The sequence below is a fragment of the Rhineura floridana genome, chromosome 8, assembly GCF_030035675.1.
Source record: "Rhineura floridana isolate rRhiFlo1 chromosome 8, rRhiFlo1.hap2, whole genome shotgun sequence".
Classification (NCBI taxonomy): domain Eukaryota; kingdom Metazoa; phylum Chordata; class Lepidosauria; order Squamata; family Rhineuridae; genus Rhineura; species Rhineura floridana.
In genome coordinates, this window is record NC_084487.1 from 11,732,972 (window position 1) to 11,877,150 (window position 144,179).

General features: G+C 44.7%; 3 protein-coding genes and 2 non-coding genes across 6 annotated transcripts in view; 1 reads left to right on the top strand and 4 right to left on the bottom strand.

The window, feature by feature from the left end:
- Positions 1–5,171: 5,171 nt before the first annotated feature.
- Positions 5,172–5,290, bottom strand: LOC133363568 (5S ribosomal RNA). The gene has a single exon (XR_009757713.1). It is a non-coding gene; the product is annotated as a 5S ribosomal RNA (ribosomal RNA).
- A 5,260-nt stretch (positions 5,291–10,550) lies between these two features.
- Positions 10,551–81,282, bottom strand: ITIH5 (inter-alpha-trypsin inhibitor heavy chain 5). Its single transcript, XM_061638295.1, has 14 exons — positions 80,934–81,282; positions 60,563–60,607; positions 58,840–59,003; positions 54,637–54,738; positions 50,751–51,001; positions 44,323–44,492; positions 40,047–40,163; positions 26,800–26,971; positions 23,405–23,714; positions 21,274–21,830; positions 18,283–18,336; positions 16,837–16,953; positions 14,622–14,999; positions 10,551–12,468 (listed from the first exon to the last, which is right to left on the bottom strand). The coding sequence occupies exons 1-14, from the start codon at positions 81,051–81,053 to the stop codon at positions 12,170–12,172; spliced, it is 2,856 nt and encodes a 951-aa protein (XP_061494279.1). The 5' UTR covers positions 81,054–81,282; the 3' UTR covers positions 10,551–12,169.
- Positions 81,283–92,958: 11,676 nt separating this feature from the next.
- ITIH2 (inter-alpha-trypsin inhibitor heavy chain 2) lies at positions 92,959–142,648 on the top strand. 2 transcript variants are annotated; one of them, XM_061638297.1, is made up of 23 exons: positions 92,960–93,161; positions 97,760–97,834; positions 98,725–98,760; positions 100,010–100,182; positions 101,608–101,712; positions 103,439–103,601; positions 107,476–107,583; positions 109,018–109,146; positions 110,938–111,054; positions 113,391–113,559; positions 116,394–116,519; positions 117,710–117,891; positions 118,077–118,262; positions 119,682–119,821; positions 121,334–121,506; positions 121,725–121,847; positions 128,009–128,131; positions 129,234–129,320; positions 135,087–135,200; positions 137,230–137,428; positions 139,564–139,736; positions 141,195–141,306; positions 142,079–142,648. In XM_061638297.1, exons 1-23 carry the CDS (start codon positions 93,090–93,092, stop codon positions 142,224–142,226), a joined length of 3,033 nt encoding a protein of 1,010 aa, XP_061494281.1. In that variant the 5' UTR covers positions 92,960–93,089; the 3' UTR covers positions 142,227–142,648. The 2 variants fall into 2 exon arrangements, with proteins under 2 accessions (XP_061494282.1, XP_061494281.1); XM_061638298.1 differs by lacking the exons at positions 128,009–128,131; positions 129,234–129,320 and having other exon boundaries at positions 92,959–93,161.
- TRNAS-UGA (transfer RNA serine (anticodon UGA)) lies at positions 116,052–116,124 on the bottom strand. Its single transcript has one exon. It is a non-coding gene; the product is annotated as a tRNA-Ser (tRNA).
- A 1,029-nt stretch (positions 142,649–143,677) lies between the features above and the next one.
- Positions 143,678–144,179, bottom strand: part of KIN (Kin17 DNA and RNA binding protein) — a 21,310-nt gene continuing 20,808 nt past the window's right edge. The window contains exon 13 of the mRNA XM_061638302.1: positions 143,678–144,179. This exon is cut by the window's right edge and continues 1,305 nt beyond it. The gene's annotated coding sequence lies outside the window, so the exon portion shown is untranslated.

Sequence of the window (144,179 nt, forward strand, 5' to 3'; positions counted from 1 at the left end):
TATAAGTTGTGCTTCCCTTTGCAGAAATGTGTGTTTGTGCAAGCCGGTGTGATTTTGCAAAGCCTAAATCATGTCTCCAAGGAAGGAAGTGTTGGGCCGGTGACCAGTAGGCATTATTGTCTCTAGTAGTTTTCCATGAAGCCTGCAAGTGTGAAGACGTAACTGTGGTTAAGGGGGAGTTATGTCTATGCTCTGTCTGGGAACGGACTGCCAGGGTCGTTGCTATGGTAGCCTTCTGATAGCGACTGGGAAAGTTCTAACAGAGTCTGTGTGTTGTCATTCTTCTGAATTATGCCTCTGAGCTGAGAGGCTGTCTTTTGTGTTTATCTATGGAGAGAGATGTACCAGAAGGGGGGTGACTGAAGAATCTCTACATGTATTTACTCTTAAGCCTCTGGCCTTAATGTCTTTCAATAAAGACTCTTAACATGCTCTGAAGAAGTTTCTTGCTCAACTTAACTCCAACGTAATGTATGCTGTTTCACACAACAACGCACACAAGCCAACAGTGGTAGCAGAGGATGGTTACGCTCCACAGCGCATTACACGGGAGTAAGTTGCTGGTCTGAACGGCAGACGGAGTTCCAGAGAGGGCAGCTTGATTGATTGTACCAGACGGAGGTGAGCAACATGGCTGTAAACCAGTCTGGGGGAGGCTTGCCGATGGAACGACTTAATGAAAAGAATTTTGGCAGCTGGAAGCCGAGGATGAGAGCTTTGCTGATAAAAGAGGATTTATGGGACACAATAGATGGACCCACTCCGGCAGTACTGACTGCGGTTTGGACGCATAGAGATCAGAAGGCGCAGGCTTTTATACTTCTGGCTCTATCTGACTCTCAACTGCTACACGTGAGAGATGTTACAAACGCCAAGGAGATGTGGGACCGGTTGGAAGGCATTCATGTGCAACAGACCGCGGGATCTAGATTGTGTTTGGCACGGAAGCTTTATCAAATGCGCTTCACGGGTGAGTGCGACATGAGTGAGCATCTCACGGAATTCAGACGCCTGTTTGCTGAGTTGACAGACCGAGGCGTCAAACACTCTGAACTTCAGAAGACCTATCTGATTCTGGCTTCACTTGATGGGACTTGGAATAATATGGTCATGGCTTTCGAAGCCATGCCTGACGGAGGTTTGAACATTGCGTTTATTGAGGAAAAATTGACCCAAGAATGGCAGCGGAGACAGGAGGCGAAAAGAGCTGAGTCGATGGAGGCTGTCAGGAGGCCAGAGGTGAGAAATAACGTGCCGAAGGATAACAAACAGGAGTAGCAACAGAGGCTGAAGGCTTGTTTTGTGTGCGGAGATTGACGACATCTCCAGCGGGATTGTCCAGTCAAGCGAAACTCCAGGGACGGAGGCTTGAAGCAGGGCAGTGTGAACTTTGTTTGTAAACAGAACTCTCAAGATTTGCGACCTGTGAACTGGTTGCTCGACAGCGGAGCAAGCCATATATTAATTAAAGACAGGAGTCTGTTTTACACGTCTACAGATGAGCAGGACTTTGTTTTACTTGCTGATGGATCACGGAAATCCGTAAAAGCACGTGGTCTGGTGAAATTTGACAAGCTTGGCATAATGACAGACTGTTTGTTCATTCCGGACTTGGCTCATAATATTTTATCAGTGGGCAAACTGGTGAGTTGTAACTATTCAATTGTGTTCCACAAAGACCAATGTTTTATAATGAGGGGAGATGAAGTGTGCATGCAGGGAAGCCTTAATGATTCACAGTTTGTAATAAAGAGCAGTCAAGCAGGGTGTGCTGTGTTAAACGCTGAGGCACAGGTACATCAGGGCTGCGTCCATGAATGGCATCAAAGGCTGGGGCATGCAAACCTTGCTACAATAAGGAAAACCCCTTTGCACAGTGAAGACATGCGTTTAAAAGCTTGTGGACAGTTAATGGATTGCGATTCTTGTAATCAAGCTAAAATGACTATTGCACCAATAAACCGGGAGGCTGAGAGAACCACAACAGCTCCCTACCAGCTAGTACATGTTGATTTAGCAGGGCCAATAAATGCTTCACGAGGAGGTGCGAAATTCTACATGGTACTGGTAGATGATTTTTCAAGATTTTGTCATGTTTTTCTGTTAAAGCATAAAAGTGAAGCTGAGCAGAAGCTGAAACTGTTCATTAAGAGAATCGAAACTCAACACGGCGTCACGGTGGGGGCTTTACGCTCAGACCAAGGTGGGGAATTTACGAGCAAAGCATTGAGTGACTTTCTGGAGAGTAAGGGAATAAACCAGAATTTCACTGCTCCACACAGCCCGTTTTCCAATGGAACTGCTGAGAGAAAAAATAGGGTGCTTGGGAAAGCAATGAGAGCCATGCTGCTGGATTGCAGTTTAGGGAATTCTTTCTGGGCAGAAGCAATTCTTTATGCGAATTACATTCACAACGGTGTTACACAGTGCTATTGGAATGTCTCCTTATGAGAAACTTACTGGCAGAAAGCCTAGAATACAACACATTCAAAAATTCGGGGCAAGGTGCTGGATCCACATTCCACAGGGAAAAAGGAGGGGCAAGCTTGCGCCCAGAGCACAGCAAGGTTTTGTTTTGGGATTTCAGAATGCATATTTCAGAGTTTGGTGTCCAGAAACACAGCAGTTAATTCTGAGCAGAAGCATTAAAGTCTCAGAAAAGCCTTGGGATCAAAGGGAGACAGTCCTTCTTACAGGAACAAATGACACACGAACACACTCACAGAAATTTAAGCCAGATGTTGACATTAAAGTAGAAGGTACACAAATACCTCTCAGAGATGCTTTGAATGAGCTCATTTCTGGAAAACGCAGATCAAAGAAACGAAAAGCTGAGGAAATGGAAGCTCCTGCGCAGGTTGTGCCAAGCACAAGCACAAATGGGGGGGCAAAGAGAGCCGAAGCTCTGGTACCTTTAAGACGCTCCACGAGAGCGAATTTAGGCAAACCGCCTGACAGATTTACTGTGGGATTAATAACAAGTCCTGGAATGAATAAAGTTGTAGACATGGATCCTGAGACACTTTATTTGACATGTGTTGAACCAAAGTTTGAGTGAATAAAGTTTGAACTGTATGAACTGAAAATGCAATGTACTGAAATGTATTGCAGGAGGTATTGTAGAAATGTATGACAGTATGTCTATATATTATGGAGATGTATTTCATGTGTATTTTGCAGTCTTAATGGAAAAAAGGGGAGCTGTTGGGCTGGTGACCAGTAGGCATTATTGTCTCTAGTAGTTTTCCATGAAGCCTGCAAGTGTGAAGACGTAACTGTGGTTAAGGGGGAGTTATGTCTATGCTCTGTCTGGGAACGGACTGCCAGGGTCGTTGCTATGGTACCATCTGATAGCGACTGGGAAAGTTCTAACAGAGTCTGTGTGTTGTCGTTCTTCTGAATTATGCCTCTGAGCTGAGAGGCTGTCTTTTGTGTTTATCTATGGAGAGAGATGTACCAGAAGGGGGGTGACTGAAGAATCTCTACATGTATTTACTCTTAAGCCTTTGGCCTTAATGTCTTTCAATAAAGACTCTTAACATGCTCTGAAGAAGTTTCTTGCTCAACTTAACTCCAACGTAATGTATGCTGTTTCACACAACAACGCACACAAGCCAACAGGAAGAGGGGCTAGGATGGATTACATGGATGAGGAAGCATTTCAGCATTGGGCATATGGCAGAAGGAGGCTTAAATGATAAATGTTTCTCTTAATTTGCTTTGTATATCCAGGCCAGCGAGTACAATTAAAATGTCAGCGGACCAGAGGAGCGTACCTCCCTCCTTTCAAGGCAAGGAGCCAGTTTTTGCCTGGCAGAGTGTGTTCCAATTCCTTAAAAGCATCTTATTGCTGCCTCTTTAATTTTGTGGTTCTTTTGTGGCTGTTTGCTGGTTCGTCGGTTTGTCCTCAGAGGAAGGCAATGGGAAACTCCCTCTGAATACTGCTTACCATGAAAACCCTATTCATAGCGTCTCCATAAGTTAGGATCGACTTGAAGGCAGTCCATCATCATACATGGTTCGTTTTAACATGCAAACACAAGAACAGCCTGCTGGATCAGGCCAGTGGCCCATCTAATCCACCATGCAGTTTGTTGTGAGCCCTGCAGAAAGGGGGTGGAGTGGCGAGGAGGAGGAAGACTTTGAATGGGATGGTGGTTCCAGTGACAGTCCTACAGGTGCACTGGATTCTGAAAGCTCTCGTGCTATGGACAGTGACAGCTCCATCCCTGTAGCTACAGTTACCTGCAAGGAGGCTCAACCAAGTCAGGCACTTGCCTCTCTGCCCAACGTTCATCCCCTTCTAACGCCCGCTTTGCTGCCACCACAGTGCAGCCATCTCCCTCTGATGGGGAGGATCTTGCTGAGGCCTCACACATGGAGATGGTTATGCCAGCATATTCAGCGCACCCCCCCAGTCCCTCTGAGGAGGAGCGCTCGTGTGCACGCACTTTCTCAACAGGGACACTCGGTTCACGCAAGTAGGGTGCCCACCCATCCTTACTTAAGCATGGTGAGGGGTGTACCTGGTTGCTGCAACAACATCTTAGCACAGTATAGTCGTGTCTAGTTACCCTACTGAATTCTGTGTAACCTGTGAGCTAATTCATGATGCACTCTGAACAGAAACGTTCTGTTAAATCTGCTAAAGAAAAGCACACCTCCGCGTTCATATCTGACTTCAGGGGGTTCAGGCAGGACACTGTTCTCACAGTAGCCAACCAGATGTCCCTGAGAAACCCGCAAGCAGGACTTGAGTGCAAGAGCACTCTCCCCTCCTGCAGTTTCCAGTAACTGGTATCTGGACACATACAGCCTTTGACTGTGGAGGCCGAGCGTAGCCATCATGGCTAGTAGCCATTGATAGCCTTATCCTCCATGAATTTGTCTAATCTTTTCATGCCATCCAGGTTGGTGGCCATCACTGCCTCGTGTGGGTACAAATTCCATAGTTTAGCTCTGCACTGTGTGAAGAAGTGCTTTCTTTTGTCTGTCCTGAATCTTCCAACGTTCAGCTTCATTGGATGTCGATGAGTTCTAGTGTCATGTTGTTGTTATATGCCTTCAAGTCGATTACAACTTATGGCGACCCTATGAATCCTCTTTTGGATATATTCACAGGGTTTTCATGGTAAGAGGTATTCAGAGTGGTTGACCATTGCCTTCGTCTAAGCCTATGGCACCCGGTATTCCCAGACGGTCTCCCATCCAAGTACTAACCAGGCCTGACCCTGCTTAGCTTCCGAGATCAGACGAGATCGGGTGTGTTCAGGGTAGTATGGCCATCTAGTGTTATGAGAGAGAGTGAAAAACTTTTCTCTATCCACTTTCTCCACACCACATATAATTCTATACCCTTCAATCGTGTCACCTTTTACTCATCTTTTCTCTAAACTAAAAAGCCTCAAATGTTGTAATCTTTCCGCATAGGGGAGTCGCTCGATCCCCTTAGTCATTCTGGACGCCCTTTTCTGATTTTTTTCCTGCTGTACAATATCTTTTTTGAGGTGAGGCGACCAGAACTGTACACACTATTCCAAATGCAGCTGCACCATAAATTTATAAAATTGCATTATGATATCTGCAGTTTTACATTCAATACGTTTCCTGATGATACCTAGCATGGAATTTGCGTTTGTCACAGCAGCTGCTCACTGGGTTGACATCTGCATCGAGCTATTCACTATAACCCCAAGATCTCATTCCTGGTCAGTCACCACCAGTTGAGACGCCATAAGCATATATGTGAAATAAAGATTTTTTTGCCCTGACGTGCATCACTTTACACTTGTTTACATTGAATTGCATTTGCCATTTTACCACTCATTCATTTAGTTTGGAGAGGTCCTTTTGGAGCTGTTCACAATCCATTTTTGTTTTACCAACTCTGAACAATTTAGTATCATCAGCAAACTTGGCCACCTCACTGCTCACCCCTAACTCTAGAATCTAGCTTGGAAAAGTTACTTTTTTGAACTACAACTCCCATCAGCCCCAGCCAGCATGGCCACTGGATTGGGCTGATGGGAGTTGTAGTTCAAAAAAGTAACTTTTCCAAGCTCTGCTCTAGATCATATATAAACAAGTTTAAAAGCACAGGTCCCAATACCAATTCCTGGGGGACTCCACATTCTACAGCCCTCCATTGGGAGAACTGTGCATTTATTCCTACTCTCTGCTTTCTGTTTCCTAGCCAGTTCCTGATGAACAAGAGGACTTCTCTTATTCCATAACTGCTAAGCTTACTCAGGAGAACTTTGGTGAGATATCCCATTGAAAGCTTTTTAAAAGTCCACAAGTGGGTTTGTAGAACAGTACTCTGGCCTTTGGAGGTAGATTAGAGCCTTATCTTGTGAAAGCACCTAGAAGTTAATCCTACTCAGAGAAAGACCCACTCAAATGAATGGGCCCAGTTAGCCATGGCCATGAATTTCAATGGGTCTTCTCTGAGTAGAAGTAGCATTGGCTCCAGCCCTTGGCGTGGATCCTTATGTAGTGGAAGCAGCACCATCCATGAACAAGAGGGAGGTATCTGCAGGCTTGGAGGAGCGGAAAGTTTCTGCAGAAGTGGGAAAAAGAATGTGTGACAGTGATGGCCACCAACTTGGCTGCCTTTAAAAGAGGACTAGACAAATGCATGGAGGATGCCTGAAGTGGCTACTGAACTTAATGGCTATGTTGTACCTTCACTGTCGGAGCCAGTAAGCCGCTGAATATCAGTTGCTGGAAGCTGTAGGATGAGAAAGTGCTCTTGCGCTCAGGTCCTGCTTTTAGCCCTCTGGCTTGAAGCTCCCCATTTCTGGGGTAAATTATCCTTGGAAGAAACTCTTGAGTCCAGACCAGGGAACAAGCATCTCCGTAGAGTTCAGGGTGAGTGGGACTGCTCCCTAGAAGTCCAGGCTTGCTGGGACCTGTCGTCTTGGAAGAGAACCTTGGCACTCCTGCTGCCTGTTCTTTTTTAATTCTGAAAATTGGTGCCAGCTCCTCATTGAGCATATGCACCTTTCATTCAAGGTGATTGGCACCCCTCTTCTGAAACGGTGGGGACAAACAGGATGTGTGAATGTTATGACTTGCAAGAGGGAAGGAACAGGAACTATTTATGGCAGTCATTGACAGATTTGATGAGCCATGCAGTCGGAAGGATGGTGTGCATTCTGTGGTTTCCACACAAGCAGCGAAAAAGTCACAGGTACTCCAGGAGTAACTCAGGTTTCTTTTTTTGCTTTTTCTTTAGTAAGATTCTGGCTCTCATGAAAGTAGAAATACTGTACGTGCTATAAAATATATTGGCAATTTCCCATGAAACTCCTAGTGCCAGAACAGAGGGTGCTGTTAAGTTTTCATGACTTTATGTTACTGAGTTGGAGTGCTTTTCTTTGGCACAGTCCCAGTAGTGGCTAGTGCCCATTGGGACTGGAAGGGCAGAAGGGAGGGGAGCATCAACCCACACAGCCAGAGATTTCTCCCCATCCTCTTCCCTGCTGAGTTCTGTCAGGGCAACACTGAGACTGAGGAGGAGGAAGCTGACACAGGCAGTGCCAGCCCCTGGTTGTAAGTAAAAGGCAGGCTGGTGGGGGCAGACTGAGGCTGGTGGGGCAGTGCCCCATTTGCCCTGATGAACAAGTCTCCACCGCCCCATTCCATGAGAAGCAGAACTAACTTCTGCAAATGAAAAGCAAAAAAAGGGGACATGTTTGCATAATTTACATAATTTATACCGACTGCACAATTCTGCTTTTCTGGGCCTGGAATTATTTTAGGGCAGAACTTCCTTTTCTTTTTTTAAAAAACACAGTAGGCTGTGGAATGCCCTCCCTTGTCCTGTCCGTGAGGGTTTTTTTTTTTTAACTCTTCGAGGCCTTTTTATTATGAGCAGCATTTGCACTGTGGAACTGCCGGTTATTTTGATGGGATTTTGGTGATTTTTAAAAAAAAATCTGCGTTAATTGCTTAACTTTTGCATCTTTTTGTGGTTGATTCTGCTAAGTGTCTGGTGTGTTAAGTGTCCTGTGTGTTGTTCAAGAGTATGAATGTTTTTAACAAATAACATGCATGCTTACTGCGCTGATGAAGCATGCATGAAATAGACATGTTAGCTGCCCAGGTGGAATTCATTGTATATTTTTATAATATGTCTCTCAGCACTCAATAGGATACATTCAGAGCAGCAATGCAATCCTTAAACAAAGTGGTTCCATTCCTCACCTCAACCCCATTTCTTGAATAGCACAGCTTATCTGAGGTTTTTTTGTTGTTGTTGTTCTGTTCACTCATAGGGAGAAACAAACACATTCTTTTCCTGGCCTGCCACTGTCATCCCTTTTTATTTTGCCTGTTTCCAACTCTTTTCTCCCCAGGGGCCTGGCTCACGTTACAAAACAAGCCCTTGCATTTTTAAAAACATGTTCACAGCCCCAGGAAAGTCAATGGAGTTGAATTGCCTCAAGAAGGTTGGTGTGACCTAGTCTTCCACCAGGAGCCTTTGGGTTCAAGGCACCCGCAACGGAAGGATGTGAAGTGCATTAACGGGCTGTTTAACATATTTGCCCTACTAAAATGAGCAGCAGATCCAAGGAATCGTAACAGGCAATATCTTTTTTGGAGTGATACAGTTTTTCCAATCTGGGGATTCTTGCTGGTCATGCAAGGCTGGTAAATTTTAAAGATGGCATAGAATATCTTGGTAACTGTCATCAGATTTTGGACAATACCAGAGCTTGAAAGTTACTTTTTTTAAACTATAACTCCCATCAGCCCCAGCCAGCATGGCCACTGGATTGGGATGATGGGAGTAGTAGTTCAAAAAAGTAACTTTTCCAAGCTCTGGCCAATACAATCAGTTTGCTTTGGAGTTTTGAGCATAGAATTGCGGAGACGAAGCATAGGCAGGTCTCCCCAATCAGTCTATTTCTGCCTTCCCCAATTTGGTGCCCTCCAGAAGTTACCACACTACAACTCCCACCAGCCTTGACTGTTGGCCATGCTGGCTGGGGCTGATGGCAGTTGTAGCTCAAAATATCTGGAAGGTACCAGGTTGGAGAATGCTGCTCTATTGGTTTGTGGAGTCAACTTTGACCAGCAGCAACTTTTCTGGATGTCAGGGAGAGGGTCCCACCATCAGCTGTTCCTGGATCCTTGTTAATGGCATGCTGGGAACTGAATGAACAGTGTCCTGCAGGCAAACCACATTTTATTTATTATATTTATACCCCACCTTTTCTTTTCATGATTGAAACCCAAGGTGGCTTACATATGGTTCCCAGACGGTCTCCCACGCAGGCACTGACCAGGCCTGACCCTGCTTAGCTTCAGCAGGGAGCTGGCCTCATGTGCCTTCAGACCATAGCCTAGCACTGCTCTAACGCTGCGCCATGATCTCTCCTGAGCTGGATGGGCATATAAATATGCACCTTTTCATGCACATTTCTCCTAATGCGTGTTTTTGTGCGAAATATTGCCTCATATGTGCATTTCTTGCAATCAATTGCCCCCGAATAGAATGCCTGCTTGTACGTTATTTTTCACTACCACACTTCTCCCAATGTACAGAATTTCACCTCGTACATGCATTTATGAACTTCTGGACACCTTGTTTGGTTGGACAACTGTACCACAAAATTTGGAGAAATGCAAATTTTGAAGGAAGAGTTGTTTTGGTTTGCAAATTTGGTAGGTTCACATTAAGATTGGAAGTGAACATTTTTTTGTCCCATTTCACTGTGTGTGTGTGTTTGTGTGTGTTTATGTGTGTGTGCATTTAGGAGAAGTGCTGCTATTTCAGTTTTCTGCCCCACTCATCAAAATGCCTTGGGCATCCTAGAGACCCTGGGCCCAGACAACCCCACCAAGAAACTCTCCTCCTTGGCTGCCAAAGCAAGCATTGTTCCATTTTAAATTACCCAGTGCATTATAGGCACTCTTGGTTTTTTAACTAGACTGTTAATATAAAATCTGAGAAACCCAAAGTACCAATACGGCATTAAACAAGCCAGAATGTTCAAGTGTCTGGCTGGGACTAATGTTTCCAAGACTGAGTTTGACCTGAAATTTCAGGGTTCAGGCCCTGTTTGCAAGGTTGCCAGGAGAAGGGGTAAAAATCTCTCGGCGAGGCCAGAATCAACGGGGACCAGTTCTGTTCTGCGTGGCTCAAGCACTTTTCCTGCTCACTGGCCCTCCTCTGCTTTTCCATCAGGCTCCACTCGAGTGTGGAGGCAGAGCCCCAGATCCTATTCCTCTGTCCCCCACCAGTTGTCAGTCCGCCCCAACTCCTAATCAACCAAGCTCTTCCCTATAGGCCTAGGCTCCACTCCCTGAGGCTCAAGGTAGGATATGCCAGGTCATCTGAAACTAAGTGGAGATCCGTGTTCTGTTGTTGATTGGTTCTCAGTCATGCTCTAAATTAGGGTGCACCCAGTTTTTAATTTTTCCAGCACGAGATGGGGCTGCACTCAAACTTGTCTGAAAAGTTTATCCAGTGAACTGGAAATTCTGACCCCGTGCTTGAGCACCTGTGATAACTCATGAAGTAAAAACACACTCTGCACATCCTCAGAGACACCCTTTCCTTTATTATCAATTCACATATCACTGGAATGAGCCTATTTTCCAAAGAGGAACCAAAGATAAGCCCTGGCTTAAATTGACCCCCTGGATGCACCGCACTACACACAAGAGCAATAGATATGAACCTGAAATGTTGGGATGAAAGGGTTTTCCTGCAATGGACTCAGTCTGTAGTCATGGCTACATTTCTTTATTGGGAAAAAATGGAAATGGACTGCCTTCAAGTCCATTTTGACTTAGGGCGACCCTATGAATAGGGTGTTCATGGTAAGCGGTATACAGAGGTGGTTTACCATTGCCTTCCTCTGCATTCCTTTATTAGCCTCTGTAAAATTGGATTCATATATTGACCTACCTCAGAAGGGGATCTGGGAGGGTATGGCACAAGGATGAACAAATATTTTCCTGAAACAGAAATAAGTGTTGCCCTGAACATTTTACCATTCTCCATCAATTAACGAGAAAAGAAATTGCATTTAAAAATTATCGAAGGGGAGAGAAATTTTTGATGAAATTGTCGTGGGTAGGGAGTAAGGTTTTTTGGTGGTGTTTTGTCATTCTTTTGAAGTAGACAAGGAGATTTCTTTCATTTTACAAATCCTCTCAACGGTGGTCTGCATTCTGTAGACTAGCCAGCTTCCTGCGCTTCAGTGAAAGCCCAGGGTAAGACATCAAGAAATAACCCATCCCATCCAGCGACAGTACAGCAGAGCATTGAAATGTTTTGGCACAACCCTTCCAACAATGTTCTTTCATTCTGAGACAAAAGTGGCACTTAAATAGTTGTTTCAATCTTCTGTATTTGCATGACGTCATCACAGTAAACTGAACGGTGTCTTATGTTCTCATGCTTGCTAACCCAGGAGCATCAGAAGTTGTCTTATACTGAGTTAGACCATTGGTCCATCTAGCTCAGTATTGCCTACACTGACTGGCAGCAGCTCTCCAAGGTTTCAGGCAGGGGGATACTGCCAGGAGCTGGCTGGGTATTGAAGCTGGAACCTTCAGCGTGCAAAGCAAGGAGAGGTTCTGCCCCCAGATAGAAGCAGCTTGGTTGTGATGGGCATGATTCAGCTCAAGCGAAAAACATTTAAATCCCATTGATCTCAAGGGAGAAATTAATCCCAGCTATGCTTAACACAATCCCATTGAAATCAATTGATCTATTAAAAGTGGCTGGTTTTGTGCCTTTTTGTTTCCAAATGGCAGCTCCCCTCCCCTACTAGACACAAACAAAACATAACGCCAAATCTCTAGAGGACAGTAATAAACATCTTTAAAAACTGCTTATTTACCAGGTTGTTCTAATTGAATAGCCCACATTCCACAGGCTGTTTCCTGTGTTATGGGCATCTTGTATCATATTTACAAGTTTTTTATTCTTTCTTTTTTAAAAAACAACACCCACATTAGACCTTACTGGAGTCACTTGGGAAAGTGTCCTTAGTTCACCAGAGATCAGGCAGCTGTCTTGTGTGAATGGAATTGCTTTTTTAAAAATTAAAAAAGCTCAATTTCTTTGGCCTTACAAAGCACTGTCAAAGTGCATGAATCTCCTTGGGAGCAATTGGCTTCATGTGTGTCAAAAGCAAGTGGGATTCTCTTAGAGTCTGTTTTCCATCAAGGAGCTAGTCCCTGTGTCAAAAGGGTGAGAGGCCAAGTAATCCTTGTAGGCCCCATCAATTAGTTTCTCTGCGTTGTTCTTGGCAAACCAGCAGTCTACTTCCCATTCACCATTGCAGATCTTCCTCTGCTTCCATACAACAGGAATCGAGCGCCCTTTCAGCTCTAATGCATTCCCAGAGTTTACATTGACCCTTTTTGTTAGGTTCCCAATGGGCACGTGATGACTTTCTCCAGGAGGCTCCTGAGTAAGCTTAACATCTTGGTATAAAAACTGACCTGTGTTAAGGGGAAAGAGAGAGCTTATCAGAGGAATGTATACAGCTCAACATTACAATCATCTTGTAGCCACTCATAGCAGGGCCTTCAGTGTGGTGGCACCTGCCATATTAACTACTCTCCCCTTAGAACAGAGATGGGGAACCTCAAGCTCAGGAGCCAAATACAGCCCTCAGACCTCAATGTCTGGCCCTTGGGACTCTCCCCAGGCCATGCCCCTCACCAGCCTTGCTTCACACCTTGTTTGGAGGCAAGTTCACACAAAACACTAAGCCAGCAATCAGGAGGCATCTGCACATTCACAGTCAACCACTAACTAAGTATTGCCATGACATGTGAATGCTGACTAGGGATGGGGTTCACTGCCTAGTTCCAATCTGCTTGTATTCCAATAGTTCAATCCCAATCCGCTGTTTTTTGTTCCTGATTGCTTTTGCCAGTTCGATCCACTGGGGGGGTTGGCTGGCAAAAAAAGAGTAATTTTTAACATAAATGCTGATGTAAATCCATGGAAGTTAATGGATAATAGCGATTGTAATTACGAAGATTATGTAAAAGGGGGGGGGATTCAGGAAAAAAAGCCGTGCCGATTACAGCCACGGCCTACCTCAAGAAATCAGTGCTGGTCTGAAAAGACAGCGGACTGTCAGATTCAGTCAAAATCTGGTACTAAGTCTGATTTAGCAGATATTCTCCCCCATTCCTAATGCTGACAGTGTATTTTTGCATGTTTGATTCATTTTGATTGTATCCGTGCATTTTGAATAGTTTCTTATACTGTATTTTAATTCTGATTTGGTCCTCCAAGTGCCGTCAAGGATGTAGCCGCAAAGACATGAACCACACACAAGGGCAGGCTTGGGGGGTAACACAGAGGTCTGTGGAAGTACAAGAAGTCTTCAGAAGAAATGAGACGCCTCATGAGGATTGACCCTGCCCAGGGACCCTTGGATGCTGAGCGACTCTGAGTGGAGGAAATCACTGAAAACTGGACTGGAGGCAGAATGAGAATAGTGTGGCTGGACAATCATAATTAATAATGTAAAAACAGTAGTAATAATAAAAATAATTAACAGCAATCAATAATTAATAATAGATTATTAACTAGAGCAGTATTCATCTATTGCATCTCATGAGCACAAAGATTTCTGCTTGCACTATGAGACTTTCTTCCCTCGCCTTCACTTGTGTGGTCCCCAAATCTGCTCCAGAAGGTTATGGGAATCCCAGAACAGATTTAGAGGGCATGTGGGAGGGGCAGGGAGTGAAATAAAGTTCTATTGTGCAAGTAGAAATCCTCCCGCTGACAGAACGACTTTGTTAACGCTGCATTGGATTCTACCCTAAATAACAATGAATAATAATAACTGGTAATAATATCAATGATTAGTAATATTAGTTATTACTTAATAATTATTATTATTGTAATGAATAATAAATAATCACTTGTATATTTTTAGACCACTCATCAACCAAAGTTCTCAGGGCAGTGTAATAAAGGAAGCAGAAAGGTGGCATATGAATTCAGTAAATAAAAGAAGGGTGAAGAAAGAGACGGAGACATATAAAGGCACCCACCCCATTCTCTCGCTCTCCGTCCAGCTTGCTGTGGGCAGCCTCCTGTCTCAAAGGAGAGAGCTTTGTGCCCCCCCTGCCCCCAGACATATGCACAGCACATACATGTTGTTGCATATACTCACAGCTCTCTCACTTCTTTTGAGTAGCTACAATACCACCCCTCCATGCGCACGAGGGAGGTATCAGGATGCTTGGGGGAACCCCAAGGTTTGCAGGAGTACAAAATATCTTTAGGGAAAAAACCCAGAGGAGCAAACCTCCCCAAATAGCCCAGTCAAGACCGTGACTCACTAGGAGGCAGAGGGGAATGAAAAGAAAGAGGAGCTATAACCCTGAACAGAAGCAGTCTACACTGCAACATTTTGTTGCAGGTTCCCACTTGTTTCATTATTTAAAGTACAGAACTTGTATTCTCATTTTCACATAACTGGGATATTGTGTTTCTTGGGTTACAGTTCCCTCTTGCTGGAGACAGAGCTGGGGTAGCTGGAGCATGTGACCTGATGTAGCGTCCCTGGTCTTGCATTCTGACGCTGTATCACACTTTCTTAGAAATCAAAGTGCTTCCTTCTTACCTATCAGCCCATGGGAGCTTGTGGAAAAGCCTTGACTGTTTGAGATGTAGAACCCCAAATGATCCCTTTGGTAAGGAGCAGGGTTCTTGTAGTGGTGGACCAGAATGACAAAACCGATGGTACCCCCTATTGCCACAGTGACGTTGGAATGGGCAACGATGGACACCTCCAGGTTCTTGCTTGCTACCGTGGCAGTGCGGTCACAAGGCAAGATCAGCCTCTTCCCATCATCCAAGATGACCTTTGTGGGAGTAACCTCCAGGTAGGACCTTTCTGGCTTGTTGCTGAGAATAGTGATGCTTCTGAAATAGGTCCGCTGCTTCTTATGTCCCCTGCGTGGGGCAGGCGCTCCTATCAGCTGGCCATTCACAGTCACACCTTAAGAGACAAGGAAGAGTAAATGGAAAATCGTTCTGCTGAGAAGCTGAACACAGAACAGGACCACACTACCTCAAGGACTGCCTCTTCCTTTATGAACCAGCCTGGACCCTGCAGTCTTCCTCAGAGGCTCTTCTCCTTGTGTCCCATACAAGGGATGAGTGCAGGGTGGCCACAACAGAACAGGCCTTTTCAGTGGTGGCCTCCCTATCTATGGAATGGTCTCCCCAAGGAGACACGCCTGGCACAATCCTTGTCAGTCTTTAGGTGCCAGGATCAGACCTTTTTGTTTACTCATGCCTTTGTAGTTGCCTCCTATGGTGGTGCTCACCTTTTATTAATATATTACTGGATTTTATGTATTTTGTATTGTTCATTGTTTCAATTTTGTCTGGTTTTAAATTGCTTTTATGTGTTGTATTTTCTCTTAAGTCATTTTGACACTTTTCTTTTGTACTGTATAATGTAGGGGTGAGAATTTCAATTCAGTCCACATTTCAAGCAGAATTTATCAAATGTGCAATTTCTGAAACAACATGAGAACGGAAACGCAGCCATCCTTCGAAATTGGCATTTATTAGAATTTTGGGATGCAGTTTGCCAACTAGACAACATTTACAAAATTGCATATATTAGGCGAAAGTGTGCATATGAATGAATACTTGAGTGAAAAGAACATGCAAAAAGGCATGAAATGATGAGAAATGGCTTGCAAAAATGTGTACCTTTGTCAAAACTGCCTACCAAAATGTGTTTATTTGGAGAAATTCACATTAAAATGGTGGAGAATTTTCATGAGGATTTTTTTTTTTTAATCACTCTTGTTTCCCCGTTTCAAGAATCCCTGCCTTGAAATTCCGGAGAGCCACTTCCAGTCTGTGCAGACAATATGAGCTAAATGGACCAATGGCCTGACTCAGTTGTAGGCATCTTCCTATGTCATTTCCCCAGATGGCCTTATATGGGCGCGGGGTGCTTTTTTGTGCTTAAGAACATAAGAAGAGCCTGCTGGACCAGGCCAAAGGCCCATCTAGTCCATCACTCTGTCCTCACAGTGGCCAACCAGATGCCTGAATGGGAAGCCCAAAAGCAGAACCTGAGTGCAACAGCAAGTCTTCCCACCTGCGGTTCTCAGCAACTGGTCTTCAGAGGCACACTGTATTTGACATAGGGATGGAGGGGAAATTAGATTCCGTGTGCATTTAAAGCTGAATCTATCAAATTCGCGCTTTCTGAAACAATGTGAGAACCGTAACACAGCTATGCTGTGAAATTCGCATTTGTCCAGATTTTGCAATGCAGTGCTCCAACCAACCAATTTTTTTTTACATAAAACTATATTAGGGGAAAGCTTGCATAAAAATGGATATATTTGTGAAAATAACATTCAAAAATGCATTCCATTGGGAGAAATTGGTTGCAAAAATGTGTACATGAGTCGAAACTGCATACAAAAAGGTGTCTGTCAGGAGAAATTTGCACTAAAATGCTGCAGAATTTTCAAGAGGATTTTTTTTTAAAAAAAATAGCAAATTGCTGCAGAAATGTGGAGAACTGAGCTTGAGACTGGAAAAATGAGAGGATTGAAATGGACAGATCTTTGCATCCCTACTTTGAAAGTGGGCGTAGAACATAACCAGCATGACTAGTAGCTGCTGAGAGCCTTATCCTCCATAAATTTGTCTGATTTTCTTTTAAAGCCATCCATTGCTCCCTTTCCAACCACTTTCAAAAGGAGCCACTGCTATAGTATAAGGAAAACTGCTGATGTTTTCACACATTACTAATCCAGCTCTGCTGATGCAGCATCTAAACACTCATGCTCCTTCCATCGTACCAGAGTTCTTATGGTCGGAAACCAGTCTGAGGATGTCTCCTGGCTCCCCGTCAATGTTGAAGCAGACCGTTAGCTTGCTCAAAGGGAAATCGATGACAAAATGAGGGTCACCATCCGCTGGAAAGACAATTTTTAAAAAGGCAGACTGTAACGTTCCCACCCAACTCAGCACACGTGAACACCAAGCAAAACACAACAGCACATGGCCCAGTTTGCAAAGAGACCTCTTGCTTCTCCCTACCACCACCACCATCATGAATATTTTGTAGATTTTCTTTCTAAGTATGGGCTGAAAGCCACCATCTTGCTGAAGCTAAGCAGGTCTGGGTCTGGTCAATGCCTGGATGGGAGACCCTTTGGGCACCACATGTATGACGCCTTGGGCTTCTTGATGAAAGAAAGGTGGGATGCAAATAAATAAAAAATTTCTAAAAGGAATAGCAAACTAGCAAGTTTCAAAAGTAGATCAGCCACAATGGGCTACTGCTCAAGTTGGGAAGGGGGGGAAGGGTCTTGTGGGACCTTAAAGACTACAATTTCTCGGGGCAGCTTTTGTGGATTTTATCTGATGCATGCAGCGTTATCTTCAACCAGCCAATACACGTGGGTACAGAGGGAAAGGATTGTGAGCAGTGGAGGCCAAAGAGTTATGCAATACAAGCCCTATTCAAGCATTCATACATGGCTTAAATGAACTTGCAAAGGAAGAAGAGCAAGGATGAGCATGCTGGCACTGTCCCTGTTGCCCTCCATTAGTTGGAGGGCAAATGTGTAAAGCAGATAGCCTCTTATAGAGGCTCCCTGGGTAGCTTAGAACCCTGGAAAATGAGGGTTGTAAAGTATGCAGAGAGACTCCATTCCTACCGGAGGCTTTCCCATTGCAGACGGTGACAAGATCCAACACCCTCTTGGTTTTACCCCCCCCCCCCAGTCAAAGCTGTGGGCACACTAGTCAGTTCAAAAGCAGCCAGAAGGGTTTTTCTGGCTGCGTTTTGAAGTGACTTTGCCCTCTGCTGGACACGCCTCCCTTCCCCACAGCTGACTTCAGACCTTTCAGGGCCACCCACAGCAAAGTGTTGGGTCAATCACTGTCATTGCCTGAGCCTGCAGCAAAGCGTTTCTATGAGCCACACTTGGAAGACAAATGGGTCAGTCTACCAATCAGATGCAAAATCTCTCTGAAGCTGAATTTTTAAAAAATGCACTGGAGCTGACTGAACAGGGCTTTACAGTTAAAAGGGGTGGGGTCTGACTAGGGTCGTGTGCCCCCATTTTCAGAACAGAGAGATGGAGACACGCTGGAACTGGCAAAACATAGAGCCCTGCTTGGTTAGCTCACTCCCATTTTTGTTGGAAGCAAAGGTTAAGACACATCTTATTCCAGAAAGTTTGCACTAAGTTTGGAGAGCACTGAACAGGAGCTACCCACCTTGCTCAAGCGCTTACCTGAGGTTTTAGTGACTTCAACTCTTTGCTTCTCTGGCTTTCCAGGGACAGGCCCTAGATGGCAGGGAAGAATAGAAATACACATATAAGCAACCACACGGCTGTTTTGTACTGCCATTTACAGATCTGCGTTTCCTAAAGAACACCTGGTTGTGGTTCATTTTTCCTTAGGGATGGGCAGGGAATTTGATTCAGCTTGCATGTAAAGCTGAATGTATCAAATTTGCACTTTCTGAAACAACGCAAGAGTCAAAAGGCAGCCCTCCTTCGAAATTTGCACGTATTTCAATTTTGCAATGCAGTTCGCCAGCCCAACAATGTTTACAAAAATGCGTTATGTTCAGGGAAAGGGTGCATAAAAAGGAATGTATGAGTCAGAATAACACACCAGAATGCATTACATGACGAGAAATAGCTTGCAAAAATGTGTGCATTCATCAGAACTGCCTACAAAAATGGGTTGATTCAAAGAAATTAGCACTAAAATGCTGGAGACTATTTTCACGAGAATTTTTTTTTTAAAAAAAATGCAGAAATGTGGAGAACTGAATTTAAGAATGGGAAAAATGAGACACTAAGAGAACCGAAACTGACAGAGTTTTCATCCTTATTTTACATGAAGTGATTTATTTGGAATTTAAAAGAAATTATCCATTTTTATAGAGCTGGAGTTTGCAGCACTGAATTACTCTCAGGCTGGGCCCCACCTCCACTGTCAGAGGCAGTGTGCTTCTGCACACCAGTTGCTGGGAGTTACAAGGTGGGCAGAGTGCTGTTGCGCTCAGGTCCTGCTTGGGGGCTTCCCATTGGGGCATCTCATTGGCCACTGTGAGAACAGGATGCTGGACTAGATGAGCCCCCTTTGGCCTGATGCAGCAGGTTCTTCTGATGTTCTTAAGACCATCATCAGGGCTAGCCCAAGACATGTTGCTAACATGAACAGCAAGAGGGTGCCCCCTAGACTGGATCTCACTTCCAGCACTAGTGATGGAACAAGTAAATCTTGTATGTCACTCGCATAGTAAAAGCAACTGTAAATCATCTAGCTTTAACAGTTATTTATTTTCTTTTTTTAAAAAAATACCCTTAATATATTTAAAGCATGTTTATTCTGCTCTTTAGCCAAATGTACTGCCTTCAAGTTGATTCCGACTTATGGCGACCCTCTGAATAGGGTTTTCATGAGGCTGAGAGGCAGTGACTGGTCCAACGTCACCCAGTGAGCTTCATGGCTATGTGGGGATTCGAACCCTGGTCTCCCAGGTCCTAGTCCAACAACTTAAAGCCAAAAAAGGCTCCCAAAGCAGCAGACAGATCAGTTTAGAAAAGGAAAACCTTGCCATCAGAACTGCAATCAAAGAGACACAACAGGAAAGGAAAACAGGAAGAGGAGGAGGGGAACCCCCCCACACACACTAGTTCTTAAAATTACAATGATCTTATAAGAACTGGGATAGAAACAGCTAAGGAAGAGTCAAAGGCAGCAGCTAGTCTCTCAGCAGAGCTAACGGAGTGGCCCTGTTTCTCATCTCTCTCTAACGCAGCCTGATAGGATGGCTGCTGTCAGGTGACAGTTGAGGGGTGGAGCTAGCTTCCTAGCAGAGCAGGAGGCATGGCACTTCCTCCTATCTCTGGGGCAAACATTGACCAGTGTGTGAACCCTGGAAACAACTGCACGTCTCTATTAGGGAGGGGTGAGAATTTTGATTCAGTTCACATTTCAAACAGAATTTATCCAATTCACAATTTCCAAAACAATATGAGAACTGAAACACAGCCATCCTTCAAAATTTGCATTTATTAGAATTTTGGGATGCAGTTCCCCAGCTAAACAGTTACAAAAATGCATATATTAGAGGAAAGTGTGCATGAAAATGAATACACGAGTGAAAATAACAGGTGAAAAGGCATGGAATGATGAGAAACGGCTTGCAAAAATGTGTACCGTTGTCAAAACTGCATACAAAAATGTGTTAATTTTTTTACTGAATTTAACATTGGAAAAATTTTAAACGGTGAGAACTGAAACAGACAGATCTTTCCATCCCTAGTCTCTAGACCAGCCTTTCCCAACCGGTGTGCCTCCAGATGTTGTTGGACCACGATTCCCATCTTTCCTGACTATTGGCACTGCTGGCTGAGGCTGATGGGAGTTGTGGTCCAACAACATCTGGAGGCACACTGGTTGGGAAAGGCTGCTCTATACACCTGGTGTAGGAGCCATGCTGTGGTCTCACACACAGTGAATTAGCTGTACACTGTCCCCTTTAGGACAACCCATCTTCCCTGCTCTTTGTATTCTCTTGGCCTAGAAGAAACCTGGCTGCAGGCTTGTATGAAGAGCCCTGCCTGGGAGCTGCATAAAACCCTGTTTTAAAAAAACAAACCAGTCAAGTTGCTGACACTTGTATGGAGCCTGAATCCAGTGTTCAACGTTCAACCGACAGCACTGGAGTTGGTGTAACACAGCATCTGAGGCCCCATCTGCACCATACATTTAAAGCAGTATTTTACCACTTTCAACAGTTGTGGCTTGCCCCAAAGAATCCTGGGAACTGTAGTTTGTTAAGGGGGCTGAGAGTTGTTAGGAGACACCGCCCCCATTCCCCTCACAGAGGGGAAGGGTTGTAGCTCAAAGGTATAGCATCTGCTTTCCATGTGAAAGCTCCCAGATCCCATCCTAGACTCCCTGGCTGAAACCTTGGAGAGCTGCTGCCAGCCAGTGTGGACAATCCTGAGCTACATAGACCAATGGCTGACTCAGTATAAAGTGACTTCCTATGCAATATTGTGGGTGGTAGTCAATACAGTCCTGCTCAGAGTAGACCCATTAAAGTTAATGGACATGGCAAATGGCAGTTGATGCATTTCAATGGGTCTACTCTGAGTAGGACTGAGTCGACTACAACCCTGTATTTCTGTGTCATTTGATGTGATAACTGTATGCTACTCTTGGCGCTCAAAGCTAAAGAAAATGTGCATGGGTCTTACCTGATGGTGCTCGGTGGCCCTGCAACCCCTGCACAATCTCCCCAACTCCTTCGATTGATGGGCCGGCGTAAACCTCTTTTGGGGGGTCTGCCTGACTGGCCAGCTCCTTTATCTTCAGGGCGGTGAAGGGGGTGACAAAGTTGTACATGAGGGCCAGATTCTTGGCTTTCTCCCTTAAAGTGTCCTTCTCCTCTCTGTCATCACTCTTCAGCCAGGAAGTCAACAGCTCCTTGATGGTGAGGTAGCTCCAGGTCCGTTCAACATAGTTCTGTTCGTCGGTGGGCTCTTCAGCCCCTTTGGAAGCAAGCCCAATATGGTTCTTGCCAGAGAGGTCTACGGCCACGTCTGTTTTCAGAAGGACATACTTGTCGCTGTTGCTGGCTGTCACTTCCACATGCAAGCTATTGGGGGTCTTGTTGAAGAGTTTCCCAGCAATGACGATCTCGGATCCATTGAAGTAGTTGGGGAATAGGTTCTGGGTAATCTGCTCCACGCTGTCTGTAGGATAATCCACCCGGATGTCGGAAAGAAGAGGCGTCCCGATCTCATCATAGAATCTGCACATGAACATTTTGTTACTCATTCATCCCACTTCCCAACCAGCGAGAAGGTCTAAGGGACAACATTACACACAAGGAGAGCATAGTAGAGGCAAACAGACACTCCTACAGTAGACAACAAACCTGATCATCCTGCATCAGATCCCCATCTTGTGCAGCCCTTCCCTATCCAAGGCTACAAGAAGTACCACCCCATCCCCACACATCCCCATTATCTCGGGGTATTAGGATCCAGGAACTCGCATTTGTGCCATGGTAACATCTCATTCCCCCCAATATACTACTGTATCCAATGAATGTTTACTAAGGATGATTTTACACAGCAGTTTGTTGGGGACTTGGTGCTTCCTGCCTCACCACCATTTAATCTGGATTTACCATTTTCGTGGTTTTTTTTAAAAAATTACTTATCGGATTTTCCACAGAAACAGTGGGCGATATTCAACTAATGTGTCCTATCAAGCACAAGGATTATTAGTGCAAAGGGACTTTCACCCCTCCCCGTATGTGCTCTGGAGGGTTGGGGGAACGCCTAGAACAGATTTTGGGGGTGCATAGTGAGAAAAGGAAGGAGATGCTGCAGCTCTAGCAGTAATCCTTGCACTGAGGACATGCTTACCTACATTGGATACAGCTCACTAAATCCAGATTAAAGCGGGGGGATAGGATGGCAGTTTGAGGAGAATAATTTTGTGTGCATGCTCTGCTAAACTCGCCGATGGTTTAGGAAATGGTTGTCACGAAAGGTCCCAGGTTCAATCCCTGGTGTCTCCAGGTATGGCTGGGAATGTCCTCTATCTGAAACCCTGGAGAGCTACTGCCAGTCAGTGTAGATAATACTGTGCTAGATGAACCAATGGTCTGACTCGGTACAAAGTAGCTTCTGATTAGGGAAGGGTCATAGCCAGTAGCGTAGTGGCAAATTCAGAAGTGCCGGGGCCCTTCATGATAGTCACAGCCATCCCCCACCCATTTTTGTTGTTGTGACGCATTAAAGGGGAGAGTGTTAGCTACTGAAAAGAGTCTTCCCTGTGGTTGACTCATCTCCTTTCACTCTGCTTGTTTCCAATCAGCAGGGAAGGGCAAACCAGCATGTGAGAAGACTCTTTTCAGTGGCTCACACTCTCCCCTTTCATGCTGATTGGCTCATGGGATGCTGGAGATATAGGGACCCTGCTGGGACCCTGCTCCCAAAAACATAAAGGGTCTAAGAACCACTGAGACCCTGGACCACTACACCCCTGGTCACAGCTCAGTGGTAGAGCATCTGCTTTACATGCAGAAGGTCCCAGGTTCAATCCCCAGCATCTCCGGGTAGGGCTGGGAATGCCCCCTGCCTGTAAGCCTGGAAAGCTGCTGCCGGTCAATGTGGACAATACTGAGCTAGATAGATCAATGAGCTGACTCAGTCTATATCAGCTTCCTATTTTCCTACAAGCAGCACCGAGTCCAGAATACACTGCCTTCTGGAAGCGCCCTAAGTCCTACTGAAGTCCACAGCTGGGTTTGCGCCCAGCAAGTGGAAGCCCAATGCAGTTGAAGATAAAGTTGGTTGCGTGTTCTCCACCAACCCTTTCAGCTCTGCCGCAGCATCCTCATCTTCCTGTATGCGCCGTGACATCCCACAGTTCTCCAGCGCCAGCCTCTCTAGCAATTCGTAGTCCACATCACTGCCGATGCCAATGGTGAAGAGGCAGAACTTGTTGCGGATGGCCTCCTTGGTGTTGCTGACGATCTTGGCAGACTGCGTCTCCCCGATAGTAGGCCGGCCGTCGGTCAAGAAGATAATCAGGGAGACGCTTCGGGCCTCGATGTCACTCTGAGCGATGTAGTCGTTGAGTATCTGTGTACTAATCTGGAGGGCCCCATTGATGTTTGTGCCTAGGAAGACACCACAGAATCAACCTTTTTTGGGCATAGGGAGGGGGAAGGAGTTAATCATTCAACTTATACAGTAATAATAAAAAACCAGGCTCTATCCAATGTTTATTTATTTATTATTTGTTTTATATCCCGCCCTTCCTCCCAGCAGGAGCCCAATATTCTCTGTCCACTAGTACTAAGGCACTTAATAACATAAGAAGAGCCCAGCTGTATCAGGCCAATGGCCCATCTACTTCAGCATCCTGTTCTCACAGTGGCCAACCAGAGGCCTGTGGAAAGCCCACAAGCAGGACCTGAGCTCAACAGCACTCTCTCCACCTGCAATTTGCAGTAGCTGGTATTCAGAGGCATAAGAACATAGGAAGAGCCCAGGGGTGTAGTCCCCCAGGGTCTTCAACCCATTACTGTTTTTGGTTCCTATGCCTCCAGCATCCTGTGAGCCAATTAGCATGAAAGGGGAAGGTGTTAGCCACTAAGAAGAGTTTTCTAACATGCTTCCTTGTCCTTTCCTGTTGATTGGCTATTCTCCATAGCTAACACTCTTCTCTTTCATGCTTATTGGCTCCTAGGGGTGTCTGTCGTTCTGAGAGAAGGCATTAACAAAGATATTCTCAACCCTGGACTCCTATTGGGAGGAAGGGTGGGATATAAATAATAATAATAATAATAATAATTTAAATTATTACTATTACTATTACTATTACTATAATAATAATAATAATAATAATAATAGCCCTGCAGCAAAACAAGGTGGCTGTGAATAACACAAAGGGACCCTACTCTTCTGAATTTGCCAGTACACTACTGGAAGAGCCTGATGGATCAGGCCAGTGGTCCATCCAGTCCAGCATCCTGTTCTCACACTGGCCGACCAGATGCCCTAACAGGAAACCTGCAAACATTGCTTGGGCCCAGCAGCACTTTCAGAAGTGTGCTGCCTCCGACTGTGGAGGCAGAGCATAGCTAGCATGGTTAGTAGTAGCCACTGATAGCCTCATCCTCCATGTAGTTGTCTAATCCTCCCTTAAAGCCATCAAAGTTGGTGGCCATCACTGCCTCTTGTGGGGGCAAATGCCATAGCTCAACTATGCGCAGTGCGGAGTACTTCCTTTTGCCTGTCGTGAATCTTCCATCATACAGCTTCATTGGATGTTCCCTAGCTCTTGTGCTAGTGGATGGGTGAATTCCAACATTGCAAACCATGTCTACAAGAGTGAGATTTCTAAAGAACGTCAACACTATATTAACTGTACTAATTTTGATCTCAGTTGGACTAAGATTCGGCTACCTAAAATTCTTTGGAAATGTCAAATGGCAGATGACAAAGCTAATCCTTTCAGTATGCATCTGTCAGTAACCAACCCCATTACACCCTACCCCTTTGGATTCAAAGCTCTGCACAGGACAGGCCAAATTATTCTCTTCTACAATGAGCCAATAGACAAAGGCTCCTGCACTCTCTCAGAGGCCTGAGATTCTCTTCTTGCTTTCCAGGAGACATTTGCAAGCTTCTTCTTCATTTGTCTGGGTGCAATGGGTGGATTTTCACAAAGGGGATTAAGACAAATTCATAGAAGACAAGTCTATCAATGGCCGCTAACCATGATGGCAATAGGCAGCTTCCATGTTCAGAGACAGTAAGGTCCCAGAGTGCCAGGTGGTGGGGACCAGCAGCAGGAGAGGACAATCTATACTCTACTTGTGGGCTTCCCAGAGACTCCTGATTGGGTACTGTGAGAAACGTGGACCAGGTCCAGCACCCGGCACCCTGGGGAATTAGCCAGGGCCCCAATGCACCTACAAGGCCCACTGGCACTTTTGCCTGCTTTGCCGGGCCCCCCAATGTCCAATTCTGTGAGTCAAAAGAGGAGAGACAAGCTCTGGTGCTAGTTATAGATTTATTATGTTGTTCAACACATTTTGGAATATATTCCTTTCTCAGGAGCTGTGGAGCTATATTTCCTTGGCTCTTTAAAAGCAATGGAAATTCTTTACCAAAGCCCCACACCGAATATAAATCAAACTCATACATGAGCAACATAATAAATCTATAACTAGCACCAGAGCTTGTTTTTCCCCTTTTTGACCTTTGTTTGGTGCTTTTCCCCCTTTTTGTTCCTGATTCTGTGAGTTGCCATTTTAATTTCCTGCAATGCCCCTGATGTAGTATCACCCTAAGGCATTCTGGCAAATTCTAGTGGCAATCTCCAGCTACCACCACCATGTAAACCCCATAGTGAGGAAATGAGGGCCACACTACCTCAAGGGCAATCTTCCAGGGGCCACATGCCAATGGGCAGGGCCAGAAGCAAACGTGTGACACTTGCCCTCTCTAGCCATGCAACAGCCAGAGGTTTCTACATGCCCATCTCTCCACCCAGGCAAGCAAGAGGCAATGTCACCATTCAAGGACGCATTCCAGCTAAACAAAAGTACTCCAGGGGGCCACAGAGCGGGGCCAGTAAGGAGTGATGCCATGGGGAATGGGGTGTGGTCTAGGGAGCAGACATTGGATGGGACGAGTCTTGAGGGTTGCATAGAGAGGCCTGGAGGGCTGCATTTAGTCCCCCAGGCCTGGGGTCTCCACCCTTGAAGGAAACCAATGGCTAGGGGCCCACCAATGGAGGACAGAGCGCACCAGAGGGCAATATGCCCAAAGCCCCCAAACTTGAAGCTGGCCTAATCTGGATTTGGAGGTGGGGAAAGGAATGCCCCAGGCTCTCCCCACTGCATTCCCCTTGCTAATCCCTAGGCAGGCCAACACATTGGGGTCCCTGTCTCCTCTCAGAGTTCTTCCAATGCTCCGAGCAACCTCTTCTTTGATATCAGTTCATTATCCTGTCTCTGTGCCTTTAACAGATGCATGAAAAGCATAAATCCCAAAGATGCAGTTCTGGAAGAAAGCTGCACCTGTGGAACTTCTGGTTCATGTAGCAGTTAAAAGCATAGAGCCTCTGTCACAGAAAAAATAACAGTAACAATATGGAGTTCATTACACCAGTACAGCCCTCATGTGTGGGCTGTGCCATAATTACATTGAACAACACATAGTCCGACCCATTCCTCTTGAAACCAAGATTACCTCCAGTGGGGGACATATTATGGATGTAGATCTTGGCATCTCTTATGCTGTTGGGTGTCACTGGCACCAGCTGGTCTTGTTGCCAGACCTTGATTCGACTGGAGAAGCCAATAATATTGAAGTGATCCTCAGGCCTTAGATCCTGGAGAATGGTGAACAGAGCATCTTTTGTCTGAAACGAGAGACACAAGTTGGCTGAATACATACACAACATACAACTGGCTAATTTACAGCTGTGCCTTTTTAAAATTATTGATTACTGTAGCACCAAGAGATTATCACAATGTGTGAATGTCTGATCACAGATCAAACATTAGGCCTTGGGCTCAGGAACTCTCTCACAGTGCACAGCAGGATATGAGGTCTACATGTGCATATTTATTTATTTATTTATTTATTTAATTTCATTTATAAACCGCCCATAGCCAATGGCTCCCTGGGCGGTGTACAACATACTGGGCAGTGTACAACATACATATTTGTCTGCAAGTAGGCACACCTATATGATCATTTCAGTTAACAAAAAAATCTTTCAGTTCAATGTGTTGTCTTAAGGCTGGGGTGGGGAACCTGCAACCTCCAGGCCAATCACGGCCATCCAATTTGGCCCATGAGGACATTTTCCTCAAGCCACATTCACCTCCCCATCAGCTGATTTCACTAGCGATGTCAGCTGATGGGCGGGAGGACAGGGTTTAATCCTGCCTCCAAGGAACAAGACTGAGCAGGCAAGGCAAAAGGATTTAACCCTCGCTTACCAGCTGAGTGGCAACTAAAGCTCTGTGAAAAAGAGCTCTTTGAAGCAGCTCGCACGCATGCGTGCTACTTCAAAGAGGCTTTTGCAAAGGCTTTAAGACAGCTGCTGCTTGCCCATTTACTCAAACAGGAGGACGGGGGCTGCCTTCAAGTATCCGCTATCAGGGATTTAAAGGGGACAGAGGAGACTTGCAAAAGCGTTTTCTGAGTCTCCCTGTGTTTCTGTTTTAATTCTCCATGATCTCAGACAAAGGGGGAGGGGGGAGGCATGGAAGAGGCTGGTCCAGGAGACTTAAAAAGGAAATATATGAGGGACTTGGAAAATGCAAGTCTCTCCCCTCCCTCTTTAAGTCCCCGATCGCGGAGATTTAAGGGAAGCAAAAGGGATTTGGACAGGTGGGCACCTCTGCCTACCTGCCAATCATGTGACATCATAATGATGCCATGTGGTTGACAGGTGGGTGGGGCCGTCCACCTGTCAAATTTGGCCTGCAAGGCAGATCCTGGTAGGGATCTGGCCCATGGAGCCAAAAAGGATCTTCTTTGATGCAGAAGGTCCCAAATTCAATCTCCGGCATCTCTAGGTAGGGCTGGGAGAGACCCCTGTCTCGAATCTTAGACAGCTGCTGCCAGTCAGTGCAGACAACACTGAGCTAGATGGACCAATCCTCTGACTCAGTATAAGGCAGTTTCCTATGTTCCTGGATACCGCCCTTTGCAAGTATCCCTAGTTTCAAGGAGCCTCTCACGAAGATCCCAACAGCTAAGACCTCCAACAAAATGAAAAAGTTCTGCATTTTGGATAATATAATTTGACAGGCTCATATGCTCCAGGATTCTTGTTGTTGTTGTTTGTTGTTGTCATCTACAAGCCAACACTGAAGTCAAAAGCTTGCCAGCAGAGCAGTGCCAGGTCCCTTCCCTTTCAGTCTTAAAATATTGAAGGTTTCTTGGTTCGAGATGCAAGGATAAATTTGAAGAGGATCACAAACATCTGAGTCGTCTCTGTTCAGCTTCCCTTGTGATCCCGAATGGAATCCAATGATGTCATGGCAAAACACATTACCCATCGCAACGGAATCCGGAGTCATCTCTACAGCTGGTGGCCTTGGGGTTGGATCCAAGGGCTATCAAGGACAATGGTGGTTGTTTAAAAAAAAATAGAAGCTTTCCAGCACTAATGTGATGCAGCAAGGAGCATGCTGGACATAGGCCTGAGACACTAGTTTTGGTTGAAATTCTTGCTCGTAAACTTTGAGCCACCGACTCTAAATTCAGCCTCAATGCCCCATCTCTAAAATGGAAACAGCAGGGATTCTTTCCATTAGAACATGAGGAGAGTCCTGGAAGGAACCTTAAAGATCATTTAGGCCAATCCTCTTACCACGGCAGAATCTGTGATGTAGGATGCAACTACACCATCCTTAATGGATGGCCATCCAGCCTCTGCTTAAATACCTCCAGCGAAGGACAGCCCACCACCTCCTGAAGTAGTCTATTTCACAGTTGAGCAGCTCTAGTTTCTCCTAGAATTTAGGTGAAATCTGCTTCCATAAGAACGTAAGAAAAGCCTGCTGGATAGGACTGAAAGCCCATCTAGTCCAGCATCCTCACAGTGGCCAATCAGATGCCCATGGAAAGCCTGCAAGCAGGACCCGAACACAATAGTGGTCTCCCCAGCTGTGATTTCCAGCAACTGGCATTCAAAGGCACACTCCCTCCGATAGGGGAGGCAGAAGATAGCCACCGTGGCTAGTAGCCACTGACAGGCTTAACCTCCATGAATTTGTCTAAATTCCATTGAAAGCCATCCGAGTTGGTGGCCATCATCAAGATAGTGCTCTATGTTGTGAGAAAGGGGAGATCCATTGGGCTCTAGGGCAGGGGTTCCCAAAGTGTGGTCCACAGACAGGGGGCCTCTCTCAGCCCTACCAGGAGATGTCAGGAATTGAACCTGGGGCCTCCTGTGTGTAAGTAGGTGCTCTATCACTGAGCTGTGGTCAAACCAGAAAAGGTGGTGCAGTATTAACGTGGAGATGATGAGCGTGTGGCCCTCCACATGTTGTTTGACTGCAGCTCCCATCATGGCTGGCCATGGGCCTTGCTGGTTGGGGCTGATGGCAGTCTAACCTACTTGATTTTCACTTAAAGTTCACTTGCCCACAACTGTTGGTCTTTTCCTGCAATCCGCAAGAGCAGGAGTGTGTGTTCTGCTTTACACATGACAATGACGAAGTCCATATGAACTAAGCGTGCGCCCTAGAGACACTCTCAAAATGTATCGAAGTACAAGAAACTGAACTGGTCTGGCCTAATTCCAGCAGCCCTGCTGGCTTGGCTTTGAAAGGATTAGTCTCAGCAAAGAGGTGCGGAACATAGATAGCTGCTTTCTATCCAGTCAGACCCTTGGTCCATCTAGCTCAGTATTGTCTACACTGACTGGCAGCAGCTCTCCAGAGTTACAGTCTTGGGGCATTCCCAGTCCTAAGTGGAGACTGTTGGGATGTGAACCTGAGACCTTCTGCATGCAAAGCAGATGGGTTGGGCTGGACAGGTCCCCCGCCTAAAGGCCCGGAGAGCCACTGTCGGCCAGCGTAGACAATTCTGACACTGTAACATTTGGAGGGCCATGGGTTCACCATCTCTGGTCCAAGATGTAGAGACCAAAGGCAGCCAGGAGAATGCTGACCACTTTCTGCCTGCCAGAGCGACAGATGGCGGTCCTTCCCAGAAGCCGGCATGACATTAGGCCAGGCGATGGGTCCTTCTCAGAGGAGAACCGTGGCGTCAGTGTGGCATTTGTCTCACACAATCCCTCGCTTGTTGTGCAGCATGGGCCGGGGGGGGGGGGAGCAAGGATGCCATGACCGTGAAGTGAAGTCAAGCCAGTGCAGTGGGAGACAGAGTTCAGCGGTTCAGACTGCCCTCACTTTCCCACACACAGCTAACTTCCTATGAAGTCACAGCTGAGCAACAATAGCCTCATTCTGGTGCCTCGTCTGTCTCCATTCATTTGCCCTCGGAGGCTAATGGCCACTTTCCTTGGCACATTAGGGAACTGTTATCTAGCTGTTCTGTGGGCAGGGCCAGACCTCCTAACCCCTTGCCTGCGAGTCTCACGGCTTTATCTGTTAGGAACACATGTAGGAAGCTGCCTTGGGTATTACTGAGTCAGGCCGTTGGGCCATCTGGCTCAGCATTATCCACACTGACTGGCAGTGACTCTACAGGGTTTCACAGAAAGGACAGCCTGCTTGGAGAAACCGAGGATGGAACCTGAGGCCTTCTGCATGCAAAGCAAGTGTTCCACCACTGAGTTATGACCCTGTCCAAACAGGAATATAGAAAGCAGCCTCATACCAAATCAGAACATTAGTCCATCTAGTACAGTATTGCTTACACTGACTGGCAGGAGCTCTCCATGTTTTCTGGCAGCGTTCTCTCCCAGCATTACCTGGAGGTGCCAGGAACTGAACCTGGTACCTTCCGCATGCAAAGCAGACGCTCTGCCACTGAGCTACGGCCCTTCACACACAGCTACACGGTCGTCCCATATACTTTGTTCTGCTCTGCCCTTGAGAACGTACAAAGAGCCCTGACAGATCAGACCAAAGGCCTGTAGTCCAACCTCTTGCTTCCCACAGTGGCCAATCAGATGCCTCTGGGAAGCCCACAAGCAGGGCAGAGAGACAAAAGCCCTCTCCTACTCCTGCTCCCCAGCACAGTTGAAAGAGCTGGGTATCGAATCATAGAATAGTAGAGTTGGAAGGGGCCTATAAGGCCATCGGGTCCAACCTGCTGCTCAAGGTAGGAATCCAGCTAAAAGCATTCCTGACAGATGGTTGTCCAGCTGCCTCCTGAACGCCTCCAGTGTTGGAGAGCCCACCACCTTTCTAGGTCATTGGTTCCATTGTCGTACCGCTCTAACAGTTAGGAAGTTTTTCCTGATGTCCAGTCGAAATCTGCTTCCTGCAACTTGAGCCCATTAGTCCATGTCCTGCACTCTGGGACAATAGAGAAGAGATCCTGGCCCTCCTCTATGTGACAACCTTTCATGTACTTGAAGAGTGCTATCATATCTCCCCTCAGTCTTCTCTTCCCAGTCCCCTGATCATTCTTGTTGCCCTCCTCTGAACCCATTCCCACTTGTCTGCATCCTTCTTAAAGTGCAGTGTCCAGAACTGGACGCCGTACTCAAGATGAGGCCTCATCAGTGCCAAACAGAGGGGAACCAATACTTCACGCAGTTTGGAAACTGTACTTGTACGTTTAGCCTGAACAAGGGAAGACTGATGGGAAGACATGATAGTGGCCTTCAGTTACCTAAAGGGCTGTCAAACAGAAGATGAAGCAGGCTTGCCCTCTGTTGTTCCAGAAGGCAGGACCAATAGGTGGAAACTGGAGAAGCAGATTTCAGCTAAACCCTAGGACAGGTGGGGAGCTGCTTCAGCCCGAGGGCCATATTCCCTTCTGTGCAACCTTCTGAGGGCCACATCCCAGTGATGGATGGGGCCAGAGGCAAACTCTGGCAGGGCACAAATGCAAAAATTACTTTTATACAGTGGGCCAGTTTCTATACACAATCACACACCCCTCTCCATCCACAAAACCAAGAGGCCTTATCAGAGTTTTTACGAACACATTACAACCAGGCAAAAACACTTGGGGGGTGAACCACGACCAGTGAGGGCAGGGCCGGATTATCCATTAGGCTTAGTAGGCTGAAGCCTAGGGGCCCGGAGCTCTTGGGGGCCCATGGAGCACTGGCCTGAGGGCCCGTGAAGCTACAGGGAGCCCTCTGCTCTCCTTCTGCTATCCGTGGAAGCATCCACGGACCACCATCCCCCCACTATCCCCCAGCTTTACCTACCTTTCCGTTGTTTTTTGCAGCGTGCAGATTTACCATCAATAAAGATGGCGGCCAAGGTTTCCTTAAGGGGCTGAAGCCTCTGCCACCATCTTGGCTGATGGCACGCATGCGTGCTACATGGGCACGTTGCTGCCATCAACAAAGATGGCGGCAGAGGCTTCAGCTCCTTAGGGAAACCTCGGCCGCCATCTTGATTGATGGCAAATCTGCACGCACCGCAAAAAACAATGGAAAGGTAGGTGAAGCATGGGGATAGGGGCCCCCAAACACCAATCAGCCTAGGGGCCCTCCTCAGCTTAATCCGGCCCTGGTGAGGGGTGTGGCCTGGGCAGAGGGGGTGTGGCCTGAGAAGAGTCCCAAGGGTCAGACAGAGAGGACTGCATTTGGCCCTAGAACTGCAGTTTCCCATCCCTTCACTAGGAGGAACTTCCTAATGTTCAGAACTATTCAGCAGTAGAACAGACCACCTTGGGAGGCGGTGGGCAGTGGAAGTGTTTAAGCAGAGGCCGGATGGCCACCTGTTAAGGATGCTGCAGCTGCATCCTGCATTTCTGGTTGAACTAGATTATCCCTAAGGTACCGTCCAATTCTGAAATTTCATGCAACAGCCATCCCCAAGTGCCCTCCAGATATTTTGGACAACAGCTCACGTCATCCCTAATGACTGGCCATGCCAGCTGGAGCCATTGGGAGTTGTAGCCTGACAATATCTAGAGAGCACCAGGTTGGGGAAGGCTAGATGATACAAGACTGGAGGTGTCACTAAGCTTTCCTGCTTAAAAAGCACTAATAGACATCTGTTCCTACATCAGTTTGTCTGGTTTGCCTTTTAAAGCTATCTGAATCAGTGGCTCTTGCCATATCTTGTGGCACGGAATTCCATAAATTAATTGCACCTCGTATAAGAGAAAAATCAACTCATTTGAAAAGTGGTGTTGGAGGAGAGCTTTGCGCATACCATGGACTGCGAAAAAGACAAAGAATTGGGTGTTTGAACAAATTAAACCAGAACAATCACTAGAAGCTAAAATGATGAAACTGAGGTTATCATACTTTGGACACATCATGAGAAGACATGATTCACTAGAAAAGACCATAATGCTGGGAAAAACAGAAGGGAGTAGAAAAAGAGGAAGGCCAAACAAGAGATGGATTGATTCCATAAAGGAAGCCACAGACCTGAACTTACAAGATCTGAACAGGGTGGTTCATGACAGATGCTCTTGGAGGTCGCTGATTCATACGGTCGCCATAAGTCATAGTCGACTTGGAGGCACATAACAACAACAGAGACCTATTTTCTTTTTCTCTTTTTTTCTGTCTGGCTAAACAACTGCATGGAGTGTCTTCAAATCCTAGAACTCCTTGTGCCTTTAACAACAAAATAAACCCAACAGCTGCTGTACCTGTTTCCTGGAAGACTGAAACATGCAGGAAGCTTCATCTATTGAATTTCAACCTAGCAGGTACTCAGCTGTGAAAGGCACAGAAATTCTGCCGGGACAAGCCAAATGAATAACCCTTAGCTCATAATGCCTCCTACAGTCTGGGCAGACTTCCAATCGTCCTGCAAGGCAGACTTTCCATAATTTAAATGTAACCTTCAGCCCATTTTCAAAACTTGAATCCTGCTTTTCTCAGCAGATATCACATTCCTCTGCCCTTCCTTGCTAGTCCCTCAGTCAAGCTATCGCTCTTTTTCTTCCAGTAAAGCACGCAAAATGTAAGCAAGCACAGCCTCTCCATGACCTCCGATAATAAGTGTTTTGTTCTGACTTCCAGGACTGAAGTTCCAGGAAAGAAACAGAAGCTTCATCTAGCAATGCTTGAAAATATAGCAACCTCCCCAAGAGATAAGCCCATTTCTGTATATTTGCTTTCTGCTCTTAAAATAACCTCCTAAAGCGTTGCCTGTCAAATACAGCATCTAGACATTATGTTTATTGTGTGGTTTGGAATTATCGGGCATAGAGTGAAAATAATAGCTTGGGGGGAAGGAATCAGGATTTTATCACTTTCCCTTGCGGTAGTCCCAATGAAAATTGCCTGTTCCTCAAGAAGTGCTGTTAGTCCGCAGAAAGGCTGCTTTCACACATGTCCCGATTTCTAAAATCCCTTTCACACTGCAGTACCTGTTGCATTAAGGAACAGCAGCTTTTTCAGCTGATATACCGGCATTTTGTGCAACTGTCTTTCACACGGCTTGTTTTTGTCCCTGACCCATTATATACATGCACACTGTTCCCCACTGTGTAGGAGGGCTAAGATCTCATCCTATCACCATGCAAGCCCTCTCCCTTTAGGATCTGACTTTTTAAATTGTTTTAGTTGTATCAACACAGGGGTGTGTGTGGGAAATGCTGCTGCTATCTGTGCCAATGCCGGAATACCGGTACAACATTTGTCAGGCAGAAAAAAAAAAAACACGACTAAACCGTGGGCCAAATTCAAGGTTCTAGTTCTGGTGTACAAAGCCTGATACAACTTGGGACCAGGATACCTGAAAGACCATCTTACCCTTATGTACCCAGTCGATCACTGCTCTCTGCAGGTGAGGGCCTCCTGCAGATACCATCTTATCAGGAGGGCCATTCTGCACAACCTATGAAATGGACCTTTAGTGTGGCGGCACCTACCCTGTGGAATTCCCTCCCCTTAAATATTAGGCAGGCGCCATCTCTGTTATCTTTTCGGCACCTTTTGAAGACTTTCAACAAGCCTTTTAAGTTAAGACCTATCCCAGTCTGCATCTGTGTTGGAATTGCTTTTAATGTTTTTTTAAAAAAACCTTTTTTTTTCTAAACAATATGTTTTTAACCCTTTTTATTTAAGATGTTTTTAAAGCTTTTTAAAAGAATGTTTTTAAAGTGGTTTTGTTTTAATGTATTTTAAGGTCTGTTTTTATGATGTTTTAAAGTGTTTTCACTCCTTTTGTTTGCCGCCCTAAGCTCCTGCTGGGAGGAAGGGCGGGATATAAATTTAATAATAAAATAAATAAATAAAGGGTGGGAATGCACTGCATGCTGGGATGCCTGTCATGTGAGCAGCTGCAGCTAGCGAAAAACTCCCACAATCTTCCAGGTTCCCAGCCTTGCTAACGGATTATTTCTGGTATCATTTATCATGGAAATTGCACTAAACTTCCACTACATTCCACTAGAATTGTGGAGCTATCTTGTGCGTCGTGTGAAAGATCAAATATAATGTGCAAATTAGCAGGTAAGAAATCGTCAGAATAACGGAATAAAGTGCAGTGTGAAAGCAGCCAAAGAAATGGCAAAAGATGGTCCTTTAAGCGGGTGAATGAGGCACTGTCCTGTCAACCTCAGTCTGCCCTCAGTCAGCCCCCAATTGGTTCCTGTCCAGGGCTTTTTGAAAACAGATTTTCCAATGGCACAAATTCCCCATCAGACATCCCCCGCACACAAAAAAGCTGAATGAACACAAGGGCTGTTTTGCTCCTTGTATCTGTGCCAGTTTCTCCACAGGAGTCAATAGTTTTTATCTAGTTTTTATCTAGTGTATAGTGATAATTCCTTTATGAATCTGCCTTAGCGCAGTAACTCACAGGCACCAAAAAAGAGTACTTTAAGGTTGTTTTCTTGTTTGTTTATTGTTGATGTATTATTATTAACATTTGTATACCACCTTTCCTCCAAGGAGCTCAAGGTGGCTTACAAACATGGTTCTCCCCCTCTTGATTTTATCCTCACAACAATCCTGTGAGGTAGGTTAGGCTGAGAGACAGCAATTGGCTCAAGGTCACCCAGTGAGTTTCATGTCCAAGTGGGAATTTGAACCCTGGCCTCCCAGGTCCCAGGTCCCAGTCCAACACTCTAAGCACTACACCACACTGGCTCTTTACAAGGATGTGACGAAGCATTACCTGCCTGATGATAAAGGTGAAGATGCGGATGTTCTGGCCCAAAAGAAGGTGTTTTAATATAGGTTGGGCAGTTTGTTTTAAGTATGGAAACTGAGCTCATTCTACCCTTATATAATTTGTGTATGTGCTGTCCCTGATATTGCCTGTCATTTAAGTGCTTAATAAACACATACATATCTTTTTGACGCCTACTGAAGACCTTCCTCTTTCAACAAGCCTTTTAAGTAGAGACCTTATCCCAGCCTGAATCTGTGGTGGAACTGCTTTTTAATACATTTTTAAACCTTCTTTTTTAAATGTTTTTAAAGCTGTTTTAAAAATGTTTTTAAAGATGTTTTGTTTTAATATGTTTTTAATGGTTGTTGTGTTGTAATATATTTTAAAGTCTGTTTGTATGATGTTGCTTTTGTTGCTGCCCTGGGCTCCTACTGGGAAGAAGGGCAGGATTTAAATCTAATAAATAATAATAATAATGTCTAATCCCATCCCCACCCCATTATTTAAACTGCACATTATAAGCTTTCCAACTGCACAGTTTTTCCCCAACTCCACATTTTGTGTCCAACTGCACACTCAAAAACCCCCCACAAACACCTTGCTGTTGTCTTTCCTACAATCAATCGCGGGATGACTCTGCCTGTCATTGGCTCTGGCTCCAAGGACTGCAGGTCTCCTTGCGTTCTGCCCTACCAGTCCTAATGAACACCAGCCACCATTAGAAGGAAGGAAGTTCCACTGCTGCTTTGAGTGTGGGATTTTCATCAGGGCCACCGTAGGGTGGAAGGGCTTGATCCCCTTTGCCATGGACACAATGCCACCTTCCACAGACTAATAGGAAGGTTTGGGGGGAGGTTGCAATTTTAATTGAGACAATGGTATGGGCAAGACGATTAAACCCTCCTCATGCAACCTTAGGTGCTGCTGTTCAAAGAACAAAAATCCGCCATGATAAACACTTATAAGTCTTTAATTCCAGGTCTAATTTGGTCCTCAGTGTTCCTAGGAAAGCAGCTTTAATTGTATCATCCCTTCTGTTTCCAGTGTTCAGGCTGTGAGTACTATTGCTTATGCAGCCAAAACAGCACCACATTATTTATATCCTAGGAACACAGGAACCTGCTACGGAGTCAGAACCGCTGGTCTAGCTCAGTATTGTCTACACTGACAGGCAGCCACTCTCCAGGATTTCAAGGCAGGAGTCTCTCCCAGCCCCATCTGGAGATGCTGTGGATTGAACCTGGGCCCTTCTGCACGCAAAGCAGATGATCTGCCACTGAACTATGGCCCTTCCGCATGCCAGCTCACTGTCTTCTTCACTCTACAGCCACAACCCAGTGCACAGTTACGTGTATTCCAGCCCCCGCTAAAATCAACAAGAGCAAAACTCAGAGCTGGCATTGTGGCACAGGTTTTCAAGGGTTAACCTGCAGCGCTGCTGTGCATACTGAAAACTGCTAACGCCTCATAATCCTAGCCTCATCAGGAGGAAAGGAAAACTCTTGCAAAGGTTAATCCATGACCGACAGAGCTGGCCTGTTGACACCAACTGCTGGCTGGAAAGAATTTTAATTCTCCTTTCCTAGTGTTAGGTGGCTAACTGTTAAGTTGTTCATTCGTGCCCTATTCAGCACACTTTGCTCAGTTGAAACAGAGTTTTTGCTCAAGTGAAGTGGTTTTTGACTTCAAGAGTGAGTTTATGGGGCCCACAGAGGTGAAGTACCCTCCCCCTTTGGCCTCTGCAAATTAATCCAAAGTATGGATGTTAGAGAATTCTGACAAAAACAGAGAGTGGAAATTGCTGATGTTCACTTATTTGTTCCATGTCCAGAACAGAAATCAATCCGGCAATGTTTTGTTGCATTCAGTGCGCACATGACATGTACTTGATTATATTTTCCCCCTCAAATGCATTGCATTTCCTTTGCATTGAAATGGATGTCGTGGAAACAACTAAATGACAATGTAATTTATGTAATTACAGAGCTTGGAAAAGTTACTTTTTAAACTACAACTCCCATCAGCCCAATCCAGTGGCCATGCTGGCTAGGGCTGATGGGAGCTGTAGTTCAAAAAAGTAACTTTTCCAAGCTCTGGGTAATTATGATGTAACTTCACCACACAGGACAGCGAGAGTAACAACATGGTTTTTTGGCAGATGAGAAACTGCAGCAGAACAGAAACAGTGCTGCATGCAATGAATATAGGACAGAACAGTAAAAAATGCCTTCTTACATCACTAGCCCAGAGCAGCACAATTTGATGCAAGATGCAACACTAGCTACATCTTTTCCACCTGGGCTCCTTCATCCCCAGATATCACAAAATAATCTCTCCTGTTCCTAACCATTCCTCTGGCGTTGTACATCATCGAGTACCTGAACACAGTGGTGGAGGAGCACAAGGGAGTGAAGCCCCAGAACCTTTTTCACAGCAGGAGCTACAATGACATCTGCCAGAGTGCAAGGGTAATCAGTTGATGCTGCTTGCTCTGGCAAGCGACTGAGGTAATAATGAGGGTTTCAAGTTTGTTGGCAGCAGACTGTCATCTGAGAATGAGGAAAATATTCATGCAGAGGCTGGATACTTCTTTCCTTTCCTATGATGGGGTTCCTAATTCAGACTAGCAGTTTAAATGTTGAAACTCCTTTGCAAGATAGTTGGTGTGGCTCAGCCTTTGGGTCCCCAGATGTGGCTGGACTCCAACACCCATCAGTCCCAGCCAGCATGGCTAATGGCCAGAAATCATATGAACTGTAGTCCAGCAAGACCTGGGGACCCAAAGGTTGGGAAAGACTGGTGTATCTGATTAAAAGCTAAAGTCTGCATTTCATCTGGCTGCGAAAGTTCTTTTGTCAAAGTATTTTACAAGGTGAACCTATGCAGTCAGAATTAAACACCACTGTGCTCAACAGAGCTTACTCCAAGGAAACTATGTATAGGATTGCAGCCATTGCGACCCTAATAAATTGGGCGTAATGCTATGTATTACTAATCTTTATTGTTCACAGGAAACTATCTTGTGCTGAACCAGGTCATTCGTCTATCCAGCTCATTATTGTCTACACTGACTGGCAGTGGCTTTTTTGACATGAACTCTGCTCCCAGTCCTATTTGGACATGCTTGGGATTGAACCTGGGACCTACTGCATGCAAATCAAATGATCTGCCACTGGGCTATTATTTATTTATTAAATGTATATCTCGCTCTTCCCAGGGTGGCAAACAAACAGTAAAGCACTAAAAACACCTTAAAAATAAAACATCAAAACTCTTTTAAAAATATCCTTAAAAACAGTTGCAATACAGACGCAGACTGGGGTAAGGTCTCAGGTCTCTACTGAAAAGCTTGTTGAAACAGGAAGGTCTTCAGTAGGTGCTGCTAAGACTACAGAGACTGCGCCTGTCTAATATTGAAGGGGAGGGGATTCCAAAGGGTAAGTGCCACCACGTTGAAGGTCTGCTTCTTCCGTTGTGCAGAGCTGGCTTCCTGATGAGATGGTACCTGCAGGAGGAGGCCCTCACCTGCAGAGTGCAGTGATCGACTGGGTATATGGACCTTCCCCTTCAGTGTGTGTGAGAGTGAGCGAGTGTGTGTGTGTGTAAGTATATTAATGGATCAACACCGCTGCTAATGTGTTGGGCTCTCCTTGGCGGTGTGGCTACAGGGGCTGTCAGGAGGAATGCCTCTACTTTGACATTCACCGCTGCACCACTCCCTGAATCCCAGACACTCACCTGCCTCAGCTTCGTTCCCACCATGGAGGCGCTGCTGTCAAGCACAAACACAACATTCTTTGGTAACGGAGGGAGGTCTTTGGGAGCAAAATAGTGCACAAAGTATCCATTCAAAACCTGGTGGGATTAAAAGAAGAGAGAGAGAGAAAGAAATCAGGAGGGCAATGCTGTGTCTATCATTCTGCCAGAACTTCAGCCCCAGCAATTCCCAAACCTGAAGCCTAACGTAGTGGTTCCCAAATTCAAGCTAGTTATAGCAATTGCAATGCACTATGCTAGGTGCTGTATGCAGTGGTGTAGTCATCCAGGGTCTTGGGGGTCTTAGACCCCTTACTTGTTTGGCAGCTGGGTCCCAGCAGGGTCCCTATCTCTCCAGCATCCTATGAGCCAATCAGCACGTAAGGAGTGTGTTAGCCACTGAGAAGAGTCTTCTAGCATGCTTCCTTGTCCTTTCCTGCTGATTGGAGCCAATCTGAGTGAAATGAGATGAGTCAGCCACTGAGAGGACTCTTTTCAGTAGCTAACACTCTTCCCTTTCATGCTTATTGGCTCCTAGGGCTGTCTGTTGTTGTTGGAGAAGGCATTAACAAGGATCTCATTCTCAACCCAGCCGCAAAAAAATAGGGAGGGCATGTCTGTGACTATCATGAAGGGACCCGGCACTTCTGAATTTGCCACCACGCTACTGGCTGCATGACTTTTAAAAACTGTATTTTTATTCCTTCTTTGATTGCTTATTTCATAGTTTTTAAGTTTGGATTCCATAGTATTCAAATTGTAATACAAATTGAGAAATAAAAGAAGCAAGAAAAAGACCATTTAAAATCAATACGGATATTTAATGTGGGCATGTTACGCATCATCTGAATGAAGCTCGCAGACCACTGGTGGTTCATGGACAACAGTTTGGGGATCCCTGGCCTAATGGATGCTCTCAGTATGGGTGCTATGTAGGGAGGAGGGAGAATATGCCCTAAATCGGATTTATTACCAGACTTTGACACAATTCGATAATCCACATTGTTTTTGGACCGGCACTGATTTCTTACAGCAGGTCTCACCTGTCACTGGCACTTCAAAAAAAAAATCCGCTATGAATTTTACATTATTGTCTTCATAATCAGCTTTCCTCTAAGTTGGTACATTGTTAACTTCTGTCTAGATCAGCCTTTCCCAACCAGTGTGCCTCCAGATGTTGTTGGACCACAATCCCCATCTTTCCTGACCATTGGCAATGCTGGCTGAGGCTGATGGGAGTTGTGGTCCAACAACATCTGAAGGCACACTGGTTGGAAAAGGCTGGCCTAGATGATAACAATCCCCATTAACAATCAAAAATACGGCAAAACAACAAGAATAGCAAAATGGGGGGAGGAACAGTCCTCGTTAAGTGGCACAGCGGTTACACAAGTGCCTACAGCATAAGCATTTTCATTGGCATTTTCGTTAGCAATTACGTTAATTTTGTTTTGCTGGAACCCCCCCCCTGCAAAATCTCCAATTGCAAATACAATCAGGAACAAAAAAAATGGCAGATCGATACTGAACGCCAGACTGTCGGAATCCAAACAGATAGGAACCAGCAACCAAACCCCATCTCTAGTGCTATGACAGAGCTCTGGCCAAGGGGGCAGTGGAGGCTGGTCCATTGGGGCAAATAAGGCACTGCCACACCAAACTCAGCCTGCACTCATCAAGCCCCCATCTGCCTGGATCCTTAATTACACCCAGTCCAGGAGGTGGCCTTGGCTGTCACCTCCCTCCTCCTCGGGCTCAGTTTTGCCCTTGAAGAACTCAGCAGGGAGGAGGAAAGGGACAAAACTAGACTGAGTTGGCTCTGCTTCTCATTGGCTCTGCTTCCATCTACTTTGGGCTCCCTGCCTTGCGCCCTACTAGTCCCGATGGGCACCAAAGGAGAAAACTGCTGCTTTTTTATTTGTATTGTGCCTCTTTTCCACTGTGGAACTCAAGACGGTGTACATACTGTTCCCAGGTGATCTCCCATCCAAGCATTGGCTGGATCGAGACCTGCTTAGCTTCAGCAAGATGGCTGGATCATGCACCTTCAGATCATGCTCCAGGACCAGGATAACTACAAAGTAACCAGCCAAGCCTGACACACATTTAAATGGCTGCTTCTAGGGGATAGTTTACACAACTGTGGACAGCTGCTGTTACCTGCAGGATCAAACGTTTTGGAAAAACAAGAGCAGTTCTCTGTTATATATTGTTTCTGGAATCGCCCAGGAGCCACACTGGAGGTCTTTGGTCACCATGTGTGGCTCCTTAGCCATAGCCTTGCCATTCTCCTTTGCAGCAGAGGAAAGGACCCTTCCAGATATCCTTTTTATTGTGCCTTCATGATGATTTATGATATTGGAGCGATTACTTAAAACACTGCTTGCGACTGCAAATGTGCAAATTGTTGTAAACTGCCCAGAGAGCTTCGGCTATGGGGCGGTATACAAATGTAATAAATAATAATAATAATAATGTTTGGGGCATACATACCAATCCATGCGTGTCCTGTAGCTTGATGCTGAAATTCTGTAATTTTTCATATCACAAATGTTCCAGGTTTTTTGTGTGTGTGTGTGTGCTTTTGTTCCACTTTTATTTGTTTATTTTATTTATTTATTACATTTATATACCGCCCCATAGCCGAAGCTCTCTGGGCGATTTACATTATTGTGCTATAGGGCAAGAGTGCCACTCCAGACAGCAACAATGAGATAACATGTATCACAGAACAACTAATAAAAGCAGAATGACGTGTGGACAGTCCAGTATAAATCCACCACTAATGCACTATAATTGCATCAATGATATCTTGCACAATACACCTGCAAAAAACTACCAGTCTTGCTAAAGTCTGCACATGGCATTATCTGTGAGGATGCTCCTTACATCTGCTGTTCCCCCATCCATTCCCTGTTGCCAGATCCACTAAGATAGGGGAGGCCCTCTAGTTCTCTCTCTCCAGCCCTTGGGACTCTTCCAAGTCTACATGCTTTAGTCCTGTTTTGCACCCTTCCCTGAGTGGTTTTGCCTGGCTAGAATGTGTCCCTGAACTGTGATAATGCCTCTTGCCAGGCTGGAAGATCATGAGACGTGTGGACGTGAGGATGCAGAAGCCTCTGGCTTTTATAGGGCTGGATTGTAGCCTGCTGTACAAAGGCCAGAGTCAAGTGTGTTGCTCCACCCACTTTTGCTTCTGGCCCCGCCCACCACTGGCATGTGGCCCCAGAAGGCTATCCATGGTGAGTTAGGGATGAGCAAATTTCTCAACACTGATTTCTCATTTTTCCAGCCTTAGGTTCAGTTCTCCACATCTCCTGCATCATTTTGTGAAAATTCATCAGCATTTTGATTCAACTCTCTCCTGACATACAAATTTTTGTATAAAATTTTGCCTGCTATACACATCTTTGCAAGTAGTTTCCCCCAGTATAATGCATGTTAATGTTATTTTCACTCACATATGCATTTTTGTGCTCACTTTCCCCTAATATTCAATTTGTTGTACACATTATTTGGGTTGCATCACAAAATTCAGAGAAGTGCAAATTTGGAAGGGGAGCTGTGTTTCTGATTCACATATTGCTTTGGAAAGTGCAAATTAGGTAGATTCACAGGAAAGTTTCTTCCCCATCCCAACCTGAGGTAAAGTAGCCCTCAGATGGAAAAAGCTTTCCCATTAGGGATGGAGAGATCTGTCAGTTTTGATTATCTCGGTTCCTCATTTTTTGAGTCTTAAATTCAGTTCATATTTCTGCAGCAATATGCATTTTAAAAAAACATGAAAGTTTTCAGCATTTTAGTGAGAATTTCTCCCAATAAACACATTTTTGTCTTCAGTTTTGACTAATAAACACATTTTTGCAAGCAATCTCTCCTAACATTATGCAGTTTTGTATGTTATTTTCATGAATATGTTCAATTTATGCACACTTTCTCCTCATTTTTGCAATTTTGTGAACATTCTCTGCTTGGAGAACTGCGGTGCAAAATTCGGATACGTGCAAATTTCAAGGGATGGCTATGTTTCGGTTCTCATATTGTTTTGGAAAGTGCACGTTTGACAGATTCAGCTTGAAATGTGAACTGAACTGAATTTCTACACACGCACACACACACTTCCCATCCCTTTATTAATTCTACCAACCCATCCATGCCAATGACCTCTGAGTGGGCTGGACAGAGTTTTCCTTCTGAAATCTATTTCACAAACTGCACAGCTAATAATGAAATGAACAGCGGGCAATCCACACCATACCTGGACATCCCCAACACTCAGGTCCCTGTTGACATCATATCTGATGACAAAATCTCCCAGAATGCCATTCTGTGCAATCATGGCTTGTTGCACCACGTTGGGATTGAAGGTCACTTTGGCTAAAGTTTTTGTCTGGCCCACCACTGTGGAAGGTGGTGGAGAAGTGTCGTCTGATGAGGAAACACACCAGTCAATACTTAAGCTTTGTAAACAGGAGAACTCCCAGCAACGCAACATTTTGTTGCAGGCACCACTTGTATTTCTGACTCTGGAACCATGCAGTGAGCTAGTTCATTATAGCTCTGCCAAAAAAAAGTGGCTTGAGGTGGGCTGAGATTAAGGATGGGCAAACATGTCAATTTTGGATTATCTCAGTTTCTCTTTTTCCAGTCTTAAATTCCATTCTCTACATTTCTAGATGAGTTTGCAATTTTTTTAGAAAAAACCCTCATGAAAATTCATCAACATTTTAGTGAAAATTTCTCCTAATATACATATTTTTGTATGCAGTTTTGCCTAATATACACATTCTTGCAAAGCAATTTCCCCTCGTTTAATGCATTTTTGTATGTTATTTTCACCAATATGCATTTTTATGCATTTTACCTAGTATGTGCATTCTTGTACACACTATTTTGCTGGAGAACTACATTGCAAAATTCAGAGAATTGTACATTTCAGATTGCAGTGTTTTGGCTCACATATTGTTTCAGAAATGATGAACTAGATAAGTTCACCTTTAAATGCAAACTAAATCCAATTTCTCCACCATCCCTAGCTAATAATAATATATATGAGGATATTCCGCTAAGGATGGAGAGGGGAATTCTGGACTTTTGATGTCAACTGGAAAGAAGCCTGGCCATGAGATCATCTCAAAGGGCAAAGCTTCCTGACTTCAGTTTCCTGTCCGCCATTTTGTTGGTAGCAGCCAAAATAATAATAGTAATAATAACTAATTTTTAATAACCCAACACCTGCCTGGCTCAGAAAATGATTTTCCAAAACCTGCTTGCCTGCAAATTTCCTGCTTGGGGAAAACAAAACCGCTGGACTTGCACGTATGCAGACATGCCTATGAATATCCTTCAAAGGCAGCTGTCCCTTTCAAGATGCCTCTTCCTTGGTCCACCCTTCCTCTCCTTGTTCATGACTGGACATTTTTCTATCCCCCTCCTCCTTTTAACAGAGGTATGCCTGGGATGCAATTGCATACGTTCAGAATGGATAAAAAAGGAAGCAGGCAGGGGTTTAACATAAGAAGAGCGTTGCAGGATCAGACACAGCATACGTTTCAAGAAGAATATAAGGGCAACAGACTTTCTATCTTCTGAGGAAGATTCCAGCCCCCTTTGTCTTGAAGTGGAAAAGGAGTTCAAGGGGGGGACACACATGGATGGCAAATCTGTCAATTTTGGTTTCTCTCCATTTCTAATTTTTCCAGAGTTATGTTCAGTTCTCCCCATCAGCTTGTGATTTTTCTTCTTAAAAAAATCCTCATAAATATTCACTAGCATTTTAGTGCCTATTGCTCCTACTATACACATTTTTGTATGCACTTTTGCCTAATATACACATTTTTCTGCAAAGCAATGTTCCCTGATCAAATTTATTTCCGTATGTCATTTTCACCATCATACACATTTTTATGCACACTTTCCCCTAGCCTATGCATATGTGCACAGATTACTTGGCTGGAGAACTGCATCGCAAAATTCAGAGAAGTGTGAATTTTGAAGGATGGCTATGCTTAGGTTCATGTAAGGGTTCAGACAGGGCAAATTAGATCGGTTCACCTGTAAATGCAAACCGAATCAGTTTTCTCCCCCACCTCAAGATCAGGTACAGGCGGTGGTGTTCAGTGCTTGTCTTACACACAAAGATTTATTGAATTTAACAAGCATGACTAACTTAGGTTCATTAATTTCAATGGTTGCACTCTGAGTAGGACATAGTTGAATACAACCTTGGTCTAGAAGGGAAGCTTATAAACAGAACATGAAGGCAGCAGACTTTCCCTCTCAGGAGCAAGGCCTCATTCACGCCAGTCATTTATCCCACTATTATTCCATTTTAAATAGTCATGGCTTCCTCCAAAGAAACCTGGGAAGTGCCATTTGTGAAGGGTATAGAGAGTTGTTAGGAGACCCCTATTCTTCTCACAAAGCTACAGTTTGCCAGAGTGGTTTAACAGTCATTTCCTCTTCCCAGAAAACTCTGAAAATTGAGCTCTGTGAGGGGAACAGAAGTCTTATTATTTATTTATTTATTTATTAACTTTATTTATACCCGGCCCTTTTTCCAGTGGAACTCAGGGCGGCTTACAACAACATAAATACATATGATTAAAACATTCAAAATTCTACATTAAAATAAGATTAAACCTTCTAACAGCTTTCAGCACCCTTCACAGACTACGCTTCCCTGGATTCTTTGGGGGAATCCATGACTGTTTAAAGTGCAATAAACGTCTGGTGTGAACGTGGCCGAAGACTACAGGTCCCCTTTCCCATGAGTGGAAACACAGCTTGAGAGGGGGCAGTGTAGGATTTTGAATGGGAATGGCTGGAGGGGAAAGGGTTATGCATCCCCTTCCTCCTCCTGCTGGTCTTTCACTCAAGTTTACAAACTTTTCAATATGGCGGGGGAGTAACAAGGAGATGACTACACCCATCTGCCGTGTAACATTTCATGTGACTCCAATACAGCTGCAGTTCCAATGTAAGGATGGGATCTTTGGAGAGGTCCTTAATGCTGCTGACTTTCTTGTGACAGTCCTTTGCTGCTTTTACAGCTGCTGAGATCTTGAAATCTAAACTGTGGCACACATATATGTTCAGTCTCCGCCTTGTCTCATTTCGCCGGACAGCATTGCTAATGGACAATGTTTCTAGGCAAAGTGACAGTAACCTCATCCTGTCCCACAGAGCTGCCAGCATATAAAGGAACAATGAAAACTGTGGACAGAATGCTTCTGCATCACCCACTGGCTACTGCTTTTGGCAAAGAGGGGAATTTCCATCATTGTCGAGCAACAGGACTTCCCATGTGATTTGGCATGTCTGGATGGAAAAACAATTTGCTTAAAATATAAAAAAGTTCCCAGGAGGAGATCAAGAGTCAGGGGGAACAATTCTCAGATGCCAGAACATATTTTATTTCTTTATTTATATTTCCATCCCATCCTAACTGCAGAGGAGCTCAGGGAGGCATGCATCTCACCTCTTCCGACACTGGAACCTAACAACACTTTGAGGCAGGCAATGCTGAAAGTAGCGGCCGGCAAATCTGCCCCATTTCAGTTTCTCTCAGTTTCTTAATTTTTTCCAATCTTAAGTTCAGTTCTCTATATTATGGCATCAGTTTCATATTTATTTAAGTCCTCATGAAAAATTGTCTATAGTTTCTCCTAATATACATACTTCTGTATGCAGTTTTGCATAATATACCTATTTTACAAGCAATTCCCTCCAATATAATACATTTTTGTATGTCATTTACACTGATATGTGCATTTATGCACACTATCGCCTAGTATATGCATTTCTGTACACATTACTTGGTTGGAAAACTGCACCACACCATCTAGATAGGGGCAAATTTGAAGGATGTCTCAGTTCATATATTGTTCCAGGAAGTGTAGATCAGATAGATCCACCTTTAAATGCAAACTGAACTGAATTTCTCTCCCATCCTTAGCTGAGAGAGAGAGTGACTAGCTCGTAGGTCACACCATGGGCTTTATCAGCAAAATGTATGAAACGGCCCAGGCCCACAGATTTACAACCATATGATATTGGCGTTGTGCAGAAACTGGTTCCATGTGGCTGGATCCCATGTTGATACAGCAAAGTTTGAATGGTAGGATCCAACTTGGGTTGCCAAGTTCACATGGTTATTTACTAAAATTCATGTCATGATTTTTACTATCTAGACATAATGGTGTATAGGGATATGTTCGAATTTCACCCAATTTAGATTTGGTACCAAATTTTGCATTAATTTGCTTATTTGCTATTGTTGCAGATCAGATTTTTATGTAGTGACTTTCCACGGCTATTTTCAGAAATTGATTTTTTAACAATAAATAAATAAATCTGCATCTAACATATTGATATTAATATTCTTTTATTGATACTTCCTTCTGTTTATTGACATTTCCTTTAATTTATCGGCATTTCCTTCAAAGATATCAACATTTCTTTTAAAAATATAAATATTAATATCAGTATTTTTTCCGAGGGGAAAAAAACGGATCAGTAAAAGCAGCGCGTGGAGGACAAAGAACAAACTCCAATAGAAACCAGTCTGTTAGGTCAATGGAATGCTTTTGGGAAGGGCCATAGCTCAATAGTAGAGCATCTGCCTTACATGCCGAAGGTCCCAGGGTCAATCTCTGGCATCTCCAGGCAGGGCAACGAGAGAATCTGTCTGAAACCCTGGACAGCTGCTGCCAATCAGTGTAGATGACAATGAGCTAGATGGACCAATATTATTGTATTTATTTATTTATTAGATTTATACCCCACCCTTTCTCCCAGTAGGAGCCCAGGGTGGCAAACAAAAGCACTAAAAACACTTAAAAACATCATAAAAACAGACTTCAGAATATATTACAAAAACCATTAAAACCATATTAAAACAAAACATCTTTAAAAACATTTTTTAAAAAGGTTTAAAAATATATTAAAAACCAATTCCAATACAGTTATAGGCTGGGATAAGGTCTCTACTTAAAAGGCTTGTATAGTCTGACTCAGGCGGCTTCCTGACTTCCTGTGCTAGTAGCCATTGATAACCTTGATCGCCATGAATTTGTCTAATCCTCTTTCAAAGGCATTCAAACTGGTGGCCATTACTGCTTCCCGTGGGAGCAAATTCCATCGTTTAACTGTGCACTATGTGAAGAAGTCCTTTCTTTTGTCTGTCCTGAATCCTCCAACATTCAGCTTCATTGGATCTCCCCAGGTTCTAGCGTTATGAGAGAGGGAGAAAAACTTTTCTCTGTCCACTTTCTTCATGCCATGGATAATTGCAATACGCTTCTATCACGCCTCCTCTGACTCTCCTTTTCTCCAGACTGAAAAGGCCCAAATGCTGCAACTTTTCCTCACAGGGGAGTTGCTCAATCCCCTTGATCATTGTGATTGCCCTTTTCTGAACCAGAGGTTGGACAGCCATCTGTCAGGAATGCCAGTTGTCAGCCATCTGTCAGTTGCAAATCCCTACACTGAGCAGGAGGCTGGACTAGGTGATGAAGAACTCAATTTTTAGATGCCTGCTACTAAAATTAGTCTTGAGGTGGGATATAAATTTAATAACAAATAAAATGTCTTGCCATAAGAACCAGGGGTGTCCTGGGCGAAAGGATATCTCCCTAAGATTCCCTTAACACTCTACTCCATGTGAGAAGTCTCAGTTGCAGCTGGTGCAAAATGTGGTGGCGAGACTGCTCACTGGGGCAGAGTATTGCCAACATGTTATCCCGCTGCTGAAAGAATTACACTGGCTGCGCATTTGCTACTGGGCCAAGTTCAAGGTTCTTGTTTTCCTGTACAAAGCCCTATACAGCTCGGGACCAGGATACCTGAAGACTGTCTTACTCCTTATATACCCAGTCATCATTGCGCTCTGCAACTGAGGGCCTCCTGCAGATACCATTTTATCAGGAGGTTCTTTCTGCACAATATAGGAAACGGACCTCTAGTGTGGTGGCACCTACCCTGTGGAATTCCCTCCCCTTAAATATTAGGCAGGCGCCATCTCTGTTATCTTTTCGATGCCTACTGAAGACTTTCCTCTTTCAACAAGCCTTTTAAGTTGAGACCTATCCCAGTCTGCGTCTGTGTTGGAATTGCTTTTTAATATATATTTTTAAACCTTTTCCCCCCTAAACAATATGTTTTTTAACCCTTTTTACTCAAGATTTTTTAAAGCTTTTTAAAAAAAATGTTTTTAAAGTTGTTTTGTTTTAATGTATTTTAAGGTCTGTTTTTATGATGTTTTAAAGTGTTTTTAGTGCTTTTGTTTGCCGCCCTGGGCTCCTGGGAGGAAGGGTGGGATATAAATCAAATAATAATAAATAAAAACAGGGGCCAGGAACCTCAAGCCCAGGGGCCAAATATGCCTCTTCAGGCCTCTCTACCTGGCCTTGGAACTCTTGCAAGGCCGTCCCCCCTTTCCTCAGGCCACTCCCCTTCCCCTGCTTCACACCCTCCTTAAATGTTTTTGCCGATCTGCAATGTGTCCTTGAACTTTGATCATGCCTCTTGCTTGCCTGGGTGAAGGAGAAAGAGGGAAGTGTTTCTCTGTGCAGAAACTAGTCTACTGTACAAAGGTTAAAAAAAAGGCATTTGTTGCTCCACCCACTCTTTGCCTCTGGCCCCACCCACCACTGTTAGAATGCCCTCAGATGCTCCACCCCTCACCTTCGCTCTTCTCATTGCTTCTGCTCTTGCCGTTTTGGAGTGGCAGCACTTCCAGAGAGGTGATGCCCGAGTTTTCAAGGATGTTCACCTCCACGCGTAGCTTCCCCACGAGCTGCTGCGGCCGGATGCTGACTGTATACTGATACTTCCCCAGCCGTCTCTGCAAAAGCTCCTCATAGTGCAGCCGGAAGACGGCTTCCGCTTTCCGGGGGATTGTTCCAGAGGCTTTGAATGTCTCGACTCTGTTTTCCCTGGCAGGAGAATTCAAAAAGGGCAGTCAACATGAGGGCTTCCATGGGCACATATTTTCATATATTTACCACCCCACTGAACTTGTCAAGGATTATAAATACCTTGGCACAGTCATTAACCAAAATGGAGACAATAGTCAAGAAATCAGAAGGCGGCTAGGACTGGGGTGGGCAGCTATGAGAGAACTAGAAAAGATCCTCCAATGCAAAGATGTATCGCTGAACACTAAAGTCAGGATCATTCAGACCATGGTATTCCCGATCTCTATGTATGGATGTGAAAGGTGGACAGTAATTGTTACTTCCCTTGCTAGCTAGCTCTGTGCCGTTGAGTGAGGCAATGCTGATGGTATTCCCGATCTCTATGTATGGATGTGAGACTTGGACAGTGAAAAAAGCGGATAAGAGAAAAATCAACTCATTTAAAATGTGGTGTTGGAGGAGAGCTTTGCAGATACCATGGACTGCAAAAAAGACAAATAATTGGGTGTTAGAACAAATTACTCAAATGCAAAGGTGTATCACTGAACACTAAAGTCAGGATCATTCAGACCATGGTATTCCCCATCTCTATGTATGGATGTGAGACTTGGACAGTGAAAAAAGCGGATAAGAGAAAAATCAACTCATTTAAAATGTGGTGTTGGAGGAGAGCTCTGCAGATACCATGGACTGCAAAAAAGACAAATAATTGGGTGTTAGAACAAATTACTCAAATGCAAAGGTGTATCACTGAACACTAAAGTCAGGATCATTCAGACCATGGTATTCCCCATCTCTATGTATGGATGTGAAAGTTGGACAGTGAAAAAATTGGATAAGAGAAAAATCAGCTCATTCGAAATGTGGTGGAGGAGAGCTTTGCGGATACCATGGACTGCAAAAAAGACAAATAATTTGGTGTCAGCACAAATTAAACCAGAACTATCACTACAACCTAGAATGATGAAACTGAGGTTATCATATTTTGGACACATCATGAGAAGACATGAATCATTAGAAAAGACAATAATGCTGGGGAAAACAGAAGGGAGTAGAAAAAGAGGAAGGCCAAACAAGCGATGGATTGATTCCATAAAGGAAGCCACAGACCTGAACTTACAAGATCTGAACAGGGTGGTTCACCACAGATGCTCTTGGAGGTCGCTGATTCATAGGGTCGCCATAAGTCATAATCAACTTGAAGGCACATAACAACAACAACATCGTATCCACTAAACAAGCAATGCACAGGGGGGGTCAGCTGGGGCTAATTTGGTTGTCTTCGTGATGTAGGCCTGCGAAACCAGGAGGAGGCCATTGTCACCAAGGCAACCATAGCTCAGTGGCAGAGCATCTGCTTTGCATATAGAAGGTCCCTGGTTCAGTCCCTGACATCTCCAGGTAGGGCTCGGAATGCCCCCCATCCTAAACCCTGCAGAGCCGCTGCCAGTCAGTGTAGACAGTTCTGAGCTAGATGGACCAGTGGTCTGACTTAGTATAAGGCAGCTCCCTATGATTACAGAGCAGGCAGAAAGCACAACAGGAAGAGGCTGCAACTTACAAGCAACCCAGTGAAAGAGTTCTGTCTCAACGCTATTTGAGAACTGTACGTTACCTAGGCTATACACTTTGAAATCACTTTCAGTCCTGCATAACTGCCGTGGCATTTTGCAGTCAAGGAATTCCAAGAAGAGCAGTCCTATTATGGGGCTCAATTCTGTCAGAAAGAATTCTCACCAAGAGCTTTATGTTTCAAAGAGCTTTAGATTTGCAGTGTTCTTCAACCTCTCTTCACTCCCCAATAAGTTTTCTTTAAGCCTGCCCTGAATTTATATTGTCTATTCACCTGGCTCTTCTCTATCTGCCCAGCATTCCTGGACTGGATCTGATACTAGCCTTGTTCTTAGATCTGGGAGGGGGGAGAGAGACCCTTCTCATTGTCTCAGATCTGGCAGGAGGCATACTATATAACGGCACAGGATAAGACCTTTTCTGTGCTGTGGAATCTTTTCCACTGACCTGTGCACAGACCCTACGCTTCAGAGCTTCCATCTTTGCTCTGCTCTGCTCTGTAACAGGTGCAAAAGTGAGAAAAACAAAGGAGCACAGAAGTCCTATGACGTTTAAACAGCCTAACTGCTGTAACTGCAATGAGCCCTACTTACTGAAAAACATGTTTTTGCGACTTTCCATTGCCTATCATAAAAGGAATCATATACCTATAAAAGATGCTGCTTTAACTTGAGCAGGCAGAGAGCTGGTGGTGACAGTTTGGGTTGGTAGCATCATTTTCTACTCCCTCCTTGCATGCATGCATCTTATTTTATAATAAAGGTTTCTTGCTTGACCTGGTCTCCAAACGTCTATGGTGGATTTCTGGAAGCACGATAGTGCCAACAGTTTTGTTGTTTGAGAGCTGGTAAAGACATGTCTGTTTGGCTGGGCTTTTGTTGACATTATTATTGTTGTTGTTGTTGTTTATTACATTTGTATACCGCCCCATAGCCGAAGCTCTCTGGGCGGTTTACAACAATTAAAAACATTAAAAACAAATACACAAATTTTAAAACATTTTTAAAAAAACAATTGAAAAATACATGCAAAAATGCTAATGCTATTAGGACCAGCACTGGTTTGCTGCTGCAGTGAAGCAGCCAGTGGGTGGTTCCTCAGGTGTTTTTAGTGTACTGTACTTTTTCAGGATGTACATTGGTTTCTCCTGTTGTTCTCATTCTATTGGAATTGTGTTCGTTGCATTTGCATTAGCAGCCCAGTCTGGGATCACATGCTGAAATGTAGGCTAAAATTCCCTGTAATAAATAAACTGAAGGGCCATCAGAATGTCTCCTGTGAGTAGAAGAGAAGGAGTGGTGCATAACTCAGAGGTTGCTTGCATGGGAACCCTATGCTTTCAAGAATACCAGAGGGACTGCAAGAATGGCCCTTTGAATAGCCAGAAAAACTTTCCAGGATGATTCATTGCTAAGGATGGAATCTGCAGATTTCAGATTCCAAATGTGAACTCATCTGATTCGATCCAGGCAAATCATGATGACCCAGACTGGATCATGAGTTGTGCGGATCCTATTATGAGGCAGTCCAAGGATTCCAGCTCTCATGTAGCAACTGGGGTTAGTTTATCCCCCACATGCACACACAAACACACGTCCAAGTCCCCTGCGGGAGTGATGGAATGTGATCAAGTCCTGTGGCCCAAGGGGGGGCTTGTTCAATGTTCTATGGGCAGTATTCAATGCTAGTCCTACTCAGAGCAGGCCCGCTGAAGTTCATAAACATGGCTCACTTAGGTCCAATAATTTCAGTGGGTGTACTCTGAGCAGGACTCCGTTGAATGTAACCCAGAGTGCAGAGTGGCATGAAGTCTCATGGACTAATTACTCCAGGCTGTGAGCCGCTGGATATTTTCTGGAACTTTGCAAAACAATTAAAAATATGGACACAGGGAGCGCTGCATTCTTTGGATCACCTCAGAAGAACTTCTTTTTTAAAAAACACATTTGTATTTCCTCATGGATTTTAAAGGATTCTCCTTTAAAATCTGCACAAAAGCGGGGCAGACTTCATCCTGTCCTCATGAAGAACTAGGATGGCCCAGACTGTCATGGGTCCATCCCTCCCTCTGCAATACCTACCATTCCTCTGTGGGTCTTGAATATCTGTTCTTCCTTTCTGTGTCACCGCGCTTTCGGTCTTTCCCAATAACTTCCCCATGGTAAATCTTCTCATCGATAACCCTGGAGCCATGAAAGAGAGGAGATGAACATGTGCTGGATAAGTAAGTTTCCTTGTGGGGTATGGCAGAAACAAGAAGCATGAAAAGAGCAAAGTACATATGATGTGCGGCAGACCTGTGACAGAGTCTCTCATCTCTAACTTTCTTTTGTGTACTGAAATGCGATGGTGCTGGCTGGGAAGGTGGAAAGGCTGGAAGGTGGAAAGAGAGTCAGTGTGGTGTAGTGGTTAGAGTGTTGGACTAGGACCTGGGAGAGCAGGGTTCAAATTCACTAGGTCACAAAGCTCACAGGGTGGCCTTGGTCAGTCAAAGTGCCTCAGCCTAACCTACCTCACAGGGTGGTTGTGAGGATAAAATGGACGAGGGGGAGAGCTATACACCAGCTTGAGCTCCTTGGAGGAAAGGTGGGATAGAAATGAAATAATAAATAAATAAATATCTTTCCGAGGGTCAATTTTGTGATCAAATTTGCCCCACAAGCTACTTCCTCGTCCTTGGGATGGGGTCTCTGGCTGCTTACTCACCATACATTTTAAGCACATTTCTCCCCTCCAAAGAATCCTGGAAACTGTAGTTTACCCCTCACAGAGCTATAGTTTTTAGCACCCTTCACAAACTACAGTTCCCAGAATTCTTTTGGGGAGTGAAATGTGCTTTAAATGTATGATGCGTACACAGAGTCTGTCACATGCAGTTTGGCTCAGAGGGCCTAATATGCTGACCCCATAGCCAAATAAAGTAATAAAAGGTCATGTTTATTTTTATGCTGCGTTTCATCCAAAAGGCCCTGAAGGTCGTGCACAAAAAATTAAGATACAGATACAATGTAAAACAAATAAAATACCAACTATGGCAAAGTATTTTGCTGCCCTGGGCTCCTGCTAGGAGGAAGGGTGGGATATAAATAAAATAATAAATAAATAAATAAATATTGTCTTTAAAAAAAAATCAAAATGCAATAATGGTTCCCTCTAATACTAAATTCAGGCGCTACTTGCTGATAACTATGTAGTGAAAACGGGACCACTGAACAACCAGAGGGAGGTATCAACATGCTCAGGTAACCCCACGTTTTGTAGAAGTGCTCTCTGGCTACAAAATGTAATTGGAAAAACCAACAGGCGGTGATGGAGAGGGGGACTGAGATTGAGTATCCTAGAAATGGGAGTCACTGGCTGGCTGAAACCCCACAGAGGAACACTCCAGTCCACACTGCATAATGTTGTTGCAGGTCCCACCTGTCATATCTAAAACCCAAAAGCTCAGAACCAGGAACCAAAAGAACAGATTCAGATATAGTAAGAATATAGGAAGAGCCTGCTGGATCGGGCCAGTGGTCCATCTAGGCCAGCCTGCTGTTCTCACAGTGGCCAACCAGACACATATGGAAAGCCTGCAAACAGGACCTGGGTGCAACAGCAGGACTCTCTTCACTTGTGATTCCAAGCAGCTCATATCCAGAAACATCCTGCATCTGCCAATGGAGGCAGAACATCCTAACAGTGAATGTTGTAATTTTACTGTCTTTCAGGGGGTGGTTGCACACTGCCTTTTTACTGTGTGTGAAAGGCAGTACAGAGTGAGCGAGATGCAGCTTGAAATTGCCCATCAACAGTTAGCATCTGAACAGTAGACTGAGAAGGCACACAGGTCAACTGGTCACGGGCAGCCTTTCTTCATGCTGGTGAAGATGTAGCACATCTGGGCATTCCAGACTTCGTAAAAACAGTCATAAACATCTTTCCGGGGGGAAAACTGGTTATTTCAGCATATAAGGAAATTTTTATGTCTGTTTATATGAAGGCTGGAATACCTAGATGCAATACATTTCAGAGAGAGAGAGAGAGAGAGAGAGAGAGAGAGAGAGAGAGATCCTTACATTCTTTTGCTGCATCAAATTCCAGAAGTTTTTTGTTTGCTTTTTTGAGGGAAGGGAGAAAGGACTTAATTCTCACTTTTATCAGGATGTTTCTGTAGAAACCTTTTCCCTGAACAAAATCCTTTCTTGCTTACAGGAATGTGGCACATGGGGATGGGGAAAGAAATCCAATTCAGTTTGCATTTAAAGGTGAATCTATCTCACATGCACTTTCCAGAATAATATGCCAACCAAAAGGCAGACATCCTTAGAAATTTTCTCTGCTCCAAATTTTGCAATGCAGTTCTCCATCCAAGTAATATTTACAAAAATGCATGTACTATGGTAAAGTGTGCATAAAAATGCATATATTAGTGAACGTAGCATACAAAAATGCATTATATTCTGGAAAATAGAAATATTAGGGAAAATACGCTTGCAAAAATGTGTATATTAGGCAAAATTGCATACAAAAATGTGTATACTAGGAAAAGGTTGCACAGACATGCTGGTGACTTTTCATGAGAACTTTAAAAAAAATTGCAAGCTTGATGTAAAAATGTGGAGAACTGAAGTTAAGTTTGGAAAAATGAGAAACTGAGAGAAACCAAAACAGACAGATACGACCATCCCTGGTTGCACATAATATGTGAAGTTAGGATTGTCCTCCCCTGTAAATAACAGTGATTGTACCATCTTTACAAATGGCCTGTGTATCCAATGTTTAATTTAAAAGAATAAATAAAGGAGATTCCAGGGTCTAAGCATGCCTTCTCTAGCCTATATAACTTGCCTCCTAATTCCAGATGGTTATGGGGAATAAGGGAGAGGAGAGAAATGCACTCTGCATGTGATCTAGTCACCATGCACCATTACAGAGGATAGTCCTCTATTTGATAAAGTCCTCTGTTTGAAGGGTTGGACGGTCCAAACCAGATCTGAGGATAGCTCCTCCTCCTCCTCCTCCTCACTGCTGTCATAGCCTCCCTATTTGCTTGCCCTCTCCAACTGCCCAGATTGCGAGCACAAGGCAACTCTATTGAATCACTTGTCACTGCTCTAGGGTGGCCATGGGTCCGACTTTACAGAGGCATTCCTCAGTTTAAAGGGCAGCTGGAGGACAGGCCTCTGCTTCAAGGTTGTCCAGTCCAAGTCCAGTTTAAAGATGAAGAACCATCAGGGGCAGTGAAATTGCCATCAGCAGTCAGTACCTGGGCAGCAGACCAGGCAGGCACTCAGATCACCATATTTCCCAATGATGATGAGCTGTATTTAGGGATGTCAGAAGTATCATATTCCGTTCCACCCTGTATTCATCGCATGCAGCATTGCCTCCATTCCGCTACAATTCATCTTCTGCCAAAAACTACTCCAGCCTTTCCCAAGGTTTGGGTCCCCGGATGGTGGACAACATCTGCACAACAACTCCCATCAGCCCCAACCTGAATGGCCAATGGTCAAGAATTATGGGAATTGTAGTCTTGCAACATCTGGAGATGCAAAGGTTGCGAAAGGCTGAACTATATCATTTGTCTCACTCTCCACTGTGGGGAAATTATGTAATTTACACAATGCATGTAATTAATGGGCTCCTATTGGGAGGAAGGGCGGGATATACGTCTAATAAAATAAATAAATAAATAAATAAATAAATAAATAAATTATGATGTCATTACATTATTGTACCCCATTAATTCCAATGCAAACAAGACGCAATGCAAATAGGGAGGGAGAAAGTAAACAATTATGTATCATTTGCAGACTGAAAGCAACAGCAACAGCGAATATCAATAGTATTCGCTGGCTTGATTTCTGTTCTGGACGTGGGACAAATATGCGAACATCAGCAATTACCGCTCCCATGTCTGTCTGCGTCAGAATTCTCCAACATCCCTAGTTGTACTGTATTTTTATTTAAGTTGTAGTAATTATTTCTAAAGCTGCATCAGTACATATAAATTAGCATATGCAAATTATATGCAAATATGTGTCTTTTTCTATCCTAATCTTTTTTGCAGTGCATAAGTGGCTGCTTTGCTTCTACTCAGAGCAGACCTATTGAATGTAATAGGCTTTAGTAATGTCCATTAATTTGAACGGATCTACTCTAAAACAGGATATAACGCATTGTAATTAGCCCTGACTAACCCTGGGGAAAGACATAAATGTATAACAACACAAGACAAATCAGAATCTCAGCCACGGATACCTAGTTTTTCCAGGGCAGTGCAACCTCTCACCTACATGGTAAAATTGGAAATGAAGGCTGTGATGGGTATCTGCATCTCGAAGACGCCTTCCCTGGCCTCTGAGCCGCTGTTCACCAGAGTGCAGGAGACGGTGGTAAAGGCATAGCGAGAAATGATTGTGGATCTCACAGAGAATTCAGACATCCGGGGCCTGGTCTCCTGTTGGAAGAGAGCAGGCAGCAATTCCTAAGTGGCATCACCACATGTTAATATATGCCCAGAAATCCATTCCAGCTCACAGAGCATTTCTTCCTGAATTTATTCAGCTTTCATTCATAACTGCCAAGTGAATCCCTGCATGGACGGCCCGTAGGCAAAGGAGTGTTGGAGCCTCCTTGTGTGCGTAAATAAAAGTTTGTGAAAGGCAGGGTTCTACTCAGCAGTTGCAAACCATTCACAAAAGGTGAAAGCAGGACGCGGCACGTTCCTCGAGATTATTAGGGCTGCCTCCAGTTGGGTGACTCTGAACACTACAAGCAGAATTGCGATTCATTTTGACACTGCTGGGAATACTGCAACATCTGGAGGGCCACACCTGTTTTAAAACATTTAGTTATTCTCAATATTTTTAGAATACTCCTTCTTGGTTTCATGTGGGCCATTAAAACAGGAATGGGGAACCTTTTTGTAGCCGGAGGGCCACATTCCTTCATAAGCAGCTTTCCAGGGGCCACACGCCAGTGGTGGGCAAAGCCAGAGGTGAAAGTTGGTGGAGCAACAAATGCAACTCTGTAAGTTTGTACAGTAGGCTACCTTCCAGCCACGCAAAAGCCAGAGGTTTCTACACACTTTCACCCACCCACATCTATTTGTCTTCCATCCTGGCAAGCAAGAGGTATTATCACAGTTCAAGAACTGGTCCTGGTCTGGAAGTTTCAGCTGGTGCAAAATGCTGCAACTACACTGTTGGTGGGAGAGATTACCGCCAGCAAATAACTCTGGATCTTAAAAGCTTGCATGAGCCGCCCGCATTTTCAAGGTGGTTTCATCAATGTACAGTTTACAAGGCTAACAACTTGGGTCCAGGATATCTTAAGAACCGCCTAATCCCTTATCATCTCGGGCTGATCACTGAGATCTTTAGGGGAGTTTCTGTTAGTGGGCCCTCATGGCTCAGATGCATGGCTGGTATCCCCCAGGAGAAGGGCATTCAGTACTGTGAGCCTGATTCTGTGGAACTCTCTCCCAACTGAGGACCTCCCCTCCCTGTTGAACTTCAGGTGCCTGACAAAGACTTTCCTATTTCAGCAGGTATTTTAAGGAAGTCGCACCTCTATGTTTCTGCTTGTGGTACTCAGTGCTAGTCCCACTCTGAGCAGACCCACTGAAGTTAATGGGCATGACTAACTTTCATTTCAGCGGGCCTACTTTAGGTAGGACTCAGCTGAATACAGCCCACATCATTCTGACAGATGGATTGTTTTATTGATTGTTGTGTAGATCACTTTGTGACCCTCTATGGGGAAATGGGGTCTAAAAATAATGGAAATAAAATAAAATACACAAACTCATCTTTCTTTTCTTTTCTTTTCTTTTCTTTTCTTTTCTTCTTTTCTTTTCTTTTCTTTTCTTTTCTTTTCTTTTCTTTTCTTTTCTTCTTTTCTTTTCTTTTCTTTTCTTTTCTTTTCTTTTCTTTTCTTTTCTTTTCTTTTCTTACAAAACCTGCAGCTTTTGCAGGGAAATAATAACAACTTGTTCTCTGAGTGTTATGAACCTACCAGTCTCTGCAGAAACCTGCCATGCCGTGGGATCCTACGTGCAACCTGCAAAAGAAGGAATACTGTTGTTCAGCAGGGTTTGGGGAGGAGGGAGAAAAGATGTGCTGCATGGGTTAGTGCAATGGGTTTTAAACTTTCTGTCTTTGAGGAACCAAATTGCTACACCATTTTTTTTTTAAATTGTTTTTTATTGACATCAAACTGTGCATAACCCAAAACTAAGAGGGACACATCATATACAAAATAGCTTTCTCTGCTCATGAGCATACAAACAAAGAATCTAATAATTTTATTTGGTCACATTTATGAAATCCAGAGGTTTTTAAAGGCTTTACCAACCTTATTTTTATCATCTGCCTCGTTAGTATATGTAAAGAAGCTCCACTATTCTGCAATAAATGTATTTTTACATTTTTGTCCCTTTGCACTATTCAGTTTCTGCTTCAGTATTGTATTAGTGCTAATTCCCAAACTTTGCTATACCACAGAGGGATGGAAACACTCTTCAAATCTTTCCAGAATTGTGCAGTTAGTGCCCAAGCTGCAACCAATAAGAAGACAATTAACTTTTGGGAGCAAAGCATCAACGCGTGATGCCAGTGACCTGCACCAGTGGGGGCGCAATAGACAGAAAGGTAATCTATTATCCCCCCTGCTAATTCCTCTCTAAAGTGTTGGTTGTTTTTGCAGGCTTTGCTCCTCCCCTTCCTCCCTTCTATTCCTGTCTTTGTTCTCAGTTAGTTAGTAATGGCTCCCTGAGTGCAAGCCCCATGGCTGCTTCAGCATGTATGACTTTACCTCTTTGTAGTAATAAACCTAAACTTTCTTTTTCCTTTAAACAGCCAGTCTTACCATCACAGTATTTCTGCACTCTGCTTCAATATGTATCTACCAAAACTCTAACAAGAGGAAGTATGCTTCTCAATTCCAGTTGTTGGAAATGGCAGGAGGATAGAGGCGCTGCTGTGCTCAGGTCTGCAGGTTTCCCAGAGGCATCTAGCTGGCCACTGTGAGAATAGGATGCTGGACTAGATGGGCCACTGGCCTGATCCAGCAGGTGTCTTCTTATTGTTGCCCAGAGGTTTGTTCTACTAATGAACTGCTCCCTCTTATATAACCACAATTTTGAGGATTAGTTTTCTAATTTGCTTTTAATTTTATTTATTAATTTTATTTTATTTATATCCCATCTTCCCTCCAAGGAGCTCAAGGTTGCATACCTGGTTCTCCATCTCCTCATTTAATCCTCACAACAACCCTGTGAGGTAGGTTAGGCTGAGAAACAGTGACTGGCCAGGTCACCCAGTGAGCTTCATGGCTGAGCAGGGATTTTAACCCTGGGTACCCAGATCCTAGTCTGATACTCTAACCACTACACCACACTGCTTCTCTATAATCCAGTACGATTTGAGTGGGAATGCTGTTTGCCTCCTTGTACCTTCCTTAAATGGAAACAAAGTCAGGGGTCACCAACCTTTTTAAGCTTGTGGGCACATTTGGATTTTTGAGCAAATACTGTAGTTGCCTTCCTTCCCTCTCCCCTGCACCAGCTTCCCCACCGCCTCACAAAAAGAAAGTACATGCGGACAGACAGACACACTTCACTTCTCCAAAGGATCTGGGCAAAAGTTGGATCCACTTGAATTAACCTGGACCATGAAAAGCAAATAGAGCTGAAAGAGGAAGTGGGAAAGAGTGTCAGTCTTCCAATTTCCTCCTTCAACTCTATCTACTTTTCAAGGGAATAGAAGGTAACCACTCTAAGTAGTTCATGGCCAAGTGGGCAGTGAGGCTCCATGAGCAGCATCAGGGGAAGACCCCAAGGACACCATGGCACTCATGCTTAGAGATGGGCAAGAAATTCAATTCTATTCACATTTAAAGCCAAATCTATCAGTTCCGCACTTTCCAAAACTATATGAGAACCAAAATGCAGCCATCCCTCGAAATTTGCACTTATTCAAATTTTGCAATGCAGTTTGCCAACCAAACAACGTTTACCCAAATGCATATGTTAGGGGAAAGCGTTCATAAAAATAAATATATGAGTGAAAACCACATACAAAAATGCATTATATGAGAAATTGCTTGCAAAAATGTGCACATTCATCAAAACTGCCTAAAAAATGTGTTTAGTAGGAGAAATTTGCACTAAAATGCTAGAGAATTTTCATGAGGACATTTTTTAAAAAATAGCAAATTACTGCAGAAATGTGGAGATCTGAATTTAAGATTGGAAAAATGAGAGTGAACTGAAATTGACAAATCTTTCCATCGCTACTCACAGGCGCCACATTGGTTTCCCCCAGTGTAGGGTATAAATTATTTTAATAGAGAAATAAATGGTCGTGGGCAATCAGTATTGTGGAGTTCCTTAGTTGACAGTTTAAGTTCTTTCCTGTATTTACCTACATAACATGCACAGACACGCACACGCATTTGAAGACAAACAGGACAAAGCTGCAAAATGGAATGTGAATTGTATTGCCAAGGTACTGCCAGGTTGTGTGCTGGTTTGAATGCTTGAACATGCAGCAGTGGCAGCCAAGCAAAAGGAATGCAAGGTCCTTGGCTCAGAGCCAAGCTATCCTCAAAAAGCACACACACACACACACACACAAGCAGCTATCCAGGAACTTTCTGATTTTGTCAATCACATTGCACCCTTGCTACTGCAACCCATGCTCTGGTAACATCCAGCTGAGACTACTGCGATCCATTACGTATGGGACTTGCCTCTGAAAACCTCAGATGCATCAGCTGGCCCAAAATACTGCAGCAAGACCTGACACTGACTGGGACCAGGTGAGCAGAAGACGTCTCGCCAGTTCTGAAACAACGTCATCGATGGCCAGGCCATTTCCAAGTGCAATTCAAATGCTGGGGTTTTAGCCTTTACGGCTCTAAATAGGACTTTGGTTGAAGGACAGCTTTCTCCTGTGTAGGAAGCTGCCTGCCTTATACCAGGTCAAACCAACTGGCCTTTTAGCACTGGAGGCCAGCCCATTAGGGCAAATGGGGCATTGCCCCACCAGCCTGAGTCTGCCCTCATTCAGCACTCACGGGCCTGCCTTCGTACTTAGAACCAGCCCAGAGGGTGGCTCTGTCTGTCAGCCTTCCTCCTCTATAATCTCAGTGTTGCCTTTGCAGAATTCAACAGGCAAGAGGATGGGGCAACACTAGAATTCATTGGCTCAGCCTGTCATTGGCTCTGGCTCCACCTACCAGTGGCCTCCCTGCCTTCCGCCCCACCAGCCACCTCTGCCATCTACCTCAGCATGATTTGCTTCTGCTCTGTAATAATAATAATAATAATAAAATTTTATTTGTTAGTCGCCCATCTGTCTGACTCAACAGACACTCTGGGCGACTTACACAATATAAAACAATTTAAAACATATTCATACAACAGTAAACCACCTGTTAGTAATAGCCTAACCCACCCCAGAAATCCCGTAGGCCAGCCTGAATAACAAGGTCTTTAAGGCTCGACGAAAAGCCATCAGGGAGGACGCATGTCGAAGGTCAAAAGGAAGCAAGTTCCAGAGGGTGGGGGCCACGTAAACGGGTGTCACAGCGCTTTAATTGTAAGGTGCGGATGTTGCCTGACTGGCAATACCTCACTTGGGTGTCAGCCTGTCAGGCAGAGAAATGCCTCACTCGACACACACTACTAGAGATCCTGTTAACATGGGAAGTGCTGTCCTGCAGACCACATGTGACCGCTGCAGCCTCCCCATCCAGCCTGCAACTTTCCTTTCTCCTCTCCCTGAATTTGTCTAATCCTCTTTTAAAGCCCTCCAGTTGGGTGGCCATCACTGCCTCCTGTGGGAGCAAATTCCAGAGGTTAACTATGTGCTGTGTGAAGAAGTACTTCCTTTCTTGCTCCTGTGCATTCTAAGGCACTGCTCTTCAACCTTGGGCCCCCGGATGTGGTTGGACTACAACTCCCATCCTCTTTGGCCATTGGCTAAGCTGGATGGAGTTGATGGGAGTTGTAGTTCCACAACTGGGGACTCAAGGTTGAAGAGTAGTGTCCTGCAGGAGCCCAACGCAGAGAAACAAATCAGCTGAAGCTTTTCCTGGCAAAGGTCCACCGCCAGAAGTTTGTGCACCTCACCACATGTTGCTTCAGGGCTGGTGCCAGAGGTTAGCACGGTTGGGTACCTGCCGAGGTCTTTTTCCCCTGCAGGGAAGACAATGCCTAATTCTTGCTTGTACTTCTAACAAATGGGATTATAATTAGCGTTCATTTTGTGACATTTATGATAGACCATCAAGTCATAATTCAAGCCATTTTCGGTACGACTGGAACATCATGAGAAGTTCCTGTTTCCATATAAACAGTCCCATTCATTCAGTCTAGGAGGATGTGTAGCAATTATAAGGATTGCCTCCAATTACTTGTGCATTGCTGAGAGAGAGAGAGAGAGAGAGAGAGAGAGAGAGGACATGCACCAACAAAAAAAAAGGACACCAATCTGCACAAATTCTGCATATGCTAGTTTATATTGTGAGGGAAATAGGGGTCTCCTAATGACTCTCAGCACCTTTGGCAAACTACACTTCCCAGGATTTTGTGGGGAAAGCCATGACACCTAAAGTAGAATAATAGTGCTATAAATGAAAGGTGCAGATCTGGCGTAGATCCCATGCAGACTGAATTTTTCTTCTGTCTCTCTTACCCCCACCTCACCCCCATGCTTAGCCACAAGCTTCTGGAATTAGCAGACAAGTCATACATGTCACAAAAGGAACATTTAGACCCAAGAATCTGTTTTATTTATTTTTGGAAATTAAACACTGGATATACACAGGGCATTTGGTGTCATCCCTGTTGTGTACAGGTGGGTGCAATCCTGACTTCACATCAAATGAGCTGAGCTTGGTGAGAGATGCCAAAAGTAACAAAAAAACTTTCTTCAGGTGCATCCATTGTAAAAGACAGAAAAGAAATGGTGGTACCGCTACAAACTGGGGATGGCAAAATGATAACAGTTCCAACTTTGACTCAGTCTTCTCCCAAAAGAGGGTCTATGACCCTGCTGAGAAACATGAAGTTGAAGGGGCAGGATTGCAGCTTGAGATAGATAGACAAATGGTCAAGGAATACTTAATCACTTGGAATGAATTCAAATCTGCAGGGCCCAACAAACTGCATCCTAGAGTACTGAAGGGTCTGGCTGAAGAACTCTCAGAACCACTGTCTATTATCTTTGTGAAATCGTGGAGGATGGGTGAAGTGCCAGATGACTGGAGGAGGTCTAATGTCATCCTTATCTTCAAAAAGGGCAAAAAGGATGAACCTCGGAACAATAGATCAGTCAGCCTGACATCAATTCCTGGGAAAATTCTGGAGCAGAGTATAAAGCAGTCAGTCTGTAAGCACCTTGAAAACAATGCAGTGATTACTAGAAGCCAACATGGATCTATCAAGAACAAATCCTGCCAGACTAATCTTATCTCATTTTTTGATCGGGTAACCTTCCTCGTAGGCTGTGGGAATGCTATGGACACAATATACCTCGACTTCAGCAAAGCTTTTGAACAAAGTGCCCCATGACCAGGGCCAGCCCCAGGCATGCTGGGGCCCTGGCACCCGCACACATACCCCCCACCTACCTACCTACCTATCAGGTGGGCAGAGGAGCGGGAGGTCAGGTGGGTGAGTGAGTGGGTGGGAGGGCGGTATAGGGTTGCCAGGTCTCCAGTTTTCTGCCGGAGTCTCCGGCAAAAGGGGGCCGTCTCCGGCCTCCGGCAATACTTTGTTTAAACTGGAGGATCTCCGGCTTTTCATTGGTGGCCTAAGCCACGCATGCGTGATTGACACACGCATACGTTTGGCTGTGGCTGGCCGCTTTCCCGCCCTCTTTCAGTCAGGCAGTCGCAGGCAGGGACTAGAGACGAGGAGGACTGAGCGCCGTCGCCCCTGCAGGGACCCCCAGCAGCAGCCCCTGCCCGCTCCCGTCACCCACAGAAGTACAGGTGAGGGTGATGGGTGGAGGCGAGCGGTGGCAGTGGAGGCCAGGCTGGGCTGGCTCCTTCTTAGCCCCGGTCCAGAGCCAGTTCCCCTGGGGCTCAGCAGTCTCTGGCTGGGGGAAAGGACGGACGGCCGCTTCACCCCTCCTGCTGTGGGTGCCGCTGGGCGGCCGCGGCCGCGATGGGGCTCAGCAGACTCTGGCTGGGGGGGCCTATCGCGGCCGCTGCTGCCCAGCGGCGCCCACAGCAGGAGGGGTGAAGCCGCCGGCCGTCCTTTCCTGAGCAGGGGAACCGGCTCCGGGGCTAAGAAGGAGCCGGCCCTGGCCGGCCTCCACTCCTGCTGAGGCTGCCTGGCCACGTGGGCCCCGTCTCCTAGCAACCGCTGCCGAAACGGGGCCCACGCGGCCTAGCAGCCTCAGCAGGAGCCGTGGAGGGCAGGCCGGGCTGGCTCCTTCTTAGCCCCAGAGCTCCTGCTCCGGAAAGGATGGCCGACGGCTTCACCCCTCCTCCCTCTGGCTGGGGGGGCCCATCGCGGCCGCTGCCGCCCAGCAGCGCCCACAGCAGGAGGGGTGAAGACGCCGGCCGTCCTTTCCTGAGCAGGGGAACCGGCTCCGGGGCTAAGAAGGAGCCGGCCCTGGCCGGCCTCCACTCCTGCTGAGGCTGCCCGGCCGCGTGGGCCCTGTCTCCTAGCAACCACTGCCGAGACGGGGCCCACGCGGCCTAGCAGCCTCAGCAGGAGCCGTGGAGGGCAGGCCGGGCCAGCTCCTTCTTAGCCCCGGAGCTCCTGCTCTGGAAAGGACGGCCGGCGGCTTCACCCATCCTCCCTCTGGCTGGGGGGGCCCATCCCAAGAATGTACCAAAAAGCATATAAAATCTGTATTTTACTGAAAGTGTGTCGGGAAAAAATGGCATATTTTAGGCTAAAAATGCATGCATACACCAATTCGTATTTGATGTAAAGCATTTAGACGTTTCTTATGATTAAGCAGTACACAAATGTCATTAAATGAACAATGCCCACAATAAGATAATAAATAAGGCAAAATGCCCACAACATGCCTATTTAAAAAAATACAAAAATGAAATGCATTCTGTGCATTAAAAAAATCACAAATTTATATGGAAACAGGACAGAAAATATTTAGGAATGAAGGTATGTGAAACTGGGTTAGGCCAGAAATAGACTGATCTAGCCATCCTTCATAAAGGGCAAAGTGTTTGAATCTTTTTAGTGTACAAAAAAGTCAACTAAGTGTGTGTGTGCAAGGGAGGGGGGCATAATAAAGATTATGCATGATGTGGGGAAGTTCATTTCCCTCTCTCACAGTACTAGAACTTCAGACATTCAATGAAATTAACTAGCAGAACTTCAGGACAGACAGAAGAAAATCTTGAATAAACATATTCTTTAAAAAGAAAAGACCTCCACACATCTTCATACCAACCTGTGAGGTAGGCTAGGCTGAGAGCTTCATGGCCCAGCAGGGATTTGATCCTGGGGTGTTCCAACCTCACTGAATCTCATATAGAGTGGTTAACTGGTTAGTGCGCGGGGTGGGTGTGTTCTTGTCCAGATACATTAGCCCTCCTTGGACCGGGGCTTAATCTGAGTCAGTGCTCAACCCCTAAACCACTTTTCCATGACAGTGCTCAGCTATGGCAGTAGTGAAGCAAAGTACCTCTGAGGGTGTGCAGAGTGCATTTCTTTTGCTGCTAAGTGATTATAGCCACCCTCAGCCATACATTAAGAACTAGGCCAAAGGGCATCCTGGTCAGAGGGTATAAGCTTTCCAACATGCTCAAAACCTTGGCGCCTCTCGTTATAGAAAAAAAACCCACTGTGCTTGAACATAAACAGTCCTTTTTAAAACAGGAGGTGGCTTGAGAGAGAGATTTCGCTTGCTGTGGTGTGGGCACACACATGCACACTTCTTTCTTCCTACTGTCACTTCTGACAGAGCTGGCAGTAGGTGAACATAAAGCCAAAAGCAAGCTGGACACCCTTCTTTTCATTCTTTCTCTCACCCTCTTTTCTTTATCACCTCTCATTTGTCTGGCCTTCCCTAGTAAAGGCCATGTCAAGTTACTGAACTGTAGAGAACTGCTAAGGATACACAACAGCTTTTGCAAAACTGAGTTTATTATGGAAACCTGATTCTTAGCTGATCTTTTGCCACTGGTCCTTGAACTCATTGGAGCCGGTGAATGTCACCTGGCAATTTACAGTGTGGCAGAGATTGCCTCCTTGCATCCAACTACAGAGCCAGAAACTTCAGCAAAGCACCCAAGAGATTCATCCCAATCTACTTTCTGCCCACTTGGTCCTGCCCTGTAGCTAGCGTGGGGCAAATGGGTGCACTGCCCTCCCCTAGAGCTGTGTTTTTCTCCCCACCCCCACCCCATTTTTTTTTTAAAAAATGTGTTTTTAATTTGTGACATGACAGTCTCCATTTAAATAATGACAGCTTGTTTTAAGAACAGGAGCAATTTAAGAATAGGACCCTCTGAAAAATTCAGTGAATAAGGTAGAGCGAGTGCACAACAAAAGCTTCATCTAGAAGAGCCCCCCAAACTATGCTCATTCAAGACTTTTCCCTGACTGAGGGTGGATTTTTCATTATCACAATCACCCTATCATTAAGGGATCCAGAAAAAAAGCTTATATAGTAACATGGCCATTGAGGAATTAAATATTAGAACTTTGTATTATGGATTGAGAGCCAGTATGGTGTAGTGGTTAGAGTATTGGACTAAAACCTGGGAGACCAGGGTTCGAATCCCCACACAGCCATGAAGCTCCCTGGGTGACCTTGGGCCAGTCACTGCCTCTCAGACTCAGAGGAAGGCAATAGTAAACCACCTCTGTCTGAATACTGCTTACCATGAAGACCCTATCTGGGATCAACTTGAAGGCAGTCCATTTCCATTTTGCATCACCCTAAGCTTGTGAGAAAGAATGACCTTGTCACTTCAGATGGACTTAGGAACACCCTATTTTAGGTAAGATTTCTATTTTAATCTCCAATCAGATAATTTTTTTTGAATGGTATGCTCCAAGCAACTGTGGTTGATACAATGTATCATGTTTAATGATGTCACTAGGGCCCGCCCCATGACATCACTAGGGCCCGCCCCCATTTTCTCAGGTTTTTGAATGGCTCTGACCTGGCAACCCTAGGGCGGGATGGCTGGCAAGCAAGCGAGTGGGGGATAGGCGAGTGAGCAGGGAAAGAGGGCAAGCGAGTGGGAGAAGAGGGCGAGCGAGCGAGCAGGTGGGAGAGGGTGAGCCGGTGGGGGGAGGGTGAGCGAGGGAGCAGGTGGGGGTGGAGGGCAAGTGGGCACAGGAGAGAGCAAGTGAGTGGGTGCGGATGGGCCTGCGAGCGGGCGGGCAGCTCCCCCCTGTGATCCACAGCAGGAAGCCTGCCACGGAAAAGGAGCACTACTCCCCCACCATAACAAGGGGCCCTTCAAGGGCCCCTGTGGCCAATGGGGCCCTCAGCCAGGACCCCACCTGGCCACCCTTTGGAGCCATCTCTGCCCATGACATTCAGATTAGCAAGCTAGGTAAATGTGGGCTGGATGGAAGAACTACAAGTGGCTATAGAATCGTATTCAAAGAGTGCTTATCAATGGTTCATTCTGAAACTGGCGGGAGGTAACAAAGCGGGGTACCGTAGGACTCAGTCCTGGCCCCAGTGCTCTTCAACATTTTTATCAATGACTATGATGAGGAGGTGCAGGGAATGCTTATCAAATCTGCAGATGACACAAAATTGGGAGGGATAGCTAATATGCTGGAAGACAGAAACAACATTCAAAATGATCTTGATAGGCTGGAGCATTGGCTGAAAACAACAGAATGAAATTTAACAGGGAATAAGTGCAAAGATCTACACCTAGGAAAAAGAAACCAAATGCACAGTTATAAGATGGTACTTGGCTTAGCTTTGCTACATGTGAGAAGGATCTTGGGATTGTTGTTGATCACAAGCTGAATATGAGTCAACAGTGTGGTGTGGCTGCAAAAAAGACAAAGGAGGGCAACAAGAATGATCGGGGACTGGAAACAAAGCCCTACGAGGAGAGACTGAAAGAACTGGGCATGTTTAGCCTTGAGAAGAGAAGACTGAGGGCAGATATGATAGCAGTCTTCAAGTACTTGAAAGGTTGGCACACAGAGGAGAGCCAGGATCTCTTCTCAATAGTCCCATAGTGCAGGACACGGAATAATGAGCTCAAGTTACAGGAAGCCAGATTTTGGCTGAACATCAGGAAAAACTTCCTAACTGTTGGAGCGGTATGACAATGGAACCAATGACCTAAGGAGGTGGTGTGCTCTCCATCACTGGAGGCCTTCAAGAGGCAGCTAGACCTGTCGGGTATGCTGTAATTTGGATTCCTGCACTGAGCAGGGGATTGGACTCGATGGCCTTATAGGCCCCTTCCAACTCTATGATTCTAATATGTGAGATGTTCCTGTAAGCAAGAAAAGGTTTTGGTCAGGGAAAGAGTTTCTACAAAATCATCCTGCTAAAGGTGAGAAATAAGCTGGTTCCCCCTTCCCTCCAGGGAAAAAAAGCCCACAACACATAAGAACATAAGAAGAGCCTGCTGGATCAGGCCACTGGCCCATCTAGTCCAGCATCCTGTTCTCATAGTGGCCAACCAGGTGCCTGGGGGAAGCCCACAAGCAGGACCCGAGTGCAAGAACACTCTCCCCTCCTGAGGCTTCCGGCAACTGGTTTTCAGAAGCATGCTGCCTCTGACTAGGGTGGCACAGCACAGCCATCACGGCTAGTAGCCATTGATAGCCCTGTCCTCCATGAATTGGTCTAATCTTCTTTTAAAGCCGTCCAAGCTGGTGGCCATTACTGCATCTTGTGGGAGCAAATTCCATAGTTTAACTATGCGCTGAGTAAAGAAGTACTTCCTTTTGTCTGTCCTGAATCTTCCAACATTCAGCTTCTTTGAATGGCCACGAGTTCTAGTATTATGAGAGAGGGAGAAGAACTTTTCTCTATCCACTTTCTCAATGCCATGCATAATTTTATACACTTCTATCATGTCTCCTCTGACCCGCCTTTTCTCTAAACTAAAAAGCCCCAAATGCTGCAACCTTTCCTCATAAGGGAGTCGCTCCATCCCCTTGATCATTCTGGTTGCCCTCTTCTGAACCTTTTCCAACTCTATAATATCCTTCTTGAGATGAGGCGACCAGAACTGTACACAGTATTCCAAATGCGGCCGCACCATAGATTTATACAACGGCATTATGATATCGGCTGTTTTATTTTCAATACCTTTCCTAATTATCGCTAGCATGGAATTTGCCTTTTTCACAGCTGCCGCACACTGGGTCGACATTTTCATCGTGCTGTCCACTACAACCCCGAGGTCTCTCTCCTGGTCGGTCACCGCCAGTTCCGACCCCATGAGCGTATATGTGAAATTAAGATTTTTTGCTCCAATATGCATAATTTTACACTTGTTTATATTGAATCGCATTTGCCATTTTTCCATCCATTCACTCAGTTTGGAGAGATCTTTTTGGAGCTCTTCACAATCCCTTTTTGTTTTAACAACCCTGAACAATTTAGTGTCGTCAGCAAACTTGGCCACTTCACTGCTCACTCCTAATTCTAGGTCATTAATGAACAAGTTGAAAAGTACAGGTCCCAATACCGATCCTTGAGGGACTCCACTTTCTACAGCCCTCCATTGGGAGAACTGTCCGTTTATTCCTACTCTCTGCTTTCTGCTTCTTAACCAATTCCTTATCCACAAAAGGACCTCTCCTCTTATTCCATGACTGCTAAGCTTCCTCAGAAGTCTTTGGTGAGGTACCTTGTCAAACGCTTTTTGAAAGTCTAAGTACACTATGTCCACTGGATCACCTCTATCTATATGCTTGTTGACACTCTCAAAGAATTCTAATAGGTTACTGAGACAGGACTTTCCTTTGCAGAAGCCATGCTGGCTCTGCTTCAGCAAGGCTTGTTCTTCTATGTGCTTAGTTAATCTAGCTTTAATAATACTTTCTACCAGTTTTCCAGGGACAGAAGTTAAGCTAACTGGCCTGTAATTTCCGGGAACACTTCTGGAATGTAGGGATATCTTTTGCTCCCTATGTTCCTTGCTCTTAATTTATATATACTGTTATCAATTTGCCCTCCAGAAAGACTGTTTATCTAAAGATTGGAATGCCAAGAAGCAAGATGTTAAGCATTCCCTGGTGTCAAAAAGTATGTGACTTCCTCTGCAGAATTTAAGTGATTTTGGTACAAAGTATGTCACCTTCATTTTCTTTCCAATGATCTAAACCAGGGGTGGAGAACCTTTGGGCCACCAGATGTTATTGAACTACCATCATTCCTGGCCATTGGCCATGTTTTCTGGGGCTGATGGGAGTTGTAGTTCAGCAACTTCTGGAGGGACAAATGTTCCCCACCCCTGATCTAAACCCAAGAGGGAGCCTTTTTTTATCCTGCAGTGCAGGCTCAGGGCCAGAACGACATATCTTGGTGCCCAGGGCACAGAATATGAAATGCGTCTCTAAGCCAACCCTGTATTTTGTGACATAAAACGTAACAACAGTTGTAATAAAATTATAAACCATGTTTCCAGGTTTGGATAAAACACAGTGAATATTCATGGATTATTCTCAGGAGGTCTGAATTTCAACAAGCTTTTTAAGCACAGACCTTTATCCCAGTCTACATCTGTACTGGAATTGTTTTTAAGATATTTTTATTGTATTATCATTTGCTTTTGGGAGAAAGGGTGGTATATAAATTTAATGAATGAATGAATGAATGAATAATAATGCATTCTTTTCCAGAGGTCTACATTTGTTGCTGACTCTGGAACTGGGAGAACTGCCAGCACTTGGTGCTTAAACCTTTTGATTTCTGATGAAATCCTCTGCAGGATTTACATCACTCTCATATTTTAGTACCAAATCCAATAATCTCACGGAACACATTATTCAAATTTTATTTTTTAAATATAGATTATGTGTATAACATTAATTATGATTTGGGTGCCCCCAGAATCAGGCATCCAGGGCAGGACTCCATTTACCTCACCCATGGACCACATTCCATCATGGTCAATTTTCCTGGGACTGCGTGCTATTGCAACATGCAATGCGGCCAGAGGCAAAATTAGGAGGAGCAAATCATTTACCTTGACTCTTACCTTTGTATAGTAGGCTACATTCTAGCCATGCAAAAGTCACACACTCTGGACAACCAAGAGGTATCTTCTCAGTTCAAGAGCATGTTCCAACCAGGCAAAAGCACTAGAGGAGGGCACAGAGGAGGGCTGATGGGGGCTGTGGCCTAGGGATAGGGATGTGGGCTGGGGAGGGCTGTGAGGGCTAGATAGCGAGACTTAGAGGGCCGCATTCACACACACTTGGGTCTGAGGCTCATCCCTGATCTAAAAGCTGCCTAGAGTTTGGAGCAGGTATTGTGCATGTGAAAAAGGTTACTTGCCAAGTAATCATGATAAATATTTTAATAAATCAACATACATATTCATTGAAAATTTCCAACTTGCCAGCAATTTGGCTTATGTCTGTCTGGCTGGGCTGGTCCTTCAAGAACTGTTTGATAGACAGAAATGGGTAAGCCAGTGGAACATTTTGTAGAAACAAGGCCAACAGGGCAGATGTGTATGAAGTGCATTAGCTGGACCCTTTTGCAGATTTATGTCCTTGCAAAGCAAAACTCTACAATAGGGCTATATAAGCAACACAACTGGCCAGGCTGGCAGCTTCATAACACTTTCATTGAAATAGATGATGTTAACCAGTGCTACAACATTCCCTAGCAACGTGTGGGCATTTGTTTACTTCTGCCTTGGGGTGAAAAAGTGAATCACTCTAATATTCACACAGCCAAGTCATTCCTTAGCAATGTCTCCCACCCAACAAGCAATCCAGCTAATCTCTGAAATTTGGTGCTACAGCCCATTTCATTCCAGGGACCTAAATATACATGCAACCAACAATTAATTGGGGATGGGGGGAGAAAGAGAGTGGTTAAGCCACACTCCATTCCAAAATATTACAAATAAAAAACAGTGTTCTGTAAAACTATTTTAAATCATCCAGTCATGAAATATACCAGGATGGGGAACCTGTGAGCTTCCAGGTGTTGCTAGATTTCAACTAGGGATGGGCAAATCTGTCGATTTTGGTTTACCTCAGTGTCTCATTTTTTCAGTTTTACATTCAGGTCTCCACATTTTCATATCATCTTGTGAATTCTTTTTTTTTTAAGTTCTCATGAAAATTCATCATTTTAGCATGATATTCTTCTAACAACAACAATAATAATAATATACACATTTCTGTATGAAACTTTGCTTAATATAAGCATTTTATATTTTCCTTAATGTACTTCTTTTTAATGTTATTTTCACTACTATACTTTACTTGACTGGAGAATAGCATTACAAAATTTGGAAAAGTGTGAATTTCTAAGGATGGCTGTGTTTCACTTTGCCCAGTGTTTTGGAAAGTGTGCTTTGGGTAGATTTGCCTTTAAATGCAAATGGCATTCAATCTGTCTCCCATCCCAAAACTTCAGCTGCCATCATCCCTGCCCACTGACCATGCTGCCCAGAGCTGATGTGAGTTGGGGTCCAACCCCATTGGGGTGGGGTCGCAGGGTACCCCTCTCTGACATATACACTATAATCATGTTTATTCATATTGGCTGTGTCCCAAACTATTTAAAGCCATTCGGCTAATATGAGGGCCGTTTACTGTTCCACTAAAACACTACAAATATTTTACTGTCGTCCAATACATCATCATCCTCAGTCCTCCTGTTTCCAATGTTCAGGCATGTGTGCCATTGCTCATGTATCCAAAATGGCACCACACACGCCCAAAGAGAATATAAGTAGACTTGGGGGAACCTAAAAGTTTGCAGAAGTACAAAAAAACCTAAGGGGAGGACCCCCCTAAAGCATACCCAATAAAGATTTTGCGTGCTCAGTGGCCACAGAATGTTGGATAGGAAACAGAAAGCAGAATCCTGGAGGAAGGCACTGAACAGGAACAGCCCACCCTGCAAGCTTTTGTTACAGGTCCCACTTGTTCATACCTAGTTCTGAACTACATTAAAAACTTTGGTGCAGTTTGCATAAAAACAATAAAAACAGACCATCAGAAGAGCCTGGGAGCTGGTTCAGACCAGAGGCCCACCTCCTCACCCAGCATCCTCATAGCCTGACCACTGTTGTCCATGCACTGGTAACCTCCAGGCTGGATTACTGTAATGCGCTCTATGTGGGGCTGCCCTTGAGGTTGGTCCGGAAGCTGCAGCTGGTGCAAAATGCGGTGGGGAGGCTGCTCACTGGGGCAGGGTATCACCAACATGTCACCCCGCTGCTGAAAGAATTGCACTGGCTGCCCATTTGCTACCAGGACAAGTTCAATGTTCTAGTTTTGGTGTACAAAGTGCTATACAGCTCGGGACCAGGATACCTGAAAGACCGTCTTACTCCTTATATACCCAGTCGATCACTGTGCTCTGCAGGTGAGGGTCTCCTGCAGATACCGTCTTATCAGGAGGTTCATTCTGCACAATATAGGAAATGGACCTTTAGTGTGGCGGCACCTATCCTATGGAATTCCCTCCCCTTGAATATCAGCCAGGCACCATCTCTGTTATCTTTTCGGTGCCTACTGAAGACTTTTCTCTTTCACCAAGCCTTTTAAGTTGAGACCTATCCCAGTCTGCGTCTGTGTTAGAATTGCTTGTTAATATGTGTTTTTTTAATAATATGTTTTAACCCTTTTTAAATGATGTTTTTAAAGCTTTTTTTAAAAAAGTTTTTAACGTTGTTTTGTTTTAATGTATTTTAAGGTCTGTTTTTATGATGTTTTAAAGTGTTTTTAGCATTTCTGTTTGCCGCCCTGGGCTTCTGCTGGGAGGAAGGGTGGGATATAAATCAAATAATAAATCAAATAAATAAATCAATGGTGGCCAACCAGATGCTTATGAGATGCCCACAAGCAGGACGTGAGTGCAACAGCACTCTTCCCACTTGTGACTCCCAGCAACTGGCATTCAGAGACTTACAGCCTCCGACAGTGGAGGCAGAGCGCAGCCATCAAGGTGAGTGGTCATTAATAGCCTTGTCCTCCATAGCTTTGTCTCGTCCTCTTTTAAACCATTCCAAGCTGGTGGCCATCATGATCTCTTATGGGTGCAAATCCCACAGTTTAACCATGTGCTGTGTGAAGAAGTAGCCACTGATAGACCTATTCTCCATAAGTTTCATTCAATTTTACAGTCATCCAAGTTGGTGGCCGTTGCTACATCTCGCGGCAGCACATTCCTCAGCTTAACTAGGCACTGTGTGAAGAAGTCCTTTCTTTTGTCTGCTCCGTATATTCCCTGGGTATTCCCTATACAGCCTTACACGGCTTGGGACCACAATACCTGATGGAACGCCTTTGCCGACACGAACCCACCCGTACACTACACTCAACATCGAAGGCCCTCCTCCTGGTGCCTACTTCAAGGGAAGCTGGGAGTCTGACAACAAGGGAGAGGGCCTTCTCAGTGGTGGCCCCCAAATTATGGAATGACCTCTCTGATGAGGTGCCCCTGGCACCAACACTGTTATCTTTTCGGCACCAGGTCAAGTCTTTCCTCTTCTCCCAGGCATTTTAGCATGTGTTTTTTAAAAATATATATTTTAAATATGTTTTTAAATTTGAATATTTGTTTTTAGTGTTTTTAATTGTTGTAAACCTCCCAGAGAGCTTCGGCTATGGGGCGGTATACAAATGCAATAAATAAATAAATATTGTGGGGAAATGTTTTTAATTGCAGTGACTATTTGCATATCCAAATTGCAAAGTGTCCCTCAGGGCTAAGGGTTACGTTGGACACAAATGAAGCAGCAGGAGCAGCAGAGTGACCACATATCCAACTTTAAGGAGGACAGTCCTCTATTTGAAAGGCAATCAGAGGAGCATTCTCTGTTGGAAGGAGTCCTCTATATTGGAAGGGCTGTCCAGCCCAAGTCTGGTTTAAAGATAAGGAACCAGAAGAAGGAAGAGCAGAAGGCACCTTGAAGTCACCCATCCACAGTGAGCCCATCCTGGACAGCAGACAGAACAGGCATGTGGGTCACCTAGACACTACTTCACCCACAATGGCGAAATGTATTCTGATTTTACTGAAGATATCGGGTGCTTTCCAATGTCAGCCATACTCAGAATACTTCATTCATTCATTCATTATTTTATCTTCCTATTTGTTTAATCTATACACAGAACATATCATACAGAAAGCGGGATTGGACCAAGATGAAGGAGGTGTGAAAATTGGAGGGAGAAATATCAAAAATGTATGATATGCAGACGATACCATACTACTAGCAGAAACCAGTAATGATTTGAAATGAATGCTGATGAAAGTTAAAGAGGAAAGCACAAAAGCAGGACTACAGCTGAACATCAAAAAGACTAAAGTAATGACAACAGAAGATTTATGCAGCTTTACAGTTGACAATGAGGACATTGAACTTGTCAAGGATTATCAATACCTTGGCAGTCCTTAACCAAAATGGAGACAACAGTCAAGAAATCAGAAGAAGGCTAGGACTGGGGAGGGCAGCTGTGAGAGAACTAGAAAAGGTCCTCAAATGTAAAGATGTATAACTGAACACTAAAGTCAGGATCATTCAGACCATGGTATTCCCGATCTCTATGTATGGATGTGAAAGTTGAACAGTGAAAAAATTGGATAAGAGAAAAATCAACTCATTCGAAATGTGGTGGAGGAGAGCTTTGTGGATACCATGGACTGCGAAAAAGACAAATAATTGGGTGTCAGAACAAATTAAACCAGAACTATCACTAGAAGCTAAAATGAGGTTATCATACTTTGGACACATCATGAGAAGGCATGATTCACTAGAAAAGACAATAATGCTGGGAAAAACAGAAGGGAGTAGAAAAAGTGGAAGGCCAAACAAGAGATGGATTGATTCCATAAAGGAAGCCACAGACCTGAACTTACAAGATCTGAACAGGGTGGTTCATGACAGATGCTCTTGGAGGTTACTTATTCATAGGGTCGCCATAAGTCGTAGTCGACTTGAAGGCACATAACAACAAATTTATTATTTATTCATTTTACACCCTGCCCTTTCTCCCAAAGGAGCCCATGGCACCAAACACATCAATAGTAACAACATTCTAAAAACAGTTTTAAAACGTCACATTCTCTCAGGCAGTGATTTCAGGGCTGCTACCAGCCAGGAACAATGTCTTTCAGACATCAAATGTCTGGATGAATAGGAATGTTTTTTAAAAGCCTCCTGAAAGTCAATAATGAGGGAGGCAGACAGACATACCTCACCAGGAGAACTGCCACTGAAAAGGCCGTGCAATGGGTCAGTGCCAACCAGGCAGAGTAGATCAATGGGTGTACTCTGAGTAAACTGGATATCACTGTTAATCAATACGTATAAATCAGCATGTGCATAATTTATGCAACTTTTGTGATGTGTTGCTTCCTTTTCATGATGTGTAAGTCTAAGCAGCAGGGAGGAATAGGATAGGGAACACTTAACCCTTGCCTTACCTGCAACTTTTCTGTTCCAAATTATCTCCTGACCTGCTAACCTTCCATGGAATCCCCCCTGACAAAAGGTGTGTTGAAAACACATCTGGAATCCTGCCCCCCTGTGGCTGGAAGGAAACCAGAGAGCATGGAGAGGGTTAAGTCTGTGGTGGGCAACCTGATGTTGTTGAACTCTAACTCCCCATCTTCCCTGACCATTGGCTATGCTGGCTGGGACTGGTGGGAGCTGGAATCCAGCAACATCTGGAGGGCTAGAAGATCCCTACTCGTGGGTTAAGTGATTCCCAAACCCCAACAAGGTCCTCATTGCTTCTCACCTCCAAATCGCTCCTCTTTGAAGCTCTAATTTTGCTTTGAAGAAATGGCTGCTTCTTTTTGTTGCATGTGTTTGCGTATAACCTGCTGTTCAACCCAGGATGTCCTAGTGAATTTCACAGGCTTATTGAGTTAGGTGCCCGTGCGGTAAATCGCGGCATGTACCTTCCTTTGCACAAGACCCCAAGCAAAGCACAGAGAATATATGAATTTTATGGACGAAAGGTTAGAAAACAACCAATGGATTCCAGGAATATTACAATGAAATTGACCAAAGGGTTGGGCGTTGTGGAAGCTCCAAAGCAAATGAAGGAGTACAGGAAGAACCTGCCATAGACTGGATCAGACCACAGCTCCATTTAGCTCAGTATTGTCTACCCTGACTGGCAGTGTCTCTCTGAGGTTTCAGGCAGGGCGTCTCTCCCAACCTACCTGGAGATGCCAGGGATTAAACCTGTGAGCTTCTGCAGGCAAGGCAGGCACTGAGCTATGGCCCTTCCCTGAATATGCAAGCATTGTGTCCTCTGCTGCTTTGAAAGCTGAAAATGGAACAACTGCTATCTTAGACCAAACCAAGGATCTATTTACTGAACAATTCTATGTCTACTTGGAAGTAAGTCTTTTGGATGTCAGTGGGGCTTACTCTCAAGTAAGTCTGCATAGGATGACAATTTAAATCTAGTATTTTGACTAACCAGACTGACTTAAATTCTAAACTCGTCCAAATGTGTTCCAGGGCGGCGCAAAACAGTACAAAACATTACAGTACAATAAAACAGCACGATCTCATCATGTATCCTTCAGAACCGTATAAAACGGAGAGGCAACAAAAAGTATATAAAGCAAGCAGGAACCACCTATGAAGTTCCTCTGTTGTTTATCTTCAGTATCTCACATACTCCAAGATACACTGCAGCTGAAAAGGGAGGTTCCATTGAGTTGTCTGGGTTAGCATTATTCACACTTAATTTTTTATTCATACTTAATTTTTACCTGGTGTAACTGCCCCCCCATCAAAGTGTAGCAAGAAATAGGAGAAGCTTCCCCGAGCTGAATTTCCCCTACAACTGATAAAAACACAGGAACCCCTTTAGAGCCTGAAACCTGCCAACCCTACATTAACATGAGGGCTTGCTTGCATGCAAAAGTCTTGTTTCTTTTGTTTAGCTCAGGTTGCCACCTTTTTCTTTTTTTTTTAGCAGCCCTACCCCTTTGTTTTTAACTGCAGCTTGACACACAGGAGAAAAAAAGCCAGTGGACCTTTTACCCACCAGGCTAGGGAAAACTTTGCCTACTAAATTATGTCGGATTGCTCTTGAAGGCAAAGGATCAGAGCCCCATCCATGCCTCCCAATTCCTCTGCTTCATGCCCATTAACAGACTATACGAGACAGCCACAAATCCCCAGCAATAATGAATCCAATTATTCTTTTTCTTTTCTTTTTTTAAAAAAAGCTTACATTGTCAATGAGGTTGTAATCCAATATCTCAGCCTCTTCCAGGTCCCTCGCTAAGAGTTCGGGATCTTGCTGTCCACAAATAACCGAGAGACCACAGCAAAGCCATATCAGCCAGATCATGGTGAAGAGAGCAACCCCCAAACTCAGAGGAACTGGGTGAGAGAAGATGGAAAGAGGGGGGAAAGTGTCTTATTTGCTGCGGCTGCAGCCTGCAGCTCCCTGGGATGTGGAAAGCATCTGACAGGAGTCTGCTTGGCTGCCTGCCTCGCCCTTCTCTCCTCCCCGGACCAGCCTCTTTGCCAGAGTTCATAGCCAAGGCTGGGGTTTCCTTGCTTGAGTTTAATTTACCAGAGAGGAAAAGAAAACCTGCTCCTGCTGGATTTGCTGATAAAGTCCGGTGCTCTGGAGTTCTGCCTGCCTCAGCCAAGGTCCAGGGTTTCATTTCTTCCAGATTCAGCTCAGTTTAGGGATGGGGGAGAAATTCAATTCAGTTGCATTTAAAGGCGAACCTACCAGATTTGCTCTTTCTGAAACAATATAGTAGGGCCCCGCTTTACAGTGCTTCGCTTTACAGCGATTCACTAATGCAGCGGCTTTCAATTAGGGAAAGTCCCCGCATTAAGGTGCTTGTTCCACTTTTACGGTGGTTTTTTTCTCGTCGTGCGCCATTTTGATGCCATTTTGGTGCGATGCGCCCCATTATCGTCAATGGGGTTCCGCTTTATGGTGATTTCTGCTTTACGGCGGGGGTCCAGAACAGAACCCGCCGTATAAGCGGGGCCCGCCTGTATGCAAACCAAAACACAGACATCCTTTGAAATTTGCACTTCTCTGAATTTTGCAATGCAGTTCTCCAGGGAAGTAATGTGTGCAAAAATATATATATACTGGAGTGCAGTGTATATGCACAGTAACTGCCTATATTATTGAAAATAGCATACAAAATGCATTGTATTAAGGGGAATGGTTTTGCAAAGATGGGTATATTAAGCAAAATTGTGTTAAAATGTGTATATCAGGAGAAATTCATACTAAAATTCACCTGCATTGAGCAGGGGGTTGGACTTGATGTCCTTATAGGTCCCTTCCAACTCTACTGTTCTATGATTCTAACATGCTGTTGAATTTTCATGAGGACTTTTTTAAAAACAGAATTCGAAAACTGATGTGGAAATTTGACTGGGAAAATGAGAGAAAACCCCAAACAGACAGATTCACCCCTACCTAGTCCCAGATGCCTCAGGCTCTTCTTGTGGGCTTCCCTGTGGGGCATCTGGTTGGCCACTGTGAGAACAGGACGCTGTACTAGATGGGCCGCTGGCCTGATCCACCAGGGCTCCTTTTACGTTGTTATGCTCTGTTTTTCTCCTCTCTTCTCTTTCCTACTCTTCTAGTCTCCTCTTTCTTTTTCTCAGCCGCTTCCTCCTCTCAAAGACAGCAACCTCTAAACAAAAATGTATGCCAACTAAATGGCGGTGTTGCTAGTGAGGCAGCTGACATTGTGCTGTGGCCCAGCCTCGTCTGGTGTCTGCACCCGGCATCCTTGGGTCGCTGCTAGGGCCCAAGCATCCCACCCATGCTGCTGATAGGTCCAGGCTTACTAAGTGGCAGCAGCGAGCAACTGGAAAACCACCATGCTCCAAAGAGATGGTACATCAGGATGTCTTTGGAGAACTGCAGCGGGGAAGAAAACTGTAATTATCTGTTGCACTGTGACTGTTCTGTTGCTGCTGTTCACCACTATCTGCTGCCAGTAAGGTAACCGAGGAGGGGGGGAACACGCATAGTGTAACAAACCCACCAAAACATTAAAACGTAAGAAAAGATCTTCGATGGATCTTGCCAAAGGCCCATCTGGTCCAACATCCTGTTCTCACACTGGCTAATCTGATGCCTATGGGAAGCCCAGTAGCAGGATCTGACTGCAAGAGCACTCTCCGCACCTGCCATTCCTAACAACTGGTATTCAGAGGAATTGTTCCTCTGACAGGGAAGGGAGAACATAGCCGTTGTAGCTTGTAGCCATTGATAGCCTTATCCCCCCCCCTTTTTTTGTCTAAACTCCTTTTAAATGCACGCAAGTTGGTGGCCATTACTGCCTCCTCTGGGAGCAAATTCCAGAGTTTAGCTATGTGCTGTGTGAAGAAGCAGCCATTGATAGACCTGTTCTCCATAAGTTGCAGGAAGCCAGATTTCAGCTGAACATCAGGAAAAACCTCCTGTTAGAGCAGTACAACAATGGAACCAGTGACCTAGGGAGGTGGGGGGCTCTCTAATACTACGGGCATTCAAGAGGCAGCTAGCTGGACAGCCACCGGTCAGGGATGCTTTACCTTAGATTCCTGCATTGAGCAGGGGGTTGGACTAGATGGTCTTACAAGCACCTTCCAACTCTACTGTTCTATGATTCCATTCTCCTGGTCTCCCTCCTACCTTATCACATGATTTTTATGACAGTCATAACCTTGTGATATCCCACACTGTGAAGTATATGATTAAAAAAACCTTTTGTCATCTCTGTATACTCTGAAAGGGACTTTAGTGTAAAGTTTTCTTCTGCATATGAGCTCCAGCCTCATTTATTTCATAATTTTGAAGCATCCTTTATCATTTTATTGATTTATGTCATTTTTCCTGTATTATGTATATGGCATTGTATATTGTTTTGCTTCCACTTTCCCTAATTTCTGTATTATAAAAGTTATAATAAAAATTTTGTTGTTGTTATGTGCCTTCAAGTCGATTACGACTTATGGCGACCCTATGAATCAGTGACCTCCAAGAGCATCTATCACGAACCAGCCTGTTCAGATCTTGTAAGTTCAGGCCTGTGGCTTCCTTTATGGAATCAATCCATCTCTTGTTTGGCCTTCCTCTTTTTCTATTCCCTTCTGCTTTTTCCAGCATTATGGTCTTTTCTAATGAATTATAATCTTTTTTTAAAAAAAAAAATCTGTAGCTTGACATGTTTTAGCAGAGTTCAAGGCAGCAAAGGACAATAACATAAAAAAAACAACTGAACAAACTTCTAAAAAAAAGAGAGAATATAAAAAATGGGTGAGGAGACGGGAAAAAGCCCAAACAGCTAACTGAAGCCAATTCATTTGCATAGCTTCCAGCTCGATAAAGCAAGTAGTTTTAAAAAGCCAGCACACTTACGGCTCAAAGACCTCTGAGAGTAAACGGTAGGTCCAGTTTTTTGGGAAATGGTGCAGGAGGAAAGGATCCATCTCCTTCTCCAGCACAGAGGTCCCAGTCCAGATTAGCCCCCCACCCTGCATTTGGTGCTCAAAACAGGAGTGATGTTTCATGATACTCAATTCCCACATTCTCTGTACTCCTCTAGGAAGAGAGGAAGCTGCCATTGAGACATCTCAGTATTGTCAACACTGACAGGCAGCAACTCCCCATGGTTTCAGACAGGAGTGTTTCTCAGACCTCCCTGGAGATTGGACCGGTGTGCGTCTGCATGCAAAGCAGATGTTTTACCACAGAGCTGCAGCCTTTCCTCTCTCTTCTTTCTGTCTCCCTCTCTTCTTTTGATATTTAAGAAACCCTTTCAGAACAGCTGTTTGGTTTGGCACAGCATGATTCACAATGAGAATCTGTGGGTGAGCGTTTAAATTGTGCTCATTGGCTGGGACCGTCGAGCAAGTCTGTGCCAAAACCGACAGGTATGTACCCTGACTGGGTACATGTTCATCCGCATGACACGTTTGCATAGAGAGGTGCGCCCTGCAAAGTTTCATATGTACTCTGTAATGAAATGTCTGCACATTTCCACTCCAAAGCAAGGATGTGGGCTGTTTATGGCAACATCTGCCTTTCCACATCAGCAGTCGGCAACTGGCTCCTTTGGGCCAAATAAGAATACTCACACCCACTCCTTACATGCTAGCTTATTCCACCACCAGCTGCTACTTCTGCCTTAGAGTCAACTGCATACCAGCAGGGGAAATATTGTTAGAAACTGTGAGCGGGAATTCCTTGTCTCAATTCATTCTCACGCTTGTATGAAGTTCTCTATGAGCAGCCTTGCCAACTGACTAGAAAACCCAACCTGGCCTGTCCTTGCATTTTTAACAGCAGTCTGATGTTCCCAAAATCAGTATGTGAAGCATGAAATATGATCACTAATGATTTTGAAGTCTGTTGATGGTACGTGGGTTTTTTTGCTGCTGAGGTTCTTGGTCCTATTTTATTGGGTCTATTTGATAGGTTCTTGTATGTCTTTGCATTGTTCCTTTTTCTGCATTTAAGTTATGCCTTATGCTCTGTGGCAAAACTGAGCCAGTTTGATGTAGCGGTTAGAGGACCTGGGAGGTGACAGTTCAAATCCCCACTCAAGGTGCAAATCCCTACTGAGCCATAAAGCTCACAGGTAACCTTGGGCAAGTCACTATCTCTCAGCCTAACCTACATCACAGGGTTGTTGTGAGGATAAAATGGGAGGGAGGAGAACTATGTATGTCCCCTTTAGCTTCTTGGAGGAAAGGTAGGATATAACATCATCATCATCATCGTCAATAACAACAACGTCTTTCCATACCTTGATCTTTTTAACTAGAGATGCCAGGGGTCAAACCTTTGGCATGCAAAACATATGCTCTACCATCCCAGGTAGTCCTGCATTTTGTGTAGTGTGTAACATGGCTAGTAGAAAGGGCAAAACAGTGGTGGTGATGGTTATGATTGATTTATTATTACATTTCTGTACCACCTTTCCTCCCAGGAGCTCAAGATGGCATATGTGGTTGTTTATTATTATTGTTGTTGTTGTTTAGATTTGTTAGGGCTTGTTAGCTGAAGGTCTCCAACTGACTCACAACACTGTTAAAAACAAAAATAAGTACATTGTACCATAAAAACTAAACAATAACACCTAAACAACCCCTATGCAGCCACAGGAAGTTTTGGCAACATATTATTATTATTATTATTATTATTATGTGCCTCCAAGTCGACTACGACTTATGGCGACCCTATGAATCTGTGACCTCCAAGAGCATCTGTCATGAACCACCCTGTTCAGATCTTGTAAGTTCAGGTCTGTGGCTTCCTTTATGGAATCAATCCATCTCTTGTTTGGCCTTCCTCTTTTTCTACTCCCTTCTGTTTTTCCCAGCATTATTATATTTTCTAATGAATCATGTCTTCTCATTATGTGTCCAAAGTATGATAACCTCAGCTTCATCATTTTAGCTTCTAGTGATAGTTCTGGTTTAATTTGTTCTAACACCCAATTATTTGTCTTTTTTGCAGTCCATGGTATGCACAAAGCTCTCCTCCAACACTACATTTCAAATAAATTGATTTTTCTCTTATCCGCTTTTTTCACTATCCAACTTTCACTTCCATAAATAGAGATCGGAAATACCGTGGTCTGAATGATCCTGACTTTAGTGTTCAGTGATACATCTTTACATTTGAGGACCTTTTCTAGTTCTCTCACAGCTGTCCTCCCCAGTCCTAGCCTTCTTCTGATTTCTTGACTGTTGTCTCCATTTTGGTTAATGATTGTGCCAAGGTATTGATAATCCTTGACAAGTTCAATGTCCTCATTGTCAACTTTAAAGTTGCATAAATCTTCTGTTGTCATTACTTTAGTCTTTTTGACGTTCCGCTGTAGTCCTGCTTTTGTGCTTTCCTCTTTCACTTTCATCAGCATTTGTTTCAAATCATTACTGGTTTCTGCTAAGAGTATGGTGTTGTCTGCATATCTTAAATTATTGATGTTTCTCCCTCCAATTTTCACACCTCCTTCATCTTGGTCCAATCCTGCTTTCCGTATGATATGTTCTGTGTACAGATTAAATAAATAGGGTGATAAAATACACCCCTGTCTCACACCCTTTCCGATGGGGAACCAGTCAGTTTCTGCATATTCTGTCCTTACAGTAGCTTCTTGTCCAGAGTATAGGATGCGCATCAGGACAATCAGATGCTGTGGCATCCCCATTTTTTTTAAAGCATTCCATAGTTTTTCATGATCTACACAGTCAAGGGCTTTGCTGTAGTCTATAAAGCACAGGGTGATTTTCTTCTGAAGTTCCTTGCTCCGTTCCATTATCCAACGTATGTTTGCAATATGATCTCTGGTACCTCTTCCCTTTCTAAATCCAGCTTGGACCTCTGGCATTTCTTGCTCCATATATGGTAACAGCCTTTGTTGTAGAATCTTGAGCATTACTTTACTTGCATGAGATATTAAGGCAATAGTTCGATAATTACTGCATTCCCTGGGATTCCCTTTCTTTGGAATTGGGATGTATATGAAACACTTCCAGTCTGTGGGCCATTGTTTAGTTTTCCATATTTCTTGACAGATTTTAGTCAAAATCTGGACAGATTCAGTCTCAGTAGCTTGTAGCAACTCTATTGGTATGCCATCTATCCCTGGTGATTTGTTTCTTCCAAGTATTTTAAGAGCAGCTTTCACCTCGCATTCTAAAATTTCTGGTTCTTCATCATATGGTTCCTCCATGAATCTGTCATCCTGGCATCTCTTTTATAGAGTTCTTCAGTGTATTGCTTCCATCTTCCTTTTATTTCATCTCGGTCAGTCAGTGTGTTCCCCTGTTGATTATTCAACATCCCTACTGATGGTTTAAATTTCCTTTCATTTCTCTAATCTTTTGGAACAGGGCTCTTGTTCTACCCTTTTTGTTGTCCTCTTCTATTTCTATACAATAACTATTGTAATAGTTCTCTTTGTCCCTACATACTAGTCGTATTGTTGCATTTAGGGTTCTGACTCTGTTTCTATCTCCTTTTGCTTTTGCTTTCCTTCTCTCTTTAACCATTTTAATAGTTTCTTCAGTCATCCATTGAGGTCTTTCTCTCTTTTTAACTAGAGGTATTGTCTTTTTGCATTCTTCTCTGATAACATCTCTGACTTCATTCCATAGTTCTTCTGGTTCTCCGTCAACTAAGTTTAAAGCCTCAAACCGGTTCCTTATTTAATCTTTATATGCTTCTGGGATGTTATTTAAATTGTATTTTGGCATTATGATTGCTTTGTTGTTCTTCTTTAGCTTTACTCTGATCTTCGATATGACCAGTTCATGATCTGTACCACAATCTGCTCCTGGTCTTGTTTTTGCAGAAAGTATGGAACTTCTCCATCTTCTGCTACGAATTATATAATCAATTTGATTCCTATATTGACCATTTGGTGATGTCCATGTGTACAGTTGTCTTTTCGGTTGTTCAAAAAATGTGTTCGCAAGAAACAAATTATTGTCTTCACAGAATTCAATAAGTCTTTCTCCTGCTTCGTTTCTGTCTCCTAGGCCCCATTTCCCCACAATTCCTAATTCTTCTCTGTTCCCTACTTTTGCATTCCAATCCCCCATGCTTATCAGCAAATCTTGTTTTGGTGTGTGATCAATTTCTTCCTGTACTTCTGTGTAAAACCTCTCCAATTCCTCTTCTGCGTTTGCTGTTGGAGCATAGACTTGGAAGATGGTTATGTCGATAGGTTTCCCGTTTAATCTCCTTTATATCACTCGCTCAGACCTTGCATTGTAGCTCCTAACTGTTCTTGCTACATCACTTCTCACTATTAAAGCAACCCCATTTCTTCTTAATTTCTCATTTCCTGCATAAAATATTTTGTAGTTGCCTGATTGGAAATGTCCCATTCTCGTCCATTTTAGTTCGCTCACACCAAGTATTGTAATGTTGATGCATCCCATTTCTTGCTTGACAATTTTTAACTTTCCCTGGTTCATGCTTCTCATATTCCATGTTCCTATTGTGTGCGTCGTACAACTCTGGACTCTGCTATCACATCTGTGCGCATCTGCCTCTGGTCTTCCTTTCAGCTTTGACCCAGCTGCATCATTAGTCACAGCGCTACTCGTACTTGTCCTTTGTTCTTCCCCAGTAGCTCGGCGAATGCCTTCTGACCTGGGGGTCTCATCTTCCAGCACTATCTCGTGTTGCAATTTGGATACTCTGTTCATAGGGTTTTCATGGTAAGAGATATTCAGAGGTGGTTTACCACTGCCTTCCTCTGAGTTTGGATGCATCTTAGTCTGGTGTCTCAGCTTTGACAATTCCGCCATGGGTGACCCTGCCTCTTGGTCTAGACTCCTGACGGCATTGCTCTCAGCTTCTTCAACACACTCAAACCCCCTCACCACGTTAAGGTGTACATCCGAAGAGGGAGATTATTATTATTATTATTATTATTATTATTATTCTTCACTTGTTACCTGAAGTTCTCCAAGCGACTTACAGCACTGTTACAAACAAAAACAAATATACTATAAAAATAAAACAGTAAATCAACCACACACCCCATACAGCCACAAGAAGCTTTGGAAGCATAGTAATAACGGACAGCAACATCTCAATCTAGCAAATGCCTGGGGGGAAAGGTAAGTCTTTACCTGGTGTCGAAAAGATGCCAAGGCAGGAGCCAGGTGGACCTCACTGGAGAGCATATTCCACATACAGGGAGCCACAACTGAAAAGTCCCTCTCCCTAGTCACCAACTCCCATCAGCCCCAGCAAGTATAGCCAAAGGCCGGGGAAGATGGGAGTTGTAGTTCTGCAGGACCAAAGGTCACACATACTGTGTTATTTCACTAGTTCAAAATAATAAACAAAACTGCATTCTATGAGCCACTTGGTGAAAGCACTTGTAACATTTGCAATGGCAGGGAGACAATAGAGTAGCTGGAGGTTCCTCAGGAGTAGGGAGGGGAAAGAAATTCAATTCAGTTCACATATAAGGCAAACCTACCTAACTTCCACTTTCTGAAACAAGATATGAACTAAAACAGCAATACTTCAAATTTTGCACATCTCCAAATTTTTCAGTGCTCCAGGCAAGTAATTACAAAAATGCATATATTAGGGTAAACTGTGCATATAAATGCATATATTACTGAAAACAATATACACAAATGCATTGTAATAGGCAAAATTGCACACAAAAATGTATTAGGAGAAATTCACACTGAATGAATTTCTGATGAATTTTCATGAAGATTTTTAAATTTCTCCTAACACACACCTAATGCACACATTGCAAACTGATGTGGAAATGTGAATAATTGATGGCTGGAAAACGAAACCAAAATTGACAGATTGGCCCATCCCTACGCAGCGGTCAGGATCATGGAGCCAGGATGCTGCATGCACACAGAGGGCTTCCAGAGTCAGGGTGTTCGTTTGTTGTTTATGCTATTTCTAGGAATGCCCTATACCCTTGGGTGGCTTGCCGGGATGAAAGCAAACAAAATTAGGGGTTAGATTACTTTATTTGCAAATGCATGTGTAAAATCTGAAAACCGTACATTTCCCCCTTTAGACAACATGGGGAAGTATAACTGAGCACATCATGCCACCTACTGGTGCCCTGGGTTAGTACTGGCAATAACAAAAAAAGTCACAGGGACAGGGCTGATGGTATTTATTTTGCAAAGTCCCCAGAGGATGACAACTCCCATCATCACTGGCCATGCTGGCAGAAGCTGATGGGAGCTGGAGTGCAACAGCATCTGGAGGGCCACAGGCTCACTACCCTGTGTAAGGGGACCCCCTAATGAGCCTTTGATCATCAGGATCTCTCTTGTTTTTAAGGCTGCTTGCTTGCTTGTTTTATTAACTTCAAAGCGGTGCCTGGGGCTTCCAATTTGATCAGGTCAGCTGTGCCGGGGGAGGGGGTGCTTCACTCAGGCCTATGGGAAGAGGGATCTTAAGCGGGAAAAAGCTCCTGTCAGCTTCACAATAAGGAAAATACAGTTATAGATGGTATATGTGTTTCCCTCTCTCGTAAGGCTTATAGCAGCTTGGGGAGAGGGCAGAAGAAAGGATTATACACCCCCTTCCACAGGCCTGTTGCCTCCAATTAAATTATGCCCAAAGGAGATGTGGCATGTGTCACATAGTTCAGCTTTGTCAGTGGTGGCTGGTCCATTAGAGTTGTGGTGCCTAGAGTGCCAAACTGGGGCCTGGTGGACCAGGGTTCAAATCCCGGTTTGGCCATGAAGCTCACTGGGTGACCTTAGCCCAGTCATTGTCTCTCAGTCTATCCTACCTCACAGGATTGTTGTGAGGATAAAATCAGAAGGGGGTGAGCCATGTTTGTACGCCACCTTGAGGTCCTTGGAGGAAAGGTGGGATATAAATGTACACACACACACACATGAAGTGGGCCTTTAGTGTTGTGGCACTGGACCTTTGGAATTCCCTCCCCTTAAATATTAGACAGGCACCATCTCTGTTATCTTTTCGGAGCCTACTGAAGACCTTCCTCTTTCAACAAGCCTTTCAAGTAGAGATCTTATATATATAAGTTGGAAGGGGCCTACAAGGCCATTGAGTCCAACCCCCTGCTCAATGCAGGAATCCAAATAAGGCATTCCCGACAGATGACTGTCCAGCTGCCTCTTGAAGGCCTCCAGTGTCGGAGAGCCCACTACTTCTCTAGGTAATTGGTTCCATTGTCGTATGGCTCTAACAGTTAGGAAGTTTTTCCTGATGTCCAGTCGAAATCTGGCTTCCTCCAACTTGAACCCATTATTCTGTCCTGCACTCTGGGACGATTGAGAAGAGATCCCGGCCCTCCTCTGTGTGACAACCTTTCATGTACTTGAAGAGTGCTATCATATCCTCCCCTCAGTCTTCTCCAGGCTAAACATGCCCAGTTCTTTCAGTCTCTCCTCATAGGGCTTTGTTTCCAGCCCCCTGATCATCTTTGTTGCCCTCCTCTGAACCCGTTCCAGAGGGATATATATATATCCCTCTTCCTTAGTCTCAGTGTTGCCCTTAAAGAACTCAATAGGGAGGAGGACAGGGACAGAAGTAGAATGTGTTGGCTCTGCCTGTCATTGGCTCTGGCTCCGCCTCCCACTTAGGGTTCCCTGCTTTCTGTCCCACTGGGCATCACCCACCACTAGGGATGGGTGCGAATTTCGATTCAGTTTGCATTTCAAGCAGAATTTATCAAATTCGTAATTTCCGAAACCATATGAGAACCGAAACACAGCCATCCTTTGAAATTCGCATTTATTAGAATTTTGGGATGCAGTTTGCCAACTAAACACCATTTACAAAAGTGCATATATTAGGGGAAAGTGTGCATAAAAATGAATACACATGTGAAAATAACATGCAAAAAGGCATGAAATGAGAAACGGCTTGCAAAAATGTGTATCTTTGTCGAAACTGCCTACAAAAATGTGTTTATGTGGAGAAATTCGCACTAAAATGGTGGAGAATTTTCATGAGGATTTTTTTTTAAAAAAAATTGCAGATTGCTGCAGAAATGTGGAGAACTGAATTTAACAATGGAAAAATGAGAAACTGAGAGAACCGAAACTGACCGATCTTTCCATCCCAATGCGCCACTTACCCTCCTGCAGCTGGTCTTCTTTTAATTAGCTGGTGGGGAGGGCTGAGCCAGATCAGTACCATGGCATCAGGGAACATACATTGCCCCTCACCGCAGTCTGGATTGCAGCTGCCCTTCTCCCCTGCCTGCGATTCTCAATGGGAGGAAATGTCCAGTTATAGGAACCTTGTGTGGGGGAACCCAGAAACAGCCCAAGGAGGACTGAGCATGCTCAGTTGCCGTGGAATGCTGTCCAACTGGGAGGAGGAAAATGGAATGGACTGATTGAAATCCTGCAGGGGCAGCCCTCCATGCTGCCACATTTTGTTGCAGGTCCCCCACTGGTATCTACTAATGAGAAGACCATTTGATTGATGTTACCAGCTTGGTCGTACCTGGTCTGTGTTGTTCCATTTGTAGAATGTTTCCCTCCTTCTAACTCCCCCGTCCCCTCCGCCCCCGGCCATGCTGATGCCCCCCATGGCCTCCTCAGCATGTGACTCAGTCCAAAGGCATAGGGCAAAACTACAAGGCAAAACAGAGCAGAGCCTATCCAAAGCCGAGCCATTATCAGAGGATGCCAGCATGGCGAAGCCGCTGTTTGCACAACCCCTAACCCCATGCCCCCACTTGCAGTGCCGGACAAATATTTGCCCAGGTCCGACCAAAGTTAGCATTTCTAAAGAGCCTTCAAAATACTATAGAGAGCCTTCTGTGGCTGTTTTCTCTTCCCCCTTGAACTTGGTTCAGCAGAGCAGAGGGATCCGTCATCTGGCCTACATGCTCACCACTCTCGGGAAGGGGACAAAATGAAACCTCTCACTTGCTTCCTGGTGCTGCTCTTTGCTTCGGAAACATGGGGCCTTGATTTAATCACAGAGGTAAGCATCCATTTCCATCAAGGGCCCCCGCCTTCTAAAACTATAGAGAGCTGACCTAAAAGTCAACTAGATTAAGAATTTGTTTTCCCCTCTGTACTTGTCTGCAAACTTCACAGCACACATCTATTAGAGGTCTACTAAGAAGTAAGTCCCACTGAGTTCAGTGGGGCTTATTTTGAGATAAGTGGGCATAGGATTGCTGTCTTAATTAGCATAATTGTTTCAACTAAGCTTCAACCAGTTTAAACAGTGAGTTAATCAACTAACAAAACCATCCAATACATGTGCCTGAACACATGGGAGTTGATACCTGAGCTTGTGTTTTTCCTCCTTCCAATCTCTTTTCCTTTTGTGTCATGTCTCTTAGATTCTGAGCCTGAGGGCAGGGAGAGTTTACTCAATTATATTAGTAATCACTCTGGGATCATGTTTTTGGCTAAAGAGTAGGATAAGAGTGCTAATGCTAACAACAAAAACAATAATATCTATTCAGAAGCAAGCTGATTGAGTTCAGTAGGGTTTCTTTCCAGATAAGTGTGCATAGGATTTCAGCCTAAAGCTTTAATTATAGGAGGCCAATTTGTTGAATCATAGAAGAGTAGAGTAGGAGGGGTCCTATAAGGCCATCAAGTCTAACCCCCTGCTCAATGCAGGAATCCAAGTTAAAGCATACCCGACAGGTGGCTGTCCAGCTGCCTCTTGAATACCTCCAGTATTAGAGAGCCCACCACCTTCCTAGGTCATTGGTTCCATTTTCGTACCGCTCTAACAGTTAGGACGTTTTTCCTGATGTTCACCTGAAATCTGGCTTCCTGTAACTTGAGCCTGTTATTCCATGTCCTGCACTCTGGGAAGATTGAGAAGAGATCCTGGCCCTCCTCTATGTGACAACCTTTAAAGTATTTGAAGAGTGCTATCATATCTCCCCTCAATCTTCTCTTCACAAGGCTAAATGCTTTGGGGAAAATGGTAAATGTTTTTTGGGGGAAATAATTTGGTGGGGTTGAGACACACTTGATTATTTATTACTACTTATTTATCATACTTTTATTCCAAAGTTCTGAGGGCAGCAAACAAATTTATCATTTCTAAAGAGCCTTTTATCTTCATAACACCGTTGGAGGTAGGCTTGGCTGAGAAAAGTAACTGGCCCACTGAGCGTCTTGGTTTGAGGCAAGGATTTGAACCTGGATTGCTCCAGTCCAGATCTGACAGTCTAGGCATTCCACCACAATTGTTTTGGTTCTGCTGAGGTACTGAAATAATAAAAAAAGCACATTCTTAAAGACAGAACAATGGCTTTATCCCAGTCTGCATCTGTGCTGGAATTGCTTTTCAAGATGTTTTTCAAGATGTTTTTGAGATGTTGTGTTTTAATATGTTTTTAAATATGTTTTGTTTTAATAGGGTTTAAAGTATTTTGTTTTTAAGATATTTTAAAGTGTTTTTAGTGTTTTTGTTTGCCACCCTGGGCTCCTTCTGGGAGGAAGGGCAGGATATAAGTTCAATAAACAAACAAACAAACAGTTTTTATTTATTTATTTATTATTTGATTTATATCCCGCCCTTCCTCCCAGCGTAAATAAATATGCAAGGGTCTCAGAGCAATTTGCAAGATGCCCCTCACTTTTTTCTCTTCACAACAGCCCTGTGAGATAGTTTAGGCTGAGAGAAGATGATGACTGATCCAAGATCACCCCACGAGCTTCCTAGCTGTGTGCAGATTTGAACTTAGGCCTCCCCAATCTCTGTCCAACACTAACTCAGCGGAAGCCAACAGAATGCTCTCCAGATGTTGCTGGGCTACAACTCCCATCACCCCTGACGATTGGCCATGCCGGCTCGGGCTGATGAAAGTTGTAGTGCAACAACACCTGGAGGGCACCATGTTGACGACCCCTGCTTGAAACGCAACACCCCACTGGCTCACTAATTAAGTTAATTTTAACATGGTTCCTTTATCTCAGACGCCTTTCAGTGTCTCAAAAAAGGCAGCTGCATTGAAATTTCAATAATAAGTTAATTTAAATATAAACAATTGTTGTTATGTGCCTTTAAGTTGACTACGACTTATGGCGACACTATGAATCAGAGGCCTCCAATAGCATCTTTCATGAACCACCCTGTTCAGATCTTGTAAGTTCAGGTCTGTGGCTTCCTTTATGGAATCAATCCATCTCTTGTTTGGCCTTCCTCTTTTTCTACTCCCTTCTGTTTTCCCCAGCATTATTGTCTTTTCTAATGATTCATGTCTTCTCATGATGTGTCCAAAATATGATAACCTCAGTTTCATCATTCTAGCTTGTAGTGATAGTTCTGGTTTAATTTGTGCTGACACCAAATTATTTGTCTTTTTTGCAGTCCATGGTATCCGCAAAGCTCTCCTCCACCACATTTCGAATGAGCTGATTTTTCTCTTATCCAATTTTTTCACTGTCCAACTTTCACATCCATACATAGAGATGGGGAATACCATGGTCTGAATGATCCTGACTTTAGTGTTCAGTGATACACCTTTGCATTTGAGTAATTTGTTCTAACACCCAATTATTTGTCTTTTTTGCAGTCCATGGTATCTGCAAAGCTCTCCTCCAACACCACATTTTAAATGAGTTGATTTTTCTCTTACCCGCTTTTTTCACTGTCCAAGTCTCACATCCATACATAGAGATCGGGAATACCATCAGCATTGCCTCACTCAGCGGCACAGAGCTAGCTAGCAAGGGAAGTAACAATGCCCCTGCCCCTGTGATCAGCTTCCTTCAAATGTTACAAAACTCCACTTCTCCCGCTATGCTGGAGACCTCCAATTTCTATTCTTCTTCTGTATTTTCTTCTCTAGGAAGTCATGTGGAGGATAAGGCAATCAGTGGCTACTAGCCATGAAGGTTATGTTCTCCCTCCACTGTGGGAGCCAGTATGCCTTTGAATATCAGTTGCTGGGAATCACAAGTAGGGAGAGTGCTGTTGCGCTCAAGTCCTGCTTGTGGACTTCCCAGTGAGGCATATGGCTGGCCACTGTGAGAACAGGATGCTGGACCAATGGGCCACTGGCTTGATGTAGAAGGACTCTTATGCTTACATTCTTATGCTCTCAATGTGCCAGTTAAATTGCTTGCTCCAAACTAATATCTCTCCATGACATCCCAACTATTTCTGAGAATGATACCTATCCTCAGTTTCCCTTCTATTAAAGCTCCTGCTGACTTTTCTGCATTGCTCTGCTCCCTCTCTCAAGTGAACATCTGGGAGGACTTTGCTTAATATTATTTTTATTAATTACATATATGAGTCTTGGACTTGATGGCCTTACAGGCCTCTTCCAACTCTACAATTCTATGATTCTATGAGTCTCCTACACAAAAAACAACACTGTAAAGCAACTTATTTAAAACAGCTGAACATACAACACAACTCCGGTCAAGGCTTCACACAGACCATACATTTGAAGCATATGATATCCCCCAAAGAATTCTGGGAACTGTAGTTTATTAAGGGTGATGAGAACTGTAGCTCTGTGAAGGATAGACTACAATTCCCAGGATTCTTTGGGGGAAGTTATGGGCTTTAAATATATAATGTGCATGAAGCCCAAGAATAAAACATTGTGACTAAACTGCACAAGCCAACTATTAACTACAGAATCCCCTCTGCAAGCATAGGGACACATGGAAGCACAAATCCCCATTGAATTAAAAAACCGCTGTATACCATAATAAAACACTGGCTGGAAAAAAAGATGTTAAGACTGTTTAAATTGCTGAAAGCTATTACAAGGCCAGGGAGAAAACAAAGGGTCTTTGCTTGGTGCTGAAAAGATTGCAAAGCCAGACAATCCGCATTGAGAAAGTATTCCACAAGCAGGGGGTCGCTCCTGGAAAGGCCCCTCTAGGCCCTTCTAAACTGGTGAGGTTTTCTTGCAGGTATATTCTGTAACATGTCACTGATGCAATAACAGCGCATTAGTGGTAGGTTTATACTGGGCTGTCCACACATCATTCTCCTTTGTTACTTGTTCTGCAATGCAGTATTATTGCATTATTGCTGACTGGAGGGGCAAAAAATAAACCGGATCATTTGTGGTACAAAAAGTTACAGGATTTCAGAGGAAAGTTACAGGACACGCACTGACTGGAAATGAAGCAGTGTGTTCATCCTGAAATTTTTTCAGGCACAGTGTTGAAAGTGAGGTCATATATAGCCACGCAGATACTGTCATGAGCACAAACCATCATGAATGCACAATAAAAATAAAAATAAAATAAGCCCCCTTTCCCCGTTTTCCCACTGCCATCCTCCAAATCTTTGCAAGTGTGTGATGTAAGGGCAGATGGACATGCAGCATCCCAGGATCACACTCTAATTCTTGATAGTGTGGACAGACATAATATTTTGCAGACTGGACCATAACAGGAGTAACACACGCTCATTAATTGTTCATCAGGCGCAAAGTGTTGTAGTCTAGTCACCTTGGATTGCTCACTGTCTTTATTAGCTTGACCATCTTCATTAGCTTCTGTGTGACAAGTTCACTGATGATGTTGTCTCTTGACTCAAACATTCTGGCCCTGCGTCCCTAATCTTGGCTCTCCTTTTAGGATCTGGATGAGCTGGTTGACTTGGAGATTGATGGATTCTTTTCGCGGTCCACTCGGCGAAACGGCAGATACCAGGTACAGCAGCTTCCTTGTTTGTTCATTTTGCAAATTGCAGAAGGAAAAGAAGTGTAATGAGGGAGAAACAGAACACAGAATTGCCACACTGCAAAGCAAATAACTGATCTTAGCCAGTACTTAAGCACTGGAAGGCGATCTGTTCTTGGAACTGTGAGTAGCTCCATGGTTGATTAATTAACATTTATATTCCACCCAGCTTTCATGGTACTCAAGGCAGCAAATAGCCCTCACCATTCCCTACCCAGACAATAACTAAATCCAAATCTGCTTAGTTTCAGAATAGCTATGGAGGCAAGAGCCTTCAGGTCATGCCCGTGGGATCTGGCACCATCACATCCCACATGTGCAGATGGCTCGCAAGTAGGGTCATATCTGGCACAGGGTCCAGCAGCTGAAAAACAACAAATAACAACTCCATTTTTTACAGGAACAAAACAGGTTTCTAGTCCATATGTAATAACTCATGGGAAAATCCTCAGAAGCATCCAAAACTTGATGGCAGGAGCTACAATTTCCAGAGTGGTTCTAATTCAATCCCTCTTCCCAGGGACCTCTGAGAATTGCAGCTCTGTAGTCTCCTAACAACTCTCAGCATCCATAACAAACTACAGTTCCCAGAATTATTTGGGGGAATCCATGACTGTTTAACGTGGTATAATAGTGCTTTAAATGTATGGTGCAGATGTGGCCTGAGACTCTGAGCTTCTGCCAGTCCGTGTAACCAATACTGGTCTAGGTGGACCAATGGTATGACTTAGTATAAGATAGCTCTATATATTCACATCCGTCCCACTGTCTTTAATCCAAGATACTCAGACTATAGGGTACAGCCCTGAGGTATGAAGACTAAGTCCTGGTTCTCATTTCATTCAACTTTTTTTCCATAGAGAAGCACCTCCAACAACGACGACTCGGGAGAATCGGTGAGCTTTCACATTGATTTTTCCTCTTTCTCTTTTGTAAGGTAATTCATCACCCATCCCGCCCCAGTTAACCATTAGCAGAAGATCAATCCCACTGTTTGCTTAGAGTTATTTTTTCCCCTGTCTAAGTTCCAGGATAATCAGCTGCTGGGGTTTGACAACAGTCGCATTCCATTGCACAATATTGTCACAGAATGCTGGCAATGAAATTGACAAAAGGGCCTGGGCTAGGGGAAATCACATCACAGGCCGCTGGTATTTTTCACATAAAATAAAATAATGCAAGACAGTGCATGCTTTGAGTATTAGCCTGCAAGTAATATATGTTTGAAGTGTTATTTTATTTTAATATGCAATTTATTATGTAATTTTATCTTATAGTGTATATTTTAAAAACTGCTGATCTTGAAAAATCTTAGGTTAACTTGTTTTTACTAGGGTCTCTACCCCTGCATGCTTTGTGTGCCAACCCCACCACCTAACTCCAGGAACAAGAACCCCAAGTATTCCCCACCGCCTCACGAACCCCCCAAGCATGGCCATGTGGTGGCAACTACTGCTCTCTTGGCAGTTTACAGTAACTAAAAACATTAAAAACAAATATACAAATTTAAAACACATCTTTTAAAAACAATTTAAAACACAATTAAAAATAAAAAAACAATTTAAAAACACATGCTAAAATGCCTGGGAGAAGAGGAAAGTCTTGACCTGGCGCCGGAAAGATAACAGTGTTGGCACCAGGTGCACCTCATCAGGAAGATCATTCCATAATTTGGGGGCCACCACTGAGAAGGCCCTCTCCCTTGTTGCCATCCTCCGAGCTTCCCAGCTCTGTTGATTATTTGATTATGTCTAGGCTGGAGTGGTTCAGGAATGGTTTTCCAAACGAGTGGATCATTTGGAAATCACTCCAAAAGGGATCATCAACAGAGCCATCCATGCTCCTAGCTTCATTTCACCTGTGTCTCTGCTACCATCTGCCTCTCATCTATGCCGTCTTGTCCATCCCTGACGCCTCCCACCCACTTCTGTCTGGCTCATCTAACAACCACTGAATGTCCTCTGAGCAGGAACCACGCAGCATCTTTGATCTCTATAGCACCTCACACCCTGTTGGATTAAAAAAAAGGATCTAATTGCTTAACAGTGAGAATAATAAAGTATTTCTCTGGGAAATTTCTGGAATGTTCATATTTGGAATTTCACCCGTTGTCTGGATCCTTCCAAAATATCTTGACTCCTTCAGGTGGGAGGCGATGACAGCATACTCCTCCATAGCTACAAGATCCAATCCACCATCACATCTCGCTTGGCCAACACGATGGTGCAGAGCAAAGTGGAGAACAAAGCTGGGCATTCACAGAACCTGGTCTTTGATGTCCAGATCCCCAAAGGGGCCTTCATTCACAACTTTACCATGTAAGTAAGAGCAGACCTGGTTCAGCCTCTTGGCATATGCCCAGGTGAGTGCCTGAAGCAGGGGCGGGCAGACTTCAAGCTTTTTTATTAGAACCAGGCATAAAATCATGGCTCAGGCAGAAGAACAAACTCATCTGCACTGTACATTTAAAGCACTTTTATAGCACTTTACAGTCATAGCTTCCCCGTAGAAATCTGAGAACTCTAGTTTGTGAAGGGTACTGAGAGCTGATAGGAGGCCAGAGCTACAATTCCCACAGTGGTTTAACAATCTATCCCTCTCCCCAGGGCACTCTGGGAATTGTAGCTCTGTGATGGGATTTGGTGTGTCCTAACAGCTCTTAGCACCCTTCACAAACTATAGTTCCCAGATTTCTACAGGAAGATTTTAATATGTTTTAAAAAGACTTTTTTTTTAAAGTGCTGTTAGTGTTTTTGTTTGCTGCCCTGGGCTCCTTTTGGAAGGAGGGGCAGGATATAACTGTAATAAATAAATAAAAATAAATACATTTATGCAAAATACAAGCTCAAAGCCATCTTGGGAACATGAAACTAGCTGTGTGAACCTTTTGATGGCACATTAGTCCACCGCCTGGGGAGTGAACGGGGAGCCCTTACTATTCTTCTTTCAGACCGCAATTGATGTTTAGAGGTATTTCTTCTAGAGCTGTGTGAAAAAATAAAAACAAAAACCCTGCATTTCCCCCATGTCTATCCTCCATCCATCAATGAGAAAAGAAATTGTGTTTGAAAATTATCAAAGTGGGGTACAGGGTTTTTTTGCCACTCTTACCTTATTTTTAGGCATGTCGAGGGGTGCATAGATGCATTTTTTTCATGCAATGTTATTATTGTTAGCAATATTTTTTTCTAAAAAGGAAGAGAAAGACGTTCCTTCTCTTGTTTCACTGTGCTTTATAGCTGCTGATTAGAATCATAGAATCAGAATATAGAGTTGGAAGGGGCCTATAAGGCCATCAAGTCCAGCCCTATGCTCAGTGCAGGAATCCAGCTTACAGCATACCCAACAGGTGGCTGTCCAGCTGCCTCCTGAAGCCTCCAGTGTTGGAAAGCCCACTACCTCCCTAGGTCATTGGTTCCATTGTTGTACCGCTCTAACAGTTAGGAAGTTTATCCTGATGTCCAGTTGAAATCTGGCTGCTTACAACTTGAGCCCATTATTCCGTGTCCTGCACTCTGGGACGATCGAGAAGAGATCCCAACCCTCCTCTATGTGACAACCTTTCATGTACTTGAAGAGTGCTATCATATCTCCCCTCAGTCTTCTCTTCTCCAGGCTAAACATGCCCAGTTCTTTCAGTCTCTCCTCATAGGGCTTTGCTTCCAGTCCCCTGATTATCCTTGTCACGCTCCTCTGAACCTTCTTTGTTACTCCTTCTTTCTTACTGGGTTTCTGCCCCTCAGGAATGTCAACGGGATCACATTCACGAGTTCGGTTAAAGAAAAATCTGCAGCCAGAAGCCAATATGCACAAGCCAGAGCTAGAGGCAAAGCTGCAGGAATATTGAGGTATGAACCCGGCTCTCCTTCCCTTCCCTCCCCTCCCTCTCTCTGTGTATACCTAGCTATTCTTCATCTCGCCATCACAATAGGAGCCAGCATGGCATAGTGGTTAGAGTACTGGACTAGGAGCTGGGAGACCAGGGTTCAAATCCCCACTCAACCATGAAGCGCATTGGGTGACCTTGGAGCAGTCACTGTCTCACAGCCTACCCTACCTCACAGGGTTGTTGTGAGAATAAAATGAGGAGGCGGAGTATCATGTACTCCACCTTGAGCTCCTTGGGGGACAGGTGGGACGTGAACGTAGTAATGAATCAAAAAATAAATTCTTACAAGGATGAATGGGACAAGAAACGGATAGCAAATTTGTAATTAGAGTCTGAGGGGGATGCATTCAGTTCATGTGCCTCTTGCTTAGCCTTTCCTGGATTCCCTCAGTCTTCAAAACCTGAGGACCAATGGTAAAGGGAGGGAGATAAGTTTGAGTAGCAGCTTTACGTGCCAATGAGCTGTGATGGAAACAGTTAGCTCTCCAAGAAGAATCGACCTATAGTAAAAATCCGTGGCTGATCAATATAGAATTTTTTTTACCATAGAATGTCATAGTGACCACCAGCAAAGATGCTTAAAAAAATAAGTAGCAGTACTGGACAAAACAGTGAGGACGGTCGTATCAATGACTATATGACATGGGCCTGTAACAAAATTGCAGTTTATCCTCACTTCCTAACAGCTATGCTCCTATTCAGGCTGTCAGCCAGCCAGCCAGCCAAGTCCTTTTCTAGGCTACTCCTTTACATGACCCCTTTCCAACTGACACTCAACATTCCATGGCTACTGAGCATGCTCAGACCTTGTAAGGCTGTTTTTGGTGAGTGGTGCCCGCTTAGAGTTTTTAAAACATGTTTGGTGCTCCTTCAACTCTCAGGGCTGCCCTGCAAATACCAATATCCCTTTGTTTCTCAGTAGCTTTATTTCTGTCGCCACTCACCTCTTGGGTTCACTGTGAGAGGGAGTAATATTTAGGGATGTAACCTCCTTGTTGAAAGGATGACCAGAAATCGTGCATTGTTTGGGAACTTCGTAGGGACAATTGGTTGACCACCACTGGAAACAGAATTCTGGGGAATATAGAACCTTGGTCTCATGCAGTTAGGCAGTTCTTATATTCCTAAGCCAGGGAGATGTCAAAGAATCAACTAATTGATGGCCAGTTCACGTAGGATTATTTTTAATATGGTGGAATCACAACATGTTGACTTACTAGAGGCTCTTGTTATGGTGAAACAGTCCTTCAAAGCCACAAAGAAGGGTCACTCCTCATGTCCTGGATTCACCTATTTTTTAAAGATTTTCTGGCATGTGATGACTTGTGATCTGGATCCCCAGATGTTATAGGACTACAGCTCCCATTATCCTTGACCATTGGCTAAACCAGCTGGGGATGATGGGACTTGTAGTTGGCCAACATCTGTGGGGACTCAAGGTTCAAGAACACCTATCACGATGATCTAGAGATGCTTGGTTGCTTTTTCAAGTCTGATGTAACGTACCAAAATCACAGAAAAGATCAAGATGTGTTAACTATTTTGTTTAATTTGAGAATAAAGCTTTTTGATGAATGGAACATGTTAAGAGCTATTTGGGATTTTTCCTCACCCCAATTTACAGCTGGCATTTTTGTGGCATGTTAAGGCGGGTCTCTTTTGTGTGTATTGATCACTGAATTCAGGAGCAATGCCCTTGACATGGAGAACTTCAAAGCGGAACTCAATGTGCCAGGAGGAACCAAAGTCCAGTTTGAAATCCATTACCAAGAGCCGATTCGGAGGAGATTATCAACTTATGAGCTTATTATCCCTGTGCAGCCCGGCAGGCTGGCCAAACACTTGGAGGTAAAGAAAAATATGTGGCTGAAATTGTGGGTTTGGAGCCCTGCTGTCAAGATTTATTTAATTCCCTTAATTTATATACCATTTCACATTTCAACAGAAATATCCAAGCAGTGTACACATCCAACAAAAAGGAATCCGTGAAAGAAATACAATACAAATCCCACTGTTTTTGTGGCAGGGATGCACTTTAAATGTATGGAGTGAACTAGGGATGGGAAGATCTGTCAGTTTTGGTTCCCTCAGTTTCTCATTTTGCCAATCTTAAATTCGGTTCTCCACATTTCTGCAACAATTTGCATTGGGTTTTTAAAAAAATACTCATGACAATTGTCCAGCATTTTAATGCCATTTTCTATTAATAAACAGTTTTGTAGGCAATTTTGACTAATGTATATATTTTTGCAAGCAATTCCTTGTCAAATAATGCATTATTGTATGTTATTTTCATGCATATATTCATTTTTATGCACACTTTCCCCTAACATATGCATCTTTGCTAACATTGTTCAGTTGGTGAACTGCACTGCAAAATTCGAATAAGTGCAAATTTCAAAGAATGGCTGTCTTTTGTTTCTCATACCGTTTTGGCAAGTGCTAATATAATAGATTTGGCTTGAAGTGTGAACTGTATCAAATCTCACCTATCCCTAGAGTGTGCGCAGCTAATGAACCACAAATATAAATCATATACAAAACATTAAAATATACACACCAAAATGCAACATAATTACACTACGGTAAAGGAGGGCATGGTGGGACGGAAATGCTTGTCTGCCCTCCCAACAGGTGAGGTACCAGCTGGGTTGGCACAGTGCAAATGCATTGAGCAAGCCAATCCAGCACTCCTGGCAGTATATTTGCACCATACCACTTTCCCCATCACCTCTTCTCTCCCCCTCCTACTGGGAGGAGGAGCGGTGAGGTACCAGCGAGGTTGGCACAGTGCAAATGCATTGATCAAGCCAATCCAGCACTCCTGGCAGTATATTTGCACCATACCACTCTCCCCATCAACTCTTCTCTCCCCCTCCCAGTAAGGAGCAGAGACTCACCTGCCAGAAGGTCAGGTGAGCATCCCCGCCCCGCCACACCATCTGCTACTGTTACTATATATCATAAACATTTCATAAATATTACAAAAAAACACACCATGCAATCTCCAGAATCACTCACCTACGCATTCACTTAGGTATGCAAGTGTGACCTGAAACTTAATGTGTATCCCCATCTGCTCAGATGGCAACAGGAAACCTCTGACCTCTGTGTCTATTTAGGTTCCCCATTCGGCTGTTTTAGCCAAGCCATGCCCATGTGATGTCGGCTGATTGTCATGGCTTGCATAACCCAGGGCATTGAGCTTTGCAAGCCCTGACAACCAGCTGACTGTAGAGTCTAAGGTCACATCCACCTCATACAATTAAAGCACTCTTATCACTTTAAGAGTCATGGATTCCCTCCCCCCAAGAATCTTGGGAACTGTCATTTGTTCAGAGTGCTGAGTGTTGTTATGAGACCCTTAACAAACGACAGTTCCCAGGACTCTTTTAGAGAAGCCATGACTCTTAAAATGGTAATAAAAAAAATGGAAATGAACTGCCTTCAAGTCAATTCCAACTTATGGCGACCCTGTGACTAGGGTTTTCATGGTAAGCGGTATTCAGAGGTGGTTTACCAAGCCTTCCTCTAAGGCTGAGAGGCAGTGACTGGCCCAAAGTCACCCAGTGAGCGTCATGGCTGTGTGGGGATTCAAACCCTGGTCTCCCAGGTCGTAGTCCAACACCTTAACAACTACACCACACTGGCTCTCCAAAAAATGGTAGTAGAGTGCTTTAAATATATGGTGTGAATGTGACTTAGGAAGTGCTCCTGTTCAGGGTTCCAGATAGCCTGGAACAGGAGTCTTGTTCATGCTGTTTAGGTCTCTCAAGGGAAGATTAACTTCCAAAGTGGCTCCCTCCAAAAGGCCTTTCCCTGCTGTTTTGAATACAGTGCTAGAGAGTGCCTGCCTGTTACTTAAACACTTAAAAACTTGAGTATTTTATAGCTCTATGGTTGTGGTGGTGGTGATGTGTTGTTGGACATGCAGTTCTGCAGATGGGAGAAGCACTCCTCCCACAACTCTAATCCCTGCTCTCCAGGATACCTGCTGTAAGCTGTCAGGGTCTTGAGTAGGTTAACTGCTCAGGCCCTCCCTTAGCATGTGCGGGGCCCGGGGCAAAAACATAGTTGCCCCCCCCCGCATTCTTTCTCTCTCTCTCTATTCTTTCCTCCAGGCAGCAGTGGAGGCTTTGTATTTCGGCTGCTAGGAGCTTGCGGCTGCAGCTCCTTTTTTTGCAGCCTTCATTGGTGGCGGCGGCAGCTTTGTATTTTTCGGCTGCGGCTCCCTTTTTTGCAGCCTTTGTTGTAGACTCGCTTCGCGTTTCTCGCTGCGAGGTTTTCTCCTTTCCGGCTCGCTACCACGGCCATCTGGAGACCGCCGCTGCACCTCTGCCTCCTGATTCGTTTCTACGCTCCCCTCAGCTCGCTACTGCGGCCGTGAGAAGGGCATGTCTGCTGCTTTTATATGCAGATCGCCAAGCTCGGGGCTCCCCAAAGTGCGGGGCCTGGGGCAACTGCCCCGCTTCCTGGTGCCTAGGGGCGGCTCTGTAACTGCCTCTGGAGTAGATTAATTACCTCCAGTTTCCTTGGGGGGGGGAGATTGTTTTCAACGGAGGTGTTGACATTCCATACCTCAAGCTGCTCTCAGCCACAGACTTGATTAATAGACTCACGCAGCCTGCCTGATTTTTGTGGGTTATCACGCTTGTCCTCTTCTCTCTGCTAGTCTCTCATTGGCCATTGACATAGTATGAGCTCACAGGTTCCTATCAGACAGGTTTTATTTTAAATGCCATTTTATTTTCATTCACAAATGTATGTCCTTCCACGTACCTAGGGCATCCCCTGGGTATGTAGAAGCCACTACCTTATTTCTGGGTGGCTCCATTTCACTTTGAAACTGATCCACACTCAACCGCTTGAACTCACTAATAGAAGGGAATGATGACCATAGAATGCTGCCTTATATTTAGTCAAACCGATAGTCCATTGAGCTTAGTACTGTCCACTGATGTGCAGCAGCTTCCCAGAGTCTCAGGCAGAGGTCTGTCACAGTTCTATTGCCAAAGAGTCTTTTAACTGGACTCTTTTAATTGGAGAGGCTGGGGTTTAAAACTGGGACCTTCTTTGTGCAAAACGCAAGCTCTGCCAGTGAGCTAGATACCCCTGACTAACTTCAACAAACGCTGGCTACAAACCAGAGCAAGATGTGCAAATATTCAGGAAATACCTGATATTCAGCACCAACATTTGACATCCAGTGATTTTTCCGTAGCAGACAACCTCTGTGTATGACTGTATGTGTGTGTGGATGCACATACAGCGAGGTGAGAACCTGTGGCCCTCCAGATGTTGCTGGACTACAGCTCCTGTAATCTCTGCCCATTGGCCACGATGTCTGGAACTAACAGGAATTGGAGTCCATCCAGGTCTGGAGAGCCACAGGTTCCCCGTCCCTGGGCTACCATATGGAAACAACACTCTCCCTTGAGTCATACCCAACACTCTTTGCCTTTGTTCATCATCCTCACATAAAAGCCGTGAAGCTGCCTCACGCTGATTCAGATAATTGGCGATTCCAGCATGAAACCTGGGGCCACCTCAGTACAGAGCATGCACTCTACCACTGTGCTATCGCTTCTCCCCAAATAACTGAGATCCCTTCTAGCATTCTTTGGAAAGTTGAGTCACAGAGATCGTTCGCGTAGTGATGTCTCTGTGGCACCGTTACTTCTGTAAAGTGATTGTCATCTCCTCTGCATTATCCTGCCCATAGGTGGACATTCGCATCATTGAACCCCAGGGGATTCATTTCATTCACGTTCCCAATTCGCTCGGAGACCAGTTTGAAAACATTGCAACCATCTCCAAAGGAGAGAAAAAGGTAACAATGAGCAAGGCCATCAGTCCGATGGGAATAGTGGTGTTGTTGGGGCAGGATTTGGGGGACAGAAGTCCATGGCACCACTCAGGAGAATAAGCAGGAGGGGCCCCCAATGGAAATGAGTGGCTCACCACATTTTGAAGGAAGTGAAGTATTACATACTGCCATCTAAAGAGGAAAGCCTTCACAAGACCGTTAAGTCTAGGATCTATAACAGGGTGAGCAGACTCAGGAATACTAGAAACCTGAAAGATTCAAGGCAGAAAAAAGAAAGCACTTTTTCATGCACTGACATAGGATGTAGTGGTGTAATTTGGATTTGTGCATTGAGCAGGAGGTTGGACTCGATGGCCTTGTAGGCCCCTTCCAACTCTACTATTTTATGATTCTATGATAGCCACCAGCTTAGATGGCTTTAAAAGGGGGTTAGACACATTCATGGCACATGAGGCCACCACCTTGCTGAAGCTAAGCAGGTTTGGGTTTGGTCAGTGCCTGGATGGGAGACCGCCTGGGAACGTGTATGCTGCCTTGGGTTCCATGGTGAAAGAAAGGTGGGGTACAAATGTAATAAATAAATAAATAAATAAAATAATGAGGGCATTGTTGGCTACTAACCAGGATGGCTACATACTATCTCCAGTACTGGATGTTAGATGCCACGGAATACCAGTTGATGGGAATCACAAGTGGGGAGAGTGCTGTTGCACTCAGGTCCTGCTCACAGGCTTCCCATGGGCATCTGGTTGGCCACTGTGAGAACAGGATGCTGGACTAAATGGACCCTTTGGACTATCAGGGGGAAGGAAGTTCTGTTACAAGTTATTTAAAGTATTATGGAGCATTGACGCTGACTGCTAGGGTGTTTTCACAATTGAAGCCAAGCAACCCTTTAAAGGACAGCCTGCATGTGATGCCTTTCACATAATTAATTATCAATGGCATAACTTATTTTTTTTAAATGTAAATAGCAGGCATGGACCTTGGTGGGGACATAGCAAGGCTTTAACTCTTTGTCCTCCACATGGCAATTTTGCAGTGGAAGGAAAGAGGCCATTGATGTAAAAGGCCTAATCCAGACTGGGACTGGAGCTGGAGGGAAGGGATAAAGCCCCTCTAACTCCCACCAAAGTCCAAGTCTGGATCAGCCGTCTGAGGCCTGATGTTAACTTTATAAAAACCCATTCATGTCATTGCTCATTTGCGTGAATGGCGTTGCATCAAACCATCCTGGAAGAACAGTCTGAAAACAATTTTGTAAGATTAAATAAATGAATAAGTCTGTGACACTTGCAAATGCTGTTAATGCAGAAAGCCGACATTTTTAAATTGCCCGCCGAACACAGTTTTTGCATTCACATTGCAGTTGTGGTAAAAGTACATACCATTGCTTGTGAAAATGCCTCACTTGCACCATCCTGTTCTTCTTTCAAGGCTCATGTATCCTTCAAACCGACAGTGGTACAGCAACGGAAGTGCCCCACCTGTTCCTCTACAGCAGTCGATGGCAATTTTGTGGTCACATATGACGTCAACAGAGATAGCAAAGCTGGCGAACTAGAGGTACATTTGCTATACAAAGGGGAAGGCAAATGGGAAGTACTCTAAGGAACAAGCATAGAAACATTGTAGGCTAGATAGTCCCCCACCAACGGGACTCTCTGGCCCTCAAACAAATGGCTAGGGTGGGCAGATGCTGTAGGGATAGGCAAGTCTATCCATTTGCTTTCTCTCACTTTCTCATTTTTCCAGTCTTAAAATCAGGTCTCCACATTTCCATATTAGTCTGGGATTTTTTTAAAGTCCTCAGCATTTTAGTACAAATTACTAACATGCACTTTACGGGATGCAGTTTTGCCTAATCGGCACATTTCTACAAAACAATTTCCCTTAATATAATGCATGTTAATGTTATTTCCACCAATTTGTTTGTTTATAAGATTCCTTACCCGCCCTTCATCATGTGATCCCCAGGAGGGTTGCAACAATTAAACATACAATTATAAAAACAGAACATTATAGTTGTAAAACATGGAAAACTGTTCCAGATGGAAAAAAACCGCATATGTATTGCTATGCACAATTTGCACAAGCATACTCATTTTTGTACATATTATTTGGCTGGAAAACCGCACTGCCAAATTCAGGCAAGTGTGAATTTTGAAGGATGCTTTTGCTTCACTTCCCATATGGTTTCTGAAAGTGCAGCTTAAGTAGATTCGCCTTTCCATGCGAACTGAATCGAATCCCTCTCCCATTCCTAGCATGCTCTCAAGCAGTTTCCCAGGTGAACATAACAGCAACACTCACAACCTGAGCAAAGCACTCAAAGCTGACTCAGATCTCATCCGATGGATCACTGAGGTGGAAAGAGGAGAACATTCCATGCAAAGAGCACATGATGAACTTTTATTTCTTGCTGTTGTGAATCTTGCCATCGATTATTATTGTTGTTGTTGCTGCTGCTGCTGTTGTTATTATTATACAAATACTAATAATGTTTTTATCCAAGCATTTGGTTACATTTTTACCCCTTCATATCAACTTTTTAAAGGATTTTATGGATTTGTTTATGTATGGTTCTTTGTATGTTTTTGTGTTTTTAAATTTCTGTATGGTTTATGTATGTGTTGTATTTTTTTACTTTTTGTAATCCTCCTCGGGACCCACAGTTTGGGTGAGAATCGGACAGCAAAAAGTAATGTTTTATTATTATTATTATTATTATTATTATTATTATTATTGCCTGCCCTTTACCAACAGGTCCCAGGGCAGGTTATAGCAGTCTAAAATTCAATATTAAAAAAATTAAACAATTACAATCAAAGGTTTGTCTGTCTACCTATCTACCTTCCTACCTAAACTCACCTTCTATCTATCTATCTATCTATCTATCTATCTATCTATCTATCTATCTATCTATCTATCTATCTATCTATCTATCTATCTATCTATCTATCTATCTATCTATCTATATCTATCCTAGATAGATATTTTGATATATATAGATATAATTTTTAAAATAAATAAATAAAAATTAAATGGATAACATGAGTAGGAGAAAGACTGCATGATAAGTATAATGTTTAGACCAGACCCAAAATAGAGGGATTGTAGTGGGCGGGGCAGCTGAATAGCACTCAGCGCTGACTTTTTCAGCTCCTTGGGTTGGTTTTTCCTTATCCCCAATGGAACACTTTCTGCTGCTTATGATTTCGGCTTCGTGACCTGTGAAGGCCAAATCTGGCTGGTTGCAGCGCTTCATACCATTTCAGAACTCCCACCCACCCAAAAGCCCCACAAGCCTCATAACGTTCTTTTCCAGGAAATGAAATGTCCATTTTTATTTTGCAGATCTTCAATGGGTATTTTATCCATTACTTTGCTCCTGAAAATCTGGATCCTCTGCCAAAAAACATCCTCTTTGTTATTGATGTCAGCGGTTCAATGTGGGGATTGAAAATGAAGCAGGTAAGTAGCTGTAGCAACCTGATGTCCATTATGGAAAGTTACCCTCTTTTGGATATGGTGTGGTATTTTTTAAAAAAATCAGGAGTGGGAACAGGGTTGGCACCAGGCATGACTGGGCCCTTGGGAACCAGCCTGCCCCGGGCCCGTGGTGTCTGCCCTGCCTACCTCTCCTGTTGCCTCACATAAATGCTGTGTGCCCGCATGTGCATGCCTGCCATCAACAAAGATGGTGGCAGGGGTGTTAGCCGCTTAGAAAAGCCACCACCGCCATCTTGGTTGATGGCAGGCCTGTGCACACAGCATTCAGCAGTGGGAGAAGTAGGTGGGGGTGCATGTGAGCTTATTGAAGCCCATGCAGTCTGTATAGGGGGGTGCCTGGGAGCTCCCTCTCTGCAATCTGCGGCAGGCAGGAGTCAACAATGTCGCAGATCACAGAACAGTAGCACTACCCTCCCATCCTAAGGAGAGCACCTTCAGGGGTCCTTATGGGCTGCAGGGGCCCTTGGCCAGGGCCCAATCTCGCTGCCCTCTGGCGCCGGCCCTGCATAGGACATTGGGAGGCGCCTTATACTAAATCAGAACAATGATCCATGAAACTCAGTATTGTCTACACTGACTGGCAGTGGCTCTCTGGGGTTTCAGACAGGAGGCTCTCCCAGCCCTACCTGGAGATGCTGGGCGTTCAACCTAGGACCTTCTGCATGCAAGGCAGATGCTCTGCCGTTGAGCTATGGACCCTCTACCATAAATTTTAAAACATACTGGAATCATTGTCAAATACAGCTCCTTTTTTTAAAAAAATGACTTGATTTGGTCAGACAGTACTAAGATGAACCAATGGTCTGACTCAGGGCAAACATCTTTGGGGAAGGGCCATAGCTCAGAGGTGGAGTACCTGTTTGTGTGCAGAAGGTCCCAGGTTCAATCCCCAATGGTATCTCTAGGTAGGACTAGGAGAGACTCCTGTCAAAAACCCTGGACAGCTGCTACTGGTTGGTGGAGACATTACTGAGCTAGAGGGGTCAATGGGTCTGACTCAGAAAAAGGCAGCTTCCTATGTCCCTAGAGCCGGTCATGAGAGTGTTAGATTAGGTTCAAATCCCCACTCTGCCCGGAAGCTCACTGGGCAACGTTGGGTCAGTCATTCTCTCTCAGGCTAAGCTACCTCATGGGGTCGTTGTGAGAATAAAATGGGGGAGAACCATGTATGCCTATGTTCCACTTAAGGTAGACCGGATATGAGTACGTTACATTTGCGGTAACATTACAAAATGCCCACATTTCAGAATCATAAGTGACTTGTTGCAGTGCGTCACAAACTGCTCTGTGTCTGTGCTATGGTCTCTCTCCAAGCTTGCAGTGATAGCAGGGGTCACCAACAGGGTGCTCATGGGTGCAGTCAGAGCTTGGAAAAGTTACTTTTTTTGAACTACAACTCCCATCAGTCCCAGCCAGCATGGCCACTGGATTGGGCTGATGGGAGTTGTAGTTCAAAAAAGTAACTTTTCCAAGCTCTGGGTGCAATGGGGCCCTTGAGGTCTTCCCCATCTGCCCATGAAGCCTTTGAGCCCCCCATCCCTTTGGTAATGTAGTGGTGAGGGGGTTACCCTCTTCTACCTTGACAAGTACTTAAAGCTGAAGCAAGAAGTTGGAAGAGTGGCCCTCTATCCCACTCCCTTTTTCAGCTCTATATGCTTTCCAAGGCTTAGATGAACTCCAGCGGATCTCTTTCATCATGATCCCCTGAAAGAGCAAAGGGTGTATGTATGCATTTTCTCTTTTTCTGTCTCTTTGGGTGGGATGGGGGGGGCTGATGGTCTGGGGTAGAGAAGTAAACAGAGGGGTTGGCACCCACATCACTTGTTCAAAAACCCAAATGTGCCCATGAGCCTTAAAAAAGGTGGTACCCCTGCAGTGAAAAAGGTGGTACCCCTGCATTATTTTTGCCACAGTAGCGCAAAAAAGAACATGGAATTGTATCTAACTAAGTCCTCCTCTGAGTAGACCCATTGAAATTAATGGATCTAATATAGTCATGCCTATTAACTTCAATAGGCCCTCTCTGAATAGGATTAGCATTGAATACAACGCCTGGTCTTTACTTTCACTTCTGGAAGGAAACGATTTTGGTGACCTTACATTTTTGTTGATGTTCTGTGGGGAATCTCAGGTTTTGGTATCAACAGCTGGATAAAGCCCTTGTCTCCTTATCTTCCATGTGGCCCCTTAGAGTATGTGCTATGTGCTAAATATTGCACATAAGCCTAGGGGGAGGGGTATTTATGAAGACAGGGGAGCGATTGCCATAGTTCTAACCACAACTGTCCATTTTACAGACTGTTGAAGCCATGAAGACCATACTGGGGGATCTCCGCTCCGATGACCAATTTTCTGTCCTTGACTTCAACCACAACGTCCGGTGTTGGAGAGACAGCTTAGTGCAAGCCTCCAGATCTCAGACAGATGCTGCAAAGAAGTACATTGAGGGAATCCATCCCAATGGAGGTGAGCATGGTACCAAAGTAAGTTTATGAAATCCACCATATAATTTTCAAGTTGGAAGGGATCTTGTACCTTATCTAGCACAGGTCTGTGCCCTGCTCAACACAGGAAGCTTTCAACTACATCACTGCTGACAGGAGGGCCATCCATTCTCTGCTTAAATACCTCTAGTGAAAGAGACCCTGTCAGCTCCCAAGGCAGTCTGCTTCTGTGTTGATCGGTTCTTGCCCCTTAACGTTTAGCTGAGATCAACAACAGAGAACAAGTTTGTGCCATCTTCTGCATGGCATCCCTTCAGATATTTGAAGACAGCTCTAATGTCTCCCCTTAACCTTCTCTTCTCCAGGTTGAGCATACTCTACTCTCTCAACCATTTCCAGACCCCTCACCATTTTGGGTCACCCCCAGCTGGACACACTCTAGTTCAGCTTGTCCCCGCATAATGCCTCCAGATATTTTGGATGGGACTTCCCTTGTTCCTCACCATTGGTCAGGCTGGCTGGGGCTGATGGGAGCTGGCAGTCCAAGACGTCTGAAGGGCACCTCATTGGAGAAGGCTACACTACTTTATCTATGTCCATGGGATAAGATAAGCGGCATAGCCTCATAAGTGCAGGACCTACCTGTATTAAAAAACCAAGCCATGTATCATTTAAATACTAATGTAATTCTATGGGCTTCCTCCAAAGAATTCTAGGAACTGTAGCTTGGTGAGAGAATTTGGGTGGAGTTCATTAGCCTCATTCCCAAGGTTCAGGTGTGGGGGTAGGGAAGGAATGATCTGTCAATGTCAGTTCTCTCTGCTTCTCATTTTTCCAATCTTAAATTCAGTTCTCCACATTTAGGCAGCAATTTGTGATTTATTTATTTATTAAATCCTCATGAAAATTCTTCAGCATTTTAGTGAGAATTTCTCCTAATAAATATATATTTTTGGACGCAGTTTTGACTGATGTACACATTTTTGCCAGCCGTTTATCTTAATATACTGCATTTTGTGTGTTATTTTCACCAATATATTCATTTTGTGCACACTTTCCCCTAATACATGCGTTTTTGTAAACAGAGCTTGGCTGGAGAAATGCATCACAAAATTCGGATAAATGCAAATGTCAAAGAATGGCTGTGTTTCAGTTCTCTTATTCTTTGAAAAAGTGTTAATTTAATAAATTCAGCGAATTACATGCAAACTGAATCGAATGTTTCGCCCATCCTTGGGATGTGTGTGAGAGCTGATATCTATTAAATCAGTCTATGCTTCAATTACGCCCACAGAGTATTTGTCAAAGTGTCTTATGTCTGGAACAATACATAGGGAAGTGGATTCTGCATGTGCATTCTTTTTGTAGTCATTACTTTACATGTTCCAGGACTGAGTGCTGAAGAAGCATCTCTCAGATTAAACCCTGCAGGTCTTTGCCCCGAGACAAACTCTGAAGGAACAGAGGAGGACCATTTACCCCTGATTTGGATGGTTTATGACTCATTCTGAGCACATGAGTAGGAGCAAGAATTATTCTTGTGTGTGATATCTTAAGGTGGCATACAAGGTCCTCCCATTCCTCATTTAATCCCCACAACAACCCTGTCAGATAGATTAGGCTGAGAGGCAGTGACTGGCCCAAGAGCATGCAGTAAGCTTCATGGCTGAGTGGGGATTCGAACCCTGGCCTCTCAGGTCCTAGTCCAACAATAGGGTGGGGAACCTGTGGTGCTCCAGATGTTGCTTGACTTCATCTTCCATCAGTTCCAGCCAGTATAGGGGGCTGGGCCCAATGTCCTGTAGGACCCTGCAGAGTTGCGTAGCGGAACAGAGAGTTTTGAGTGAGCTTATGTGTGTGTTTGAATCTTTGCTAAGATTCTACCTTCCCTGCAAATTAGTCAGACGGAGGCTTTAAGCTTTAAAATAAGAAAGAACTACTTTATTCTGGAAGTACATGTTTGATAGGAAAGAGTCCTATATCTAGCTAACTAGCTACGTTGGAGCAGCCGGCACTGGTCCCAGTACTCGCCCTCATGCTGGTTGAGAGGAGAGAGAAAGGTAAGATGTCTGCTCCCCTCTTGAGAAAGAAAGAAGACGAAACTGGGAAGGCGGGAAGGAACTGGGATCAACATCCTTTGCATATCAGTCTAGCAGGAAGGGAGAGACAGCAGGAGATCAAAGGGATAGGTATAGCCTAGCAACCAAGAGGTCTCCTCTCTAGCTACCCTTTTTAACCCCATGCAGCCTCAACCCACAAGTTGGAGTTGAACCTCATACATTCCAACAACCAGTATGGCCAATGGTCAGAGATTATTGGAGCTGTTATCCAGCAACATCTAAAGGGCCACAGGCAAGCCACCTCTGGTTTAGAGCATGCTAAGCTAGAGGAGGAACATAGGAACATAGCTGCCTTACACCAAGTCAGACAATTGATCCATCTAGTTCAGTATTGTCAACACTGACTGGCAACAGCTCTCCAGGGTTTCAGGCCGTGTTCTTTCCCAGCCCTATCTGGAGACAGCAGGGATTGAACCTAGGACCTTCTGCATTCAAGGCAGATGCTCTACCACTGAGCTACTGCCCCTCTCAAAAATTAAGGGTGTGGAAGTCCTGCTGAAGGTAAGCACATGCTTGAGCCTGCAATACTATACTTGCTTATCCAGAAGTAAGCCTCGTTCAACTTGGTTGGGCTTATTTTTGAGAAGACATGCACAGGATTGTGCTGCAGCTCTCCCACTGATTACAGCACGGGAAAAGCTATAGGCACATCCTGAAGTTCCATGGGATCTAAATGCATTTGCCTCCTACAGCATCTGTAGTTCCTTGTTGTCTTTTTCTTATTTTTTTGAAACAGGAACAAACATTAATGATGCTCTCCTCCGAGCCATCTTTATTTTAAATGAAGCCAAAAATCTGGGAATGTTGGATGCCAACTCCGTGTCCATGATCGTGCTGGTTTCAGATGGAGATCCTACTGTTGGTAAGAATCTTTCATTTATAGTGCAGTCCTAGACCCAGAGGTAAGCACCACTGGATTCAGTGGGACTTAACCCCCTACCTCAGACATCCTTTTTATAGTGTGTTTATGGTGATTTGATCTTGCGATGCTGGTAGGTCAGTCACATGTGATCCTGATTTCAATATGATTTGTGCCTGCAAACGTTTTGGAGCAATCATGCTGCTTCATTTCCAGTCAGTGCCTATCCTGTGACTTCTGCTAAAATCCTGTCACTTTTCATTCCACAAATGTTTTACGGTGGGGGGGGGGAGGTTGTCCCACGTTTGTTGCGCTATAGCCCCTCTGGACAGCAATCATGTGGTAGCTTTGGAGAAGCATATCAGAACAAATAAAGGAGAACAAACCTTCCACTAATGCACTGTACCTGAACTTACAAGATCTGAACAATATGGTTCATGACAGATGCTCTTGGAGGTGACTGATTCATAAGGTCACCATAAGTCGTAATCGACTTGAAGGCACATAACAACAACAAAATGCACTGTTATTGTGTCGAGAACATCTCGGAGAATACACTTGCAATAAAGCACCAGCCTGGAGGACCCCCTAGGCTGGAATTCTAACCGGGTCTACTCAGAAGTAATTCCCATTGAATTCAATGGGGCTTTTCCCCAGGCAGTGGATGCTGGCTCATTAGGGAAAGTGGGGCAGTGCCCCACTGAGCTCAGTCTGTCCTCATCCAGCCCTCAGATGAATGCCTCCCTACTTACAGCTAGTCCAGGGGGTGGCCCTGCTTGCCACCTTCCTCCTGCTCCTTGTCACAGAGTTGCCCTTGTAGAACTCAGCAGGGAGGAGGGTGGGTACAAAGCCAGAATTAGTTGGCTCTGCCCGTCATTGGCTCTGACTCTACAGTTGGTCGCCCTGCATTCTGCCCCACGAGATCCAGTGGGCACCAGCCACCACTGTTCCCAAGCAAGTGGGCTGGGATTGCAGCCTTGCTCCCAGGTATGTGTGCGTAGGATTGCAGCCCCAGGGTTTCATTTTGCATCATTTGCCAAAGGAGGAAGAAGGTGTTTTGCAAGAAACCAGGAAGAAATAGCATCTTTAATTGCTTTTTATGCTGCAGCTTCATGTTTTGGACTAACCCGCAACACTTTTATGGGGCAAACCTGGAAGAAGGTGACTATTTTCTTCCTTTCCATCCCCACCAGGAGAACTTAAGCTGCCTACAATTCAGAAGAATGTGAAGAAGAGAATTCAGGATGATATCTCTTTGTTCTGCCTTGGTATTGGATTTGATGTGGATTATGATTTCCTAAAAAGACTGGCTCATGAAAACCACGGAGCTGCACAAAGGATTTTCGGGAACCAGGAGACCTCATCTCAGATGAAGGTGAATTTCCTCTCTCTCCCCCTCTCTCCTATATAAAATGTCATAAAATAAAATACAAACAAGGGGAGAAAGAAAGAAAAATTAAATAATTACAAATTATTTTTTCCCCACCTCAATGACTCTGTTTGCCAGACCGTAGGCCCATCCATGTCTCCTCACTTGTTTTGTGCCTCTGGAATTTGCAGAAATTCTACAATCAAGTCTCTACCCCTCTTCTGAAAAATCTGGAGTTCAACTACCCCCAGGGATTGGTATCTGACATCACCCACAACACTTTCCACAACTACTTTGGAGGGTCGGAGATTGTGGTGGCAGGAAAAGTTGACACGGAAAACGTGCAACATTTGCAGAGTGTGATCACAGCCACTGCCGTGAGTACAATGTTTGTCAACATATCACTTTCTCCAGTACAGGTGTATATACCATTATGCTGGGGGGGGGGGCTTTCTTAGTAAGGATGTGGGCGGAGATTTGTTTCAGTCCACATTTAACTGTGAATCTACTTAATTCACACTTCCTGAAACTACACATCAACGAAATTCACACTTCTTTTAATCAAAATTCACAGTTCTAAAGGGCAACAAAATGGAAGCCTCTTTGGTAAGGGAAGAAAGCAAAACTGAGAAACTGGAGGGCAGGTTTGGGGGCAGCACTAATCTCTGCCTGTCTTTGTTGTTCGTGTAGATAGAATTACTAAGACAACCATTTCAGTAGATCCTCAAACAATGTCATAATGAGCTCTATATGGGGCTTGATTCAGAAACTTCACTGGGTCCAAAACGCATTTAGAACTCACAGTAGGGATGGGGAAGAATAACCGCTAAATCAGATTTAGTACTGGATTCTGACTGAATTTGACAGTCTGCTATCTTTTCAGAATGGCACGGATTTTTTGCGGCAGGCAGTGGCTGTAATCAGCACAGATGTTTTTTCAAATTCCCCCCCGATTTTACGTAATTATCTTCATAATTTCCTCTAAGCTGATGCATTCGTGTGTAGGTGTGATAAACAGGGGGGGAAATAAACCACGTGGAACACCGTGATCATTTACACAGGCATTTACATTTTAAAAATTACGCATTTTTTCACAACCAAAAAACCCCAAAACAGCTGATTGAATCGGCAAGTGCCAAAGCAAGCAGGAAGAAAACAAAAAGGGCGGATCGGGATCGAATGATGGACTATTGCAATACAAGCAGATCGGAACTAGGCAGCGAACCGCATGCCTAACTCACAGTGCCCCTGTTTTGAAACAGCTGTGTTGGTTGTCAGTTTCTGAGCCTGATTCAAGATGTTCAGATTGGTGTTTACAGCCCTAAATGAGTTAGGCCCCAAATATCTCAACTGCCTTCTCGTCTACAGACCCTCTCAGGTGTTCAGATCCACAGAGGGGGCCCTTTTGGTAGTTCTACTGCCCTCGGAATCACTGGGGATAGTGGCACAGGAGAGGGCATTTTCTGTGGCAGCTCCCAAAATGTGGAATCTCCTCCCCACAGAGGTGCATGAAGCATCCTCATTTTATACTTTCTGTCATTAGCTGAAGATGCACCTCTTTACCGTGTCATTTGACAGTTAAGGTCTGTGTGATTGTTGATATGCATTATTTGGTTTGCTTTAAATTGTTTTATTGGATGTTAATATTATACGATCATATAGCTGGGTCCCGTCCTAGGATCTTGTGGTGAAAGGGAAGTAAGACATCTCACAAATAAATAAATGTAGCTCCTGGTGTGAAGTTGCTAGCGTGCACAGCTGCATATCACTGCCTTCTTTCTCGTCACTGCTTGCAGTCCAATGCACAATTAGTCTTGGAGACCCTGGCAGATGTCGAAGGACTGGATGAGTTCCTGAGCCAAGATGTGCATGCAGACCCCAAATTCACTGAAAGGTTGTGGGCCTATATTACCATCAACCAGCTGATGGCTGAGAGGTGAGGAGTGCAGCCAGTGGGTTTCTGAGAGCCTTTTCAGAAGAGAGACAGAGAGAGAAAGAATCTGTATTATTTTAGTGCTAAAGCAGGAATAGCTGGGATCCAACGCTGGTAATTCTTTGTTTAGTTAGTATACCTTCTGTGGGGTGGGAGGAAATAAGGTTTCACCTGTTTGCGTTTGAAAGAAAAGGGAGATAGAGGTGATTGTGTGGAGGATTTGGTGAGCCAGTGGGTGCAAAATCTCTGCTTTAGGGCACAACATACTCCCCAACCCCAATCATTTTCCATCACCTTAATGCAGGGGCAGGCAACATGGTGCCCTCCAGATGTTGCTGGACTACACCTCCCATCATCCTTGACCATCGGCCATGCTGGATGGGGTCATGCTGGATGGGGCACCAAAATGGCTACGCTAATGTGAACCTCAGGGGATCAGGAACCAGCAACAAAAATGGAAAAGAGACAAGAATCCGCAGTTAGCAAGTGTGGGTAGACAGCTCCCTTTAGGACCTTTGATCCCTAATGTTTTGTACTGAAGATGCACCTCTTTACCCAGGTCTTTGACACTTAAGATGTATATTTTTTAGGACCCACCTTATTCTTGTGGTTGTAATTTGTTTTAAACTGTTTTTGATGTTGTATTTTAAATTGTTGAGACCTGCCCTGAGACCTCAGGGTGAAGGGTGGGTAACAAAGAGTGATAATAACAGCAGCTTTGGAGGAGACTCCAGTCTTCACCAGCCTCGTCATCTCTTACCCAGAATCAGCAGTTTTCTATTATAGGGGCCCATCCCAGAGGGCATTTGGTCTCCTTCACTGTTAAGTCCTCCCTGGCGTGTTGGAAAATGGAACCCAGTGTCTGTGGGGTCTTAATGTGGAGTGGCCACTTGCACATTGCCAAAAAAAGAAAACAAACAAGGACACAGATTTGTGTAAATGTTGCAAATACGGATGTATGTGTATTGATGCAAATCTAGAAGGGATTATTATAATTTAAGTAGACATGCAATACATCTCATGAGAGTGGAAAGGAATGAGACCTGCACATCTGACCACTCTGCTATCAATTCTTAGGGTTCTTTATCTTTAAACTGGACTTCAAGGACCATAAGGACACATGACACACTCTGTCTTAGAAGAGCTGGGTAACCTGTGGTCCTCCAGATGTTGCTGAACTCCAGCTCTCATCAGCCTGAGCTAGCATAGCCAGTGATCAGGGATAACTGGAGTTGTTGTCCAGCAACATCTGGGCAGAGCTTGGAAAAGTTACTTTTTTGAACTACAACTCCCATCAGCCCCAGCCAGCATGGCCCCTGGATTGGGCTGATGGGAGTTGTAGTTCAAAAAAGTAACTTTTCCAAGCTCTGCATCTGGGGGGCCACAGGTTATCCAGCCCTGCCATATAGGGTCCCACTTAGCCCCCTTCGTTCCTCCTTTCCCAAACCCTTCCTCATATCTCATCAACATATATTTCTGGTTCCCTTTAACATCCAGTGTTTTTGCACCACATAGAAACCAGGCCCCTACGGCTGCCCTAAAAAGGAATATCACGAAGAGAATTTTGCAGATGTCTTTGGACCATCACATCGTAACCCCGTACATGGCTATGTTGATTGAGAGCCCAAATGGAGATGAGCTGATGCTGGCTGACTCGCCCCAAGACCGCAAGAGGACTTGCTGCCCAGGTCGGTTCCAGTTTGTCTCCAACTGTTCCCGTCAGGGCAGAGCTTGGAAAAGTTACTTTTTTAAACTACAACTCCCATCTGCCCCAGCCAGCATGGCCACTGGAGTGGGCTGATGGGAGTTGTCGTCCAAAAAAGTAACTTTTCCAAGCTCTGCGTCAGGGTGTGACGTGGTGCCACACGAGCCCATTGCCATTTCATTCCTTTTTCTCCCCATACAGGTGCTTTAGCTGTTGGCCAACCCAAGCCTGAAAGTACCATCCCATCTTGGGCCAAACCCACATCAAAGACAAAGGATGCATTGTCTCTTGTCATGGGGCCAACTGCATCAGCCATACATGCTGGTATGTTCACTTGCTTTTATTTGCAATGGAGACATAGAGGAAGAGAATGCAAAACCCGAATACAGAGAAAATCACAATAATTTATTGTGCCCATCGCTATTTGTTGCAGTGTTTAGTTTATTGATTAATGTGATGGGATCCTGAGAGGCACTGTTGCACCCTGCGTGGGTGGCTCTGTAGCTGACCTAACACTAGCGATGGCTGAGAAATTTGATTCAGTTCACATTTCAAGCCAGATCTGTCAAATTTACACTTTCCAAAACAATATGAGAACTGAAACACAGATATCCCTCGAAATTCACACTTATTCAAATTTTGCAGTACAGTTCGCCAGCCAAACAATGTTTACAGAAATGCATATGTTGGGGAAAGTTTGCATAAAAACGAATCTATGAGTGAAAATAACATACAACAATGCATTATATGACGAGAAATTGCTTGCAAAAATGTGTGCGTTAGTCAAAACTGCCTACAAAAATGTGCTTATTAGGAGAAATTCGCACTAACATGCCGGAGAATTTTCACGAGGACTGTTTTTTTAAAAAATAAATAAATCACAAATTACTGCAGAAATGTGGGGAACTGAATTTAAGAAAATGAGAAATTAGAGACCTGAAACTGACCGATCTTTCCATCCCTACCTAACACACAGCTGAGGCACTGCAAGCAGAAGTGGCCGGGGGGTATGAGGGCGCTGGGCAGGGGAGGATGCTGAGAGCGTCCTGCAGCAGCTTAAAGGCAGCATCCGAGAGCGTTGCTTCTTGGTCCCAGCAGGAAGGAGAAAGAGGAAGAGGATAGGAGTGAAGGTGAAGGAAGTCAAAGGAGACAAGGAGAGAGCAAGAGCAAAGAATGCAGGAGGAGTAGAGGGGAACAGGGTAGACTACAAAGGGAAGTGGGGCTGCCCTAAAGAGCACGCTGGAAGGGGGAAAGGGAAAAGAAGGAGAAAAGGGGTTGGGGGCCTCCCAATCCCAGTGGTGAATCTGTGAGCGAGAAAGGGGAGGAAGGACCTATAGAGGCAGACACTGTGATGGGGAAAAGATGAAACTGAACTGGCTAAAAACACTAGATGAAAACAAACAGAAAGAGTGGTGTCCAGTGATGGAAAGGGGTAGCCAAACTCTTGGAATAAGGCCACCAGCTGGTTCTCTGAAGAGACCGCCTGGGATTTTGAGGATTCTTGAAGACTCCTGGGATTTTAGTTAGGAACATACATCCGTCCTATAATGCCTGAAGAGTGCTTCTTGTGCTGCCGTTCTGAGCGGTTGCAGCTTTGTCTGCTTGCTGTTGCTATTTCTGCGCGGTGCAAAGAAGGCTGCACTCGGCAGGGCACATGGGGGACATCTGTACTGCTACACTGATTTGAAACCAGATTAATCAGTTCTGGATCTTTTGCCCACAGTTGGGTTCACAATGGGGCAGCAGTGCATGTTGGGGGACACAAAGTAGATATGGATGTGGCCATTGGTGCCTCTTAACACCACCTGGGGGAGAAGGAAGGGGGAAGTAGTAGGAAGGCGTCCCACCTTCCTGGCTATAGTTATGAGATGGCAATGGATTAGCAAACAGAAGAAAAGGGAGGGACTAGCATTCCCCCCACTTTCATCAGTTGCGGGGTGGTGGTTGGTTGGTTTGTAGTCTGTTCAGCTTTGTCTGCTAACTTCAGGTGTTGCTAGCAGTTTTCTTAAACAAGGTTATATACAGCTCCCTGGCAAGGCTCTTAACATAGGCCTGCAGCAGTTTTCTCCTAGTCCAAGGGAAGAGTGGAAGGCAGAGGCTGGAGGCTGAGCTGTTTTAATGGCACACTGGAGAATTACCCACTGTCCCTGAACACAACACACCAGAGACAAGATGTCCTGCACCTCTACGAATATAGGGTGTATTTCAGCCCCAGCCCCACTAAGTGCACTTCCTCAGGCCAGACTTCCTCAGCCTTGGGTCTCCACACATTTGTAGACCACATGCCCCTCAACCCTGACCACTGGACATGCTGGCTGAGACTGATGAGGGTTAACATAAGAATATAAGAAGAGCCCTGCGGGATCAGACCAAAGGTTCATCTAGCCTAGCATTCTCTCAGTGGCCAACCAGATGGCAAGCAGGCCCTGAGTGCATGAGTGCATGAGCACTCTCCTGACCTAGGATTCCTAGCAAGTGGCATTGATGGCCTTATCCTCTGTGGATTTGTCTAATTGTCTTTTAAAGCCATTGACATTGTTGGCCATCCAGTAGCATAGTGGCAAATTCAGAAGTGCAGGGTCCCTTTATGTTGGTCACAGCCACGGTCCCCCCTTATTTTGTTGCTGGGTTGAGAATGACATCCCTGATAATGCCATCTCCCACAACAGACGTCCCTAGGAGCCAACGAGCATCAAAGGGGAATGTGTTAGCTGCTGAGAAGAGTCTTCTCAACGGCTGACTCACCTCCTTTCACTCTGATTAGCTCCAATCAGCAGGAAAGGACGAGGAAGCCTGTTAGAAGACTCTTCTGAGTGGCTAACACACTGCCCTTTCAGGCTGATTGTCTAATAGGACACTGGAGACATAAGGACCTGCTGGGACCCTGCTTCCAAAAAAGTAAAGGGTCTAAAACACACACACACCAAAGACCCTGGATGACTACACCCCTGTGGCCATCACTGCCTCTTGTTGGAGTGAATTCTGTAGCTTAATTATGCTCTGTGTGACAAAGTGTTTTCTTTTGTCCGTCCTGCATCTTCCAACATTCGGCTTCATGGGTTGTCCCCAAGTTCTAGTGTTATGAGAGAGGGAGAAAAACTTCTCTCGATCCACTTTCTCCGTGCCATGCATCATTTTATACACCTCTGTCATGACCCCTCTTGCTCCCCGTTTTTCTAAATTAAAAAGCCCCAATATAGTAACCTTTCCTCACTGGGGAGTCACTCCATCCCCTTGACCCTTTTGGTTCCCCTTTTCTGAACCTTTTCCAGCTCTCCAACATCCTGTACGCAGTATTCCAAGCCCAGCCCGGCCATTAATGTACATAGATTATGACACTGACACAATTTGTGACGTGTCCTGAATGTTTTTCTGCGCTTTGATTTCCTGTTTGCTAATTGTGCCGCCGGGTAAATGCAGTGAATGTTGCAAAGGCTTGATCTTCGGGGTGGGTTACTTTATGTCAAACAGTGTTAAAATCCTCCTGTTAGGTGTTATTCAGGACATAGTGCCTTTCTTCCATACTGACAATAGAGAACTCGAGTGGCATCATAGACACTGCGGCCCTGAGCTCAGGAACAGAGCCTGACAGAGTCTGGAGTTTATTGGCCGTTCAGCCACCTGTTTTGGTCTCTTGAACGAATCTGATTTATATCCTATTCTCTCGGGGCTTGGAGATTGCAGGGGAAACGGAAGCAAGAACATGGGAACACAGGAAGCTGTTGGAACCAATGGCTCATCTAGCTCAGTACTGTCTACACTGACTGGCAGTGGCTCTCCAGGGTTTCAGACAAGGGTCTTTCCAAGGCTTACCTGGAGATGCTGGGGACTGAACCTGGGGCCTTCTGCAGGCAAGGCAGATGTTCTGCCACTGAGCTACCGCCCTTCTCCAATGGAAACTTTCAATCTCAACATGGAAATGTAAGAAGCTGCCCTATACCGAATCAGACCAGTGGTCCATCCAACTCAGTTTTGTCTACATTGAGTATTGAGTATTCCTGCACTGAGCATGGGGGTGGACTTGATGGCCTTATAGGCCCCTTCCAACTCTACTATTCTATGAGTGGCAACAGCTCCCCACGGTTTCAGGCGGGGAGCCTTCCCCAGCCTTACCTGGAGACCCCAGGGATTGAAACTGGGACCCTTTGCAGAGAGAGCAAGTGCTCTCCTCCTTAGTTATGGCTAAACCAGAGAAAGTGGTGGCAGTGCCACCGGTAAACCTACTAATGCAGGAGTGGTGAATCTGTGCCCCTCCAGATGTTGTCTGACTCCCATCATCCCTGGCCATTGGCCTTGCTTTCTGATGGGAGTTGCTAGCCTGACGTTCACCAAGTTCACTTGCTCACTGCTGTTGAACTTGCCCTGCAATCAACAAGAGCAGGAGTGCATGTCTGGCTTCACGCACGGCAGTGGTGAAGTCTGTATGAACCAAGGGTTTGCACTGGATAAACTCCTCAAAATATATTGCTGTGCCAGAAACTGAACTGCTCTAGTCTGATTCCAGTGATCCTGCTGGCTGAGCTTTGGAATGTGTTGTCTCAGCAAAGAGATGGGGCCCCTCTGAGGCACACTGGGAGCTGCCTTACGCCAAGTCAGACTATAGGTCCACCTAGCTCAATATTCTTGACACTGACTGGCAGTGGCCCTCCAGGCTTTCAGGCAGGGGACATTCCCAGCCCTACCTGGAGATGCCAGGGATTGAAGCTGGGAACTTCTGCATGCCAAGTAGATGCTCTGTCACTGGGTTACAGCCCTTGTGAGGCCTTATGTTGGCTGGCAGGGCCTTTGCTGCATTTGCCCCCCGCCTCTTAGGAGATGGCTGTGCTGAGTTAAAGGAGCCACATCTGATGCTGCAGGCACTGCCTCCTATGCTGTGGAAGGATGTTATTGTGGATATTATTGTCCTCTAAATCTGAGGAAAGTGGAAGACCTATGTTGTGAGGCTAGGATGGCCTATGGGGAAGACTCCTGCCCAGGTGCAGCAGCTTGTGTTTCCTCTTCATCTGTGCGTTCCTCAACATAGTGTGAATGGTTAGGGGTTTTTTTGAGGGGGGTCATGACGCTTTGACTGTAGAAAGCAACAGAATGTTAGCTGTCTAGCAACCCTAAGGCCAGGGACTGGGTAGGACTAGGACTGGAGGAGGAATCCATTTTTAACATATGTATGCATGGAATGTGGAAGTTCCAGCCCAATGGAGCTTTGCCCGCATCAAATCAGTGGCGGCGGGGGGCTCCATGTCACTGGGGAAGAGGAATCCGTTCCAGGTTTTGACCAAACTTTCAAGGAGCTTTCCAAGGTACTCACACCTATTCCCAAAAATCGGTTCAGCACTTTGGATAGCTCCTTGAAGGTTTGGACAAAACCCCTGGAGTAGAATCCACTGCCCCACTGGCATGGAGCCCCGACTACATCAGACCACCTCTTGCACTGACCGCCCACGTATGTCTGAGCTGCTATGCATGCTCATTTTCTTTTCCTTAAAACACTTGACTATTTACATGCAAAATGGTACATAATGATGCTCACAATGATATGCACAAAAGTATAAGACTCCAGCCCCATGCAATATTTTATTTCTGCAGCATAATTTTGTAATTATGTAATTTGGTAATCAGCACGTATTGTTACTCAGTTGTATGCATTGTCGTATGCCTCTGTAGCATACAATATGTGTAGAATACTGCATATAATATTCAAGAACTGTTAATATTTTTAGCAGAACGTAAAAAAAGTCAAGATCAAGAAGCAAGACAGGGATCTAAAAAAAAATGTTGGGATAAGCCCAACATTGAGGTGTTCATCCTTGGCCCTCCTGAGCTTCTGGTCTTGCAAATGCCACCTGGGCTCTCCTGACAAAGGACTATTGACATTGCTCCTTATCTTCACCTGCCATCCCTTTTCTCCCTGAGGCTCCACCCTTTTTCCTCTGCAAGACATGAGCTCTTTCTTTTTCACCTGTCCTGACACACCCTTATTGCGGAGAGCAGGATCCTCTGGCCAGGTGTTTCTTCAGGGCAGTGAAGATACCTTGGGGCAGTGATGGCTGACACCCTTTGAGACATATAGAACAGAAGGCAGGGAGGTCAACGGGAGTTCCAGTTTTGACCACATCCTCCTCCTCCTCCTCCCTGTTGAGTTCTACAAGGGCAACAAGGAGGAGGGAGATGACAGGCATTGCCAGCCCCTGGACTGGATGTAAGTAAGAGGCAGGCAGGTGGGGGTTGACTGAGGTTGGTGGGGCAGCACCCTATCCACCCCAATGGACCAGCCTCCACTGCTTCACGGGTTGTAGGGGATCATCCCACATAGTACCGCTAACGCTTTTGTTTTTGTAATGGCTGCATTCAAGACATTTATGATAATGACGCAAATAAAGGACAAAAGGTGTTTAAATGAAAATTATGTCTTAAATAAATATCCCAGACACTCTGTGGACAATGCACTAATCACACATTACACTTATCTCCTTCGTTTATCCAAACAGGATCCTTAGTTATTGGCCAAGCACCGACTGACAATTCCATCCCATCTTGGGTGAAGCCCACACCGAAACCAGGGGGTCCATTAGCTGTGGTCATGGGTCCAACTATTTCTGCTATACATGCAGGTAACAGGTGTTGGACTGACTCGCATTTTTATTGCCATCTGCATTTCCTCACTACGTCGGGTGGCTCTGTTGTGTCCTGCCTTACAAACGGCTGCCCGAAAGGCAAACCAGAATAAAGAACCATCAGAGGAAAGAGCATCAGGGGCCTTGAAGTTGCCCATCAGCAATGAACACCTGCAGGCAGACAGACCACCTAGTCACAGTCTTCCCCGCTACACTGAGATGCATTTAGATTGCAATAATTATACAGTCACATGAGTGGCTGTATACTATAGTCAGTGTGGGTTTTTCACATTCCACCATGTTAAATTGAAAATACTCTGCATGCCATTCTGCTGCTTCCCATACGCTCATTTCAGAACAAAACCTTATAAAACATATAGTCCTGAACTCAAAGATGATTGCTTAACAACCCTCTAAGTTTTCATGGGAATACGCAAAACACTCAGAGAGAATCTAGAGTTCAAAGCGTAAAACAAGAGGGAAAAAATCCAGACCCCTGTTGGACTTTTTTCTTTCAGTGGCCTCATAATTTGTTGAAATTAATTAAATATCAGCCATATTCACAGAGTACCTTTACTCTTATTACTGACCTTGCCCCACACTCTGACCTTCATCTTCTGCAGATTAAACAGAAAAAAATGCCTGGCTGATTATTAATTAAATTAAGAAAATAAATATTGGACTCTATGATAGTGCAGGGCATGCTCAGTAAGAACTAACTGTCAGTGTTCTAAAAGCCAGACTCACAGCTGCTTGGCTTGGCTAATCAGGGGGCCACATCCACGCCAGACATTTTTCTAATGTCAACAGTCATGGCTTCCTCCAAAGAATCCTGAGGAGTGTATCTTGTGAAGGGTGCTGCGAGTTGTTAGGAGACTGCTTTTCCCCTGGCGGAGCTCAGTGGCCACAGTCAGCCCCTCTTCTGGGGATTGTAGCTCTGTGAAGGGAATAGGGTGTTACCCCCATCACCACAAACATGTATGTGACCACAAATTACTAAAAGACATGCAGATTCCACTTTGACAATATTTCTTTTTCCAAAAGGGATCACTGCTGATCAGTAGGATAATTATATATCATCCGTCTTCTTCTACAACAGGTCCTTTAATTTTAGGCCAGTCCAAGCCTGGCAATTCTACCTCATCTTTGGACACAAAGAAGCCAGCTCACAGTGGGATACATGCAGGTAGAAGATGTACTGTACTGGCTTCCTATTTTACTGTCTCTTTCTTTGGTTTAGTACAGGCCTTCACAAGATAACAGTGGTGGATGGTGGCAGAGACACACCTCCCATCCTCTTCCACAGGGGTGGGGAAGGTATTTTTTCAACATGAGGGCCGCATTCTGTTGTAAGCAACCTTCTGGGGGCCACATGACAGTGATGAACAGGACCAGAGACAAAGGTAGATGTGACTCTTACCTAGGGATGGAGAAAAAATGGATTCTGTTCGCATTTAAAGACAAATTCATGCATCCTGAAATGACATGTGAACCAAAACGCAATCGTTCTTTGAAATTTGCACTTCTCCAAATGTTGCAGTGCAGTTCTCCATTGCAGTAACATGTAGAAAAATGCATCTGGTAAGGTGTGCATAGAAATGCATGCATTCATGAAAATAATACACGGAGTGCATTATATTTGGGGAAATGGCTTGCAAAAATGTGCATATTAGGAGAAATTTCCACTAAAATGAGGATGGATTTTTCATGAGGACTTGGAAAAAAAGAATTTGCAAACTGATGTGACAAGGTGGAGAACTGAACTTAAGATTTGGAAAAATGAGAAACAAAGAGAAACCGAAATTGCCAGACTCGCCCCTCCCTACTCTTACCATGGTATAGTAGGATGTTGACGTGACTCTTACTTTCAAGCCTGGCGCCAGCAGGCAGCCAGGTCAGGCACTGGTCGAGAGCTCCTGTAGTGGTCGAGGGCCCCTGTGGCTGGGAGGGTGGAGCTCACGCTCCCTGATCCCCACCAGCATCAGGTCATTTGGCACGACTGGATGGTGGCATGGAGTTCCACTCTCCCAGATGACACCACCCCCACGTGTGCTTAAATATACCCAGTTATAATAATAATAATAAATTTAATTTTTGTGTCGCCTATCTGGCCGAAACCACTCTAGGCGACATACAACATTAAATTCAACAATACATAATAATACAATACATAATAAAATACAATGCAGTCAACAATAACCATTTTAAAAAGCGGGAGTACAGGGCCATCAATAGACAATTTTAAAACAATATAAAGAAATTAGCCCACCCCAGGGACCCCAAAGGCCTGTCCAAAGAGCCATGTTTTTAAGGCTCGGCGAAATGTATCTAGGGAAGGGGCATGGCGAAGATCGAACGGGAGGGAGTTCCAGAGAGTGGGGGCCGCCACTGAGAATGCCCTCTCTCTAGTCCCCACCAACCTAGCTGTTTTCGTTGGTGGGACGGAGAGAAGGCCCTGTGTGGCTGATCTGGTCGGGTGGCTTAGTTGGTGGTACTGGAGGTGCTCCTTCAGGTAAACTGGGCCGAGACCGTATAGGGATTTAAAGGTTAAGACCAACACCTTGAATTGGGCCCGGAAAACAACTGGAAGCCAATGTAGATGAAATAACACTGGCGTGATGTGATCACGGCGGCGGCTGTTTGTAAGCAGGCGTGCCGCCGCATTCTGCACCAGTTGTAGTTTCCGGACCGTTTTCAAGGGTAACCCCACGTAGAGCGCATTGCAGTAGTCTAATCGAGAGGTGACCAGGGCATGTACCACCAGTGGGAGCTGATGAATAGGAAGGTAGGGTTGCAACCTCCGTATGAGGTGTAGTTGATACCAAGCTGCCCGGCTCACTGCCAAGCTGCCCGGCTCACAGTTGTGCCACCTTATGCATTATCGCATGCCTGCCATCACCCAAGATGGCGACAGGGATGCCAGAGCTTGGAAAAGTAACTTTTCCAAGCTCTGGGGATGGCAACGCACTATTGCGCATGCCTGCCATCACTCAAGATGGTGGCAGGGGCATGTTGACAACCCCACTGCCATCTTGGGCAATGGCAGGCATGCACACTGACACAGCGACACAAGAGGTAGCACTATCAGGTGTGTTAAAGCATGCACATGCACACAAGCTGGGGCCTCCACAACAGTCTGGTGCCAAGAGCCTATGGTGGTCTGGCATCAGCCCTGCTTACTTTTGTATAGTGGGCTGGATTCCAGCCACACATGTTCTCTCTCTCTCTCTCTCTCTCTCTCACTCACTCACACACACACACACACACACACCATTCCATCAATCTAAGCAAAAAAGCAAGAAGAGGGTGTGGTGAGGAGGATGGCCTGGGGGAGGGTCTTAGGGAGAGTCCAAAGGGCCTGATAGAGTGGTCTGGAGGGCCACATTTGACCCCACCCCCATGCCTGAGGCTCCCTGATGGAGAAATTGTTATTTTCTCCTGTGGGGTCTTTGCTGGGGGTCCTTTAAGTAAATTAAAGACGCAGGCTTAAAGCAAAAAGGTAGGCCTTTACTAAGTATACAAGCATATGCAGGGAGAGCCCCCAGAAAGTCTGGAAGGAACTGTAGAGAAATATAGTATGCACAGATATTTTATAGAGTACAATTACAGCATGTGACAGAAATCAACCAATCCTCCAAGTTTTTTGCTGTGTAACATAACAGTTTCTTCTCTCTTGAAATATTTCTAACCGACCAGATAGCTTTATTAAAATGAATACATGTATATTCATAATCAAGTAGAGAACTCCCATCTTCTTGCCTAGTTGTCTCTGCAGATTAATATCAATCTGTTCCCCCTTTTCAGATCTCACCATTCTGCTGTCATAATTACTGATGATTCTGTACTATGCATTTCATTCCCATCATGGTTTCTGATCAGCCAAGCTGGTCAAGGAACATCTCTAGGACATAATGGCATGTTCCTTGGGTGAAGCCATGATGTAAGACTGAGATTGGCTTGCCTTAGAAAAACTGGAAGTTCTATACACTGCTAAAGAAAAGGATTAATTTCAGATCACCACATTATAGCTGAAGGCCACATAATATAAAAATGATTAGAGGACAAAAAATCAATATCAAACTAGAATTTTATCTTGTCTTCCACTTCTGATTCTGTTATGAAGATTTTCCCTTAGCTGCTCTCTAATATCAGACACCTGGTTTCCAAGATCACACAGTAAAAGTTTAGTAATCAAGAGAAACAATACTAAATAAATGATCTGCGGTCACGCTTTAGCCATTCTTGGCACGGAAGGATGTTCAGGAATTTACAGAGAGGTGACCTTGACCTCTCTGCTTTTCCCTACACACAGGCTTCGCTTTTAATGCCTGTTGTGTGTGAATGAGGGGAAAGAAATCCATTTTTCCTTCATCTAGGCCCCAAATTATTTGGGGGCCAGGGTGCTTGGGGGAGGGTTTCAACCCTGTTCTTGAAACTGCCACGTGCAGAAGGTTGCCTTTACCCCTTGTATTGGGCAGGTCATGGACTAGCATAATCATAGAAAGAGCCCTGATGGGTGAGACTAAAGATCCAGCCTCCGCTTCCTCACAGTGGCCAACCAGATGCCTCTGAGAAGCCCCCAAGCAGGTCAGGAAGGAGACAGACCCCTCTGTTTGTCCCCAGCGCCTGGCATTTGGAAGTAGCCTTCAGGTGAAGTGGCAGCACTGGAGAGTTATTGATGAGGTGTGGAAGGGAATCCTTTGGTGTAGCTGGGGTGGTGGTGTTTAGTTTTGTTTGTAAAGGGACAGTGGAGGCTGCTCCATTCGGATAAATAGGGCACTGCCCGCCAATCTCAGCCAGCCCCCTCCTGCCTGCCTTCTGGATTTCAACCAGTCCAAGAGAAGGCCCTGTCTGCCAGCCTTCTCCTCCTCCTCCTTAGTCAAAGGGTTGCCCTTGTAGAGCTCAGCTGAGAGGAGGAATGTGGAAACAAAACTAGCATTAGCTGGCTCCGCCTGACATTGGCTCTGGCGCCACCTACTGTTGACCTCCCTGCCTTCCGCCCCACCAGTCCCAATGGGCACCAGCCGCCATTGTAAGCATGGGTAAACGTGAGCATGGAGGCAACTGCATTTGTAAGGGGAAAGCTTGTGCCTTTCTGAGTTTGGGCCTAGGGTGCCGTAGGATGTGTCTGTGTTTCTCTAGGGTAGGATGTGAAAGTGGGAGGAGGGGGTGCCTAGCTGATTCCCTGGTGGAGAGGCTGCCCCATCCCTGTGTCAGGGGTGGATGGAAGAAGGTAAAGGTCTATTGGTATTTCTCAGAGCTTGGAAACGTTACTTTTTTGAACTACGACTCCCATCATCCCCAGCCAGCATGGCCACTGGATTGGGCTGATGGGAGTGGCAGTTCAAAAAATTAACTTTTCCAAGCTCTGGTATTTCTGTAGGTGATTTGCAGTAGATCAGCAAGGATTTCTGACCTCTGTTTTGTTTAAAGATAGTGACAACAACAAAAAAGCTTGTTCTTTCTAAATTAAACTACTCTGATGAAGAACGCTTGTGGGGGTGATGGAGGCAGGGGTGGATTTATGCATGGAATGACTACGAGCTCCATTCTAGACATTTGATAGCTTTACCCTCCTCTGTTTCCTATGAACCTGGTTTGGATCAGGGCCGCAGAACTGGAAGAGGAATTATTAATCCTCCCACCCACCCCCTCCACTGTTTTTCCGATATCAGTTGCCCTCTACCCCTTGCCCCCGATGTTATTTGCCCAACAGTCCAAAATATACAAATGACCATATGGTGCCTGTTGAGGAAATATCATTTCCAGGGAGGAGAGAGTAACTCAGATTAGGAACCAGCTCAAGACAGAAAGCTTGAACCCACTAGGATACTTAGTTAAGTTCTGGATTTGTTAACTGAAACCTTTTTAATTGGAGAAGCCCAGCAGTCAACTCTGGCACTTCTCTACACCATGCAGATATTTAATCATTCTGCTGATGCATTTTAATCATATGTGCGTGGGTGGAAGGCAATAATGTCTAAGAGCATGGGTGAGAGGCACAAGCATTTCCCCAGGGTGAGGAATGAGGGAGACATTCAATTCAGGTCACCTTTAAAGGTGAACCTATCAAATTCCCACTTTCTGCCCTTGTTTTCTCTTGGGATTTTCATTTTCTGCTGTGTTGGAAAATAATAATGATAAAAAAAACCCACCTTGTTTGCAGCCGTGAAGTGTGTCACACAGGGCATGATTCATAATGGCTCTGTGCATTCTCTTAGGCAGCACAGGTTTGAGATCAGTCTGCCTCACAGATCAGTTAGTGTGATGTTCCCACTTCAGCCCCTTTCTTCACGGTTTTGCCATTGGGAGGTGGGGTGGGATGAGGAATTTATTTGCAGACCATAGACAACTGTAGGAAGGGTCAATCATTTGTAATTGAAGGGGCAAAATCCCCCCCCCAGCTCACCAGCAAAATGTAGATTGTAGGCTCTTTGAGGCGGGGACCTATATTTTGCTTATTATTCTTTCGTGTACATTGATGGTGCACTATGAACAGAATGGTTAGGGCATACCAACCAGTGGTTATTCTCTTTGGGATAGTCCTGGATAGTAGGTTTTTATATTTCCATAAATCAGTGTAATTGGATGATGGCGCTGAAATCATTTAGTGGACTCTTGGAAGCTGCCTTATACTGAATCAGACTGTTGATCCCTCTCACTGAATATCGTCTGCACTGGCTGGCAGTGGACTGCCAGAGTTTCAGAAAGAGGACATTCCCAGCCTATTTGGAGATGCTGCCGGGCATTGAACTGGGTGCCTGGTACATGAAAATCAGATGCTGTGCCATTGAACTATGTCCTTTTTCTATCTCAATGCTTTCAATTTCCACTCCAGTGCCACCCAATGGACAAGCTTCAGTAGATATGCAATGGAAAAGTTATATTTAGCAAATGCTTTTCGTATTTTTTTCACATCAAATATACACACCATTTATTTATTTGTTTCCAGTGGATAATGATCCCCATTTCATCATCAACCTGCCAAGGCAACATAAGAATATCTGCTTCAATATAGATTCCGAACCTGGAGCAATCCTGAATTTAATTTCAGATGCCAAGTCTGGTAAGGGAGAAATCTGTGACTTATGTATTTAAAAACAGTAATAAAAACATAGACTTTGTATTTATTTTTTGCAGATCAAGGGGTTGAATTGGAAAGAGATAAAAGAGCCATTGAGGACTGTAATATATTTGCCTTCCAAGCCAGGGTTTGAGGTTCAAACCCTGAGACAGGAGGGGGTGGAGACTGGGAGATCAGTGGGTGTGGCTTGGTAGGGTAGGGGTGGAGCGTTTAGGTGCCTGGTGGGAGAAGAGGATGTCACTTTGCCAGTCTGGGCAAGAGCTTGGCTATACCTGGTGCCTGAAACTAGACTGTGATGGACACCCTGGAAGAAGCTAGATGCCTTCATCAGATACAGCATACAACAGGCTGCCCGCTTGATTCTGGTGGTGTCTCACCTTGAGATTTTAGTTTTTCTTCTGGAGACCTTGGATTTATCCAATGCTGCCATGCAAGCAGAGTTTGGAAAAGTTACTTTTTTGAACTACAACTCCCATCAGCCCCAGCCAGCATGGCCACTGGATTGGGCTGATGGGAGTTGTAGTTCAAAAAAGTAACTTTTCCAAGCTCTGCATGCAAGTGCAACTATGCTCAGGGAGGGGGAATTATGCTCCTTTCCTCCTCACTGCAGCCCCATGTGATCCCCACAAAAGCCCCTCCTGAGGTTCAGGGGGCCCTCAGGAAAGACCTGAGATGTGGGGCAACAGGCTGCAGTGGGAGTGAAGAATTAGGGGGAGGCAAGTTGTGTGGGTAAAAGAACTGAAACAAAGCTTCTGCATATTTGAAATTTGACCATTTCAGGCTGGTCTTTATAATGCCGACATTTTCACATTTTGCCTTAAAAACAACTCACATACCTTAAATTTGAACTTTTATTGATGGATTTTAAAGCAGTAATGATAAACTCTTTACATTTGATTCTTTCATGCCCCCTAAAAAAACCAACATCAGCCTCCAGTGCCTGGTGGAGAGCTGGCCAGAGACGTTCAAGAGCTGCAAAGACTGCAAGGAGCACTCGGTCAAAGTTCACTGCTACCCTTCTGATTTTCCCTCTGTGATTTGTTAATGTATTTCTATTGGAAGTTGTAACAGCTGCTTTTTGTAAATTGTATTGTTTTTTTATTGATGTATTTTTATATTTGTGTTTATTTTTTTGTAAGCCGCCTTGAGGGCCTTTTGGCCGAAAGGCAGGGTAAAAATAAACAACAACAATTCGGAATCAACGGAGGCTGGTCCATTTGGGGTAGTGGGGCATTGTCCCAGCAAGCTCAGTCTGCCCTCATCTGCCAACTTTCTTACTTATAACCAGTCCTGGGGTTGGCCCTGCCTGTCAGCTTCTCTCTAGTCTCCGTGTTGTCCTTGTAGAACTCAGCAGTGAGGAGGATGGAGACAAAGCTAGAATGAGTTGACTCTGCCTGTCATTGGCTCTGGCGCCACCTACTGTTGGGCTCCCTGCCGTCCGCCCCACCAGTCCCAATGAGCACCAGCTGTTTGGAATGTTTTTTTTAAAAAAAATAAAGAAATGCATATTCTGTTTCTGCAAGCAAACTTGACAGGAGAATCTCCCAACCGACGCCGTTATATAAATAATTTATTTTAGTTGTATGTAAAGCTGTAGAAATCTAGCCTAGTATGAATCTGCATCCGGGACACCCACTTGTAAATAATTCCCAACTCATTCTGTCATTCAAAATGCTAGAGCACACACAGCTTTTTTTTTAAATCAGAGAATTCAGTGTGGTGTAGTGGTTAGAGTGTTGGACTGGGGCCCATGAGACCAGGGTTCAAATCCCTATTCAGCCACTGGGTGGTGACCTTGGGCCAGTCACTGTCTCTCAGCCTAACCTACTTCATAGGGTTGTTGTGAGAATAAAATTGGGAGTGGGAGAATCATGTTTGTATGCCACCTTGAGCCCCTTGGAAGACAGGTGGGATATAAATGTAATAATAAATAAAATAATGTATGAGAGCATCCTGGGTATCATGTTGAATCCTGCGAAAATGCTGGATGCTTTCTTTTTCCTTTTCATAGGGATTGTTGTTAATGGGCAGCTCGTTGGGGCCAAGAAGCCATTGAATAATAAACTGAACACGTACTTTGGCAAGATTGGGTTTAATTTTGAAAGCAAAGGCTTAAAGCTCGAAGTCAGCACTGAGGCCATCACCCTGAAGGACAGCTCTTCCAGCACATCCCTTTCCTGGTCTGACACAGGGAGCCTCATTCGGAGGAGGTAAAAGGAAAATTGGGTGGACATCAGGGCTTGCCTAGGCATATGGATCTCTATATTGGGTGGGGGGAGCACCTTCTAATCACTTTTGAGTTCATTTAGGCTCTGTCCCCACCACTGATTTGCAGCTTGTCTCTGTATGTTCTTGTGATTTTATTTCCAGTCTGTGTGTGTAAGTATTAATGCAGGGGAACCTCTGGGCGACGGGTCTAATTTGGCCTGTGGGGCTGTTTTGGCTGGGCCAAAGGAACTTGCCTGGTGCTATGCAAGCCCCGACAATCAGCTACTATTAATGCCACAATACTAGTGGGTCCTGCCATTTGAGTAAATGTGCGCATGGAGTGGAGTCCAAGCCTGCAGCATTAAACAATTGGCTTGAATGCAAGCCTGCTAACAAATTTAGGAGTGTACAAAGCTGCTCCAGACCCGGCCAGGCTCTTTGTCCATCTCCATCTTTGCCTGCTCTTGACTGGCAGTGGCTCTCCAGGGCCATAGCGTAAGTCTTCCCCATTGCCTCTTCTCTCATCCTTTTTAACCGGAGATGCCGGGAATTGAACCTGGGACCCTTCTGCAGGCAAAGCAGGGGTTCCGCCACTGAGCTACAGCTCTTCCGCAGTCATGTCACGGGAAAATAGGAAGATAGGAACCTTCCTTATGCTGTGTCAGATTACTGGTCCATCTAGCTCAGTTTTGTCAACACTGACTGACAGCAGCTCTTTGGGTTCTCTCCCAGCCCTAGCTAGAGATGCCAGGGATTGAACCTGGCACCTTCTGCATGCACACATGCTCCGCCACTAAGCTCTGGTCCCTCCCCTGTTCCAAGCAGCACGCTGGAGTGCCAGCCTGCAACAGGGCCAACTCGCAAACAGGAACCCCAGCCGGATGAGCAGGCCACTGCTGCAGAGTTTCATAGACGCCTCCCAGCCAATCAGGACAAACAAAATCATGACAGAGTCTAGAAGTTTCTACGCAACTTCCCAGACCTCCTACGATGCCACTGGGAGGGCAGAATGCTGGACTAGAGACGGCCTTTGGCCTTCCCCGGCAATAAAATAATAATAATAATTATTATTATAATTATTATTCCATTTATAGACCGCTTACTATCTAAAAGGTCTCAAAGTGGTTTACAATAGAATACAAAAGGCACAATAATGATGACTGTGTTCTGTCTCCACGGTTGGAGACAGCATGCTTCTGAATACCAGGGGCTGGAACTCCAAGTGGGGAGAGGGCTCTTGCTCCCAGGTCCTGCTTGTGGGCTTCCCGTCAGCATTTGGTTCGGCACTTTGTTAGTTTGTTTTTAAAAAAAAATATGTTTTTAAAGATGTTTTCTTTTTAATATGTTTTTAAGGCTGTTTTGTTTTTAATATATTTTAAAGGCTGTTTTGATGATGTTTTAGAGTGTTCTTAGTGCTTTTGTTGCCACCCTGGTGGGCTGCTAAGGGGAGGAAGGACGGGATATAAATCTAATAAATCAATAATAAACAAGGTGTTGGACTAGACGGGCCAGCAGGGCTCTTCTTATGCCGTATCAGCAGTTGCCAAAATCCAGGTTTGGTTCCGTCATCAGGGAAGTTGTCAGCTCGGCATGCATCAGGCATTTATGTCTTGCATTTATTACATTGTTATCTTCCTCCATGGGGAGGTGTATGCGAACCTCCCTCATTACCCTCCTCACAACACCCCAGCGAGGTAGGCTAGGCTCAGCTGAAGGAGAATGACTAAGGCCACCCAGTGAGTTTCATTACAGAGTACGGAATTCAAATCCAGGTCTGCCCAGTTTAAGTTCACGACTCTAGCCCCTACAGCAGGGGTAGCCAACATGCTGCTCTCTAGGTGTTCATGGGCTACAACTCCCATCAGCTCTAGCTGGCAGGACCAATGGACAGGGATTATGGGAGTTATAGTCCAGCAATATCTGGATGGCACCACATTGGCTACCGCTCTGCACCATATGTCTGAGACAGCTCTTTTGAAGATGTCACCACGTTGCAACCAAGATAGTGCTAGATAAGCTTTAGGGACACCAGGGCTAGGCTTGATCTCCAACGAGTCCTCCAACGCCCAGCCAATGATGTCTCCAAGCAGAGAACTCAGAACACTACTCATGTGCCCACTTGATATTTCTCTCCTAGACTCCTAGTCTCTGTGAAGAAAGACAGCAAGGTCAACATCACTGTTGACGGAGACCTGTCCTTCCTGGTGTTGCTTCACCGCGTGTGGAAGAAGCATCCGGTCAATGTCAACTTCCTGGGAATCTACGTACCTCCTGCAAACAACTTCTCATCCAACGTGCACGGCCTAATTGGTAAAGTCCCCTCAGAGGAAGGGCGAGGGGTTCAGTGCTGTTGCTGTGTGCTCATGGGGTCCTTGCAAAAGCAAGGGGCTTTGGGGAAAAGAGGAAATAAACAAAATGGTGGTGGTGGTGGTGGCGGTGAGGAGAGATTAGCCTTTTCTGGCTAACTACTGTGGCTTCTCTTCAGAGTGAGAAAATTCTCAACTGAAGCTTTCTAATTGTTGTAATGACAGTCATAGGAACATTGGAAGCTGAGTCAGATGGTTTGTCCATCTAGCGCAGTACACTGACTGGCAGCAGTTCTGCAGGGTCTCAGACAGGGGACATTTTCGGCCCTACCTGGAGATGCCGGGGATTGAACTTGGGACCTTCTGCATGCAAAGCGGATGCTCAACCACTGAGCTGTGGGCCTTCCCCACATGGCATAGAGGTGTAAACAGGCAACATAGACAGCTCCCTGGTCCCATGCAATTTACAATCCAAAACAGATTGGGGAAAGCGCAGAAGGAGGGAAAGGCATGGGTAGGGGGTGAAGAATGTGAGCCTGCCCAATTCCATGTACATCAAGGTTCATTACAGCTGGGAATACGATTGAAGGGACACAAGTGCACATCCGGAGGATGTTGATCAAGATGGTGAGGGGGTCCAGAAGCCAAGCCGTAAGAGGAATGACTGGAAGCACTGGGGTGTTCAGGTTCCTGGCCTGAGACTGATGCTGCATCTTTAGGAGAAGAGAAAGTCAGCCAAGTGCAGGTGTTCTTGCAACATTGTAATGGGAAAAACCACAAGGTGGAATTCTCCCTTCCCCCTGCACAACTTTTAAAGATACAGAAGACCTCTTGGAGCCTCCAACAACAGGTCTTTTGTATCTTTAAAAGTTGTGGAGGGGGCAGGGAGAATTCCACCTTGTGGCTTTTCCCATTACAGAGTTGCAAGAACACCTGCACGTGGCTGACTTTCTCTTCTCTTAAAGATACAGGATCAGTCTCAGGCCCTGAACCTGGCAACCCTAGTTTAGGCAGATGATGGGCATCTTCAAGCATCTGAAGGGCTGCCCTGTGAGATGGAGCAGTCCTGTCCTCTTGTTGCTCCAGAGGGCAGGAACTTGCAAGGAAGCGGGTATCAGCTAAATAGGCAGACAGGGGTGCCCAAGGGCTGCCTTCCCTTCTGGGCAACTTTCCAAAGACCACATGCCAGGGGTGGGAGGGACCCGAGACAAAAGTGGGCGGAGCAACCACAGTGAATTTTACCCTACCACCATAGGCTAGTTTCTGCACATACCCCTCTGCCTCCTCAGTCCAGGGAGACAAGAGGGAGCATTCGAGTTCAAGGGCATGTTCCAGCCAGGCAAAGACGCTTTGGGGGCCAGTGTGGAGGGTAGCCTGGGAAGAGTTCCAAGGGCCCAAGAGAGAGGCCTGGGAAGCGAAGTTATTAACCTCCATACCTGCCTGCAAAATTCTCCTTCACCAGGGCAGTTCGCTCTTGAACCAGACGTACAAATCTACAATGAGCGGCCTGGCCAAGATCCGGGGAAATCTGAAGCTACCATGGTAGTGAAAGGCCACAAGCTCACTGTCACCAGGTAAGGCATTTGGTTAGACTGAAAACAAAGCCTCCTAGCCGTGGAGACGCTCAAAAGAGTTTTGTTGTTGTTATGTGCCTTCAAGTCGATTATGACTTATGGCAATGCTATGAATCAGTGACCTCCAATAGCATATATTACAAACCACTCTGTTCAGATCTTGTAAGTTCAGGTCTGTGGCTTCCTTGATGGAATCAATCCATCTCATGTTTGGCCTTCCTCTTTTTCTACTCCCTGCTGATTTTCCAAGCATTATTGTCTTTTCTAGTGAATCATGTCTTCTCATGATGTGTCCAAAGTAGGATAACTTCAGTTTCATCATTTTCGCTTCTAGTAACAGTTCTGGTTTAATTTGTCCTAACACCCAATTATTTGTCTTTTTCGCAGTCCATGGTATGCACAAAGCTCTCCTCCAGCACCACATTTCAAAGGAGTTGATTTTTCTCTTATCTGCCTTTTTCACTGTCTACCTTTCACATCAGCCATAGAGAGCGTGTGTAAAAAGATGCCGTTTTACTTACACATGAGCTCTTTGTTCAAGGTACATTATGGAACAGGATGAGGTACTCCCCCCACCTCCTGTGCAGGAGTAGTGTATCTTCACTGCAAACTTAACATCTGTTTTCTACTGATTTTACTGCTGTAGTTTTCCCCACCAAACAGAATCCCAGGAACTGGCAGATTAGCGAGGGTGATGAGAGTACTGTTCTTCAATTCAGTTTGGTTGCATGTTACAATTTTTCCAAAGTTTTATTTTTCCTTTTCTGTGCAGAGGTCTGCAAAAAGATTTCCGCCTGGATCGCGTGTTTGGAACTGGCGTTCATTGCTGGTTTGTGCATAACAACGGGAAAGGTTTCCTTGACGGGCATTACAGAGATTACCTGGTCCCCACTTTATACAGCTATCCAAAGCATCCTTGAGGGGGTGGGGCGGGCTTAAAGCAGGGGGAAGAAAAAGCCAGCGTCTGATGAGCCAAGGCTTTTTTCTCCAGCCAGCCCTGCAGCGATTTACTTGTGAACCCGGTGAAACCTTTTCCAAGGGAAAAGCCTTGGCAAGCTAGACGTGGCCTGCAGATCTTGCACTGCCTGCCCCAGCACAACAAATCCTTCTTTTCCCTGAAAACGGCCAACTTCTCCGCCAGCCAGGGTGGTTCATATCCCTTCTTGATGCCGTTGACAGAATGCTGCTCCCTTGGAACAGGGAAGCAGAAAAACCAGTGACATACAATGCAGAGTTTGAAAATAAAGCCAAGGGAGGCTGGCCATGCAATATATAGGAAGATTTCTTCTGGTAGGGCAAATACCATGTTTTTCAAATAGAATAAAAAGCTTTCCTTTTGGGATCGTGCCGTCGGTTCAGTCTGTTTGGCGAAGCCCTCCTGGAGGCCTCAGTGAGCGTATACAACTTACCTAGAATTTTTATCTAAGAACGTCACTGCTACAAGCACAATTGTGATGTTTAAGAAGGCTTGAGGTGTTAACTACAAGCTTAGATGAATGTAGACTAAAATGATCAGTTAAAGGAGCAATGTTTCCCTGCCAAGAGTACAGCACCCTTATGGGGAACTAGAAACTTGTTTGTCCTCCCCTCCCCCCTGTATGTACACAAACAGCATCCCAGGACAGCCCAGGGTATGTGTGTGCACACGGGTGCATCTTCCCATGTCCCTTTTGGTATGTATCCTTCAAGTTACTTGAGCTCTGAATCTTGAGAAACTTCTGCCACATGGGAAAATGGTTAGATGGGGACATGGGGGTACACACAGATCTCCCCCTTCACTGCACTCCCGACATGCAATGGGGCAATGCTCAGTGTGTGGCAAGCATTGGGAGAATGAGCTCCAGAGCTGTAGAGATCAAGTAGGATCTCACATTATAAAAGAGAGTCCATCTGAATTTAAGTGTGAACAATGAGCTCTTCGTATTTACAGCCTGTTCAGATTTCCCAACAATAATGTTTAGCTCCAAAACTCAAAACCGGACATTTGTACCTAGGAGTCAACTTTACAGCACAGGTATAGGCGATTAGGTTTCAACGATACAACTGAAAATGTTTGTTCTGCATCTCCCCAATGAAAATTTCAAGGGAGATTCATATGCCAGAATCTGAAAGTTGAAAACCTAAATCCTGTATTTAGAATTAAAGGCTTCAGGAGGGCTTATGGAAGCTTAGCAATTTGGGGATTGAGAAATCAGTAGGGAATAAAAAACAGATCCCTTCCTGAAATTAAATTTAGACTTTTTCAGCTGCTTCTTGGAGAGAAAACCTCAAGCCAACTTATTTTACTGTCTGTTGCTGTGAAAACACAGATTCTTAACTCAAGGAGGTCCTAACACCATCAAATGCATTAAGAAAAACATCACACTGACAAAGATTCTCTCGTTCATTTTAAAATGGCAATAAAAATTCACTGCACAAGCCACTATACAATTTTTGTACAAATCTCCTGAAGTTGATGGAAGAGCATCCTGAAGGGAGCAGAGGTCTAGAAGCAGAAAACAGGGTGTCTGAACATACAGCTAGAGCTACCTTGCCATACTCTATTTTCCAAAAATAAGGTGGCATTCAACTAATCTCTTGTGCTAGTGAGATCACACAAGGGGATTTCCCGTTTCCTCCCCCCATACACCCCCCCCAAATCTGTTCTGGGTGATGGGAAAATGCAACACAAACTGAAGCGAGGAAAAGAGTGAGCCATCACCCAAAGGTGCTGCTTTCCATGAGCACCTATAACTGGGCGTCAGAAATGTGCTTCAGGCTTAGCTGTGAACTCTGCTGGCTAACAGGGCGGCAAAGGCTCGGATCCTCAAGAGGTGGCAGTAAGGCATACCAGCCTCTGCCTCCCCCAGGCAACTCTCTTCTTAAAAACACCC

Excerpts from the sequence above, each read along its gene's own strand:
- ITIH2 (XM_061638297.1), top strand. The coding sequence starts at position 93,090 with ATGAAACCTCTCACTTGCTTCCTGGTGCTGCTCTTTGCTTCGGAAACA. Across the intron at positions 97,835-98,724 it reads GGCGAAACGGCAGATACCAG|AGAAGCACCTCCAACAACGA; the intron begins GTACAGCAGCTT and ends TTTTTTCCATAG. Across the intron at positions 141,307-142,078 it reads CACAAGCTCACTGTCACCAG|AGGTCTGCAAAAAGATTTCC; the intron begins GTAAGGCATTTG and ends TTTTCTGTGCAG.
- ITIH5 (XM_061638295.1), bottom strand. The coding sequence starts at position 81,053 with ATGATCTGGCTGATATGGCTTTGCTGTGGTCTCTCGGTTATTTGTGGA. Across the intron at positions 51,002-54,636 it reads TCAAGACCCACAGAGGAATG|GGAAAACAGAGTCGAGACAT; the intron begins GTAGGTATTGCA and ends TTCTCCTGCCAG. Across the intron at positions 26,972-40,046 it reads TGGGAACGAAGCTGAGGCAG|ACAAAAGATGCTCTGTTCAC; the intron begins GTGAGTGTCTGG and ends CTCTCGTTTCAG.